Raw genomic sequence first — 144,179 nt, 5'->3', positions numbered from 1 at the left:
GAAAAAGGCTGAGGAAAGCAATAGAAAATGGCGGGAGGATAATACAGAAACTATTTTTTATTAGCAGATGGTTAAACAGTGTTCAAGCAAATGGGAAAACCCCCTCCCAAAACAACAACAACAAAACCCAAAACAAAAACAAAAACAACAAAACCTCAAGGTGTATTGGCTCGGAAAGTAATTACACAATTTGCAGCAAATAGTAGGCACATCTCATCTGGGCTCCCGACATCTCCTGAGAACTCAATCATATACTTGAACTTCTTTTCTGATGCAAAGTTTTAGACACTTTCATAGTCTTTTCCATGCCCGTGTGAGCAAGCACTTGTGCAGGAAGATGTTTGTAGTTCTGACAGGCTGTAGTCTTGTTACCGGGGCTAAGACTGGTTGTGGCTGTATCGTGGCTGGCAGAGTCCAGTGAAACATGACTCAAGGCAAGGCTGTCCACACTGTGAGCAGAGTAATTGTAAACCATCTGGAGGAAGGCTGATTTAGTGTTAGCCTTCTGCTTGCAAAGAATAACGTAGCACTTGGGGAAGAAGGTACAGCAGAAAATGCCGTAATTAGATATCAGAATGACTATAATCTCCACAGCCGGTAAATACTTGCCAAAGGTGGTGGTATAGACCGGAATGAATGTGATCCAAGCTATGAAGTAAATCAGCATCCCAAAGGTCAGGAACTTGGCTTCGTTATAATTCTCAGGCAGTTTTCTCCCCTTGAATGCAAATACAAAGCAAACGAAGGCCAGAAGGGAGATGTAGCCCAGCATGATGCCAAATGCCAGTGCTGATCCCTCCTCACACTCCAGGATAATGACTCTGGGCAGGGAGACGTTCTCTTCCACCGTGGGTGCTGCCAGGACCAGCCAAAGCGTGCAAATGACCACTTGAATGCCCGTGCAGATAAGGACAATGGGGACTGGCCTATATAGGCGCTTCAGAAACGTCTTCAGCTTGGGGTCGAAGCTGAAAGCTAGCAAAATTTTCAGGGACTTCGTCAAAATACAGGAGACACAGAGAGTAAAGCTCACACCAAACAGGGTCTGCCTGGTCTTGCAGGAGAAGTCTTGTGGTTCTCCAATAAAAAAGCCCGTGCTGGCAAAGTTAAGGGCATGGCAGATGAGCATCACGTTGCAGACCACTAATCCCCCGGATGACTTCACGACAGGTGTCTTCAGGTTTCTTGTAAATATGATGCCAACGGCCAGAACAAAGGAAATTCCAAGTAGAGAGAGGGCAATGAGGAGGAGAGCCAAGGAGTCATCCCAGTTCAGATACTCCACTTCCTTTTCGAAGCACGTAGTGCTTCTTGCTGGGGCCCAGTGAGTTTCGTTGTTGCATAAAAGGCAATGGTCCATGTCTAAGAAGGCAAAGAGACCAGTTACATTCCAAACTTTTAAACTAGGTGGTTGTCTACTGTACTGTATGAAAAAAGCAAGCTCAGGGAAGGTCATAGTAGTTACTTATTCAAATTAAACCTACACAGAACCCAGGTAAGTTGGGAGAGGAAGGTAAATGGGAGAGGTGAGGAAGATGGGAAGGGCAATGGAGGAAGTCAGAAGGTTAGTTGGGGCAAGGTTCTTCAGGAAATCTATATATCCAGAGAGACACCAGTCTCTTAGGAACTTGCTATTACTGATACTTGGGAACCTTGTTCCTAAACATGGTTTTGGAATTACACATAGTTCAAGGCCATTTCCTCTCTCTGTGCCTAGGATTCTTGTAAACCTGTTCAAGCTAACTGTACTGTGCAAGACTGTTCCTGAATCTGTCTCCCGGGGTCAAAAGCAAGCATAGGGATGGGGTGTGGCTCAGGGGTAGAACATTGCTACAAAGGGGCTGGGGCTCAGTGGTAGAGCATTGGCCTAGCACACACAAGGCCCCAGATTTTGATACCCAGAATGGAAAAGAAATTAATAAATCGAAAGATAAGACTAGGACTAACAGACAAAAAAAGAGAAAGAATTTAGAGGTGTCTCTGTGGCTAGGGTGGTGGCTGTGGTTACCTGTCTCATTACTGTAGTGGTTTTCTGGACAGTCCACACATTCATAGCAACAGCTATGCTGGCTTCCCGTGGCTTTCTTCATTTGACCAGGACTGCACTCCTTGGAGCATTTAGATAGAATTTGCTACAGTAAAAAAAAAAAAGAAATCCAAATAATGTAAAAAGAGAATTATTCTAGCCATTCTTCACTAAGTAGCATTTTTCTTCTTTTTTCATACCATTAAAGTTTCTGGGCCCCTTAAGAAGCAGGAACAAACTTAAAATCTGCAAAAATATTTTAGATGAGAAAACTACTTATAACTTTTTTTTCTTTCTTACTTTTTTAGGGACAGGATCTCACAATGTAGCTATGGTTGGTACAGACCTCACTTACAGACCAGGCTGGCCTTGATGTTACAGAGATTCTCCAGCCTGCCTCCAGAGTCCTGGGATTAAAGACATCCGCCACCATGCCTGGTGACACTTCCTGCTTCCACAGAAAAACATGGAAACGATGTCTTTCAGAGAGCGTCTAGCAGAGGGAAGCTCATATGTGTAACACTGAGAAACAGAGTGAGGGTCTTGGAATTTCTGATTCCGGACTAAAATTCTGCAAGAAAAGTAGGACTTTTATTTTTTTTTAATTATAAAATTTTATGTGCATAAATCTCATAAATCTCTCTGTCTGTGTGTGTAAGTTCCTGTGTTTATGTGTGTCTCTGTGTACATGAGTCTCTTTCTCTCTGTCTCTCTCCATCTGTCTCTGTTTCTCTCAATGTCTCTGTCTCTCTCCTTCTGTGTCCTCCCTGCTCCCCCGTGTGTGTGTGTGTGTGTGTGTGTGTGTGTGTGTGTGCCATTGAGGGTGCTACATCCCTTGGAGCTGGATTTACCTGCAGCTTTGTGTCACCACTGTAGGTTCTAGGAAATATACTCAATCCCCTGGAAAGTAAAGTGCTCTTAGCTACTGAGTCATCTCTCTAACCCATAGACTTTTATACTTTTAGAAGAAAGTCCTTAAGAATGGGTAAACCTTTGAAAAACAAAGCAATTGGGTATTTAGAATTTAAAACTGTTAGAATGTTACTTTCAAAAATCCAAAATATATAAATAACATTTTAAAAATATTTGATTTGAGGTGGAATTCAATGTGGTATTTTAATATATCATACAATGTGTACCAATCACCTCCAAACTTCCTTTGCTCACCTGCAAGTTTTAACAGTTACTACTTTGTGTTCGGCTTGGCTACTTAAGCTTTCAAATATGAGACAGAACACGTGGTGTTTGCTTTTCTGTGCGTCTCTTAACATAACACTCAAAGTTCTCCTCATCTTGTTATAAATAGCAAGATTTCATTCTTCTCTGTTGCTAAATAATCTATTTGGTGTGTGTATACCACATCTGCTTATAGTTAAATCATTATGAACATTTAGATTATAATTATTCATCATTAGGAAGAACAAAATGTACCCTCCTTTTTAGGAACACACTATTTTTTTTCTCTCCATATAGAGAGATTGAAAATGCCTTCTAGGGTCCTGTAGGTATTACTTTGAAATAAAAACTGATGTATAGTTATTTGAGGACTTGGACAGTGACAAGTGACATTCCAAGTAGCCTGTACAATGACAAGTAGAACTTGAAATCTGAGCAAATGATCGCAGGTATTGTTGGCTTTTACAGTAGCCTAGATATGTACGGACATCTTCACCAGGAAGGGAGACCTGTTCTCTCAGTCTAAACCTTCACTCTTGAACCTAAAGTGTTACTCCTCTGCCTCAGAGTAAATGCCTCATAGGCTCACAGATTCCACCATAGCGGAATGGAGATAGTTTTTGTGACATCTGAAACATAGTGCTTCTTGCAAAAATAATAGAGAATTCCCTTTTGATTCAGTGAGAAAAGGAGACAGAGTGTGATTTAAAAGCCCAGTGTGAGCTGTAGTGCTTAGCCTAAGGTGGGTCGCCAGGGTTATAGACAAAGCAGAGATAAGAAAGAAGAAAAGGAAAGTTTGAGGGCACAAAGAATGGCTGTGTTATGTCTCCTACTTTACTAATCTATCTGCCAGGAGACATGTGGTTGAAGAAACTGTTTTCTAACATTACTGAGTTCATATTTGCACTTACTAAGTATTTTCTGAGTGATTGTTAGTGTGCCAAACATGGTTCTAGTTGGAGCCATGGCAGAGAATGAAACAGAATCCTTCCCCTCCAAGGTCTTCAACTAATCAAGTTAATCAAGCTGATAATGAACAAGGTAAAAATAAGCAAAATGGACGAAATAAGAGAGGGTGACGACTGAGTAGAAAAGACAGGAAAGTGAACAAAACTGCTGATACAATGTTTCTTCTCTCCCACCCTCCCCTCTTTCTTCTTCCTTCCTTTCTCTCTCTTTTTCTGGAGAGAAAACACAATGCTAAATGTATGTGATGATTGAGCTACATTGAAAGCTCAGGTGTGATCGTTTTTTGTTTGTTTGTTTGTTTTGTTTTGTTTTTTTGTTTGTTTTTCCTTTTTTGAGGCAGGATCTCACTGTCAAACCAGGCTCATGATTCTCCTGCCTCAGTTTCTCTAAAGCTGGGATTACAGGCACTCACCACCATCCTGGTTCAGGTATGACGATTTTAAATAGAATGCAGCTGGTGCAGAGCACTTGCATTGACAGAAAGGAAGGCTCATGTGACAGAGAGTGGGGAGTGTGGAATCACAGGTGAAAGGAAACTAAGGAGGAAGATGGAAGGAGAAGAGGTGTTGGGGACAGTGAACACTTTTTGAAGAACACTAGCTTGTAGCTGGAGAGAAATCCGATGCTGCGGAAGAGTTGCGGGCAGAGAGCTGCATTTTCCAGGACGATCAATGTCTTATGAAGAGACTGAAGGGGATTGAATGTAGGTGGAACAGTTACAAAGCTAACACGCTGACCTGGGTGAGAAGCGGCTGTAGTTTGCAGTGTGAGGCAGTGGTACACCCAGCCGGGAAACTGGGAACCAGACTTCAGACTCACTCTGGAAATTAAACTCCAGTGGGTCTACTGTGTGATGAGTGTGTTGTGTACCACACCGGGGACAAGGATGCCACCAGGATGCCTCGTGGGCAACTGACAAAGGAGAGTTGCCATTTTCTGAGATGCAGGAAAGAATATCAAGAGCTTTGTTTTAGAGACAGCGAGGACAACCATCAGGTAGATATCCACGCTGAGATGACAGTTAGGCAGTCGGCACTTATTTGAGTTAAAAGATAAAAATCAAGAAGCCACCAGCCTCCACAGAATGACATTATTTAAAGACAGGAAGGAGCCTGATAAGGTCACCAAACAGACAAAAAAGAACAGAGCTGAGCCTAGATACCCCGGTGTTCAGGGGGATTGGAAAGATAAGGACCCAACAAAGGAGACCGAGAGATGGTGGCGAGAGACACGGGAAATCAGAGGAAGTCTAGGAAGCAAATGAGGCCTATAGCGTGGAGGGAGGAATAAGTGGTTGTGAAATAAATCATGATAATATTTAGACTTAGAGTAAGTGAGCTAGAGAAACAAATTCGATAGATTATAGGCAGCTTAAAATAGAACGGAAGGAAACAATTTGGGGGCAGTCAAGATATGTGATGTTTTCAAAGAGTTTCGTTGTAAAGAGAAGTAGAGGCTTGGGTAGCCAATGGAAGAAAATCTATACCACTGTTGCCTTTGAATACTGGTGAGAATGACAGGTTTATACCACTATGTGGGCAGCACAGAAGGCAGAGTCCTGGAGCGTGCAGGAGACTATGAATCGGCAGAGCAAATCCTTAAACAAGGGGTGGGGCCCACTGGGCAAGCGGAAGTGAAGCCCAAGGAAGGAGCGCACCAGAACCAGATGGGGGCTTGGTCTGCTACAGGATGCACTGCAGTTCTTTCTCCCGTTGCTGCACTGTTCGTAGAAGAGAAAGTACGATCAACTGAAGGTAAAAACATCAAATGGCCAACTAGCAAGAAAGGAGACTTAATGCTACTAGAAAATTATCTTGGTATTACCCAAAAATACCGAAGGCCCACGGGACCGTGGAGATCATAAATTTAATGTAAAACAAGTGAACAAGGCTTGTATTCCTACTTTTGCCCCCAGTTTGTCTACTGAGGGGATGCAGAAAGATTTGAGCCCAGGGAGAGTGGAATTTTGCCAATATTGAGAAGAGAGCACACTGAAGACAGGAGGGAACCGAGGCTCTATGCAAGAGTGCTATGCTGGCTGGTCACAGAATTTAGGGAAGGAAGGTGGGGCAGTGGGCAGCGAGAATCTGCTGGAAAGCAGGACTTTATACCCTAGTTGACCCAAATCTAGCAAAGCAGCCTAGGACAAAAATCACCTTAAGTTTCCTGAATTCATGCTTTGTTTCTTCGTTTGTGGTGATGAAGACGTCATGCTGCAGGTCGTATTCTGCCATCTTTGTGACAGTCATGAGGTGGTTGGTCTCCTTCCAGAGCACCACGTCATAACCAGTATTTAAATCCCCGTGGGCATCAAAGTGAAACGAATTCCTTCCGTCGGTGAATGTCACATTTTTCAGCACGGCGAGTAGCTGTGAAAGGTAAAAGTGTGTGTGTGAACAGGAAACAGGAGCGTTTGCAGGGCATCCTTGATCCCCGTGATGACACTGTATCTCTGAGAGTATTTTATAAAATGTTAAGAAAAAAGACACCCGGTCCCTGTTTGGAGAAGCTTAACCATATAGAACAGTTTAAGAAAGAGCTCCACCTCCCGTTCTAGATTTGATCTCTGCAGATATTTTCCTGTGTGAAATTGTAGAACAAGATCAGTGTTTAGAGGTGGTAGTTCTTCCAGTCTATGAAACCGAAATCTGAGCACCTGCTCCGTGTGGCCGACTTTCAGAATGGCTTCTTTGGAGCAGGTGGGGGGTTGTGGCTCCTTCTCCCATTGTTACTGTACTGGTGATGGTAAAAGACATTCTATCATCTTTCCTCTGATGGTCTTAAGTCTGTCTTAGTGATGAACAGGCAAGAAAGTGTCCAAGGTGAGTGTTGATAAGTCAGTACAGTGTGGGCCCATGTGCATGTGCGTGTGTGTGTGTGTGTGTGTGTGTGTGTGTGTGTGTGTGTTCGAGCATGGTCTCTCTCTCTCTCTCTCTCTCTCTCTCTCTCTCTCTCTCTCTCTCTCTCGCTCTCTCTCTCTCTCTCTCTGTGTCTGTCTCAGCATTTATTACAGCCCCACTAGTTGCCTAAGTTCAGGGTTTTGTTTGGCTTTAATGGATTAAAAATCTATCAGAGAGTCAGAAATTATTCTGAGTAGAAGAATCACTGCACTTTTCATTAAAGTGTTGTATTTTTGTCAATATATAATCCAGATGTTTTGGTCTCCTTCCTCGACTCTCTCTTTTCTGTCTTGCAATAAACTTGCATTTAATTTAATCTAATCTTGTTTAAATTGGCTGATTTAACCAGCAGAGAAATAACTTATCAATCACCGTATACTTCTCTGTCTCCAAAGTTCTTCAAATCCAGCATCTCCAACTTAGGATGTCAATATTTCTCCCCACCAGACTTCCATATTTCTCTGTATTTGCATTTTAACATACACATTAGTAGCCCAGAATGGGAATGATTTGTGACATGTTTATGTGTTCCTTTTTTAGATATCAAATCTATTCAAAATGTTTTTTATCCATGCTCTTGAATATCTGTATCAGTCAAAATGCTCTTTTTACAGTGGAAAATAGATCTTCACTCTGCAGTGTAAAAAGTATTTAATTGTCAAGTCCAATCCCTACACATAGTTTGCAGCTTCCCTGTATTACAGCAGGAGACTCATCCAGTATGCTATTAAAAATACAGGTTTCAGGTTCCAAGACAATTTAACTGCACATCAAATTTTGAGATGTCCTATTGGGCAAAGTCTTTTAATAAGTGCCCCACATGAGTCCCTTCCTCATTTGCTTCCTTTTAAGGTCTAGTCCCATGATATTTTCTGTTACAGAGGATGCTGGGCTTTTAGAGAATGTTTTTTCTCTCTCTCTCTGCCTCTGTCTCTGTCTCTCTCTCTCTCTCTCTCTCTCTCTCTCTCTCTCTCTCTCTCTCATTAAATAGAATTATCGCCCTCCTCTTGGCCAACCCCTCCCACAATCCCTTCCCCTGACCCCTACTTCTCTGAGTAGATGACCACCGCCTTGTTGTTTCTCTGCCCTCACACATCAAGACTCTGTGAGCCTAGGTGCATCCTCTCCCACTGATGCCAAACAAGGGAGCCAAGCTATAAGAACAGTTGCTAATGCTAAACTCAATGCTTCATTTATGTACTACACAGACACTCCATGTTTGTATTGGTGCAATATTGTGTAAGGAGCTGTATTGTATGAGGAGCTGTATTGTAATGGGTTCTGTATTGTATGAGGCACTGTATTGTATGGGGCGCTGTATTGTGCCCTTTTGTGCAGTCAGCCTTGTAATCATCTGATTATATACCAAATTGGCTGATGTAGAAGGGGATTCTCTTTTCCTCCTTAGGTTATCTCCAGCTCTCATTCAGACAACATCTGGAACACGGAAGCAACCAATCAATACTTCCTAAGTAAACATATGAGGAAAGCCTACTACACATCTCCTCATTCCCAAGTGTCACTCATTACCTTAGGTTAGGTCAAAGAGAAGAAAAAGAAATCCAAGACCACCCACTGGTTATAACATGAAGAAGGTTGACTCACATACCAGAAGAACTGTGAAAATCTGCTAAATTAAAAGAAGGGTGGCTGTGTGCAGTCCCTGAACACACTTTTCACCGAACAAAGCTGGACCATTGCTCTAACTCCACTGCAATCTAAATTTAATTGGATCTAAAACCACTCATGTGATTATCACAACATTTTGTTGGTGTGTGTGTGTGTGTGTGTGTGTGTGTGTGTGTGTGTGTGTGATAGATGCATCCTTGATTAGGGATCCTAAATGTTATTACTATTTTTTTTTAATTTAATGGCTTAAAAAGATTTTCTTCATAAAAGAACCATTGGTTTGATAACTTGTCACCTGTATCTGGCACTGCTTATTATGTGACTCACTTACATCATGATGAAAGTACCACCTCATCCTGTCTCCTCTTTTTCAGTCGGTTTCTAGAACAATAGGTTCTCGGGGGCATAAAAAGTAACCTCAGACTCCTAGTGTTTAAATAAACAAGATGTGTAGGTTATATTTTCCAAAGTATTTTTCTCCCTGAAATGTTTGAGCTCTGTTTCTGATTTAAAGTACTTTCTTGGATTTTTTGTAGATCAATAGCTCTGTCCACTTCCGTTTCTTTTTCCTTATGATTCTGCCTAGTTTTTCACTTGTATCCTTTAGGTTCAATGCTTGGTCTCTGTAAGGGGCACTTTTGATGTTAAGGTCCTGTTTCCCAGTTGGTTCTTGATCTGTGAGTAACAAAAGCCGTGAGCCAATTGCAGGGCAGAAGGTACAGGTGGGACTTCCAGGTCCCTGGAGGCATGGAGATGCAAGGGAGAAGAAAGGGAAGCTGGGAGGGGGCAGGCAGTGTGGTCTACTCTCAGAGTAAAGGTGAGTGGAGTGTAAAACTACAGGCCACAGGTCTCTAGTTTCTTTTTTCCAGTCTCTCAGTACTAAAATTAATCTCAGTCATTTCTCTGTGATATTCTCCTTCTTAAAACAAAAAGTGCTTTTCTGTAGTGCATTAGCTGAAAAGTATTGCCATGTAGAGAAAAAAACACCATGTGGAATGTGATATAGAGAAGAAAAGTGATTGATTTAAACAAAAAGAATAATTAGATCCACCTTGTTAGTTTTAGAGTAAAAAAATTATTTTTTTCCTTCTTTCCTTCCTTCCTTCCTTTCGTTTTTTTTAAGATACATAGAGCCGGGATTGGTGGGATTTTATTAAAAATGATTGTTTTAGTTAGCTACTGCTGTATAACAAATTGCACCTCCTATCCCCATTGAATAGTTTAAAACTAACCATGGTTTTATATCAACCTCTCTGAGTTAGAAAGGACTTTGGGTTAGCCTATGGACAGCTTCAAGTTCAACTTGGAAGGCTCTGCTTTAAGCTGTAGATGTTGGCCTCATTAGTTTTAGAGTAAAAAGAAAGTGTTTTCAAGTAGATATTTTAAAATTACTAGAAATACATGCATATTATTTAGAAGAGTTTTAATTTTACTGAAGACCCTAATCACTAATCATTTATGTCTTCATTAGAATTTTAGCTTTATATCTAGCAAAAGTGCCTGAAAATGAGCAATATATAATCTACAACATGTACGTGATTATGTATCCATTAAAAGTAAAATTAAGTACAATTTAAAAATGAGCAATTTTAAATACCTGGTTCAAGGGCTGAGGATGCAGTTTAGAGTGAGGGTGTTTGTTTCCTGGTATGTGTGAGGCCTTGAGGTCAAACTCCAGAACCCCAGAGAAAAGCAATACAAACACAACAATGAAATAAAGACAAACAAAAACCCAAGGAGAGAATTCATTTAAATGTGTAAGTAGGTTATTTCCATCATTAGCTTATAGGTGATGTTGGTGATTAAAACATGCATGACAGAAGCTAGGATGGAGCTCCTGGTATCACATGATTAGCTTTCATGAGGCCATTGGTTCAATTCTAAGCAACAATAAGTGATGATGATAAAAACACAAATGTCATTCTATTCTATTCTTCCATCTGTTTTATTCTAGTCTACCCTCTGTTCATATATAACTCTTAAAGGCATATATGTTATAATATGATACTTTCTCAAGACCTATAAGTCTGGCTTTGAATTTACATAACTGGGAAATTTGATTCTCACAAGTAAAATATTACTATTAAAAGAAGCACTTTTTAAATGCTATGTTCAAGGTCATTAAAATGTGATATTTTTTATTAATTAGAGCCATATTAAACTTTAAGTTTCCCCCCAAATAATCCAAGAAAAGGTAAAGGTGGTCTTACACAATATTTTTAGTGCAGCTTTATTGTGCCAGTTCAGCCAAGTGTAGTGCTCAAAAACACAGATTCATGAAATTTTCAATTATGGATGCCTTACTGCACATTTGGTATTTCATTTAAAGGTTATCATAATTGTCCTAACATCATTCCTGCGAAGAAGAATCCAGGTGACTGAAGAGATGGGTTAGTGGTCAAGAGCACAGGCTGCTCTTGAAGAGGGTCCAGGTTCCATTCCCAGTACCAATATAGTAGCTCACAGCCATCTTTAACTAATTCCAGGGGATTCAACACTCTCCTTTTGGCTTCAGCAGGTATCTCATGCACTAAGTGCACATATAAAAATGCACACAAAATACTCATACGAAGAAATCAAAACAGCAAGTCTTAAAATCAAACAAAACAAAAAAAACATCAAGTCCTGAAGAGATTATTCTTAAGATAGAACATTTAATACAAGGACAAAGAGTGGAGCAGAGACTCTAGGAAAGGCCACCCAGAGACTGTCTTACTGCAGACACCAAACCCAGACACCATTGCTGATGCCAAAAAGTGCTTGCTGTCATTCCCCTGAGAGGCTGTACCAAAGCCTGACCAATACAGATGAAAATGCATGGAGTCAACCATCAGACTGAGCACTGGGACCCCAATGGAGGAGTTAGCAGAAGGACTGAGGGGGCTGAAGGGGTTTGTAACCCCATAAGAAGAACAACAATATCAACCAACCAGACCCCGAAAGTTCCCAGGGACTGAAGCACCAACCAAAGAGTATAAATGGAGGAACCCATGGCTCCAGCTGCATATGTAACAGAGGATTCCTTTATCTGGTTTCAATGGGATGGGAGTCCCTTGGCCTGTGGAAGCTTGATGACCCAGCATAGAGAATGCTAGTGTGCTGAGGCAGGAGTGGGGAAGAAGTAGGGGAGCACCCTCATAGAAGCAGGGAGGAGCAGGGAGAGGATAGAGGACTTGTGGAGGGGAAACTAGGAAGGGGGATAGCATTTGAAATGTTAATAAATAAAATAATCAATGAAAAGATAGAATATTTAACTGGATAACAGGATTGTAATGCACCTGCTGTACAGTTCAAGGGGATATAAAAAGATCAGGACTGAAGTCCTATTTATGGTGCTTCTTGTCCTTAGTGTCCTTATATACAAGACAAGCATCCCTAATTGAAAATGCTACCAATCTGAGCTTTTCGAGCACCAACTTGATACCAAAGTGGAAAACTCCATACCTGACTGCAGTGGCACGACAAAGCTGCACTAAAAATATTGCATAAGACCACCTTCAAGTTATATGAACAAGGCAAATATAGGAAAGATGAATTTTACATACAGAGTTTGTTCTGTACCTAAGATATTTAATCTGAAACATGTACATTCCTGAGCATCTCAGATGAGGGAAACACTGTATTTAACAGTATTTAACAGTAACCAAAATAATGTTTCAACTTGCATGGTCTGATTCATATAAGTAAAACTCATTAAGCAATAAAATGTGTATAAAGTACTGAAAATAGTTCATAAATCTGAGGAGGAAGATAGCACTATTCTAAATATCCTCAGAAGAGAAGAAAATTTGGAGGTTTAGGGAAAGAAATGAGAATAAAGTTTAACTACCATCAAAAATGAAAAGACTGACAAGTTCTATTTGCAGAAGGGGTAGGGTTAAGAGTTCAAGTTACTATGAACCTTTGTAAAATGAAGCAAGAAGGAAAAGGAGGAAATGATGGTAGGGAATAGGGTTGGGATTATAAGTGAGTACCTCCCATGGCTGAAAGGCGTTGGGTTTTTGACAGTCTCGAGCTTGGCAGAGATCCCGGATCGCATGTCCAAGGGCCAACACTGCGAGCTGAATGCTGTGAATGAGTCCTGGCTCAGAGTAATGCCAAAGGAAGTCATTTCTCTTGAATAAATGGTTTTCAATGGTCTTTGTAGTATTGTAGGTCAAAGTTGCCTGAGAATAGTTGGAAATGCATTGACTCAAATCACCGTCTTCAATGTGTTTGCAGGCAGAAAATAACATGGCAAATTCATGTAGGGGTTTGTTATTGTCATTGGAGTACATATGCAGAGTTTGAAGAAAAGAATGGAAGGAAGACATATTCCCTCTTCTAAAGGTGAACCCCACTATCTTACCAAGCTTCTTAACATTAGGAATTGTGACGATCTTGGTAGCAGTTGACCAGTTATCACTAGCAATCCAGATCTTACTTATTTTCCTCTCAATGGCTTTAGTGAAGAGATTGAAAACATGGAATTTCCTCAGAAACACGACAATGACATTAACCTGGGCTTCTGCGATGATTTTCTCCAAGGTCTGGTTGATTCTCACTTCAATGGTATTATCTGAGAGGAAGGCTGGCAGAACCTCTTTGAAGGCGATGCACACATTGTTTGCAGCAGCCTGGATTGCAAATGTGTTGAGAGCTAATCTTCCATAATCATCATCAGTTGTTATGGTACCAACCCAGTTCCATCCGGATTGTCGGATCAGGTGGGCCATTGCTTTAGTTTGGTAGAAGTCACTGGGCACAGTTCGTAAAAAGGAAGGGAAGCGGATTTTGTCACTCAGGATTTCTGCAGTGGATTCATAACTCACCTGAAAGTGGACAGAATCTTTGAGTTACGGTCGGGGAGCACAGGAGCCAGTCACAGCAAGCTCATTTCCTTTGGATTCCTGCAGCCTCTTCCTAAATGCTCTCTCTACAAGAAGATCAACTCACCTTAGTACCCAGGGATGTTTAGTTACATTGCCTTCTTTGGACCTGGTTGATGTTATTACAGAGAGAGCAAGCCCTCAGAAGGTATGTGTTTTTTTCTAAGTTAAGTTAAAAGTGTTCATAAATTGGTTGTTGAATATTGCAGAAGCTACTCCCTAGCTTATCTTTACCTTCCCCTGACCCTAAGAACACATGTGATCAAAGCCAATGCATGGAAGGTAGTAAAACAGAAACCTACCTGTGGCATGAGCTGTAAGTTCAGCATCCTTGAGACCGCCATGGATATCTCAGAGTAGCCAGCACCTATGACAGCCTTGACCCTTGGCATGTAGCTGGAATAGTCACACTGAAACATCACAGTTTCTCTAGAGCAGTTGAATTTAGAGAGGAACCTCAGAGTGGCCGCCATTGCTGCTGTGACTTCGGTACAAGTGTCATAGATTTCATACCCAAGCTTAATTCCGGATAACAGTGTCGAGTTATTGATCACCTCAATGCTGTGTATCATGGCCAGGGTTTGAAGAAACACTGATATTTCAAAGCTGTCGAAAACAAAAGCACTTTCTGAAACAAAGCATAACAATTCTCAGTTGATATGGAGATATCTCGTCTCACCAACATCTCTGCCCTTTGATGAATAATTTTTGGATGAATCAACCTAATTTCATGAACGGTGTGAATTTTACTTGAAAATAACCATTCCCTTCCCCCAATTATAAGTTTTAACAGAATACCTTATATTTATTTGTTGACAATTTCATTAATATAAACAATGTACTCTGAAAAAATATGTTTTTAATTAAAATAAAATTTTACTGTTGTTCCCCTTCTCTCCTCCAGCCCCCCATAGTTACTCTCACTCAAAACCCTCCCATGTCCTTCCAACTCTAGCCAATAGCCTCTTTTTAAAATTATATATATTATATATATAATCACTCTATTGAATAACCAATAAAGAGACTCATTCCTGAGAAGAACTAGGTCTCCTCCCAGCAGCCTTAGTTGCTTTATTGCCTTGATTATAGCCATCCCTGTTCTTCCTCTGACTTCCCCAGTGAATGTACTTTTAATGGAAACCTTTAACAATGACAGTGTCAAAAACAAGTTCTTTAATTACTCAGCAGTGCAGCATTTGCCTTTTCTTGATGACTCTTGGGTTTGTGCTGAACATTTTGTCAAGTACTCTGTGATATATGGTGTGTTGAGTTTTGTTCACTTTTGCTGTTAACATGTCAACATGTTATGCTGATAGCACATGTGCTTCTTAGGCTTAAATTCTATCCTACCCGTCTTACAGCTTTGTGGTTTTAATCTGCTGTGGTTGGAAAGCAGATAAAGGAGCCTTTTATGAGTTTAAAATTTTACTTTTGAAAGTATTTTTTGAGATTCTAATGCTATCATTCCCTCTCTTCTTTTTTTTTTTTTTTCTCGTTATTTAAACTTTCCCGTATACCCTTCTTGATATTTTTAAAATACATGGGCTCTTTTTAAAATTAATTGTTGTTACACATATATATGTCTATACATATGTATTTCTAAAAGACTTTTAAGGATTCCTGGGTAAAGTCACATAGTTGTCTAGAAGATTTACTAGTGTAAAACAGAAACACAGCTGTTCAGGGAACAAATCTTGTTTTGGGATTATTTCAGAGATCTCAATAATTTAATCCTGATTCACAGCTATTTCATTCACTACTGTGCACAAACGGTATAAGCCTAAAATCATATATAATAAAAGACCAGTGAATGCCTTTTAAGTGTATAAAGGAGAACTTCAGTGTTTTGATTCTAAAATGTCCTTAGAGTTCATTAAATCATGATTACATGGAAATTACTGTCTGTCACTCTGGGAAGTCTGAAGATAAAATGTGGGAAATCACTGTTATAATCTTTATCTTAAAAAAATGAGACAAATGATTCATAGATTACTTGATAATAAACATCATATTTTCATAGTCCCTTCTATGTAAGCTCGATGACCTTGGTTTCTCCAGTGTCCAGAACAGGGACTAGGTAATGCCAGTACTCACTAACTCATGGCTCAGTGTATATTAAAAATAATTTTCCTTGAGTGACAATAAAGCCAAACATTTAATTCATCTGTGATTTTTTTTTATTTCTAGAAGAAATTTGCTAGATCAAAAGTTTCATTTTACATTTATCATTGGTTATTGGCTTAGAATTGTGGGTTCGGTTCTTTGGGCACTAAGTTGGTGCTATGAAATCTCCCCTTATTGTTTTGTGCCATTTCTGTGTTAATCTCTGATTATAGCAACCAAAGCTCAAATGGGCACAAAAGAAGGAAGGGGACCTTGGTATGACACAGGATCTTGTGAGAACTGAAAACATTCTTATGGGGTTTAGAAAGCGTGATTTAGTAAGGAAATAAGCAAGAAAGCAAGCAAGCAAACAGGAGATTGGATGTGATGATGCGCTTTTGAAATTACACCTCTCCAGAGGTGAAAAAAAAAAGGAGGGGAATTAAGAGTTGGGTTAGCCTGAGGTATAGCCTGAGGTATACAAGGAGACCTAATCTTAGAACAAGACCGGCAGACAGAGAAGTAAAATAAAAGAAGACCTTAAGATGATATCAAGTTGTAATCAGAATGTTAAGTCACAGGGAACCCTAAGGACACATTGTAATTCAAATTGAGGCTAAGGCTGCCAGGTGTCCTTATCTGGCCTCATTTTTTACAGATAGGAACTGCAAGTCACCAGATCAGTGTATCCTAAAACTGAAATTAACTAAAACATCTTGTTTTCCTTAAAAAAAAAAATCAAATCAACCAAACCTTCAGCCCATGTGTAGCAACCTTTCCAAGTTTTAGTTTTCACATGACACAGTCCCAAGAATTACATGCTACAGTTCCCCCACTAAAAAGGAAAAAGGAGCATTAATAAGTGTACTCTTAACTTATTAGCAAAGGATTCCATTATTCTAGAGTGCAACGAATACCTCGTGGTTGACATGTGAACATGAAAAACCCAACTGTGGACTTTTAAAAAAGGCATAAAATAATAAACCCATGTTTATAATAATGAAGAACATACTGAAGGTGACAGAAATATAAGCACACTGTGTGTTTCCTGTAGTGCAGAACAGGTTACAACATCCTTGCAAGTGACCTCAGAGACTTTTTTAAAGGCACAGTAAAACAAAACAATACATTACTGTAAAGCATTCCCTACCCCTGTGCTTGGAAGCTGATTACACATATAGGGCTAGATATTTTTAGAACCACAAAACTAACTAGATATAACTTCAAAATACACACACATACTGTTTTATTAAAATGTCATCAAAGCCAAGTTATCTGCCTTAGTCTTACTCACAGCACAATATTGAATAGCGTGTATATATATATTTAAAGTTTTACTTACCCAACACATTTCTGGATTTGTGGTCGTCTGGGATGGTCGTCTGAGGACAACATTTTTTCATGAATGGCAAACAAACCACCAATCATGATATGTCCAGGAGATGAGACAGCCACGAAGTCATCTGGGGTGTGACAAGACTGGGAGGTAACAAGAAGAATCATGAAGTAAGTAATGACTGTAATGAACAGGGCCATGCTTCTGTCTCATTTGCTTAGTTCATGAGGGTTATTAGTAGCCATTCACCTCACAGATGCCAAGGATAAGGTTCCCAAATTGCCCTAAAAGCCTTGGAAGAATAGGGTAATGTTAAGGGCCAGAAGTGTTCAATATTCAGATTCTTGATGATAGTGAAAACAGTTCTTTCACCAATAAGAACATGTTAGATTCCAGCAGTCTCTGGTGCTGAGCATGTGAGAGCTGGGGGTGACCTGATGAAATGTAAACACAGAAGCTGACAGACTTGCAAACACAGATCTTTGGGACACTGTATTCTTTTACTCCGTGGGAAGTCAAAGGATTTGCTGCCTGTTGGCTTTTCTTTTGAAGCACGTTGTAGGATCTCCTGGAAGAAACAGAGTGGGAAAATGCTTCTGCTTAAAAAGTGGACAGCTGCATAATTCGAACATGCTGCTTTTGATGCCAAAGAATCACAGTAGTTGACCAGCTATTTAGAAAAAATAATTTCTGCTTTTCTTTCTTTATTTTTTATTTCTCCTGGAAATATCAACTTACAAAAGATAAAATTTGGTTGACGTAGGCTTTTATCACTTCCAGTAGTAGTAGTAGTGCAAATAAATTATAGAAGTACCAGCCTCATTATGACATCTTTATATGTGTCTGTCACACTGTTTGTAATCGCTCCCATTATGCAGATATTTTCTAGACTTTCCTACTATATGGTAACAACATTTTCTAATAGGATGCAAGGCGATTACTTCAGTTGTCCATAAACTTTAATAAATACAAAAATGTTTGGAAAACACTTTGTCTAGCTATGCAACAGGAAGTAAGTTATGTTGACTCTCTGAGAAATTTTCTAATCTGTAATAATTAAGACATTAATATATCCAATGGTGTATGCTGTAAAATAAGCTAATAGATTTATAATGTTTCTTTATCATTATAGTAGACAATAGTTATTTTCTTACTTTCCTTGAAAACCAAAGTGAAGGTATTTAATTCCAAAGTTTAAATCTACAGCTAGCTTGATAACTGTTTAGTAAAAATTCTCAAATGTATCAAATGTGTTCCCAACAGAAACGATTATTTTTAAATAGGATATTATTTAGTTAGTGCCTTCCTAGAATAAAAATTTCTTATTAAATTAATCTTGAAGGAAGTTTGAGATTATATTCATTCCCTCAAAAACCCATTGTGGTAGTTTGAATGTTTGGCCCAGGGAGGTGTGGCCTTATTGAAAGAAGTGTGTCACTGTGGGCAAGGGCTTTAAGACTCTTGTCCTAGCTGCCTGGAAGCCAATTCTCTCCTAATGGACTTCAGATGAAAATGTAAAACTCTCAACTTCTCCAGCTCCATTCCTGCCTGGATGCTGCCATGCTCCCACTGTGATGGTAAAGGACTGAACCACCAAACCTGTATGCCAGCCCCAAATAAATATTGCCTTTATAAGAGTTGCAGTGCTGGCAAAACCTTCTAGGAAACATCCACACAAGATTCTTGTCACCAAGTGCCTCTTGGCAACAGCAACAGTGTAGAGGTTTGGTGTCTGCAGACAGCATGGATCCCCAGGTAGGGCAGTCCCTTGGCATCCCTTTCTTCAGTCCCTGCTTCCCACACCCGCCCCTTTTTTCTTTTGGACAGGAACATTTCTGGGTTAAAAACTTTGATATGGGTGGGTGACCTGATCCCTCGACTGGGGGCCGTGCCTATTTACTTACTAGAGGTCGTCTTTACAGGTTCTATCTCTCCTTTGCTGCACATTTCAGCTAAAGTCATCACCACTGGGTCCTGAGAGCCTCTTATTTCCCTGGTGTCTGGGACCCACCAGTGGCTATCCCCAATTTCTCATTCCCCCACTGCTACATATTTTTATTCGATTTTCTGACCCTCCAGTACCAGATCCTGCCACTTTTTTCCTCCCCTTCCTCTTTCCCTCCCAGATCCCTCCCTTCCTTCACCTCCTGCAACTGACCAAAGCAGACATAGATGCTTGGAGCCAACCATCAGACTGAGCTCTGGACTGTGGTGGGGGAGCAGAGGGGAATTGCAACCCCATAGGAAGCTCAATGTCAGCTGGCTGGCCACCCAGTGCACTAGCCAAGGAGGGTACAGGGAGGAGTCCATGGCTCCAGATACATATGTAGTAGAGGATGTCCTTGGCTGACATCAATGGAAGGAGAGGTTTGATGTCCAAGCATAGGGGGATGCTGGAAGAATGGGTTGAGGCAGGAGTGAGTGGGTGGGTGGGGAGTACCCTCATAAAAGCAAAGGGAAGGGACAACAGATGTGGGATGGGAGGTGTTGTGGAGGGATAACCAGGAAGGGGATATCATTTGAGATATAAATAAATGAAAATATTAGTAGAAAGACAGACAGACAGATAAAAAAAAGAATTTCTATAGTCATAGCATATTTTTATATCAGTAGAAACCCTAAGACACTCATTATCTATAGTATCCTTGTTGTTCTCTTTTTTGGTGCTAGAAAGTCAATCCAGTATCTTGTGTATGCTAAGCAAATAAAAATCACCGAGCTATACTCCAGCCTCAGACATTGCATCTTGACTTCCACAATGTGTATTATCATAGTTTACTCTTGGATCAGGGTCAATGCTATCAGACAAAATTTAGATTCTATTACTACTACATAGGGGTTTTCTTCTGTTTAGGAACACACATGATAAAATCAATTTTTGTTTTCCCTAAAGATTATGTGTTTTACCATAAGCTACTGTTTCTGTAGGGTAAAAACTCTTAAAGGAAATTATAAAATAGAAGTTAATAGTGATAGTAGCTTGCTCAGCCTTTAATCAGAAGATTACTTATTTCTCTGTGCCAATTTTTATGTCAAAGAGATAATCCACTAATATTACTTACTTAAAGAGAACAGTATAGAAATGACATAATTACCCAAATTACCCTCATAAAGGCACCATTGCCTGATCCACGATATATATGTGATTAGAGATGCTTTATTCTTACATGACTGACAACCTTGCCAATTGAATTGCTAACAACATTGGCAGTTGGATTGCTTTCCTAATGACAAAACACTGGTAAACCCCAAGTTAGACCCAAAATTGGACTCTGTTGTGACCTTGGGCACTTATATTCCTGTAGCACTTGCTTTCCATCCCACTACTCAGCTTTCCATTCACCATCCTTAGCTAAATACTCTCTTCTGCTCCTTTTTTTTTGTTTTATATCAACAATGACATCTAAGAGAACTATTTTCAGAGCTACTTGTAATTTCAAAAATATTTTAATGATTTCAATACATCTTTAAGGTACACATTTAAAACAATTGTATTTCAGTTATCTCCAAGAGTGGTTGGGAGAGAGGTAAGCATGGTAGAATTCATGAAGAACACTGGATCTGTTGTACAGGGAGCCATCTGGTTTACCACACAGAGACAGAGGTTAGAAAGCCACGTAGAATGAAAGAAGCTAACACCAGTGCTGCCTGATAGATGCCAGGGTCTACAGCCAAAAAGAAGAAAAAAAATCAATAAGAACAAATGAGTTCTGCTTTACATTGGACACAATTTATAAAAGTCAGTGCATCCTTTGAAATTGTAATCAAACAAGCAGAGTAACATTCTGAATAAATGAGCATATTGAGAGAGGATTCTTTCCTCTGTCATATTATCTAAAAGGATCTGTTAATCCACACATAAAGAAACAGTATTGATTAGAGCAGGATTGAGCCATAGTTTTCATGAAACACAGAAATGGTTTTTGAGACACTCCTCCTGCATTTGTTGTCATTTATGAAGCAAAGCATCCTCACTAATCCTCCACCATTGAATCAATGCTTTGTTGTTGGTACAAATTATTTTTAAATAGAGTAAATGTCATACTTTTATTCGGGGTTATAAGAAGAGTTCAAGTCTACTCTGCTCTTTTTCTATATGATAAATAGTGTAGGATTTATAGAATACAATAACTTCAGGAATCTCAAACTGTTCTATTTCTGTGTCATCATACACACTAATAGAACATTTGGCACATAGTACAGATGCTTAAATTGGAGAACTTATTTCTGCTGACCCAGGTAGCTATGTTAGGCTCAAAGTTGAAGAGGAATTAAGTTTTTTTTTTTTTTTACCTGAAGATACTAATAGCATATTTTGAGCTATTTTAAAAGTTTAGTTTAATCATGACTTCCTTGGTAAACTTATTCTGTTTTTTCATGATATCTAGAAAAATCTTCCACTCTTAGGTGTTGCTTTGTTGCCATTCTCCCCCATTTTGTTGTAAAACTCTATGAGGTCAGAGGTCATGTCCATAAATTTATTAGAATATGTTAAGTATTTCATGAAGAGCATCCATACAGATACTTATTGGGTGGTAGCATATATGTAAGAAAAACACATAGATTGGTGACTACAGCATAGGCTGCTCTTCCTGGTGAGGTGGAGAGAGAGAGAGAGAGAGAGAGAGAGAGAGAGAGAGAGAGAGAGAGAGAGAGAGAGAGAGAGAGAGAGCAATAGGAAACCACAAAACAGGGAAGAACCCTGGAGGTTGAGTAATGATGAAGACAACTCACAAGCTAAAAGCAGAAACTTCAGGTTTGCCTTGGCTTCCTCCTGTTTTGATGTCAGAACAGGGATTAGTTGGAGGAGCGTCAATAACACCTGCCTCTGTGTCTATTCTTCTCTGCATTCTTCTCCTAAGCAGAAAGTCCACACTTGGCTGAGGTAAGCCCAGCATTCTGTCCACTAACTGGCTTCTTATTTGTTTTTCTTAGATTTGTTCCAAAAGTTCACAGTTCATGTACCATGTTTGTGTGTTAGGTATAAATAACCTTCTCCTTGTGCTGCATAAGCAGCTCAGCTTAATAGCAAGGAATGGTGACATCTGGCCACATCTTTCCACAAGTATTTAGACAGCAAATGTAGAGACTCTGTGGTTGAAGGCTGTAAGAATATATCCAGGGTCTGGAGAAGTATCTCAGTTGCAGAGTACCTGCCTAGTGTGCATGAAGCCCCAGGACTGATCCTCTCAACACAGACACAGGGCATGGTGGTGCCAGCCTGCAACCACAGCATCTGGGAGCCAGGTTATGAGCTTAGTGAGTACAAGAGTCTTCTTGACTACTCAACAGTTTCAAAGATAACATGGCTCTGCCAAAGAAATGTATTCAGAAATGAAGAAACTTATATTATTTTTCTTCATTAATACAAACCCAATAAGACCTTAGGGATTTTAATAAGACAGTGAGATAATGTGTAAGAGAGAAAAACAATCAAACCTTGTTCTCTAAATACACTAAATAAATGTCAAATGTACCTTTAATTTTTCTGTAGAAACTATGAAGCCATTGCTATTTCATTATGTAAAAATAAAATACAGAGTACAGCATATAACTAGTTTTTTCTTTTTAAAGATTTTTAAAAATTTATTACATATAAGTACACTGTAGCTGTCTTCAGACACACCAGAAGAGGGCATCGGATCTCATTACAGATGGTTGTGAGCCACCATATGGTTGCTGGGATTTGAACTCAGGACCTCTGGAAGAACAGTCAGTGCTCTTAACCACTGAGCCATCTCTCCAGCCCAATAACTAGTTTGTAGAGATAAATTTTCCCATGATTGCTGTGTAAACTCCAGGTTGATTAGATTCTTCATTAGATAAGTTTAATTATCAACTTGCCTTTATTTTGTGTGTGTGTATCATTCTAAACATACAAAATAAAAATATGAAATTTGGGAGTGAGTGAGATGGAGTTATAACTACTCTTATGCTGAAAAGCATTATCAAATTTCTTGAGGTTTCTAGAGAAGTTAACTGATCATGCAAAGATTCATTGCTTTGAAGAAGAACAGGTTCATTGCTTTTAGGTCACATATGCTACTGATGCTTCCTTTATCTAAACTGGGATAATTATTTGATGATTAGTTCAATTATCCATTTTCCTGTTACTATTTTCTTTAATTGTTGGAGAGGTATTGCAAGCCATGTTTAAAGTATATTCATTTGTGTATCTCTGTATCAGACATTGCTCTAGATAACAGAGAAAAAGAAACTATACAACAGGGGAAAATATCCTCCATAATGTTTACATTCTAATGAATAATTACTATACATCTATACACACATGTGTATTGTAATATGCTGAATAATTTGAAGAAGAATAAATTAGTTAAAAAGTAAAGATGTTTCCAGAGTCTGTGTAGACTTTTATTGTGTAGACTTTTGTTCTGACAATTTGGCCAGTTTTTTCAGCAAGATGATTTATGAGCAAAGACTAAAGGAAGCAATGGATATTCTTGGTTGGCATTTGACTACATCTAGAATTAATTAAAACACAAAACTTCCTGGGCATACCTGGGAGGGATTTTTGCTTAATTGGGTCTTTAGAAGTGGGAAGATCCATTTCTAATCCAGATCTTTGAGGTTGGAAGGCCCACCTCTAATCTGTTTCATACCTTCTGCTGAAAACCTATACAGGATAGGAAATCTCTCTCTTTTTACTTGATTCCTCCTGCCCTCACTTGCTGGGAGTTGACAGAATTAAGAAATTCCCTTAGCCTGAGTAGCCATTTTACACAGATCTCAGCCTAGATTTCTGTTTCCCACAGTATAGGCCTTTTCCCAGAAATTAGGTGATCTCACTTTGGTCAGGTAGCTAGCCGAGTAGAATGGTCACCCAGGCAATGGATCCTGCTTGGCAGAACATTCCCTCCTTCACCTAGGTTGTCTCCTTCCTCAAGTAATTTGTCACAAAAGGTATTGTGAGAAATCTTTTAACAGGGAAGTTCCCTTAGTTCCATACCTTACTGTCCCCTGCCTTATTTCCTTCTTCTCTCTGTATAAAACTGGCATGTAAAAAAATAAAAATTTGTCAGCTTGATCAGACCACTTGACTTGCTGGCCTTCTTCGCACCTTTTGTTCCCCCATTCTCTCCTAGGTGATCCTGGGTTCCCATTGACTGTCCTGAGGGTCGGAGCACTCACTAGTCAGTCCATTCCTTCCCTGACCTACTTCTTTGGAATTTTGGAATATACTGAAGACCAGCTGAGAAATTCAGCCTAATGGACTGAATAATTACTGGATTCTTGGTTTCTTCGACCTTCCACATATAGGCAGCTATTGTTGGATTAGCTATACTATAGCCTGCAAGTCATTCAAATAAAATTATATATATATATGTATATATATATGATTCATTGAAATACTTGTAAAATATTTAAGTAAAAACTATCAACTGAACAACAATAGATTTGCATGTGAGGTTCAAAAGTAATGTTCAAGCTAGAAGTATACATAAAAATTGTATAAACAATAGTATTAAACTTATGAATTAGAGGAGATAGCTTCATTAACTATTGATTAAAGAGTTTAGATCTGAGGGTTGTTAGGAGTACAAACTTATATAGCCACTATGAAATTTAATATCTACTTCAAAATCCAACTATATCACTAATGGACATAACCAAAGAATGCTACACCTATCACCGAGGTACTTGGTCAACTATGTTCATTGTTTCTCTAATAGTCATTGTTTTGATAATAGTCAGACACTGGAACAAACCTAGATTTGCCTTAACAGAAGAATGGATCAAGAAAGTATGACACATTTATACAATAAAGTATTACTCAAACCTTAAATAAACAAACAAACAAAAACAACATCCTGAAGTTTGTAGGCAAATTAATGGAACTAGAAAAAATTATCCTGAATAAGGTATCTGAGGCCCAAAAAGACAAATATGATGTGCATTCCCTTATATGTAGATATTAATGGTTAAGTCTGTAACAACTGAGCTATAATCTCTAGCACCACAGTTTAGGTATAGAGTAAGGGAATAACAGGGAGTGACAGACCTTGTTAGAATAGGGAAATAGAACGAATCCTTATGGATGAGTGAGGGCGCTGGAACAGGAGGACCAAGTGGGAATGGAGAGTCAAGAGGGCTTGCAGGAGAGAATATGGGGAGAGGTAGGTAAAGTTAAGAGCCATTTAGGGTGGAATGTGGAAACCTAACAGTAAAAGCTTCCTAAAATGTATACATATATGAAGATAATGTAAATGAAATCTCCAAATAAATGAGAGTCCCAACTGGTAACCTCTTCTCACCAAATGAAGCTTCTGGTGCTATGATTGGGTTACATCTAGTTGAGTTTTTAGCCAAAGGGGTCTGATAGAAAACTGCAAACAATCCAGGTTGTTGCCAAAACTATAGTTTGTTCCCCACAGTCTGACAGCAAGGTCCCATTACTGAAGAAAATACCTGTGCAACTCACTGAGCTTGGAGAAATAGCCGGTGACTACATAGAGCCTCACCCGTGTTCTAGCGTCTTTGGTAATGGAAGGCACTCTGCACACCACCAAAAGCGAATGTAAATACCAAGCCAGCCAGAGCCCTTTGATCTACAATGTGTCCTGACTGCAAAATAAGCTAGGACAATGGTGGCACAAACCTTGTGGGAGTAACTAACCAGTCAATATCTGATTTGACATAAGGGCCAGTCTACAAGATGGAACCTATACCCGGCACTGCTTAGGTGACAAAGAGCCAGAGGCTACATAACCCAGGCAAGGACCTAGAGTAAAACTAAATGTTACTGTTATTTTTCAAAAGGTGCAATAAAATGACTCCCAATGAGATTCTGTTGCACTTTAGATCGGTGCCTTGCTCAGCGATCAACAGAGACGCTTCCTCCCATGGGAGGCAGAACAAATACAGAGAGCTAGATGCCTTGGAATGCTCAACCCCAATGCAGTGTTTTCAACCAATACCTTCCCTCCCCTCAGAGCTTAGGGAATCACAAGGGAAAAGAGGCATAAAGAATGTAATAGGCAGAGGGTATGTGGGCCACTAACCAAACTTCTAAATCAATATGATCCAAGCTCCTATGAACACACAGAGACTGAGGCATTGTGCACAGAAAGTGCGCAGGTCAAAACCAGGTCCTTTGGGAAAATATTTGGCTTTCAGTTTAGTAATTTTTGGGGTTCTTGAGTATGTGAGTGACTGGGTCTCAGATTCTTGTGCCGTCTCTTGGGTTCTTTTCCCTGTTTGTTTGTCTTATCCGACTCTGATGTGGCATTTACTTTATCTCATCATAGTTTATTATTATACCTTAGGAGCTTGTTTATTTTCTAATGAGAAGCCAAAAGGAGGAAGAGGAGGTAGAAGGTACTGGGAGGAATAGAGTGGGGGGTAAACTGTAATCAGGGCATATTATGTGAGAGGAAAAAATATTCTTTGTAAAAGGAAACATAAAAACAAACAAAAAAACCCAAACAAACAAGCAAGCAAGCAAACAAACAAACAAACAAAAAAGAGCCTAAAATTCGCCATTTTATTTCTGATGGAGATGAATTCCTTGGATTTTCATTCAACTGCCTTCATTTTTATTTTATTTTCCTACCTTCCAGGTGTTTTTATTGGTAATTGGATTCTGGTTTATATTAGTTTCTTTCAGCACTTGAAAAATACTGTGTCCTCTTCTTCTCTTGAATGGAAGTCCATACTTCTGTTTAAATATTTGCATCAAACATTGTAACAATTCCTTTTCCATCTGCGGTTTTCACACACTGAGGTTTGTAATCAGAAGCCGCTCCCATATGCCAGGCTGGCCGGCCCTGTTTGGTGTCCTACACATACATGTAGAACAAATTGCTCCTGAAGAAAGAACACATAGTATCCTGATGCTTAAATCCCTTGCCCAAAGAATTTCAAGTTGGACCCCTAGAAATAACTATTTTTATCTATAATTACTTTTTTAACTCAGAAAAAATAACCCGTGAGATAAATAGAATTTGCAATTTATAAAGGGAAAGAAAGGATGAATTTTTGATTCTGATTTTATAGATCAAGTGTCTATCTGGTCAAAATTACTAGAAAATTTTCCAACTCTAAAATTCATACATTTTTTTCCCTTCTAAATGTTTTGTCTAGCTTCACTGAAGTTGTCAAACTTCTTGGTTGTGTGGTTTGTAACCGGCAGTAGATAACAAACTGTCAAGAAAACTATAATGTACATTAGCTCAGTGTTTTGTATTGTTATATTTACTGTAAGAAACTCAGAAAAGTGGGATAAAATATAAAATGCAAACCATTTGTCTTCTACTAAGCTTGTATATATTTTTAATGAGGTGTGGGTGAGGCATTTAATTTGAGCTTTGTGATTTTCTTCTTCTGCTTACCTAAATTTAACGGTGCATATATATCTTAAAAAACAGAAGATCAAAGATTCATCCCCATTTTCATCAAAGCTAGTAAAGGCGCAAAACCAGAAGAATCATAATAATTAACATTTCCCAATTTTAACTCCATTACTATCTCCTACTTGGTATATTTTTATATCTTATTTTCATGATTAGATTAAAAGCCACTATAATTTTCTTTAGTAAGTAAAGAATGATGAAAGCAATTTCTGGGAACCACAAAATAAATGAAAACACAACTCTGCTTAAAAAAGAACCAAAAAAAAAAAAAAAAAAAAACCCAAAAATGTCTTCCAGGAGATAGAAGGTAAACAACACATTAAGGAGATATGATTTGGGTGAATGAGAGAATTCTAATAATAGAGGTGTCTGATGACATCCTAGATTAGATCCCAGGAAAATCTGATGTGACATAGTAGAGACATAGGAGAATTCAAAATTTAGATTAGTATTACATTAACTATTACTTAAGATGATAGCAGTTTGTCTTCTATAAAAGGATTTTTGTTTGTAAATAAAATAGATGCATCTGGTTCAACTAAGTAATTACTGAGTCAGTGTCCTACCTCTCAGGCTTTGTGCAGCTTAGATGGTTACTGGTTCACCTGGGAGTGAGTGCCCTTTCTCAATTCATAGGTCCCCTCCCCTGAAATGGAAACCTAAGGGTTCTTTGGAAAGTTAGTTGTGCTAAACGGTGTTTTTCTGGGGCAAACACATGCAAGAGTGTTTTCTTGAAGCAGACACAAACAAAAGGACATTATGAAGGAACATTTCATTTTGCTGAAACAGATTCAGGACAAAAAAAAAAAAAATAGTCAAGACAGGAAACTGAAGTAGAGACAATGGAGGAAAGCTGCTTACTGGCTTGTTCCTGGGCTTACTGGCTTGTTCCTGTGCTTACTGGCTTGTTCCTGTGCTTGCTGGCTTGTTCCTGTGCTTACTGGCTTGTTCCTGTGCTTACTGGCTTGTTCCTGTGCTTACTGGCTTGTTCCTGTGCTTGCTGGCTTGTTCCTGCTCAGTTCCCTGTCTTCCTGGGGTCCTGGTACCATACTAGGTTGGGCCTTCCTTATCAATCATCAAGAGAATTGGCTGCTGCAGATCTGATGGAGGCATTTTCCCAACAGAAGTTGTTGTTCTCATATACTCTAGCATTTATCAACTCAATTAAACAATCAAACAAACAAACAAACAAAACTACCTAGGACAACTAAGGTGGAGTTGGGGAGGGGAGTGAATGAGGGTGTGGTGGAAACGGTGTATATGTAGTGCTTATGCATGAAAGTTTCAAAATAAAATTCAAATAAATATTGAGAAACAATTTCTAAGTTCTCTCACTATATATATTCAACACATCAATTCATTTATAAACAGAACCCTATTTTATTTTGAAATTATTTTTGTGTCTTGGCTTGCTGACACATTCAACTCACTGTGCCACTAGGCTCTCCATCTTCTCTCTCCACCCTTTACTGGCACATATGATAAGTCTGTCTGTCTGTCTGTCTGTCTCTCCCCACCTCTCTCTGACACACACACATACACACACACACACACACACACACACACACACACACACACACATTCTTGGCTGATATCTATCCTTGGCTAACAACTTGATAGTGAGCAAAAGTATACCACTAATTTTCTCTCTTCCCCATGTAGCTGCCCAGCACTTCTCCCCTTTCTTTTCTTCATATTTACCATTCATCTTGCTCAACTGTTCCCTATGCTGTGCCAAGTTGGACATTTGTTATTAACAATTTTACTGAGGTATAACATATATACAGGTAAGAGCACAAATGTTAAGGCTACACCTTCATTAAATCTTACAAATCCTCTATATGTATAGTGATTTAGGCTAAGCTAGAGAATGTTGGTATTATCCTAGAAACTGCCCATATTCCCATCATGGGCTGTTATCTTCAGCAAGGCAGCTGCACTTCTGACTTTGATCACAATCGGCTCTATCTGGGTTCTAATTTCATACAAATGGACCCTGATTTCTTCTTTTTCCTGGTTTTGAACTGTAACTGTGAGATCTAGCCATCCTGTAGCAGAAACTATAGTTAATTTTTCAGTACTGTGTGGAATTACTCTGAAAAAGTATAATTTAATGTCTATTGGCATATTTATTGATTTTGAGGTGTTTTCTAATTAGGATCATCAAAATAACAATTCTGTGAACTTTCATTCGATGTGTTTAGTGAACATTTGTGCATATTATTTGGCTCTATTCCTAAGACAGAAACTGAAGTACTTTAAGCTTTAGTAGAATGTGCTTAATAAAATGGTGATTCATAACTGTTATTCGGTACAACCATGTAAACCTACATGCCTTCCAGAAATGCATGAGGATTCCAGGAGATTTTCCTCTCTATCAGCAATATGAAGTTATAACATAATTGTGTGTTAATTTTTAATGATTATATTGCAACTTTTGGCAATATCTGTTTTGAGTATTTTCTTACTTTAAAACATCTTTTTAGCCAGCAGAGTGATGCATGTCTTTGATTCCAGGACTTGGGTGACAGAGGAAGGCATATCTCTGTGAGTTCAAAGCTAGCCTGGTCTACATATTGAGTTCTGGGTCATCAAGACTACAAAGTAAGACTCTATCAAACAAAATATACACACATACAATAAGACAGACTTTTGAATGGAGAGATAGCTCATTAGTTAAGAGTACTTGCTGTTCTTCAGAGGACCTGGGTTCAGTTCCTAACACCCACCTGGAGTTCACAACTCTCTGTGACTCCAGTTCCAAGGGATCCCACAACATTTTCTGAACATGCCTTCTTATTGTGAGCACCAGGTACACGCATGCACCTGCAGGGAAGACACTTTATACATATAAAAACAAATTTTAAAGTTTTTCTTGTTGGTTTGGGTCTGCTTTCCAGAGACCAACACCTTCTCACAGCCCTAATCTCTCCCTTTGGCAATTCTCAAATTCCAACCTGCTCTTCAGTTACCCTATATCACCTGTTAACTCAGAACCCTGCCAGTTCCCACTCAGCTCCCTGTCTGGCCTTAAGATGCAGGGCCAGACCACAGTGCCAGGGAAACCTTGATTCAGGCTTCTTAACTAAGACCTTGAAGGTATCCTGCTGTAACAAACAAGCAGAAGACAGAGAATAGTAATACCAGACAGAGGACATTGAAATCCCAGTTCTATTATGAATTAGCCCCCTCCTCAACACTGCAAGCACCTCTACTGAAAGAAGAAAGGTGACGTGAACAAAAATTGCAAACTTACACCAACAAATGAACTTCACATGAGCAAATAAAAACAAGATGAAACGCCCTCTCCCCTCCCCTCCCCTCCCAATACAAATCCTATAACAGCTTCTAATGAAAAAAAAAATTACGTGGACAAACAAAGACTTCAATCGATTGATTATAATAATGGACAAGCAATTCAAGAAGACTAGGAGATAGTGAAATAAGGAAGTTAATCCAAATCATGAAAACAAAGCTAGAATTGTTGTATGTTGGGGTTGGTCTGGAGCTGCTCTGTATTCAAATGCTAAATATGGTATCCCAAGATCCAGTTGCTCCAAGATTAATGAATTCATCAGCTTTTGTTGTGTAAACCTTTTCTTCCCCCAAGTTGATTGGTTACTGAAGTTGCTGACAACCTGTAGCTGGGCTGAAGAGTGGTAGGCGGAGCTTCAGTTCAGGGACTGGGGTCTCAGATTGGGGCCAAGAAAGAGAGAAGAGAGGAGAAAGGAGTTGCCTTGGGGATCATGGGAATGTGGCCAGGAGGGCTGGCCTGATGAAGCAGGAGAAGAACCACAAATGGGTCAGATGCAAATATTCATGGGGATTTGGCAGGGGAAGCAGAAAAGATGAAAGGTTGGTACCTGCCCAGCTGCGTGCAAAAGTGGATCATGTTGAAAACGCAGACTCTGGTATGAAATCCAGAGTTGAAAAATTGGATCATCCAATAAAAGTCATAAAACATTAAAAAAAAGATTAACAAAACATGGGAGAGTTTGGGCACACCATGGAAAGATCTTACTTCCTGAAGACAACTAAACAGAGGAAGTTTGGGTTTCATGACAAAATAAATCATCTGGACCTAACAGAATCAACAGAGTATTCCATCCACGCACTAAGAACTATACATTCTTCCCAGCAGCCCAATAAACATTCTCCAAAAATCAACCATATATTAAAACAAAAAAGAAGTCTCAGCATACATAGAAAAAATGAAAATGAATCCTGAAGTCTATCCGAGCACCATGCAATAGAGCTACATAGCAACCATGAAAATGACAGGAGGAAGGAAAACTCATGGAAGCTAAATGTTATATCGAACCATAACTAGGTCAAGGAAGAAACAAAAAGGGAAACTTAAAAATCTCTATTGATTGAAAATTATAACACAACATACAGCTATCTGTAGGGCACAAAAGGCAGTTTTAAGATGAGACCTCATAGTACTAAATGTCTCCATATTCTTTTTTCAAAGATTTGAAAGGCTTTTTGAAAATATAAACTTTAGATCCAAGTATTTTTGTTAGACACAGGTACAAAAGTATTTTCCAATAGACTGTGCTTATATAATCATCCCAGGCTATCATAACTATTTTCTTACGAAGCACTGGGAAAATTGTTTTCTCTTTAAGGTAAACACAATTGTTTGAAGGGAGAACTTCCTTGGTACATCAGCAAAAATATTAGTCTTTACGCAGGCAACTTCCCAGTGAGACTGAGGTCACATGCAGGCAACTTCCCAGTGACACTGAGGTCACATGACAAGATGGGTAAGTGCTCTTTTCCTTTGACTGGAAGAGAAAGGATTTTCTAATTTTACTTAACTCCTATGTGTTCTCAAGTACCTCTAATTTGCAAAATACACACGGGCTATCATTTATTTTATATTGCACATCCTATTAGCTTGTATTAATTGCACATGAATGAAGTTCTATTTACTATTTTAACACATGTACACGTCATGCAACCCATGAACTGGTAAGATCAAGCTTCTTTATATACTAGTCTTCCCTCCACATTCAGGCCTATTTTTTTTTTTTTTTTTTAGGATTTATTTATTTATTTTATGTTTATGAATATTTTGTAGCTGTCATTGACACATCAGAAAAGGGCATCAGATCCCATTACGGATGGTTGTGAGCCACCATGTGGTTGCTGGGAATTGAACTCAGGACCTCCGGAAGAGCAGTCAGTGCTCTTAACCACTGAGCCATCTCTCCAGCCCTCAGATCAACATTTGTAAGCCTCACATGTGTGACAAGATACATAGACTCTGCCTCTCTGTGTCTGTCTTATTTCATTTCTCATGAAGTCCCCTAGCTCTATATATTTTGTTGAAAATGACAAATTTTCATTCTCCTTTGTGGTTAACAAATACTCACCGGTGTGACTACAACACGTTTTTCATTTCTTGGTGTATATTTGTTTATGGGCACTAAGGCTAATTTGTTGGCTTAGCTATTATGCTCAGTGCTTTGAGTAAACATGGGTGAATGTGTATTTACTGTAGTTTCTTTTTGAAAACTCAGCAATTTATATTTGGGTATCTCATTAGGCAAATAAAAATAAAGCATGAGATCAGCCAACGTTGGGTTCACATTTGCTTCCATCATTAACCAGGTGGGTGAACTGAGCCAAGCAATTCAATTCCTCAGCTCCTTACCTGCCAGACCCTAATAATGGGGACCCCCTGGAACCTTTGCGAAGACAAGGATCACAGTCTCCTAAGTGCCCTCAGCAGCAGCTGCTCTGTAAGCATCATCAAAAAGAAGGCGAATAACAAAGAAGGCTCTCTGTTATCACACGTGGACACCTGGGCTGTGATTCACTTTCCGTGCACTTTGGCGGAGGTGATAAGGAGACACTGATCTAGAACACACCCTTGCAGCTACTGTCGTAACTGTAACTGTGCACTGTGAGCTTTAGACTCCTGAGCTCCAGGGCTTACATTCTAGGCTGAATCATTATACAAATTAAAAAAAAAACTCTAGAAAGTTATGTTTTAAAAATTCCTTTGAAGCAAATTATGCAGTATAATAATAAGACACATGTTCATTTGCATTCAGAAACAAGGTTTGTAATAACCTAGAAAAATATTGACCAATATCCCCACCTACTGGTTACTCTACACTATAGAAAATTTCAATTAGTGAAAGAACAGCAGAGTCTCATTACTGTCAACATTAATATGTGCTCTTTATTTTAATAAATTACCAACAATATTGACAATAGCTAACCATTATTCAACTTTTATGTGTACTATGAAAAAAAACACAAAATAATTTAACCACAAAATATTTACAAAATAACAGAACCACAAAAGTATATTTTGACTGGCTCAATATAATCTAGTAAAGAAATAGTTTCCACTCCTCAACCTACAGCAGTATCCTGAATGTACAATATTTTATGTATAGAGGATTAAAACATCCTATTAATTGGCCTTTCTGTCTTAATTTTCTACTAATAATATCTTGTTCTTTCTCCTTAACAAATTTCTCATGGTAATAATAAGAAAGAAATGAGTATATTTTAAATTAAAGAATTCCCTATATAACAGCTATAAACATTTATAGGATACAGTGTGATAGCTCATTCTATGTATTCAGCTCATAATGATTAAATCACACAACTTGTCTTTTCTGTGTCCAGAAACATTTATTATGCCTTTATGGGTCTTTTACTGTTCACCTCATACTTTAAAAATAAGAGGTAAGGCACTGTTAAAAACAAAACTCTCCTTGCTATGTTATGGAAAACTAGGGTTTCAAAGGAGTGTTTTATTTAAACACATTTGTATGTGCATGAAGATATGTGTCCATTTGTGCAAGTCCCCACAGAGGCCAGAGGCACTGGATCCATGGCAAAATGGAGCTATAGGTGGTTGTGATATACCCAATATGAGTGAGTGCTCTCTGGGATCCAAAGTCAGGCTTTCTGTAAGACCAGCAAGTGCGCTTAACCACTGGGTCTTCCCAGCACCAAGAAACCCATCTAACAGTATTTGAATGATATAGCACATTACAAAGCATAGAGAAGGTGCTAGCTGTGTGACGTCACATATAGAATAAGAGACAACTCTTCCAAACTATTTATCCACAAAAGTCTTAATTTTTATAATAGATGAGCAAGATCAATAATAAAGAATCAACTCAACTCAAAACTGGGCAAATGGACTAAACAAATATTTTTCAAAAATATATAAAGTGATTAAGAAGTATGTGACAAATACTCAATATTACTTACTTATTATCAGGGAAATGCACCCCAGAATCATTATGATCTCTCATCTCACCTTATTTAGAATGGCCAAAGTCAAACTACACAAAGGAAATGCTTAGAGAGGAAAAATGTGCATAAAAGGGAGTACCTTCTGTCTTGTTGGCAGGAAAATAAATCAATATGGCCACAAGAGAAGACAGTATGGATGTTGTTGAAGAAATAAAAAATAGAACCACTATATAATCAAGTTATAGTACTATTTTATACCTGTCCAAAATAAACACTATCAGTACACAAAAGACACCTGTACTTTTATGTTTATTGAAACACTATTTGCTGTAGCGCCAAAACAACAGATCAACTAAGTAGACTTTATTTCTCTTTAAAAAAAAATGCTTTATCACCAGGCAGTGGTGGCATATGCCTTTAACAACATCCCTTGGGAGGCAGAGGCAGATGGACCTTTGAGAGTTCAAAGGCAGCCTTTTCTATAGAGATAATTTCAGGACACAGAGAAACACTGTTTTGAAAAACCAGATGATGATGACGATGACGATGATGATGATGCTCTGAGAATTTCATATGTGAGTGCAAAGCATTTTAATCATATTCATATTTCTTCCTTCTGTCCCCTTAATTTCTCCCATATTTCCTCACACATCCTCTTTCAATTTTATGTTCTTTTCTTCTATATATATGTATATTATTTATGTATATTCAAACACACACATATATGTATATGCACACTATTGAGTTCAATTCATGTTGTTCATATGCACATGGATGTAGTAGATCTGATAACTTGAACATGAGCTTATAAGGGGCTTATCTTTGAAGAAAACTCAGTCTCTTTTTTTCTTTCCTTCAGTAGCTATCAACTATCTATAGGTGGTGAACTATGGGTGGGGCCTTCTAAGTTCTTCTCCCTGGCCATGCTAGAATGTTGATTGGTGTGGTCCTGTGTTGATAGTATACAGGCAAGACTTCATAGGTACCACACCCTGTCAAGTCCAGAAGACACTATGCTACAATAGTCTTCCAGGCTCTCTGGCTCTGTCATTCCACCCTTTTTTCTTTGATGTTCCCAGGGCCTGTGTGTAAGGGTTGTGCTACAGATATCTGACTAAGGGATGGGCACTCTACAGTTACGTTCTCTGCCTTTAGTCAAGTTGCGGTATTTGTAGTAGCCTCTATCTGCTGGAAATTTTTCTTTTGTCTTTCTTTGTTTGTTTTTGCTGAAGGGTAGCAACTTCACCTATCTATTCATCTATTCATCTATCTATCTATCTATCTATCTATCCATCCATCCATCCATCCATCCATCCATCCATCCATCCATCTATCTACCTACCTACCGAGCTACCTATCTATAAGGCTAAGTACTTTGAAGGCAGTTGGATACTGATAAAATAGACTGTTAAAAATACTGTAAATAAGCACAGATTTGGTGTTTATCCTATTCTATAATCCTAAGATGCTCTTATTAGGTTGGAACATGAGCATTCTAATTCTGAGGCTGCTGTGCCAGGAAACCTCCAGAGCCCATCAAGGAGCTGATTTCAATGTAATTGCATTAGGTCTCTTCTTTCAAGCTTGAACTTGGTCTCCTGGTCAACCCTGACATAGCAGGAAGTCCTGGGCCTAGTTTTAGGCAAGAATTTATAGAGGCAGGAAGGAGGTATCTGGCCTGATATTCATTTGACTAGGGGGGAGGGCATTATGGCCTTTAACATAGTTGGCTGGTGCTGGAAGCTAAACCAGAAAATTAACTTCTGTTTTTCTCCTTATTTGGTGATTGTTAGAAAGTGCCAGGGCAGGCTTGTAACCTTGGGGTGCAGATTTGTTGGGAAATAACCTGGAAACTAGTGCTAGGTGCTGGCCTGTTAGTTAACTTGAGTTCAACCTTACATCAGATTCTCTAAGATGGAGTCTGAACCCAAAATATCTGGTCTCTCATGGCCAGCCTGGACTATATAGTGAGACCATTCCTTAAAAAGAGATAATAAAAAGTCTTATAACTAAGAGGGTTTGTGAGAAGAAAAAAAGAAACAAAAGTCATAATTTGTAAAGTTGATTTGAGAGCATTCATCATGGTATCAAAGAAAATGCCCTGCCTTTATTAGATCTTACAGTTTAAGGACTGAGAAAAAAATATAGTCTAAATATCTACATTCTAGACCTCAAATTTCAACCTAGATCTGTCATAGAATGTTATGTATAAGGATTGAAGGGATGTCTTAGTTACTTTTATATTATTGTGGTAAAGCAACATGACCAATACACCTTATAAAAGAATTTAATTCGAAGCTCACCCTTTCAAAACATTAGAGTCTATGACTATCATGGGCAGCATAGCAGTAGGCACAGGGCTAGAGCAGTAGCTAATAGCTCCATCTTGATCCACAAGTAGGAGGCATTGAAGAAACTGAGGACAGAATGAGTTTATTAAAAACCTCAAAGCCCAACTCTACTGGCTGGTTTTGTGCTAACTTGATACAGCTGGAATTATCACAGAGAAAGGAGCTTCAGTTGAGGAAATGCCTCTATGAGATCCGGCTGTAAGGCATTTTCTCAATTAGTGATCAAGTGGTGAGGGCCCAGCCCATTGTGGGTGGGGGTCATCCCTGGGCTGGAAGACCTGGGTTCTATAAGAAAGCAAGCTGAGCAAGCCAGGGGAAGCAAGCCAGTAAGTCAGATCCTTCTATGGCGTCTGCATCAGCTCCTGCTTCCTGACCTGCTTGGGTTCCAGTCCTGATATCCTCTGGTGATGAACAGTGATATGGAAGTGTGAGCTGAATAAACCCTTTCCTCCCCAACTCGCTTCCTGGTCATGATGTTTTGTGCAGGAATAGAAACCCTGACTAAGACACTATCCTAAGTGACATTTCTCCTTCAAGAAGGACACACCTCCTAATCCTTCCCAAACAGTTCTATCAACTAGAGACCAAGTATTCAAATACAAGAACTTATGAAAGCCATTCTCATTCAAGCTACCACAGGAAGTGATTGGGTATATTTAAGTCAGAGTAATGCTAACAAATTATGACCAGAGGGTAGACTATAGTACTGCCATGAACTGTTACTCACCTCTTGTGCATAGGGGTCTGCAATCTTTCTCCTCTAATCCTGGGGTTCTTTGTAATTGCTTTGCCTCTACAATATTATTGAAGTGACAGTATGGAAATTTCCAGGCTTAGGTATTAACAGGGAGCACCTTCTGCTTCTGCTTTTTGAAACACGTTCCCTGAGACCCAACTCAACTCCCTAATGATGACTGTGATGCAGATGCCCTTCTCGTGGCTTCAGTTGTCCCAAGTGAAACTTAACGAAAGCTAGACAAGAGAGTGAAGCCAGTTCAGATTCTCCAAAGCAGACCTCCCATCAGAAAAATGCCACTAAGTGTCTTAGTGAATGCCACGTGGAGCAGAGGAAATGCCCAACTAACATTTGCTTATGGTTTTGTCTCATGAATTCAAACGGTAGCTAAAACAATTTTTTTGGAACCCATTTTCAGCATAGCAATGAAACTAAGGATTGGAATGTAATTTGCATCTTTCCCTTCCTTGGTCACAAACTATACTTGGTGAAATTCCGAAGTTCTTACAATGGACTTCAAGGACTGATAAGGCTCATCAATCAGGTTTCCACCATTTCTTTAGCTTTATTCTTGCTACTTTCAACTTTGTTTACCCTTTCCCAACCACTGACCACCTGCTGTTGTAGACAATATTTGATATGCTATTATTTAAGACAGTCTCCTGTGCCAAGAATACTCTTCTCTATCACCATTCTTTACTGTTATTAGGTATCAACTTGAGACTCATCTTAATGATGCCTACCTTGGTTTCTTTATTTAAAGTTACTGTTTATCTGTATCCCTTAGCATGTCCACTCCTAGCACTCTTGATCCCATTTAGGCTATTTTTTTTTATTCTTAGGCTTCATCCACTTTGTTTTTTTTTTTTTTGTTTTTTTTTTTTTTTTTTTTTTTGAGAAGGGGTCTCTCAGCATCCTGGGCAACCATTTCAGTTCTAGAGAGAGAGAGAGAGAGAGAGAGAGAGAGAGAGAGAGAGAGAGAGAGAGAGAGAGAGAGAGAGAGAGAGAGAGAGAGAGAAAGAAGTATTAAATTAGCTCACCAGAAATTTCTGAATGTGAAAATGTCTTTGCCATATTTCATTGGGTTATGGACACATTGGTCAAGATGCTAAATCCTAAGAAGCACACACATTTTCTTAATACGATCCAATCACCACCATAATGGTCATCACTGTGCTCCCATTACTCTCGCTGCTGCTGTCCTCACCATCACTTCACAAGTGCCAACTTCATCAGTGCACTGTTTTGTCAGACAATAGTTATCACTGTCTCGGCTTGTTTTCAGCCCTTACTAATGTACCATTTTCCTTTCTGAGCCCCATCACACTTCCATCTTCCCTAATTAACTGTATACTCTTCACAGGTGTGCCTTTTCTAAATTGCTAAGGCTTTTGGCTTTGTATTGATTTTATTTTCGAAGATCAAAACATCTTGACTTTCAATAATATGCTCTTTTTTTTTTTTATCATGCTGTATAAATCTTTTAGTTAATGGTTGAACCCAGTTGTTGTTTTTCTTGTCTTTGACTTGGTCACAGGCACTTGACATTATTGGGGGGCGTCTGTGTGTGAAGGGGCTTCAGGATGAGATCAATATTTGGACTGGTAGATGGAGAAGTGTAAACATCTCTCCCTCACTGAGGCAGCTGCTCAAGGTGTGGTTTGGTCTCTGTGGTTATACTCAGGTCCCCGTAATGAATAAAGCTTTTTATTCAGGTGCTTCTTTATTTATGCTTCAGGATATTTGGGGGTATGTGGGTTAGTATATATAAAATGTCTGCCCATTGTTCCCTTTCCTCAGTTTTCTCATATTCATGGTTTCCTTGGAAGTATGAACTAAATTATTAATTCTAAGAATTCTGAATACTGGGTATGCTCATTAAAATATAAAAAAAATAGCCAACTGTAAGTTCAATTAACCAAAACAATATGCAAACTGTATAAAACTTTAATTTATCTGTGTTTCTTTCTTTAAACAGGCTTTTTATCCACAGACCTCACATTCATAGAAGATCCACTTTTACCTTTCCTGAGTAGTTTATTATTGAGGGGGAAAAGAACTTCTGTAGTTTCTCCCTTTGAAGAATTTGTTTTGGCTTGAATATAAACTGTTTTCCACAAGTTTAAAACTTTGATCTCCTGCTAGTAGTTTGGGGAATCTCTAGAACTTAGAGCCTAAATGGAAAAAGTGGGGTCACTGAGGTAGGTCTGGGGTTTTCCTGTCCTTGTCTCCTTTGTATCACCTGTCTCTGACTCTTGGCCACAAGGTGGACAGCTTTCTCTTCTACATGGCCCCACCACTATGAAGTTCTGTATCACTCTTCACCAGGACGAGTGCCAAGGGACAAAGAGAGCAGAGGACCTCTGCTACTGGCTGCTTCCCGAGCACCGTTAGGGACATGTGCAAAATCAATCTGCCAGAACTGTCTACAACCTGGCTTTTGCTGATTGCAGCCTCCAGTGAAATGGTAAGGTTGATAGTGCTGTTTGATATAAACAGAAGGCACTTCCTGTGTTATCACAAGATAGCTTCTTTTGATGTAGGCAATAAAATAGCTCTTGTATTAAAGGACAACATCCTGCTCTACAGCCTTAAGAAGAAGAGACCAATCCAAAAGGAAGGCAGGAAAATGATACACCTGACTGTGTGACAATCAAATGGGAAGAGTAACTGTCTCCTGGAAGAGCTATGTGCTGCTGCGATGGCTCCAAGTGGGAGGTCCTTGCTGCCTAATGACTTGGGTCACATGGTGAAAGTGAACCCCTGGGACATGTCCTCTGATCTGCACACATACACTATTGCATGTAAACATCCACCCCCCTACATAATGCAGCATAATAAAATAAATGTAAGCAATTATATGCTTACACATCTCAAAGGCCTTAACAGAGATGTCTGGATACTCAGAATAAAATGATCTGGTCTATTTGTAACTGAAAAAGGAAAGGGGAGAAAATCCAGATGGGAGGGGAAACCATAATCAGGATATATTGTATGAAAAATCAATTTTTAATAAAATGAAAATTAAATTAAGAAGTAAAAAGTCTTTCAGTTGAATTAATATCTTTACATTCTTGAGTTTGACATGACTTTGATCCAGCCAATCCCTCCCTTTCTCCTTCCCTCTCTCCTTCCCTCTCTTCTCTTTCTCTTTTTCTATCTCCTCTGTTTCTCTTTCTCTTTCTTTCAGATATTTTTTTTTTTTTTTGTTATTTCCTCAGGCTTTGTGACTTCATTGTTTCTATATATTGGGAGCTGACACTTTGGAATAGTGATGAGCTGGGTAGATGGGACACTGAGGGGGACCAAAGAAAGGAGGAAGGAAAGATAGGTGTGCCACTGGGATACGCATAGGGCCCTGGAAATGGGCAGAAAGGAAGAGGCCACAGCAGGGGATCTGCTATGGAGCTGTGGCTGAGACTGGAGAATTGAGTTTGAAAGAGAGGAAAGAAAGGTCTGAAGATCACCCGTGTGTTGGACCTGCTTGTTTCCTGGGATAGGGTGTCCTGTGGGTACCCAGGGAATGCTCACAGAAGTGGGTGGCCGAAATAAAGGGGTGGGGTGTAGGAAAGGCTGTAGGAGTTCTGCATGCTTTTCTGAGAATGGTGACAGCAGAGAAGGGGAGGTGGTTTGCCATAGAGCTGGAAATGATATTGGGGACTGGATTGGACTGGATTTGGAGCTGAGGAGGGAGACTGGATGTCTGGAATGTTTAACTACTTTCCTGGCCAGGGTGGCCTGCAGGTTTCCAGGAATGAAAGACTGTTTTGTACGGGGTTGGGTGGGTAGGTGAGAAAGTATCAATACACATACTGCTCTTCCTCTAGGAGTCGGTGGCTCTCAGGATGGCCTGATTACACAGGGAAGAGTTACTATGCACTCAGCTGCTCAGACACCCAGTAGCTGCTACAGACATAGTCCAAGGGTCCCAAGTCAGTATTCAAATTGGCAGGAGACTGTGACATTATTCTTATGCTGCTGGCTTTGCAGAATATAAGAATTAACAGATTATGGAGCCTTCCAATCAGATTTCAAAGGGAGATCCGCAAGGTTAGTCAGTGTGTGACAGGGTCAGGGCCTGGTCTACAGGCCTAGAAGATAATTATTCACGTACAAACACAAATAGTTTTGGTGTGGTATCCAACCATAGTGACACATTCCAGTGTTAGTGGATATATTGAGAAATGTTGTGGTTCTCTTGTTACGTATAAGAAATTTATAACTTCATTCTAGCTCAACTGTAAAGTTCAGGGGTTATCATTACATCATTTGTTTTTCTCATTTATACCAAATTATACTTTTTAATTTTTTTGGTTATTCTCCCCAGATTTGGAATTTTCATTTAGATATACAAGATACATTCCCCACAAATCTCCTCTTCTCTTACTGTCTATACACCTATCCACATTTATTGTGTTCCTGCTACATCTCAGGACTACCAGAAGGTTGACGGGAGCATTGTGACCTAAAGGGAGGTCGTTTGGGTGGAAAGATGGTACAGCCTTCTTCATCAGCAGGCCCAGAAAGTCTTCTCAGTGCTAACACCACAGGCTACCTCTAATAGCTGCCTAATTCCTTCAGGACACGGTATTCATACAGGACACATCCTATGTTTGCTGCTCAGTGAATAAGACTAAGGAGACATTACAGCCCTCCAGTCCAGTCCCTGATGCAACAAATCTTAACAAAATAAGAAAGGGTCACAAATGTGAAATAGTCATTTTATGATTCCAACCTTTTTTTTTTTAAAGAAGAAAGAAGATTTATTTAAAGTGGATTTCACAAAGTTCTCAAAGCATCATGAATTACTTCTGATGCCAAGTTTACATCCCCCCCCCCCCCGAATAATTTTCAACCTGATTGAAGGGCCCCTCTTTCCTCTCCTCCCAGTCCAATCCCCCCTCCCTCCCCCATCCTCTCCTCCCAGTCCAATCCCCCCTCCCTCCCCCATCCTCTCCTCCAAGATGGAGCCCCCACCCCACCCCCCCCACCCCCGGTACTATCAAGCCACAGCAGGACTAAGCATATCCTCTCCCTCTGAGACTAGACAAGGCAGCTCAGTTAGGGGAAGGAAATACGATTCCAACTTTTAAGTGAAAATTCAGAACTTAATGATGTGTGATGTACATTTCTATTTACACAAGTCTTCATAATTGGAATTCTACAACATGTCTGCTGTTGGTGCTATAAAATTACTTTTACTTTCCACAGGCTTGTAATTATCGTTATACCGGAACAGGGTCAAAACAGAAGCCACCCTTATGTGACCCTCACTCTATTAAAATCCTTACTTTACTTTATCACTTCCTGTATCAGTGACCTCGGTTTCCGTCATTTTACTGTCTTCCTCAATCCTCTCCTTCGAAGCACTAAGTGGGTACTAAAGGCAGTTGGCAATCCATCGACGATTTAATGGAAACTCGTCATACAATAATTTTCTCTTAGCTTAATTTTCCTCATTGGATCAACCAGTAAGTCAGATAATGGCTTTGATGACCATACCTACTGTCTCTGAAGGGAACAGTTAGCTGTCCATCTCATGTGTCCCTTCCAATTTAATTCATAGTTATAAACAGATAAAAATACTTGTAATGTGATTAAACTGTAAATTAATACTTCTAATAGCTAAGCTTTACAATTGAAGTGTTTATCTATTCATTCTATAAACTAAATCTTAGTTTATATTTATTTCAAGTTCACGAATAGGCTTTTATTTATTGCAGTTTCATATCTGCTTTTATGTTGTCCTGCTTGTCAGTGATTTGTTTCTGGAAATCTTCACAAAGAGAAATTATAAATAGATCAACCTAAAAAAGTGTAAGCATATGTAACAATTTGCTTTCTGTGTTAATGTAAGTGTTATGATAGTTTTGTGAGTTCTGAATGCCATTTAATTTTTTTAAAAAGACAGGTGATATTCAATGTTTCATATATTCTGGTTTATCATGCAACATTTTAATATTGTAATGTATCCAATCAGTACTGAAAGAAACATTGTTAACATTTAAAAAATCTTGAATTTTACATGAAAACCCACAGTTTTGATACTGCATCATCTAGGAAACTGATTAATTAGCCTTTGCATTGAAGGATTAATCACAGTATTTTATCTTATCAGCTTCAATGACAATGTCATTTCCATCTCTGTTTCTAATTGATAGATCTTCTTACTTTAGCTTGGAATGCTTATTTACCTGATTCATGTTTTTAAGACACAGCTTACATATTATGTATGCTTCAAATAACATCACACAGAATAATTAAAACTAAGACTCTATCACGTTTATATATCTTGTACCTATGACTATCACACTATTAAATTTTTACTTTGTGCTGTCATAGGTAACTAACAGAAAATAAAATATAGCAGGTAGATTATACAATAATAATTAAATTACCAAGGATCTCACAAAAATCAACTGAAATAAAATAAGAAGAATGTTCTCCATGAATTGTCCAGTTTAGTAGCTCACTAATTATCCTTGGAAATGAAGACAAGTAATTGGAGAATGACTCAGTAACTTCCTGACATCAGGCTACATGTCAGATTACCTAGCATGCAGGCGATATTGGCAACAGGCTGCAGTGAGTATGTTAGCAGGGAAACTGTTGAATGTGCCTCGGAGAACTTTCTATATGCGCCCCTCCCATGTCAGGAATAGTCTCTGGAGTGCTGGCTTCTGTGATGCTCATTTCGGTGTGCTGGGTGCAGCATATGGTCACATAGATGACTGGTGTGAAAGCCATGAAACACAAAGAAGAAATATAGTCACCAGTCCCCACCTGCCCTACACCGCCCTTCTAAATAAGTACGATGTTCCGTTGCAGTCTGACTGAATGCATTCTTTACAAGCTCTTCACGTTTCCAGACCATGGCGTAGATTATGACGAATCCCCACCTTCCACATTTTCTTAAACAAACTTTCTTGATCTGGAGACGCAGCTCAGTGGTTAAAACACCGCCTATTTTGTCAGAAGATTTAGGTTCTATTCGCCTCCCTCGCCCCACCCCTCCCCCCATGGCTCAGAACCATCTGTAACTCCAGTCCAGGGGATCTGTTGCCTTCTTCTGATCTTCGTGAGAACTTCACGGAGATGGTTCAAAGACACGCATGCAGACAAAACACCCATTCACATAATGATTATAAGGTGAAATCTCACAGTCACTTTGATTTGCACCCCCGCCCCCATAACTAAACACTCTGACAATTTTTAAAGTGTTTCTTAGCCATTAGAGATTCCTCTGTTGAGGATTCTCTGTTTAGCTCTGTACCCCGTTTCAGTTGGATTACTTGGGTTGTTGGTGCCTAACTTCGTGAGTTCTTTATGTATTTTGGATGTTAGCCCTCTGCTAGATGTAGGGTTGGTGAAGCTCTTTTCCCCATCTGTAAGTTGTCATTTCGTCCTATGCCAGTGTCCTTTGCATCACAGAGGTTTTTCAGCTTCATGAGGTTCCTTTATTAGTTGTTGGTCTTTAGTGCTGAGCTAAGGGACTTACTCTGTTTCAGAAGTTGTCTCCTGTACTAATGAGTTCAAGGTTACAGCTCCACTTTCTTCTCTAACGATTTAGTGTATCTGGTTTTACACAGGCCCCACATAGATTTGTAAAAGAAGCAAGATACTCTTATTTGGAGCTAAGGGATCGTACAGATGAAAGAAAAATACACTGTTAAAATTGACAGTGGGAAACACGAGTGAAGATACTCAAGGGATCTGGCTACTTTTCAGGGCTTCTATTTATTAGGTTTGAGAGGAGGGGCTGGTTGCTAAGTGATGCATTTAGAATTGTTGTCTACTTTGATTGACATGCCCACTTTGCATAGGCGTCAGATGGTAAATAAGGGATTCTCCCTTAAATGTTGCTTGAAGACACAGTTTGCCTTGCTCTACCCCAAACCACTGCAGGTCAGAATGGATCGTCTGCTCTTCATTCTCAGCAATGCTGAGAAGACACTCACTAGGTAGCGCCATTGCTCAGAGTTGGGAGTGAGTGTACCCCAATGTAGCTGGTGGGTGGAGGGGTTGAAAAAAGATGCCGCCTGCACTGTTTTGAGTGGGGTGTGTATGCATAACATATACAGGTTTAAAAAAAACCCACTTAAGCTGCCAAGTGCATATTACAAGGAGTGTGTATGTGTGTGTGTGTGTGTGTGTGTGTATAAAACACCAAACCAAGTGAGGGTCTCCAAGTTGCTAAATTATCTCCTAAGCCTGCCCACCTGAAGACTGATAGATCATATTTCAAGATCCAAGAATGGGATTTTTTTCAACTTTTGGAGATATCCTATTCATACGAAGTAGTAATTCTTACTTGGTCAGAATGTAGCTACAGACATCGACACTGACCTCTGAAGCTGCACAGCCACAGACCCAGACATGGGTTTCAGCAGCAGCTCTGGCTGAAACCTCACCACAGTCCCAGGTGGTGGGTCTGGTCACCCAAGCAGGCTCCTCCTCTCACCATGGAGGTCCAGTTCTCTCTCTCTACTCTTTGCTTCCAAACTGACTGTCACATACTCCCACACTGCTGCAGGCTAGCCATAGGGCTGGTGGGCCACTGGGTGACATCCACCATCTGCGCTGTGTGGCATAGTGGTAAGTGGATGTCTTTAGCTGCCTATGCTATGTGCTGGAGGGCAGGACTCTGGGTGCCATGGTGGTCCTCAAGTCTCCATCTTCCTCAGCTCGCTCTGTGCTGCCCGGGTGTGATTTGATTTTTATGAGTCCTAGACGTAAGAAGGCTTTGGCTACTAAGCCAGGCATCAGGCTTGGATGAAAAAAGGTCTGCCATTTGCTCTGCCCCTGGAAAGTAGTTCTCTTTATTGAGACAACATTCCCCAGCTAAGCTATTTTAAAGTGTGCAACAGTAAAAAAAAAGTAAACAGTAAAAGCACATAGTTTCTTATGTGCCAACATTATTCAGCCATCACTACCACTATGTAAGCCTGCGTCCATCAAAGAGTAATGCCCAGTGTCTCCCTCCTTCTTGTCCCAACCGTAATTTCCGTTTTTGTCTTGCTCTGATTATTTCCTGTGAATGCGATATGTTGCTTTTGTATGTAAATTCTTTCAGTTTGCATAATGTTCTTAAAGATCACATACAATTATACCATACATTAGTACTTCATTTTTAATGACTGAATATTATTCTCTTGCACGTTGTGCCACGTCGAGTTTTTTTTGTCTGTTTCACAGAATTTTACATTAATTTATTTCTTCATCTCAATGTCACCTATGCTTGATACATAATGATAATGCAATAAAATATCCTCTAGTGATTGTTTAAATGTATGCATACATATACATACATATATACATATACACACATACATATACACATATATACATATATATACATATACATACATATACACATATATACATATATATACATATTCATACATATATACATATACACACATATATACATATACACACATATATATACATATACACACATATACATATGCATACACATATATACATATATATACATATATATGGTTATTTTATTTATTTACATTTCAAATGTTATCCCCCTTCCCAGTTTTCCCTCCTCAAATCCGACATCCCATCCCCCTCTCCCTGCTTCTATGAGGGAGCTCTTCCAACCCACCCACCTACTCCTGCCTCACAGCCCTAGCATTCTACTTCATTGGGCAGGAGTCTCTCCAGGAACAAAGGCCTCTCCTGCCACTGATGCCAGATAAGGCCCCGCAGCCATGTGTCCCTCCACGAGTGCTCAGGTTGGTTGGTTCAGTTCCTGTTATCTAACCACTGATAAGGCATTTGTATTCCATCACCTTTTGGGGCACTATCTATGACCCCACACTGAACATTTTTACTTGAGTTTCCATTTGCCTGAGCAGAATGGGAATCTAGAAAATGAATTACTGGACCATGTGTTTAACTTTTTTTTAATCTGTTTTATATTTCTACCATGGGGGGGGGCAATTCCAATTGTTTCACAAACTACTGACAATTACTTTCTGTGCTTTGTATTTATAAGACTGTAGCAGCCCTCATGGTTTAAAATGGTACCTTACTGTGGGTTTGATTTGCATTCTCCTACTTTGAACTGTGTTCAACATCTCTTTACACCATTGTTAGCTATATATGTGTATATTAAACAAACATCTGCTTAAACATTTCACTCATTTGTAGGACAGTTTTGAAATTGCTTTTAGTTCTCTGAAAAATGCATACAATGTATTTTGATCACATTAACCCCCTCTTATATCCACTTTTCCTTCTCTACTCACCCAACTTTACATCCTCTTCTTTCACTTATTGTAAAAATAAGGCTACTTTGATTGTGGAGCCATAAAGGGTTTTTATATATTATGGATATTAGAACCTTATAGGATAATTTTAAAACATTTTCCCCATCATGTACAGTGATTTTAGCTTCTTCTATCTATTTAAGAAACCTGGGCCAAATCCAAAACCAGGGAGATGCATGCTAAGGTCTTAAGAACTGAACAGTTGCAGATCTTATTCTTAGATCTTTAGTCTAACTTGATTTTTGTGTATTGCATGAAATAGGGGTCTACGTTTACTCTTTTATAATGTTTCAGCTATGTTAATTGAAAAGGGTTTCTTTTCTCATTGGATAATCTTTCTGCCTTTGTCAAAAAGAAAATTAAAAAAAAAAAAAAGAAAAAAGAAAGAAAAAAAATGTGTTTTCCAGAAGAACAGACCAGTAGCACACACACTGTTGTAAGAAGGTTTATTGGATTAGCATACATAATTATATGCAGAAACAGCACAATGACTAACTGCAGGCTGGGAACCAGGAAAACAAGTATTCCTTTAGTTCAAGAAGCTAGAAGCCTCAGAACAAAATAAAGAGGCCAAAGGTGTGGTGTCAGTCTGAAGCTGCAGACCTGGGATTCCACTAGAAAGACATGGTGCAAGTTCATGTTCAAAGACTGACAAAGAGATCTCTTAACCCTCGGGACAAGAGTCCTTGCGAGATGTGTAATAGATAAAGAATGACCGAGCTGGGCTGTATGATGAGTAGCACTGTGTATATAACCCACTGTCTGGCTATGAGATGGAATGTTGGGGTATTGCATGGCTTGGGCTTAGGCTCTTTTAACTGTTGCTTTACTTTCTCCTGACTCCCCCTCCCCCACATTAAAGACACAGGAGATACCATTACATAAAGTAAAGGGGGACAGACTGGCTTTGGTTCCATGATCGATACTACTTACAGCTTCTAGTAACACTGGAGATCTTAAAACACATCCCGTGGAAATGAAGGCTATTGAAATCACACACATGCTCATCCAGAATGATGGCAGACGTGCCCATGTCTAGTAGGTTGGCATCAGGTTTTCAAACTTTGGATGCAATTTACTATGGGAGCTAATCTTGTCTTGGGGTTTTTAATGTTTGAGCATTATTGATGACTGGTTTAATACCTTCACCGTTACATGCTTATTTATGGCTCCGAATTCTGAAGAGAAGCACAAGACCTCGATGATATTTTATAGGAGAGACAATTTATTTTAAAAATACAGCCAAAAATTTGTTTAGGGCCTTACAAGATATTCGTTTGCATTTTCATTGATCAGTTCCATTGGAAAACTGCCAAATATTCACTTAGTGTCTATATGACTCTCATATATAAACACAGCTCCTGGATATCAAGTAGGCTGTATTTTAAAATTACAGAAGAAATTCTAGTCATTTTCTGAACATTTTTCTCATGGTTCTGCTACATGAGTGGCTAGTCCTGCTGTGAACAGAAAGAGGACTTCCATTACAGAACACCCCTAAGCGTGTCTCTGTAAAAGTAGCATACTGTACGTACATGTGAGCACTCAAGTGAGAAGCCCTACACACGAAGCAGGCTCAGAGGCTTTCAGGGCACCACGTAGAGAAGACTAATATCTCAAGTTATCGTAGGGAGCGAATACTGGGTGTGTGGGAAAGTGTGTGGCTACAGCCTACGTCCAGCAACCAGAGGAAGCAGGTGAAATGAGCTTTGGAAGAAGTGGTACCTTTTCCAGCAAGTGCTGCTGGAAACGGAGGCAGCCACACCAGCACAGTTCGAGCTGGCCTGGGAGAGGTTTCTCTCCGTGATTGCTCCTGCAATGGCCCCTTTAGTCATCTGTCCCTCTGGGTCTTATTTTGCTTTCTCTGGGTGATTTCAGTTTAATATGATTTCACGCTAAACTCAAAGGTGATATCCCTTTCTAATCATTCCCAAAGAAGATACAGGATTGGCTGCGACGAAGCAATGGAAACCAAGGCAGAATCCCTTCTTTTCCTGGAGGGCCCGTTTGTCAAAAGGACAGAGAATAGAATGAAGAAAACGGCCTGTCAGCCAGACAGTAGGATCCCAAATCTTCACCCAGCACCCTTCTTTATAGAAAGCCCAACTTACTTTGAAACAAACATCTTTTGGGGACTGAACTATTATTAAATTTCAGCAAATATCCCTGTTCCAGTGCTGTGCTGAAATGAGGAATTGTAAGGGATGCATACGCGAATATGAAGAAGGAGGGTCCATCTTTTCCTCCAATCCCTATAGTTTAGACCGGTGTGAGGCCCAAGTATCCAAACTACAGAGCCTTGTCTTCCAGCTACTCAAAAGGGTGCTCCTCAATCCTGGGTCTACATCTGACCCAGGCTGTGCAGACTGGCAAAGGCACTCTGGGTTTTATTCCCTTTCATCCTAAACTCTAGGCTGACCTGGCAGGTGCCTCAGTTAAGTCGCCTGAGAGTCGATTGGGGGCAGTTGAAGTTGCTTGTCTCATTCGACAGGAGAGCTAAGCTTTATAGGAACCTTCAGGAAGTTTTTGGTAGAGAAGTGGTCCTGGGTCTAGAACAAGGCAAGAGAGAACCAAATGAAGAGAGGAAAGTGCTCCGTGTGATTGACAGCCAATGTGGAAGTGAACTGGGAGCAAGCTTCTGCCCAGACCAGGACACTTGGAAAAAAAGATAGCGTCACCTACCCCTGCTCCACCCCGCCATCTGTGCGGTACCTGTTCACCCTGTCCCTTCTCCGCCACCGGGGGCTCCGGAGCCTGCCCAGCGGCCACAGGTTCCCCAGCCCCGCCCCGCCCCGCCCCGGGCCTCTGGGCTCTACACAGAGCTCCGCCAAGCCCGGGGTGCCGAGGTCCGGGCGGTGGGAAGGATGGCTAAGGTCCGGGAACTGGAGGAAGCCTTCGTGCAGGAGCAGCCTTCGCCTCAACTTCCCTCCGAGGTGGCGGAGGAGTGCTGCGCCGAGCTGCTCGGCAAGGGCTTGCTGGTCTACCCCGAGGATCGTGCTTACCTGGTGGCCGGAGCGGCCGCGGGCGCACCGAGCAGCGAGGAGAAAGGCGGAGATCCCGGGCTGCCGGTGGGAGTGAAATCAGGTGAGTCTGCGGTGCGGAGTCCTAAGGATGCCAACAATAAAAACGAAACGCACTCTGAATACACAGAATGTAGGGTGTATTTCACCAGGAAAATTGTTTAACGGGAAACACTTATCTCCGAGGGCTTTGCTTAAACTCCAGCCTTGCTCCTCCTTGGGTGCAAAGCGGGTAGGTGTGGAGGTCCCTGGACTGATCGCGTGTTCCCTTGTTCTTTGTCACTCCTTAAACTCGTCCTCAGAAATGCATTTAAACAGTGGCAACTTTTCCTCCGAAGAAGAGGATGCGGACACTCAGGAAAACAAGACGAAAGCAGCCGACCCACAGCTCTCTCAGAAGAAGAGCATCACACAGATCATGAAGGACAAGAAGAAGCAGACTCAGCTCACCCTGCAGTGGTAAGCTGGCCCTGGAGCCTGCACAGGCTGCTCACCAGCCCGGCTTTCCCCAACTTGCTTCTCATTAAAACTTCCACAAGTTTAAAAGACCCACGAGAAATGCATCTATTTTCTTGCACTGCCTAGGCGCTCAGAGACCTATTCCGACCCTGATGAAAAACAGGATACATTCTTGACTAAAACCACAGGTTCTTTACCTGTAAGCCGTGATGAATTTTTCTATGATTGTTTGCTTAACATAAAATGTATTTCTTTGATACTTTTATGCTTTCGCGATATGTTCCTTCAGAACAAAAACAACAAAAAATGGAAGGTTCTTAACTCTAATCTGTAGGAAGGCAGATACTGTGTCAGTCAGAAAACAGATGGATTGAATTAGAAGTACAAAACGAAAAAAAAGTCACTCCAGCTGTCATAATTAAGTAATTTTCAGTTTTTACAGCAAATCACACACATGATTTATTATAGTAAAACATCACAAACTAACTTTTTGCCCAAAATCTTTTAAAACATAGGAATTATCAGTAGGTCTATATATGAAGTGTGTTTTGTAATACTTGCTACAAAAGGAAGAGTTATCTAAAATAAGAACATGTCATTAAGAACCCTTGCATAATCTGAAGTGTTAGGGGCACACATTTCTCCCCCAATTCCAAGTAAAAAATTGAGACTACTTATTTACTGGCTACTTATTTCTTCTTTCTTTCTTTCTTTCTTTCTTTCTTTCTTTCTTTCTTTCTTTCTTTCTTTCTTTCCTTCTTCCTATTTATCATTTATTATTATCTAAGGATTAGAAAATTAGAATATATAAATGTGTGTAAACTATATTTTTGTTTATCTAAACATCGAGTTCTAATTTTTATAGCTCGAGGTTCTGAAAATATATGCTTAAACCCTTTCAACATCTGAAATGGATAATAAATATGCCTGTAAAGTTACATTTTAACAGATGAAGTTTGGTGTCATGATTATTAGTTGAAAATACCCCAAACCTGAAAATAATATAGAAATTATCTGGAATATTTAGGAAACAACGGTTGTCATCAGAATAATTGAAAAAAATGTTTAATTTTGAATTTATTTTAAAGGATTTTGAAAGATCACTCTCAGCTTTTCAGTTCAAATTAAATAATCTTGAGTTCTTCAAAATTCATACCATACACAGGCCTAGTTTGACTCAATGTTTTGAAGATAAAACAATAAGTATAAAAACAATTACCCAAATAAATGGACTGTGGGCATTATATTCCTACATCTAAACTGAAAATCTTAAGTAAGTGCTCCTTTCTCACAAGAGTGTTCATTTTTGAAGAATACAGAGCACATTTCCCCAATCTTCTGAAGCAAATAAGTGTTATACATTTTTTAAAACCCTGAGTTCCCTGGTTTTTTAAGAAATCTGTGAATCTGTAGAATTGTGGTTGGAGTGTTTAAAATTAGAACTGAAAATCAAAGTAAAAACATGACTTATTAACTCCAGCTTTTATTGTCAGTTAACTATTAAATTTTAGGTATGTAAATTTATTTGTTTTGAAATACTATATCCTAGTTGGTTTGGATCTTTTTAGTTAAAAAAATAATTTAAAGTTTGAACCTCATGTAACAGGTCCCCTAACTTTTATTTTTTGTGCATTGAGAGTATGTCTTAAAGAATTTCACCTAATTTTACTCTGAATAATACTGCATATCACATTGCTTTTTGTGTTGTAAATGATTATGTCTTATTAAACATGAAATTTATATATAAGTGCATTTTAGTAAAAAAATTTCCTGAATTTTTTTAAAAAAGGGAATAGAATCTAGAAGCTTTGGTTTCTAGATTGGCATTCAGACAATTGCAACACAGATTATTTATTATGTTACATGTAGTTGAAACCAAGCGGAAATCTACCCAGATTTTCACAGCCTATATAGTTATATCTGTACTACAGAGTTGTATATGTATACTGTGGCTTTTATAGGTACTGTCTCAATTATATTTGATAACTTAGATGAATACAGGTGTAATCACAGTAAAAAGTTGTAAGAGTGTAAATGGATCATTATCATTTCTGATTCAGTGAGATGAGTTTACCCTGGTATCTTTTCCAAACAAATACAGTTCTTTTCGTTGTTCAGTGGTTTGTGGATAAAAGTGAGGGCGTGTAAGCTTTGACAGGCTGGAGCCTAGGCAGTCCTTTCAAATTTAAGATTTCTTCTAAAACCACAGCATCTTTAATTTTACCTTTCATAGTGCTAGATCAAAGAGAAACCTGCTGGACATTGAAGGTTTATACAGAAGTGAGACCTGGTATTTGAAACTGTGGCCTGGAAGGAGTGGTTTCTACATTAGCATCACATTGTAATTGTACTAACAGGTGTTTGCTGTGGACTTTACTCTTCTTAGTTAATCCTTGTGATTTGTTTGTGTTCATGTGCTTACACATATGTACTTGCTTACAGCATAACATATTGTCTCAGAGCTTCTGTGAGTCAGGAGTCTAGACAGGTTACCTTGACACCAAGTTCATAGTCAAACCAGATAGAAATGAAGACATTAGTTGATGCTGAGAGCTCACACTAGACCTTCTTACTTTTGTTTCTCTAATCTTATAAGTTATTGACAGAATTTATTCCCTGAATTGTACAACCGAGGCCCTTAGCTTATGGATTACCCACCATTCTCTTAGAAATTATCTTCAAGAAATTGTCACTTGCTTCCCCAGATCTGTGGAGAGTGGCTGCTCCTACTTCAGATAATCCTTCTGCTTCTGACTCCCAGACATTGTTTCTAGGGCTTACCAAGTGAAATGGTATCATCAAGAGAAATTCCTCACCTAGGAAATTAATGGACACTTATCATAATCTTTGTATATATTTTTAAAGTCCACTGGTATGTTTTGATTATTTAAGCATCGAATAGTGACAACTGCGTAAGCAGTTTAACATAAGGAGCAGTTTCTGGTGCTTTTAATGGAAGTCACATGCAAATTCCTCTCTTAGCAATTTTGAGATATATAGTACATAACGTTTTGTTTATTTCATCCTGGTATTGTTTTAAATAGCCACCAGAACAAAGAAAGCCTGTGTATATCTACTTATTAACTCACTTTTATATGGTCTGTTCTCAAAACTAGTGTTAAGTTATTGGGGCTGGGGAGGTAGTAGTGAAAATGGTTAACCTAATTCTTGGCCTTTTCTCTCAGGCTTGAAGACAATTACATAGTGTGTGAAGGAGTTTGCCTCCCACGGTGCATTCTTTATGCTCACTATTTAGATTTCTGCAGAAAAGAGAAACTGGAACCAGCTTGTGCAGCCACCTTTGGAAAGGTATATGACACGTATTGGCTGTACTGCCTTCTAGCTAACATATTGGGTGGGCAATGTGTAACCAAATTTACCTAAGTGAGTTTTCTTAGACAATGCTAAAACATTTGCTTTGCAGGTATAAATGGGATTTATGTTTGGAACTGCTAAATGTGCATATCTTGATTTTTCTTTCCAAGTCACAGATTACTGATCTAATGTGAGCTCAGGGCAAGCTCCATAAAAAAGTAGCATATTTCTTCAAAGAGGATGAATTCAAGAGATTGATATAAAGTATAATGGAAAGCAAAACCCAATGAAGGTGAAACCACAAAACACAGGCTTTTCTTATTATTTATATAGTCCAAATATTTGAGTTTTTGACAGATTTTTATTTATTACTTAAGTAGTTGTTCTTAATCTCTGTCTTAGTTTGAATATCTTTATGCCACAGAATTAACATACTTTATAATGGGATTGACTACTTTTCTGTTATTTAACATTTCTACCATTAGGATGGGAATCTATGAATCTGACATTGGATGGCTTATGTATGTTGATATCATTTGGAGAACTAGAGAACAATATTAATTGCTCGGAAAAGCTTTCATCTTTGAAACCTCCTCTAGTCGTCTGTCATCTGGGAATCTAAAGTATCTTGGGAGAACTGTAGAGAGTCCAAAGTCCAAATCTTAGCCTGTAGAAGACTCATTGTCCAGAAATTAATGAGTATTATGGTCCATCTCAGGTTTTCCAGGAGGGGATAAAGCAGGTGATTTACATATAGGTATATAGCGGGGTTTCTTTACATACCCCAGGCTGACCTTAAACTCATTATCTGGCTCAGGTTGGCCTTGAATTTGTGTTCCCCTGCTCATCCTGTTGAGTGCTGGATTACAGACATTGTCATTATACCCAGCTCACCTCTTTAAAAGTAGACCAATGCCATATCTTAAAGAAGCAGCTTATTTGGGTGGCAGGAGAGATCCCTCCATGGTTAAAAGAACTGAGTGCTGTTCCAAACAAACCTCTGTAAACTCCAGTTCCAGGGCATCTTGTGCCTCTTCGGGACTCCATGGGAACTGCATGCATGTACACAGACATACATGCTGGTAAAACACGTATATGTATATGTATATGTATATGTATATGTATATGTATATGTATATGTATATGTATATGTATATGTATATGTATATGTATATGTATATGTATATGTATATGTATATGTATATGTATATGTATATGTACATGTATGTATGTATATATATATATAATTATTTTGAAAACATGTTTTCTTACAGAGACAGTATGACTTAGAGCATGTTTCTTGAGGGGCCTAGGATCTAGCCATGCCTGTGATTAGCTTATTAATACTTGCTGATAAACAATCTTCTCAAGGCTTAGTATACCCTCTAAAGCTAGAAACAGCTTCTTTTGTTGTTGTTGAGAATAGTTTTTGCTATTCTGTTTTTTTTTGTTATTCCAGATGAATTTGCAAATTGCTTTTTCTTTTTTTTTCATTTTTATTGAATATTCCCTGTATTTACATTTCAAACGTTATCCCCCTTTCTCTCACTCCAATCCCCCTTCCCCTTCCCTTGCTTCCATGAAGGTGCTCCCTCTCCCAATCACCCTCTCCCACTTCAGTGCTTTGGTATTCCCCTACACTGGGAAAATGAGCCTTCACTGGACCAAAGGCCTCTTTTTCCCATTGATCAATGCTATCCTCCACTACATATGCACCTGAAGCCATGGGTCTTTCTGTGTGTACTCATTGGTTGGTGTTTTAGTCTCTGGGAGCTCTGGAGGCTTCTGATACTCATAATAGCACTATGATTTTTCTGAGCCTACCCTATGGTGATAATGTTTAAGTGGGTCTCATAGAGCACCTTGAACATCCAATTAAATTAGAAGTAATTAACCCATCAAATTTTCCATGGAGCTCTCTTAGGATCCAGTGATCTCTTCATAATGGTGATGGATACTTAATATGAATAAATCTCTGGATGGGATTATTATAAAAGAATTTAAACAATCCTCCTATGACATAACTAAAGCAACCATGATAATCGATGTATTTCTTATCAACACATGCATATTACTTTAAGACTTCCTTTTAGTTTACCATTTACTTTCTTGGATTAGGATATGAGTGCTTTGCATTAGAACTATACATATTCTAAATCCTGTCTTTCTTTTTAGACAATTCGCCAAAAATTTCCCCTCCTAACAACACGAAGACTTGGAACGAGGGGGCATTCAAAGTAAGAACAGAATAATAGTTTTTTTTTTCTTTATACTTATAAACATAAAGTGACATTGTCTTATCAGTTAATGGAACCACATATTTTCTTCTTAATGAGGTAGATGCTGACCAACTATAAAAACTAACAAGCAAAATAACTATATATATATCCTATATATATATATATATATGCATGATTTAGAAAGCAAAACTTACAAAGTCCATTTATAATATTTATCAAGCTTCCTCCTGAAATAGGTAAAGTGAATAGTGTTGGTAAAGTCACCAATGCCTTGAACAAAATATGTACAAGACAAAATTTCATGATCAAGGAGACTGACATCTCCTAAAGGATAAGGTTAATACCACAAGGGGAGTCCTGGCAGGCTTTAAGTTCCTCCTCACCTGTTCTCATCCAGAAGGTCATTTCAGTGACGTAATATCCCATCTTCTCCCTTCAAGCCAAATGGCACCTACAATAACCTGCTTGATTGTCTCTCTCTGTAAATATGAACATACAGTGGGCTGTGTGTCTCCTTAACCTTGACACTTTTAGATATTGTTTTGCAACTCTCTGTAGGCCTCTGTTAACCCATGCTCACCAGAGGGTTTCCCTGTCCATGTTTTCATTTCTGAACAGAATCAGATCTTTCATATTAAAAAATACACCAGGTCACCCCTGTCATACCTCCACCATGTTTCATTTATCTTCTCTTTGCTGTTCCTCAAAACACTAGTTACCAGTCACTGTTCCTAGTGCTAGGTACATTGCCCTGACAGAATACTTCTGTTTCTTGGTAAACCCCAAATGGCCTGTGTCTATAATTACTTATTTTTTTTTTTTTTTTTTTTTTTTTTTTTTTTTTTGCCTACTGCTTAGTACTTGCTCTTCCTGACAACTTCAACACAGAACCTTAACCTACTGATTCCGAGTCCCTCCATGGATTCCCCTCAGCATTTTATCTTGCAGGCAGTCTCCTGAATTCCAGTACAGTGTTTAAATTTTTTCTGCTAACCATAACAAAAGAGTAAAATGCAACAAGTGAAATTAATTTCAATAAAGTTTTATGTAGCCCAGTATATAAAAATATTTCAGTATGTAATCCATAAAACATTTTGAGAAGATATTTTATTTCTTTTGCTCATACTGAGTTTTGTTTTAAAATCCCATGTAGATTTTGCACATTTCTGTTCAAAACTAGCCACAGTTCAAGTGTTGCCTGCTTGTTCAGAAGCTGCCTTTCACTGGCCAGCTCTGGTCACTTGCAGAAAATTAGGTCCTAGTTTTTGAACTCTCCTGAAGCCGTCTTTTCTCATTCTCAGTTTCATAGTGTCCATCTTGACTCTCTAGTCCTTAAGTGCAGTGTTTTCGCAATGACTTTCTGACATTCTGACTCCATCCTTTCTCTTCCATGCTCAGGGGCTCACACAGGCTCACAATTTCAACTCTTTCAAAGGTATCTATGTATTTATTTGTTCTCTCTCTGTGTGTGTATCTCTGTCTGTCTGTCTCTGTGTGTACATGTCTGTGTACTTATATGTGTACTGTGCATGGCACACATGGGGAAGACAGAGGATATCTTTGGGAGTCAATTCTTTCCCACCTATGTTCTGGGGATTGAACTCAGTTTGCCTGACTTTACAATATGCATCTTCTCATTACGTCATGACTTCTACTCTTAAAGACAGCTTCTGACCATGATTCCCAAAGTGTATTATGGCTTAGTCTCAACTTGTTTTTCCCTTCTTATTGTTTACCTCTCAGTTATCAGTATATTGCTATGTTTGTCCCTAAATTATCACCCCAGTACCTTTTGAATCACTCAATGTCTCCCCTCCATGTTAGCTTTCCCTCCTCTTGTATGTATTTTGAAATCTTAGCCACTTAAAGGTATGTATCATGCTTCTTCTCTTTTGAAAGTTCTCTTATTCTGCTTGGGTAGGTTGTTTGCACTCTCATAGCTGCTTGTTAGTATCTATCTAAATATGATATTAATTTAGATCCTTCGTAAGCAGATACTATTTTGAGGACAGATACTTTTTTCCATTCATTTTCAGTCCTTTCTGTTGTCTAACACCTAATTTATTATCAGTCAATACTTGCTTTGCTGATTTTAAGTAATTTAAACAATACTGTGGCCTTTGAAAGAAGAGTGAAATACCAAATGGGGGAAAAGCCTTTTCCTTCTAACCAGGTCAGTTTCTGTCAAGCTTGGCACAGTCCAGTCTGATGATTTCTAAAGTACTATATTGTATAATATAGTACTGTAGAGGTGAGATCAGACAGTGTTTGAAGTAGAAAGATAGAGGGTAAAGAGGCAAAGCAACACAAGCAGTCCTCTTGACAAGATCTGGAAGAGGGTAGGTGGGCAGGCTGCAGAGAAAGTCAATTAATCCCAGAAGGAGCCTTTAGGATTAGCGATGAATCATTAACTATGCCTATTGTGACACAGCCACACTCCGGTTCTTAACGTTGATATAGCAACATTTGGTGACTGCCGGCAACTTATTTGATAATTAAGAGCCATTGACACAATCAAGCCCTAACGATTTGAATTTTTTCTGCCTTATTGATATACCATTTGCTTTTTATGACATGGCTATCACCCTTTTGGGCATTTTTATATTGTAAGTAGAAATAATGTCCACTGTGTATATGAAGTATGTCAAAAGATATAGTAAAGATTATCTTAGAAATGATAATATTCTGATATGATTATTCTTATCCAGGTAACATACCTGTTTTTGCTTCTAAAAGACATCTTCAGATTTTATTTTGGAAGACAGTAATCATGCCCAGCAGTTGGAACATGAAACTGTTGGGAACAGTCAGATCACTCAGCCTTTCTCAGTAAAGTGGGTTCTGATACCTTTTATCATTATTTTGAGAATTAAATAACATTTAAATAATGTTAATGGGAAATCAAGTACACTTTGAACCTCATGGTGATACTCTTTTATATGAGAAAATTGTGACTGAAAGCATCAAAAATCAGCAATGCGATCAAGTTACTGTCTATTGAATTGAACATAAACACACACACATGTGTGAACACACACACACACACACACACACACACACACACACAAATGATGCAAAATAGGAATTGCTTTATATATAAATAAGAAAACTGTAGTTAGAAGATTATTGACTTGCTTAAGTCCACAAGAATACAATCCACTAACGATGCTGGCATTCATACCAAGGTTCAACTGACTCTAAAGTATGTTCTTTATCAAGTAGTAGAAATAAGAAAAATCACTTGTTTCTAATATTAATCATATTACCAAAACAAATAATTTATTAATTTTTTTATTATTTTCATCTTTTTTAATTGAAATTTTTATTAATTTTTACTGCTCAGTCAGTTCTTATAAGTAATTGCTATTACATACTTCCTCAAAGACAGTATGGGACAGGGCCATGCCACATGCCTGGGCCTTGCTCTCTCATGGTCCTAGCCACTTTGTCACCATGAGGTCCTCAAAGTCCACCAGGCCCTGTGTCTCCTGGTGTCACCGTACCTACTCTAGGAGCTCAGTGTGTCTCACTTGTTACCAGACCTTCAAATACAGCCGTGTGCATAACCCCAGTCCCCTGCCACCTTCCCTGAAGGCTCCTCTGTGTCCTTGTCTCCTCCCCACGTTCTTTTTAAATGATCTCACGGGACCCAGCATGGGGCACATTCTTGGGACCCTCTGTTCTGTTTCTGCCATTTTTAAATCTCTATGACACTAATATTTTATTAATCTTTAATCACTAATTTTAGTGATATATATTTTGTATAAAAGCAAATTTGCATAACCAATAAACTCTCAGCCTCCTAATTTTAACCCTAAGCATCCTCGAGGTAAATACATTATCCTCCAACTATTATTTCTGCTAGGTGTTTAGCATTTCATATGTGTATATTTTATAAAATATTTTATGATTATTGCAAACATGAATGACTGACACAGAAATACAAATGAAGTAATCTTATTTGGAAAAATCAGGAAATCATGCTTTCTTCCAGAATTTTAACTCATTTTGTTGTAGTGTTGAGTAAATTTTCAGTTTTGCCATCTTTTCATAGAATAATTAATTTTTAAATGTTTTGTTTGGGGTGTCAGATGGAATTGCCGCTAGGCAATGGTGGGTCTGAAGACCTCTCTCCTGTGTTTTGGACAAGAAGGGGTTTCACAGTTTCTGAAACTGACTTTTGATGTACGTGGGATTCGTGGGATAAAGTTTCTTTCCATTTCATAGCAATATGTGGATTCTAGAGGCTGGGAAAGCTATGATCTATGTGTTAAGGTGACAAAGTCATAGCAAAGTCTACAAATCAAACAAACTTCATTTCTGTTTCTTAAGCCTTCTTTTTCCATCCTAAATAACATATTCTGTATGCAAGTAGACAGCAAGACAGAAAACGACTTTATCTTCATGCTTCTTCTTCTCCTTTCTTTGATGCCAATATTTTACATTTTTAAATTTAAGTTTTCAAAAAATGAAATTTTATAGGTATCACAGAATATATCATGCATATTTTATGATTATGAGTATTTTAGGAATAATTGGTACATTCAATTGGAATTGAGATTCAAAGCATGGTTCTTAAGAGTTTTGGAGGTATAAAGAATTATACAATATGTTATCTGCTATCAAAGAATGTTCACTATTAATATTAATAAGCATTATATTGACAGTCTCAATAGTGGCTAACCCTTGGGGATACAAATGAAACAAAAAACGCTGTGTGTGTGTGTTTTTACTCAAAATAGATGAATAAAGTAAGGATGTTATAAGTGAGCTCTTTAATATGTACCATGTACAAGGTAGACTGTTTAAATCAAAGTTACATTTTAATATCTGGTAGACTTTGATCAACCAAATCTTGGTTTTCAGACATAATGGGCAGAAGCTATTATCTTATTTATTAGTGGTGATTTAGTGGGTTAATAAAAACTGATATGACAGCTGCTCTTATCACAGCAAGTTATTGCAAGTCCCTGAGCAGCTTAACCCCATCATTTTCCTTATCGGCCATCATTTGTGCAGTGTAAACAGCTAACATCAGGGCCACTAGCTCAGTGGGAACATATGTTTCAGGAATTCTGTATGAGAAGAGGTGAGGTGAAGAAGTGTAAGCATAGGTGTATTCTGATGAAGAAAAGTGCTGGACAGAGTGTCAACGTGCTGGCCACGAAGGAGGAATGGAATAGTTTCACGTAGTCTACTAAGAATCTGTTATAGTTATGTTATGAGCCCATGCACTAATTAACCATTCCTTTGCTTTTACAACTTAGAAATGAGATCACTCACTTGACATAAAGCATAAGGCAGGGAACAGTGGTGCGCATGAATGGACACAATATTGTTAGAGAATCAGAAAGGCTAATTTTGTGATGAACTTTTTTTTTTCTAGACAGCATTTTCTAGAATTTTAATCACACTCAGAATTTTAGTGATCTGTTAGAATGGCTCACCAAACAAACAGCAGGCAGAGATTATACAGAAGTCAAAACAGTGAAACAAATTTCATTCTTGTTTACCATGTATTAGCATATGTTACTTTGTTGTAATGTTCCTGGAAACATTTCCTAGTGAGGTTTATTTTAGCAAAGTCTATTAATGACAAACGATGTTGTAAAATGCCACAGCAGAGACGAAGAATCTACACTTACCCTGCGTGAACTCACTCGTCCCCAGTTTTACGAGGTTTATGTTTAACTCTAGGAAGACAGGAGTGCTCTTGCACTATCTCTACTCTTTTCTGAAAGACACTAAATCATCACCAAGATAACAGGCGCTTTGTTAGACCAAAAGAAACCTTAATGGGAAAAGATTGTCTTATTTGCTCCCAAAGAAGAGAGGCATGAGACACTGGAGCCTGGCAGCAGACAGAGGAAAAGCCTAAGACCTGTGTCACCAGCACCTTCCTTTTTACACTTGCTGACCTCATTGTTGGTACTATGAAAGTTTTCAACCTTCAATATTGGCTTTGCTCAAGTGTTTGATTGGTAACATGGGCATTCACAATATTAGGTGTTTACTAAAATGGAAAAAAAAAAAACAACCAACCCTACTGGATTAAAGTTTATGTTTTATTAGTTTTCAAATCCATCAGACACAAACATTGATAAATGCCCGAGGATATCTTCATTTTTTTAACTTTATTTTAAAAAACAAAGATAAATGTACAGATTTTTAAGCATTTTTGCATAAAAGTATACGAATACTTTTTTATAAGGTTGTAATTAAGTATTTGTGGGTACATATACATACACATATGTATATATGTAACAATAATATAGGAAAAGAAGTTATTAATTTGAGATAGGAGAGAAACTGGGAGGGGCTATAGGAAGGAAAGGGGGATGTGATACAGTTCTATTTTAATTAAAATATATTCTTTTTTTTCTTTTTTCTTGAACTTCACACAGTCTGTGGGTTGTTTTTGAGGTGTTCAGAGCTTTCTGGGCTTAGTATCCCATTATCAGTGACGACATATTATGTCTGTTCTTTTGTGACTGGGTTATCTCACTCAGGATGATATTCTCTAGATGCATCCATTTTCTTAAGAATTTGGTTAAGTCATTGTTTCTGGTGGCTGAGTAGTACTCCATTGTGTAAATGTACCACAATTTTTGTATCCATTCATCTACTGAAGGACATCTGGGTTCTTTCCAGCTTCTGGCTGTTATAAATAGAGCTGCAATGAACATTGTGGTGCATGTATCTTTGTTGTATATTGGAGCATCTCTGGGGTAAATGCCCAGAAGTGGAATAACTGGGTCTTCAGGTAGTACTATGTCCAATTTTCTGAGGAACCGCCAGACTGATTTCCAGAGTGGTTGCATCAGTTTACAACCCCACCAGCAGTGGAGAAGTGTTCCTCTTTCTCCACACCGAGGATATCTTCAAACCTTAGTGCTCACGCCATCTACAGAGATCCTAATGATTCCAAGGACAAGGCTACAATGGGATAAATGGCCACGAATGGAATTCGGTGGACAGAGATTAGTTTTGCCTCAGAGAGTAGGCAGCGTCACTCATTAACAATATGCCTTAGAGTTGGCTAAGAAACAGTCCTATTGCAGGAAGGAAGGAAGACATCCATTCCCAGTGGAGGGATCAACAAAACAATGGCCGGAACAAGCAGAAGCTCTTTATGGAGAGTCAGTAATCCAGGCAGAAGTGGCTAAGTTTACAAAGTGCTTGCAACTGGGTGAACGAAGTGGATTTCCATGTATCATATATGATAAAATATTTTGATCTCTGCCAAATTTTTGATTGTGCCAATCACACTTACACACACGATTGTATCGGCTTCACTTGAATTAGCAAGTTATGTATATATTTTCTTTTATGACACATTGTTAGTTTTCAAACTTCTTTTTTTCATATATCCAGTTACTTATTAGATTTATTGACTCCCTGTTACAGGAAGCTTGCAATCTAGAGGCTTTATTTACACGTAGGAAGTCAAACATGAAACACGCCAGTCAATGGTGCCGGTCTGAGGGATTCACACTGACGATTTGTGCTACTCTGACTCATGATGAGTCCTAGAGAGTGTGTGTATGAGTGCACAGTGTTCAAACTGTATTTGGCACAAGAGTTTCTGATTGTGAGCAAGCTTGAGATTGAAAAGATCAGTTGTATCTTCTGCATTTCAGGGGCGAAGGCAACTTGCACTGTTGAAGGACAGAGTTGCCCTGTGAAACTGTGGCCTTGAATTTTGCTTCAACCACAGGGCTCACCAGCTCCTGTCCATTGGTTGGGTATAAATGTCTGCATCTAACTCTTTCAGCTGCTTTTGGGGCCTTTCGGAGGGCAGTCATACTGGGCTCCTTTCTGTAAGCACACCAAAGCATCAGTAATAGTGTCAAGGCCTTGGGTTCTCCCCTTGAGCTGGATCCCAATTTGTACCTGTCACTAGGCCTTGGTTCTTCCAGGCTCTCCTCCATTTTTGACCCTGCAGTTCTTATAGACAGGAACAATTCTGGGTTAGTGTTTTTGACTGTGGTATGGCAACCCAAACCCTCCACTTGATGCCTTGTCTTTCTATTGGAAGTGAACTCTACAAATTCCTTCTTCCCACTGTCGGGCATTTCATTTACGGCCCCTCCTTTTGAGTTCAAGAGTCTCTCATCTCCCAGGTCTCTGATACATTCTAGAAGGTTCCCCACTGCCTGCTTCCCAAGGTTGCCCATTTCTACTCTTCCTGCTGGTTCTCAGGGCTTCAGATCCTGTTCCCCCTCCCCCAATACCTGATCATGTTCCCTTCTGTCCCCTTTTCCACCCAGGTCCCCCTCTCGTCCCTCCTCCCCCTCGTGCAGGTAAGTTTAAAACCTGGAAATATACTTTCCCCAGTGCTGATCAGTGTGATCACTACAAGAGGACCAGCAGGCATCTAGCTCAGGAGCCCATGAACTGGGATGAATAAACTGGTCTCACTCTTTGTGTCTATTTCACTCATGCTTGGGTGTTCATTGAACTCATAGCTACAACTTGGAATTATCTGGTTGCCTGTCACCTTTGAAAGCAGTGTAGTTCTTCATAGATTGCAGGGCAAGCTGTTGTGCATTGCCCTGGGGCAGTTGGTATTTTTATGCTAATTCTACCTTTTCAAAAGGAACTGCTCCAAGAAGGAATGGCTCACCTTCTCAGGTGATTTCATGTGTACCTTTCTCCATTTTAACTGGTTAACTAAAGGACATAGCCTGTGATTGGGCAGTAGAAAGGAAAGGTGGGGCTGGAGGTTTGGAGAGGTAGACCAGGGATGAGAGGAGGCAGAGGAAGACTGAGAAAGAGGAGGTAGAAATAAGATGGGAGCAGAGCTAAGTGACCTGGAACAGCTAAAAGTAGCAAGGGATCTCATAGCTGGGAAATAGAGTTTATCTGCCCAATATAGGCATACAGCTTATTAATATTATAACTGAGTTGTGTGTTCTTTGCACAGGCTTTTTGGGGTTGGAAATTTACTGCAACAACAAACCACTTTACCGTGGAATAGAATTATTTTATTACTGGTTGAAAAGGGGGATAGAAGTGAGAAACAAAACAATAGAGGTTTATTAATGTTTGAAATGATGCTTAGCATATACTGTTTTACAAAGTAGCTAAAGTGTAGTTGTTTAAACTACAGTCTGGAGAGCAAAAGGACATGAAGTTATAATATTTTCCCATTTAAAAAGATCCTCTCAACTTTGGATACCAAAAGTTTATTTCTTCTAATGCAGTGACATCATGCTGGTATCTTAGTTCTAAAGTTTTTAAACGGAAATATTAATACTCACCTCAAACTCCCAAGCTCATAGTCTGAATTATACTATTGTACCTGACCAAATGCATATGAATCTTCTAGTTTATCCATAGTTTAAGTAATGCTGAGACTGTTTTTCAATTGTTATTCACTGTTTAATTATTTCTAGTACTGCATTTTCTTCAATCAGGTCTTTATTAGTCAAACTTCTTTCTTTTACCATAGACAATTAAAGTCAGTTCAATATGTTTGAACTTTCATACATTACCTATTTTTCCATCTCCATGCTTGTTTCAATATGCTGTAGAGATCCTCTTGCCTCATATCATACAGTATAGCTTTACCATCTATAAAGGTAGAGTAGTTATGGCAGTCTTCTGTTCAGGTTAATAGGATACTGTTTTCCTTTTACCAAAACAAATAGCTTAAATCCTCTCAGTCTTTTCAGACTTACAAAATATCATTCTTCCATTTTTAAAAAAATATATAACATTATTTGTGTGTGTGTGTGTGTTTTAAAACCACTGTCCAACTCAAGTCACATTGAGTCAATAGAAACAGAGTTAATGCCGCAGTCCTTGTGCTTGGAGGCTCTGGTCCCTCAGTTGTCAGACACTTCATAGCCCGAGTGAATGCCTTCATCCAAAGACCACATCTTTCCCCTTGGGCCCCAGAGCCCTGACATTACTTACTCATCTGGACAGCCTTTTTCCTGGAGCTCTAGAGAGCTTCTCCCAATCATCCACAGGAGGCCACCTTACCTATCAACCCCCCACACTTTACCCTACCTGCACATATGGCCCTTAACTGAAGCTTGAGAGGGGTAGGAGAATCAGGGATGTGCAGTACTCCTCCCTAACAGTGGATAGAGCAAAATCTGCTAAGTGGTGAAATGGTGGTTTCCCTCACTACCAGGCTCTCACCTTGACCTCCACGAGTCATTTGCTAGGTCATTATGGGTGGACACTATAAATGTAGCAGCACATAGCCTATGTAGGCAACTGATTTATTTGATTTATATTTTTAAGTATTATGACATGTTACCTAAAGCTTCTACATGTCTATATCTTCCCTAGGTCATGGAAATTTTTAGGTATAGAACAACTATACCAAGTTTTTTTTTTTTTTCTTTAATTACAAATGTCATAGGAATGGCTTGAAGTGTATGTCTGCGGTTGCTCTACCCACTTTAAACTCATATGGCAATGCCAAAAAGTGACATTTTAAAGTACAGTTAGTCTGGAGTCCAATGGAAATGTCCTCATCTCTTGGTTTTATCTACTTCCTGACCTTAACTGCTCACAGATGGGAAAGCATGGCAGAAAGATGGGCAGTGGCACTTGACAGGGATGGTTTCCTGTGGGTGGCAGGTCTCACTGGGTTAGTACAGTTACTCCTACATTTAGGATCTCTTTCATTAATGTGGAAATGGTTCTTATCTTAATGTAGGTATCATTACTATGGGATTGGCATCAAAGAAAGCAGTGCATATTACCACTCCGTTTATTCTGGAAAGGGCTTGACAAGGTAGAGTGATAACATTCTCAACATGTGTTTCTGCATTTCTTTAAGTACACATGATATCTCTTCAATGAATTACTTTGTAATTTTGCTTACTATGAAAATGTTTTCTTCTAATTATCGAACCTAAAGTCAGTATAGTATAAACAATATCATGATATACTGTAGATTACATGGTAAATTATATAATTCTAATGATTAATGAGAAAGTAATGATGAGCCAAGTGTCCACCAAAAGATGAGGAGAAGAGTCCGAGGAAGGAGAATTGAGTTTAAGGTTGCACTTACTCAGGGTCTGGGGAAGATGGCTCAAGTGTTAAGATTATTTGGTCTTGCAAATTACTCACATCCTCTAACAACCATCCAAAACTCCAGTTCTAGAAAATTGAATGTTGTCTTCTGGCCCCATGACACTCGGACATACATGCACTACTTAAAACTTCACCTGAGATTTTTCTCATGGCATGGTTATGGAGAATTACTTATATCTCTTAAAATCACTAATTATCACAGTAAAATATCTCAGGGGAAAATTAGTCATTTGAGTTATGCTAAGATTAATTTGGGTATTACAGTAGTAGGTACTAGTGAATACCCACAAGAAAATGTAAATATAGTCTAAGACACATACAAAGCGTTTTTGCTTGTCTCAAATCTTACCCAACTTCCTGAGATATCTTCTATTTTAATTTCTTCTCTTAAAGCATTTTATAGACATTTGAGCAGTAGTGATGTTGGGAAATAAACTACATTTAATGTCCTCTGTGTTATCTTGCTGTAACAATTTCTTTCAGACTAATGACAAGTTTATGATTTTTTAAAGGTTTTCGGGGAGCAAACTGAAGAATGAGGTAAGAATGCTTTTCATCTGTTTCACATCTACGATGTGTCTTAAGAGGTCAGAAAGTTTCCTTAAGTACAAAAGTAAATGTTATTTATTGGGAGCCAACTGAAAACAAGAACTCCAAGTGAAGTTAAGTTGGACTTTGAGTGAGAATCTTTGCATGGAAATGTTCAATAGCTTTCAGATTGTTTGGGAAGGATAATTTTCAGTGCCTTAGTACCATATGTGTAGACATTGAAAAGTAGGCCACTACTGACCAAAGAATTTCTACTTCAGTGACTAGAAAAGCTTAAGCAGAGGGAACAGGAAGAATTGGTAATTGAACTTTATTGATTCACACACACACACACACATGCATACACATGCTCACATATACACAATTGCACAAGCACATGTGGGCACACTCATACACATGCATGCATGCAACCTCCCACATGCACTTACTTACACATGCACACAACTCCCCTACACATACACACATACACACACACACACACACACACACACACACACACACACACACACACACCATATGAAATCTTTTCCCCTAGGCTTCCTCTCCAACCTCTCCTTAAAGAACAGATCAGCAAACCGACTTTATCTAAATGGGTTAGACTACCATTAGGGACTGCATGGCTAATTAGGCACATGATAAGACCTCCATTATCTTCAGCTTAACTGGTCATTAAAACAAGGTGCCATAGAACTCAAGGCACATGACAATGTGTTGTGTGGTAAGTAGTAACTCAAGGTAAAGTGTAACTCCATTAATTTGGTGAAATAATGCAAGCATATTATGGTAAGAAATAATAAAAGGCTCCAACCCTCTGAAAATGACCAGTTTCTTTCCAGTACTTTTAAAACAGTTAATGGTTAATTACACAATAAACTCGAGATTGCTTTTTTTTATCAGTGAAATAATGGCCTTTATTAAATAAACGCTGACGAAACTTCAAAAATATTGACTTAGAAATACACGTTGGTTCGTTTAAGATTAGGTCAATAGGGTGTTGTCATTGATTTCAGTCAGGTGTTCTTCCGGTCCGATGAGATGGCCACTGAGCTTTGATGCTTCCACTGATCTGCCCTGTGTATGGCACATTTTAGCTCACAGAGTAAAGAAAACAATGCTTCTGAGATCTACTTGTTCCTCCTTAGGAGACCACATTGCTAATTCACATTTAGCTAATAAAATTGTCAATAAACTCTTCTCAGCATGTTATATGGGATATGCATTTTCTATAAGCACATGTAACAATAGTAATGCATTTTTGGGATGACTAACCAAAAAAGAGCTTTCCAAAAAGTCAGTAACCTGCTGCAGGCAGAGGGCTGATCTAGTCCTTGCATTTGTCAGGCAGTTCCCAGCACTGAGTGGAAACCCCACTTGCCTAAAGGGATTTTTAAATAAGACATTTGCACAACAAAGTTGGAAAGTTAAAATTATTTTTGTGCTTAAGGTGATCAACAATTCCCATTTGATAAGGACAAAAGATAATCAGTGCAAATCTATGCAAACTTCAGGTTTTTTGAATATTAATGATTCTGAGATAGACTGAGTAGCTGCCAATCCTGTTGATTTATAGCCAAAGAAACCAAGGCTGAGAGATGGGCATGAACATCAAGTGGGGTTCTGCAACTAATTTACATATTTATAACACTACAGGTTCTAGAGGGCAAGGTAGTATGTAGAAATATGTGTGGAATTTAAAGCATGTATTTATGAATTAAAAAAGTAAGACAATCAGAATTTATAAACCACTATGCTTATTAACTTCTTCATCTTTTCTTTTTCCTTTTAATTGTTGTTTAGCTTCTGTTGTGTCCAGTATTTGCTTGTTTTTACATTCTAAAGTGCTTAAAGCTTTGCAAAGACGTGTAATAAATAATAGAAATCCCATATACTTACCATCCTGACTCAGACATGAGAATGAAGTGTGCATCTTTCCTTCAAGAGAAAAACAGTTATTTTGGTTGTTACTGCTGTTTTGCTTTTCTACTAATACATTCGATATGTATCTTTAAATTATCTTAGCATAGTAATGATCTCTTACACACTTTATGTGCTTGAGAGAAAGACATGATAATAGTAGTTTTGTAGTTTATTTCATCTCATAGTGTTGGTTGTTGTTAGTTCTCCTTGTTTTCTTGCTTTTTCTTCTTTTATTGTTTGAGAACTTCATACATGTGTAGATTTTTTTTTTTTTTTTTTTTTTTTTTTTTTTTTTTTGATAAAATCAGCCCCACTTTCCTCTCTTCAAATAAAACCTGGGTAGGTTTTCACAGGTGGCATCGCCTCAGAAACTGACTTTTCTTCCCCAAGATACTACCAATTACAAATAGCTCCCGAGCTAGGGTGGGGCTTCATGGATTCCTCTCCAGCAGATACTGGGATCTTTGACAGGCTTGATCTTGTGTATGCAGTCACAGCAGTTGTGAGTTTATTTGTGCAATGGAACTACCATTTCTATCAAACTCTGTTTTGCTATAAATGTGTATGACTTTTGCAATCTTTCCCAATCTTTCCACATCCTATATCATAATGACCCCCTTAAGAAAAGGGGTGTGATATAGATGTCCCAATGAAAGCTGAGTACTCCATAGTTTCTTATGCTCTGCACGTTGGCCAATTGTAGGTCTCTATACTAATAACTGTCTAATACAAAAGATGCTTTTCTGACAAATAACGAGAGACATACTAATCTATGTGTATAGCGATGAGTCATTAGGAGTTAATTTAATACTTTGTCCATTTAGCAGAATAACAGTATTGTGTTTTCATCTAGGATGTTTTTTACTTCTCTCGACAGCGATAGTATTTATAAGTATATTCCGGGATATGATAGCTACTAATCGTGGAAAGCCCCTAAAAAACTAAAAATCAAAATCAAAATTTGTAGTCACACTAGCTATATTATATGCAGTGAGTAGTTACTATTTTAGACAGAATAAATGCAGAGCATTAGCACCATAGAAGTTCTACAGATCAGCACTGTTCTATGATGTGTAAAAAGTGTGCTGCATTAGAAATGTAACAGAGTGAGAAGAGACAATATCTGATGAAGTTGAAGGCAGCACATTTAATAGCATTGTTAAATAAACTCTCAAAGAATGTAGAGGCACATATAAGAATGATAAGCATTGCTTTTCAGCATTGTATCTGAATGCTGAAAAATAATTTAAATATCTATTGTGATTTAATGAGGATGAGGGAACTGTGTTTAGAATCTGAGTAATTTTGAAACAATAGTGGCTGGGTTATAAAGAACATCAATGTAGGATACATTATGAATGGTACCAATTTTAAACAATAAATATTGATTCAGGATCAATTTGCAGGAAATATGGTGTAAAGTATGAATAGTGGTGATCTAGACCACACCCAGATCACTGACTTTTCTAGTGGAAAGGAAATGTAGCTTGAACAGGGAGGTTCTGCAAAGGCTGTTTTAACATAGGAAGTGTCTCACGTCTTACTCAACATGATAAGTATATTTATTATCCATTCTACATAGCTTTGCAAAGCCACAACACAAACTAAACAACAATAAAAACCCCAGAAACAGGACGGTAAGTACAATTAGTTTGTAATCTTATGCATTTAGATTGACTTAAACCTTTGGTTTATAAGTACATGTTTTAAATTTCAAGATTGTGGAGAATTTCTCAGAAGCCTTTAATCCCTTGTGATAAAACAAAGCCTAACTATATTGTCCTGGTGAAGAAATATATTTTATTTTTTGTTAGAAACAAGGTTTTTTAGAATTTTTATCTTCTTTTATTGAAAATAGAATATTTTCCCACACAATATATTGTAGTTCTAGTTTCCCCTCGGCCCACTAGTCTTAGTTTCTTTCTATTTCCCTTTCCCTCTGGAACTACTCACTCCCTTTCTGTCTCTCATTAAAAAAATAATAGACTTCCAAAAGACAACAATGTAACATGCCAAAATAAAATAGGATAAGATGTGACAAAAACTACTATACTGAAGTTGGACATTGTAATCCAACAGGAAGAAGAGTCCCAAGGGCAGGCACAAGAGTCAGAGACACTCTTCTCTAACTAGAACAGAGAGAAGCACAGATATAAACATGTTCATCTAGAAGACAACTGGCAGACACCTCGAGTCCACTTAGCAAAACAACAGTAGCTCCCGACCCTGCTGCCTATGGCCTTTCCAGCCATGACCTTCTGAGCAGGCTTACAATAAAAGTTAATTCCCTCCTGTGACGTATGCCTCAAGTTCAGTTGCGGGATGGTTGGTTGTCTCCATAACATACATGCCTCTGCTGCACCAGTGCAAACATCTTTCCTGTCCATTAGATAGCACAACACACGGGCTCCATGGCTGAGTCAGACTGTTAAGGATAACTGTCTATTTGCAGTCTTTACAGTACCTACTGGTACCCTAAAAGCTAGTCTGCAGGGAGAAAGCTTCCAGTTCAGTGTCAATTTGATTTCTCTAGCTACTGCAAGTAAAGTGTGTGGGACCTTTAACAATAGGGCCTTATCATTTAATAATTAATTACCAATCAACATTAGTGATACTCTGTATTGCTCTCAAGTATCAAGGCCCTCTCCCATGAACAGCTTATAAAGAGGCAGCCCACTCCAGAAACTGGGACATTAATTTAATAATATTATGGTTTTGGGGAAAAGCTTTATATACTCATGCAAAATACTTCTATTCAAACTCTTGTAAATATATTAGTTTTATTTAACTTAAAAAGTAATAGGTTTCCTTATATTTTTTAAATATATGCTTAGTTTTGGTTGAGCCTCTCCTCACCCCATCCTTGAACTTCTCTCTGTCCTCTCTCTTCTCATGGAAATCTTTCTACTCCCAATAGTCCTGCTACCACTTTCATATCCCAATGCTTACTCCCCCTTACCACTGCCCCCAAAGACTATTCACCTCCCAAAGAACTCTAATAGGCCCCTTTCTATTTTCTGGCTTTTATACATAAATACACATCTATAAAAATTATGAGCTATCATTGTCTTATAAGAGAGAACATGTGATATTTGTGTTTCTAAGCTTAGGTTACCTAAGTCAATATATTTTTAATACTTTTCATTTACCTTTTTTGCAATATTTTATTTCTATACAAGTGGATATAATTTTATGCTTTATGTATACACACACATAGCCTGCCCTCTTGTTAGCCATTCTAATTCATGTATATCTTCTATACTGGTTCCATTTTCTTGCTTCTATAACTAGAGTATCATGGATATGAACATTGTTTTGTCATAAGACATGGAATCCTTTTGGCATATGTTCAGGCATGGTATTTATTACTAAGCCTTAGGATAGATCCATGTTCAGAGAAACTTCCATATTAATTTCCACTGAGGATACCCAACTTTCACTCTCATTAACAGTGACTAAGGTTCGGCTCCCCTTTACCCTCATGAGCATATATTGTCTTTTGTTTTCTTGAGGCAAACAATTATGATCAGATGAAATGAAATCCCCAGAGTGCTATGTGGGTAGGGGTGCACATACGCAATTGTGTGTGAATACAGGCATGCTCATGCTATAGTGTGTTTATGGAAGTCATGTGTGTGTGAATACAGGCATGCTCATGCTATAGTGTGTTTATGGAAGTCATGTGTGTGTGGATACAGGCATGCTCATGCTATAGTGTGTTTATGGAAGTCATGTGTGTGTGGATACAGGCATGCTCATGCTATAGTGTGTTTATGGACATCATGTGTGTGTGGATACAGGCATGCTCATGCTATAGTGTGTTTATGGAAGTCATGTGTGTGTGGATACAGGCATGCTCATGCTATAGTGTGTTTATGGAAGTCATGTGTGTGTGAATTGGTTGTCAGTTCTCCCTTTCTCCTTTGGGACAGAGTCCCCATTTGGTACTTCATATAAATCTGCCAGGTGGAGAGAGAGATCCAGGGGATTTGCTTGTCTCCACTGTCTTCTTGCCTTAGGAAGGTCAGGTTTACAGTATATGCTGCCTCTCTGAGGCTATGTGAGTTAAGGCAGTTCAAATCTAGGCCCCACATCCACACAGCAAGCCCCTTTACCCACGTTTTTGCAGCTGTCATTTTTGCAGCTGTCAAACTCATGATTCTCTTCTCTTCAAAACTCTTTCAATTTCTTATTCTACATCCAGATTGGTTTTGTTTGGGTCTGTTGTTGTTGTTGTTGTTTTATTTTTGCTTAGTTTTCAAAGTTCCTTGTAGATATAGTTCATAACAATATTGATATGAACAGATGTATAGCCAGAAAAGATTTTACTCACTCTATGGACTGTCTCCTTACTCGCTGACTGCTTCCAGATTCCTATTTAAAACTTTTCTCATTGTCTCAAAGGTTTTTCTGGCTTTTTTCTTTTCTTGAGCAGTCTTAGAATTTCAGGCATTACATTAGTTTCTGTGATTTGTTTGTTCTTGTGATTTGTTCTGAGTGAAAGATAAGGATTCTGTTTCATTCTTCAATATGTAGACAACCAGTTTCCCCAGTACTATTTGTTAAAGATTCTGACCTTTCTCCAGTGAGTACTTTTGTCATCTTAAAAAAAATTAGGTGGTGATAATAGTGTGGGTTTCTCTCTCTCTCTCTCTCTCTCTCTCTCTCTCTCTCTCTCTCTCTCTCTCTCTCCCTCCCTCCCTCCCTCCCTCCCTCCCTCCCTCTCTCTCTTTCTTTCTTTCTTTCTTTTGATTCTTGGTTTGTGGTAAATTCTGTCTCATACATCTAGAAAAAGAAAGTCATCATCACTTAGACAATAACCTCTTATTTTCATATGTTGCAATGAGAAGAATTCCCCCATAGCCATTTTCTTTCTCCTTTGTATTTACTGTTCATGGCTGACTAAACAATGCCATATCAAGATTTGTTTCAACCCCTATCTCTTTGGGATATGCTTTTCAAATATTTTCAGATTGTTATCATGTCCCCTTTGTCATCATGTAGCCACATTGGGCCACTTAGATCTTTCCTCTTCCTCACAACTCTATTTACCTTATAATCACATTTGCCTCTTTTCTGTAAGATCCTTCATTTTGCTTAGAAATAAGGTTGATGGTTTAATTACAAATATTAAAGTCATTATCCAAGAAAGAAGAAAGCAAACCAAAACAAAGCAGAAAAACCAAAGAAACAAAGCAGACCTTGGCCAGTCTGTAGTACATGACCTAGCATCTCCAGTTACACACTCACAGCAGCAAGGACATGAAGAGACAGCCAGTCCTTCGTATTATATTTCCGGAAATTATAGCATCACTTCTGACCTTCTCCATCTTTACATTCACTTAATACTATGCCCAAAGAAATGTAGTTTGTATGTTTGTTCTTGGGATGCTTTGCTTCTCGGAGATTGATCTATATTGTAACCTTCCATCACATAAAATATTACCACTGAGAAAATTTTAAAATATTAAAAGAAAAGTATATAGCTTACTCCTTAATGTTTTCAGGCATACTAGACAATTTTGCTTGGAAATTCCTATTTATAATAAATATGCTGATACACAGAGATATGCAACCATGTCCCACCAAAATGATTAAAATAGAGAGACATCTTTTGTGTACCATTTTTCTTCTTTTCTTCCTATTATTAAAAGACTAGCAGTCTCTAGGCCACATTCCTACATTTCTGTATTTGTTTTATGGCTTAAGAATGCTTCTCCAGCCAAATCTGTGACTTAATTTTTATTAGTGTTACTCTCTACAGTAATGGGATCATTTGTTCAGTGAGTTTGTTTTTATTTACTATTCAAGTTTGTGATTTTCAAATACTAAATATAAAGTTCTAGTTCCTTCATTTTGTACTATTATAGGAAAACACCCAGATGAATGTATTTGTTAAATATTTAATGAGATATTTTTATATATGAGAAGCAATATTGATATGAACAGTCCACAGACATGTATGTATGGGAGCAGGATCCAGATCCTAGCACATACTCTCTTCCTTTTACTCAGTCCCCTTTTCTCTAAATTTTAGAGTAAAATTCCCTTCTCACCACCTTTTCTGTCAAGTCTTGGACTCTTTTCTTACCAGTTGGATCATACTTAACATCCTAATGATGTAAAACTCCAGTTGGAATTTAAACCATCTTAATCTCTGTACCAGATGAAATCAACTATTTTACACTTCCATCCCTATCCTTTTCAGTGGTGTCATAAAATTATACTATGTGTGTGTGTTTGTGTGTGTGTGTGTGTGTGTGTGCCCCCAAACACAAACTAATAGTTACCTTTTATTAAATTATTTAGAAAATGAATTGTGGAAGTAAAAAGTGAAAGTTATAATAATAATGTTTATATTAATAGCTTGTTTCTTCCTTTTTGTATTAGACACTTAACTCGAGTAAAAACAGGAAGTAGAGTTCATCTGACTTTTATAATTACCTTGTATTTATTCCCACTTTTTCTTAGCTCTTTATTTATTGATACAGCTTCAGGTACTCTATGACATTGTTTTATTACAGCCTGCAGTACTATCTGCAAGCTTGCAGAGTAACTTATCTATGGTATCCAGTTCATTCCACTTGTGTATGTATGTATGTATGTATGTATGTATGTACATATATATATATATATATATATGTATATATATATATATATATATATATATATATATATATATATATATATATATATATGGATGGATGTATTCATGTATGTATGTGATAGGAAAAAGAGATATCCGGTTGCGTGGAAATCTAATCTCCTCACTCGGGGCACCAATGTTGTTAAAAGATGATGTCCGGGGTTTCAGCACCAATGTTAAGAAAAGGATGAAGAGAGTGGGGAGATATGGCCCATGGAGATGCAGTGAGGCCTGGGGGCAAGGGAGATGCCTCTGTGGGGCCCATGTTGGGAATCCCTCCCCCCTTGAGGGACCAGCCACACGATGGTATAGATCAGAATAAAGTTTATTTAAGTCATGGGGAAGTTAAGAGGGTAGTAGGGGGGTAGAGAGAGAGAGAGAGAGAGAGAGAGAGAGAGAGAGAGAGAGAGAGAGAGGAATAGAGGAGTAGAAGCTGGGCATTAGCACGTGGAAAAAGAGGGGGAAAAGGGAAGGGAAAAGGAGGGGTAAGGGGGGAGAGCAAGAGAGAGAAAGAGCAAGGCTGCAAGATCTCAAGACAGATGAGAGAACAAGAGAGAGAGGAGGGGGCAAGCAGCCCCTTTTATAGTGTCAAGTCACTGGGGCAGAGCATACCTGGCTACTGTCAGATAACAGAGGGGTGGAGTTTACAGAATCCCAACAGTATGTACATATGTATGTATGTATACATGTATGTGTGTGTATGTATGCTTATACAAGCATAACATATATGTTTTATATAATTCTAGGTAAACATAAAATTATTTCTAAAGCTTTTCCAAACCTTCTTAGTATTATTTATCCCCTTCTCCCATTTCTTTCTTTTACTGCCCTCTCCATTTTAGAGACCCCCCCCCCCTGATTTTACATTTTCTCTTCCACAGCATTTGTGCTCAGCCAGCCCCATCTCTAGAGTTCCTTCTCCCACAGTCTCCAACTTGATCCTTCTTTACTTTCCTGGTTTCTGCTGTTACTCTAGGTTCATATCTAAAGATTCAAAGCTAGGAACTATGCACAAAAGAGGATATGTGACTATTTGTATCTCTGGGCCTGACTTAACTCATTATAGTATTTTCTTGTTCTACCCATTGACCTGCAAAGTTTATGATTTTCAGTTTTCTTGATAGCTGGATAGTATTTCATAGTGCATATGTGCTACATTTTTATTAGCTGTTGTGAATATAACAGTGAGCATGACTGAGCACGTATCTGTAGAGTAGGGAGCACGTCCTTTGGATATACACTAGTGAGAGACATAGCTAAATTATGTAGTTGATATCTTTTTAACTTTTTAAGAATTCCATGCACTGATTTCTACACTGACTCTACCAGTGTACAATCCCACCAACAGTGAACAAGGGTTCATTTTCTCCACTTGATTGCCAGCATTTGTTTTCAGTTGTTTCGTTCATCTTTACCATTCTGAACTGGGGTAAGAAATATTATAGCTGTTTTGGTTTTCCTTACCCTAATTGCTAAACAATACTAACCTTTTTTGAGAAATCACTGAGCTATTTTATTCCTTCTATTGAAAACTCTCTGTTTAAATCTGTAGTCTCCTTTTTAGTTGGGTTGTGATTTTTGACTGTTTTTTGAGCTCTTTATGTTTCTGAATATAAATCCTCAGTCAGATGTATAAGATCTTTTCCTGGTCCATGGGTTTCCTCACCACTTGGTGAATTGTTTCCTAGAACAATAGAAGCTTTTTTATTTTATTTTATTACATCCCATGTTGATCTTAACTCCTGGGTAAATAAAGCCCTATTCAGAAAGTCCTTTCCTATACCTATAGTATTTATTTATTTATTTATTTATTTATTTATTTATTTATTCAATTTAAATCCTGATCAAACCCCACCTATGTACTCTCCTTCCAGTCCCCTCTAGAGCCCTTCCCCCATTAACCCTTCTTCTCATAGAAGGAAAAACCCCTCTTGGGTACCTCAAGTACCCCCTGGAACACCAAAGTGCATCCTTCTCAAGTGAGGCCCAACCAGGCAGTCCAGGTAAGGGAAGGGAACTGAGTCAGAGACATCCTCAGCTCCTGTTACTAGGGCAAACACATGGAAACCAAGCTGCACATCTGTTACAGATGTTTAAGGGTCCTAGGTTCAGCCCCTGCATGCTCTTTGGTTGGTGGTTCAATCTCTGTGAGCTTTCATGGGCGCAGGTTAGTTGACTTTGTAGGTCTTCTTGGGGTGTCCTTGACTTCTTCCTCACTCCCGTTCTCACTCCCCCTCCACTTGTTTCCATGAAGGTGCTCCCTCTCCCAACCACCCTCTCCACCTCAGTGCCTTGGCATTCCCCTACACTGGGAAAACTCGCCTTCACTGGACCAAAGGCCTTTTCTCCCACTGATGCCAGACAACGCCATCCTCTGCTGCATATGCAGCTGGAGCCATGGGTTATATCCCAATCTGGTAGAAGTCTCAGTCTCAGCTAGGGTCACTTCCATAGACTTCCAGGAGCCTCCAGAACCTGTGACTTTTGTTTTCTGTTTTCTAGAAGTTTTGATGTTTCAGGCTTTACACTGAGGCTACACCTTGGCCTTTTCTTAAAAATTAAATTCTTTATTTTCATAAGTCAGCATTGTTTTTTCTTTTGGCTGCACCCATCCATTTTGGTTCACTGGCAGTGTTCATATACGGCAAACCCAAAACATAAAAAAATTTTTGAAACAGTTATTGAATGATGAAGTCTAATTAAATGGAATGGATTGAGATCTACTTGTAGTTATAACAGCATAAGGATTATTTGTGTAATAGTTCTTGACTAGTTTTAACTTTTTATCTAATACCTATCATGCTTGAAAATCTAGGTGAGGGCTAAAACGTGAAGCATTTAGGAATATTTTATGTTTGTGTTAACACAAAACTGATTTAAATGCCTACACAGAATCTCTCCTTATAAAACCAGTGGTCTTTAAAAATATTTGATGTGTAAGGACTCAAAAGTCTTCCCAGCTTTTTTTCTGCTTTACTGCGAAAGTCTTGAAGGAAATAGAGAGTCTGGAACTGATAAGTCAGGGAGAAAACTCCACCTATGTATGCCAGTACTCAATCTTCAGTCTAGTAAGCATATTCAATATGACTTAGATAAACAAAGAAATGAGAAAGCCAGTAGTGTAGGGAAGCTAGAAGGAAGGACAGAAGTCCATTCTTCCTATTGTTTGTTTATTTGTGATTTTATTTCTAACTCAACTTTTGATTGCAACCCTGTTCATTTAAATGTTTCTTTCATTTTTAGTTTTTATATTTTGAGACAGTGTCTCAGGTGGTCCAGGTTACCTCAGGCTTTCTGTGACAAAGAGGCTGTTCTTGAATTCCTAGGTTTTCTGTTTCTTCCTCCCAAGGATTCCTGCTCTTGACACATTTGTTAAAGTCTGTTTCTGGAGCCAGAGTAATCAGCTGTGTCTGTAGGACGTTTGTGGAGGCTTCAGGTTCATTGTGACAAAAACCTTCACTCCTCCTGCGCACGTTTCCTACAGGTGCTGGATCTGTGGCACTGTTCATCATTACAAATATGCATATGCATTCTTCTAATATTCTGAAAACTGCTTTCTTCTGAAACTACAAAGGAATGGCAAACACCCAAATTCAGTGTGGGGAACTCTGATGGAAAGAAGTACAGATGAATAGTTTGGAGACCAAATGACTCAGAGTCTAGTAAAATCCTAGCGGTAGTTAACCCACCTGAAACTGAACAAGTGTCACCATCTTGATTATTATATTACTAATAAATGCAGAGTTGGGATCCAGCAATCTTTGATTTTTGCAGTTTAAACAGTTTTGGCAATTTCAGAAGCAGATTTTCCAAAATATACCATTAATAAATATGAACTTAAGTTTACTCTAAAAGTTGTAAAGACAGACAAATATTCAAAACAAAACTCTCAATGTTCATTTCAGTTTTGTGACCAAATCGGGAATTTGACATTTCTTTTGTGGCTCTTTTAATTACAGGGTGGTTTTACTCGTAAATACTCACTCAGCTCAAAAACAGGAACACTTCTTCCAGAATTCCCCAGTGCGCAACATCTTGTGTACCAAGGATGCATTTCTAAGGACAAGGTATCAACTAGAGACACTTCTCTATCGATTTTCTGATATGTTGACTCCATATCTCCTTTTGTTTGGAATCTTATGGCACTTGCAGGAAGCAATCAGAAATATGCATTATCACACAGAATTGATTGATTTATAGGAGAGACAAATGTTTACTAACATTGATTAAACACTTTCCAATTAATTATTTACCATATCTACGATAGTGTGTAATCAGAAGGTGGTAAAATAAATCTCAAAGGCTAAAGATTATTTTTATTTAAAACTCAAAATAGAGGGTAAAGACAATACTAGAATGTAACTAGTGTTTCCTGATTTTTTAATGGTAAGCTTTATGGCTTTGGTTGGCTTTAATTCAATTTTTCTTTAAAAAAATAGTTACCAAGTGTTTCTCTAGGATATAACCTGTTCCTTGCACTGAGAGGGAACACCACTTAAATGTGTTACACAAGATGGCAAAAGGGAGATACATTTTCATTGGGTATTCCTCAATATTAATTTCCAATGCTTCTTTAATGAAGTCTCACACTGAATCTTGTATTTCTCCACTTCTAGAGTCATTTGTTGGAAAATTATTGCCATTTATTAGTGAATACAACTACTGACTCAGAGTTTAATAATCTTTATATTTTTCCTTCAGGTAAAGCTCATTATACTCACATTGGATGAACATGCTTTTGACACAATTTATATCTTAAGATGCGAACATAGGAGTGTTGTAAATCAAACTGAATTGTTTTAACAATTTTGTTGAAAGAGGAACTAAAAATAGAAAATTGAATTTAAGCTATCGATACAGAAGTAGAGACGCAGAGTAACTATAGGATATGTTTGGAAGGCAGATAGACCTCACTAGATAAGAATGGGCCAAATAGTAAAGATCATTTTCAGATTGCATATATCCATTTTCTTCTATTCTCTCCTCTAACCACAGTACTTAAGGTTAATTTACTGTTTGTTCATAGTTCAATGGTTCATTTCAGCTTCTCTTCTGACCCCCACAGAATTCTGACCTTTCACACTGGTAGGTCAGTTCTCACTCACGTCTAAGTTCATTTCCAGTGGCCTCTTCTGAGTCCAGGGACTGGCACTCATTTTCCTGAGGACAACTTAACCCTTTTACCTTCCCACAGTTGCCAGGATCCACAGGTAGCCAATCAGCTCTTAGAATGAGTTTGGGTCTAAAGCAAAGGGCTTGAAGCTTCGTTTTCACTAAGGTAGAGAGTGGAGCATGCTCAGGGTGAAGTTGATCCCAGTAAACATTGGTGCTGTGAGTTGGGGGAGGGCTGCTCTGTCAACACTATTCACACACAAGGTGGTGTACAACTACCCTCTGTGTTCACACTCAATGTGTGGACTGTCTGCAGCTGAGCTGAGCCTTGCCTCTCTTTGGCACTCTCTAAAATGATATCTTTACTTAGAAAAATCAAATAGAATAGAGTTTCTGAGGAATACAAGTACACTCTGATTAAAGTCTAATGTCATAAGGCATGTAAATATCAGATAAGCACAAGAAATTCTAATGATATGATCTAAAGTTTCTGATGAACTCAGTATAAGGTGTCACATTTGAAAAAGTACATCGGGTAACCTGGAAACTAGAATTTACACTTATGTTAGTAGATTTTGTGCTCAAAGGGTTAATTTTTATTACTTCATGTAAATTGAATAAAATAATTTATTGCACCATTACATACACACACACACACACACACACACACACACACACACACACACACACGTATATAACTTACTTTGATCATATTTATTTTCAAGTTCCCTGCACTCTTCCCCATTCCCTCATCCTACTGGTCTTCAAATTCTGAAACAGTATCAAAACACTTAAGTTTTTACAGAGTTATACCTTCCTTTTCATCTCTTTTGCTAGCCTTAGTCTCATTTTAAAAGTTTCGCTTGATGCTCGATTTAAAAATAATAGCTTTTCCTAAGTGTAGAGTAAATTTCTTTTGCTCTGATCAAAACGGCCTGCTGAAGATATCCTGTAGTCAGCATAACTCTTTGGAAAGAGAGTGATAGTTTGTATGCCATCATTATGTAGTGGCAAACTAGACCATAAAGACAGGTGCTGTCCCCAGAATAAGGGAGAAAATGCAGAATGTTAGGGCAGGCAATAACCACACCACAGTAGATGCTGCTGCCGTGATTCAAAGAGTGAATGTTTATCTTTGGTGTATAGTAATCACTTTTTACATGTTAATTCACTTACGACTTATAAACCACTTTCCCCACACTGCTCTCAGCAGCCAAAAATCGGTGTATTCTAGGCCTGCTATGTGGTTGGACACCTTTAATTCCAGCACTTGGGTGGAAGAAGCAAGCAGATCTCTGTGAGTCTGAGGCCAGCTTGGTCAAAAATTGAATTCCAGGTTGGCCAGGAATTCATAGCAAAACCTCGTCTCAAAAACAACAACAGTAAAAGCGATCCATGCTGATATCTTCTATTCATTTCCAAGTGAAACATATTTTTCTTATGCAGAAAATTAAGACGTTGTTTTAGCCTATAGTTCCCTTGCTACCAAACTTTACAATGCTCTTATTAAAATCATATGGTGTCAGATCACCAGTTTCCTTGTCCTTTTTCTTCACTGGGGAGCACGATTCCTGAGACAGCGATTTGAACTCTGCATCAGGTCCTCTGCATTGAACAGGATGCCTGTTCTCTAACAGGAGCTTTTAGACTGTGAGTTGAATAACAAACGCTGGAAGACTCTCTGGTCAAGCTTTTTCTTCCTTAACTTAGGTTGATACTCTCATAATGATGTACAAAACTCACTGCCAGTGTATACTTGACAATGCCATCAATGGGAACTTTGAAGAGGTGAGTTGACTGAATGCTTCTCTGGGACATTACGTAAACCTTCGCATCCTCTTCCTGAGAAGCTCAATGTGCTCTTTGCTCTACAACTAGATCCAGCATTTCTTACTACACTTTTGGCAAGGAATGCCAGACCATCTCCTTCCCCTGCTTGAGAATCCTGTTATCATTGACATTTTCTGTGTCTGTGACTCAATTCTTTATAAGGTAAGCCTTCTGGAGTGTCTTAAGCATAAAGAATTTATATTCTTAAATAAGACTCTTGATGCTTGTAATTTATTTATAATTATTTTTAAAAAAACTTTATAGTAAACAAATCCAGCTCAATTTCTGTTTACAGCTAAGAATAATCTAAAATAAGACAGGATAGCTGATATGTGAAAAAAAATCCTTAATTCTTGTTATCTCTGTAAGGTATATTCAGATTAACATAATATGACATTTAATTTCTCAGGGAATAGCAGAATTAGACAACCCCAGAATCAATGCCCTTAACATTTCTAGTTTAAATACAGTAATACTCAATTCTGTACTTAATAGGAGTCCATGGATTTCTTTAGAATGGTCACAAGAAGTGATCTTGGAAAAGAGGACCAGGATCAAATCAAACATTTAGTGGAAAGGGAGAGAGTATCTTCCTCATCTGAGCAGTAAGAAGGCCCAAAACAGAAGGGTAAATTGATATTATAGTCTGGGCAATTTAAAATAAATGTACTTGGCATTTACCTGCCAAATTGTCATAAGAAAAACTAAAAACTATCATTTGATACTGTCATCTGAGTTGGCAGGAAAGTTCAAACCTCTTGGGAAAGTTAGTTGTTTCTGCACTCTCAGCCTTGCAGAACACTAGAGGAAACACCAGCTACATTATTCAGAGGCAACTTTGCAAATGTCTGACAGCTTGGCTGAAGCATGAGAAATGAGGGACCACATTTTCATCCCCTGTTCAGTAGCCACAGAGAGAGCAAGAATGCAGAGCTATGAGCAGGGTATTGTTCTTGCCTTTGCTTCAAGCTTACACTGAATGACAAGGAAGAGCAAGGACTGTCTTGTTTTGGTTTTGCTTTATTCATTTATAGTTTATCAATAGAAAGGTCAGTATTTACAAAGAAAGGTTCAGTTTGCACTAAACGTGATTGTAATTTTTTACCACTTACAGAAGCAGTCCTTAGGAGATGAGAGATAGTTCTGAATGGACACAGGAAAAACTTGGGCTAAGGTACACAGCTGTCAGCATCACAGCAACAAAGTTGGGGCTACCACTGTCATCTTCTGAGAAACAGCTTTCATGTCCACCCCACACACAAACAATTTTTAAAAAAAAATTTTAGTCCAATGCAGCAATGTCCTGAATCAAAGTATTACTAGATAATTTAGTTCTCTTCCTCATAAATAGAGTCAGAGAGAAGCAGAGGGCACAGCAAATAAAACTGTAAACTGAGCATCTGTGAGTTCTTCATCCACTTACAGAGAACATCTGATGTCTAGTCCAGAAAACCATGTGAACAGCAAGGCCAATTAGCCTGGGCAACCCACACTAGGGGTGTTGATTTACTGTCTCATGTACTCCCAGACAATTCATACTCAGCTTGCAGAAGAAAAGCTAACAGTCAGAAAGGAATCATGTTACTTTCTAGGAAGGTAACAAGTAAAAGTCATCGACAAATAGTGTCTTTTGCATTAGGAAGAATCATTTCTGGTGCCGAGGACGCAGTTCATCAGACAGAGTGCTATCCTCGCATACTGGAAGCCCTGGTTCAGATCCCAGCTCTGTCTGGATGGTGAAGCAGGAACTTTGTTCTCTCAGAACTCCAATCACAGTCATTTCGACAGTTTTGTGTTAACCCTGTTTTGCCTTTGTTAAGGTCCTTACAGATGTCCTCATTCCTGCGACAATGCAAGAGATGCCTGAAAGGTATGTTCAGCTAATAAAGCAGGACAGTCCCTCATATGAATGCTGTTTCTACCTCACACACGGTTAATGCACTGGAACTCAGACTTTATCAAGAATACATGTTTTATAGCTTTCTGTCACTCGAAAGTGGTCTCTATATTTGAGCATCGGTGAATAAAATGGGTAAAATAAAAACCTGAAGGTCCCTTTAGTATAAGGCCTGGAGAATAAAATAAGTTGATATTCAAGCATGATCGACCTCCAGTGGCTTCTCCAGGGTGAAAACATACAGCTTTAGACAGAAATGAGCAAAATTTCCTCTTGCAAACAGTCTTATAATGTAAGTTCTTTTCAAACAGGGAACAAGCCAACTTATGCCTTGACATAGTGCTCCAATGCATATTGATTGATAAAAGTATCTATTTTTGACACAATTTCATGGCATTATTTTCTGTATAATAATTGGCCCTGATCTGGTCAGCAGTTTATTTTTTTTTAAACGACTTTATTTTACAAAACAAAGATAAATGTACAGATTTTAAACATTTTTTGCTTAAAATTATACATTTTTGTCAGTACTGTTTTTTCAGATATTAAAATAATTTTTACATAAAACTATGTGAATATATTTTTTTAGTCAGTACTTGATTTTTTCAAGGGCTTGACAGTATGCATTGAAAACCTAATAGTTACCATGAGCGCAAAGTACATGCAAAACAAAACGGAACATGGAAATAGTCAAAGTCTTCTTGTTTTGTAAATATGTTTTTTTTTGTTTTCTTTATTTCTTGGACTTCATACAGTCTGTGAGTTGTTTCTGGGGGAGTGCAAACCTCTGGGGTTAGCATTCCACTATCAGTGACTGCATATTATGTCTGTTCTTTTTTGACTGGGTTATCTCACTCAGGATGATATTCTCTAGATGCAGCCATTTTCTTAAGAATTTGGTTAAGTCATTGTTTCTGGTGGCTGAGCAGTATTCCATTGTGTAAATGTAGCAGTTTTTTAAAAATTATCCCTGGTGCACAGTACACACCCACTCTGTACTCACAATCACTTATAAACAATGATTCAGTGCCACAGTCAAATAGCTTTTCTAATTTAGTGGCCAGCGGCTGGTCATGTGACTACTTAAAACACTAGTAATAGCTGAGATGAATTAAATCATAGTTTTTTTTCCAAAACACATGTGATTATGCACCATTAAAAAGCTGAAAGCATCATATGAACATTATAGAGCTTCCTCCAAGGACATTCCCACGTCAGTAAGTTCGGCTCTGCGTTTTCCCTTTAAAATTCAGCCAACCTTCCTAGGGTCCAAAGGATACTATACTTTATCTAATCAACTCCTTTTCACTGACTGATAAAGAATTGCTGAAATATCTTTCAAAGGTAGATATTATAATCCCAAAAACTACCAAGTGGGGAAGCTGGAAGTAGAGAGAAACTCGGTTAATGTTCCAAAGCCAGCTAAACCCCAGAGTTTGACCTGGGGCTTTGCTTATTCTTTTTCCAAGGCTTATCACCACTTCCCACATACAGCCCACAGGAGCCACACTCTGACTGCTGCTGTGAAACACGAAGATTTAGAGCTTTCAACATTTATACTTTTTTATACACACTCTGCCACAGTCTGCAATCTTCTACGTTGACTCTAAGTCATATGTTTTTGGTCGCCTGTCAAAATTTAGATGATACTGTTATGTTAATAAAACTGATACTAAATTATTATATTTTATTGCCAGCGTGCTATCATCCAAGGAGTTAAAATATGGAACACAAAGCTGACATTCTTTCCAAGAAATGTATTTTACAAAAATAATTATGAATCATAATACATTATTAGTTGGATGTTACTACCTTTGTGCTAGGCTCAAATCAGGGTATTTTTTATGAGTTATTTGTTATAATTCTCAAAGTAATCACATGACCAGATACTATTTTTAGTCCCAATTCATAGATAAGGAAGCAGGAGTTTTAGAAACTTCAGCATTTTGTTTCAGATCATATATAACAGTCCCAGGTTGATTCTGTTTTGGCTTCAAACTTATGCTTTTGGAAGCATAGAGAAACAGGAGCCCTCTATTGAAATGTTCATTTTCAGTACATTTTTGAGCAATGTAGCACCTAACCCAACACTTTCCTTGCAGCTTACTAGCAGATATAAGAAATTTTGCTAAAAATTGGGAACAATGGGTTGTTTCATCCTTGGAAAACTTGCCAGAAGCCCTCATTGACAAGAAAATCCCCATTTTGCGAAGATTTGTATCTTCTCTGAAGCGACAGACATCCTTCTTGCATCTCGCTCAGGTATGGGGTCAGCTGATGATAAGTCATGCAAATCCAAAGGACTCTTCTGATTAAGGATTTTTCACAGTTTGAAACAGAGTAAGCAACATCTAGATGTAATATGTAACCCAGAGCAAATGCTAGACCTGAGAGGACACATAGAATTCTATCAGTGTTTCTGCATCGTAGCTAACTACGTGGTACAAACATTAACTTTCTGGTTTGGGGAATGGAACATGGTGTGGATCATACGATGTTTAGGATGACGAGCTGAATGGAGAGTGCTCTGAAATTGAACATTAGTTTTGCAAAGTTTCTGTGATTCAAGTTTATTTAAAAAATTTTTTTTAAATTAGTGTTATTGTAATCTGAAAATGAATATGCCAATTGGTAAAAGTTAGTTGTGAGTAGGAAGGCTGTGTGATTCCTTTCTAGATTCATCTTTTACATTGGGTATGAGTGTTCTCACCTCCGGGGGGCAGGTGCCTGCAGAGGGGTCACAGGTGGTGGTAAACTGACTGACAGTGGGTACTGGGGACCAGACTCAGACCCTCTGGAAGAACAGCATGTGCTCCTACCCTCCAAGCCTGTCTGTGTGATGTTTAAAGCTCTCAAGCCTCCGTGCCGTCTGCACTTTAAGATGCTACTGACTGTCACTGTCAGACAGAGCAGCAAACTAATTCATAGATAGGAATACCCCGTACAGTTATTGCTGGGCTTTTGTGTTAGCTTTAGTGTCCTGAACAGAAAAAAAACAACAACAAAAACCTAGTCACAGGTCCAGATAAGAAATATAACATTTTAAATGTTTTTTCTTATTCTTCCCTCTTTTCTTCCTTCTTTTCTTCCTTCCTTCCTTCCTTCCTTCCTTCCTTCCTTCCTTCCTTTCTTCCTTTCTTCCTTTCTTTCTTCATTTTCTTTCTATTTGTATGGTCTAGTTTTCTGAAAGAGAATTTTTGTTTTGTGTGTGTGTATGGTCCTGGTTGTCCTGGAACTTGCTTCATAGACTAGGCTGGCCTTGATCTGCCTCCTGAGTGCTGAGATTACTGGCACAGGCTACCAACACCCAGCTTTAAACTGTCATTTTAAAATTAACACTTTAATATTCCTTGCTTTATGATGATAGGTCAAAATGATTATTTTTATTTCCTAAATCTTAAAAAAGAAATTTCAAATCTGTCTCACAATCATGTGTTTCTGTTATCTTAAAAGGAGCAAGAAGTTTGACGAAGGAGGTTATTAGTCAAGAAAGTATTTGCCATCAGATTTGAGGACCAGAACCCACACAGAACTCAGGCATGGCAACAGGTCATGGAAGCTGGTGTGGAGGAGACTGAGGGACATGGATCCCAGAGGCTTTCTGGCCAGCAAGGCTGGTTGAATTAGTGAGATCCAGGTTCAGTGAGACACTGTGTCTTAAAAAATAGTGTGAGGACAGTCTGAGGAAGACACCCAATACAGACCACAGACATATGCATACACATAAATACAAACGTGTATTTATGCACAGACACACTCAAGAGGAGTTTTTTATGGTTGTCTTTCTTCAAGCAACTATTTTTATCAAAGCTAAATTTTTTTCTAAGTAGACTATAATTGATATAGTTTAGTGTCTTTTTTGTCTATGTACAGATTGCCAGACCAGCTCTCTTTGACCAGCATGTGGTGAATGCCATGGTATCTGATATCGAAAAGGTTGACTTAAATAGTATCGGATCTCAGGCTCTTCTTACCATATCCAACACAACAGACACGGAATCTGACATCTACAGTGAATGTGAGTCTGCTTTTATCTAACAATAGGATTTCCCAACTTTGACACTGACCTCTTGGTGGGTAACATAAGTGGGAGGTTATGGCATGCATTGTAGGATATTTAAGGGCATCATTTGCCTTTGTGTACTAGGTGTTATGAGAACCATTCAGTTCAGTTGTAACAACCAAAAGTGACTCTAGGTCAGAGGTTCTCAACCTGCAGGTTGTGACCCCTTTTGGGAGTAAGGGAGATCAATGACCTTTGATGGGGTTGCATATCAGATATCCTGCATATCAGATATTTACACTAAAATTCATATCAATAACAAGTTGCAGCTATGAAGTAGTAATGAGAATAATTTTATAGTTGGGGGGTCATAGCAACATAAAGAACTGAATTAAAGGGCCACAGTATTAGAAAGGTTGAGAATCACTGCTCTAGGTGATACTGAATGTCTCTGACAGCAAAATCACAGCCATTAAAGAAACTCTTACTGAAACATTTTTTAATTAAAAGAAATGCTCTCTTTTAAAAGATATACATACTGTGGGAAATATTGAAGAAAAGAAAAACAACTATTTCACTGCCTAGAAATAGCCAGAATAACCCAGATGCAATGCTTTGGATTTTCTGAATTTTTGTCCACTGTTATATGTCATATGAACACATTTGTATGTGTTCCATGCTCCTGTCATTGTACAGCGTGTGAAGCATATGAAGATTGTTTGCCAATACAATGCTATAAAAAGCAGAGATTTGATCCAGGATTAGGCTATTTGGCAGTTAACATAGCCCATGTGTCTGACTACACAGCTGTGCTCAATACCAGGGGATACCAGTAGATTCTTCTCCCGCCTCTTTCTGTCTGCCAGACAGAACTGCCCTCTCTATAAGATATGGCTCAAGCAACAGATTGTTCTTGGAGTCTAGGATCAAGCCTTATTTGTGTTGGGAGCAATGCTATGCTACCTCTTGTGGTATAGAGGACCTCAAACTCGAGAATCCTAATCTGTCCCCTTAAATTGTATTAAGGTTGTTACCTATGTAAATGGCTCAGCTTCTCAGTGATGGATTTAGTTTGTAGAAGATGAAGAGTCTTTCAGAAAGCAGAAAGTCAACAAGCCTCATTTCGGCCATTCATCAGACTTTGACTCATCTAATGAGTTACTTTCATCAAATAAAATTATTGAATTAAAAAGAAATATTAATTATATTAATTATTCCCATCAAGAAAATGTATAAATGTACATATTTAAAATATAAATATGTATTTTAGTATATCCCAAGACAGACACACTGATGATTGCAACACTTTTGCTACCACTATCAGGATAAAACACTAACTAATTTCACACATTTATCCATCTCCATTTCCCCTTTATATCATAAAATCACTGATGTTTTATAGTTCAGGTTGTATCTTGGGTTCAAAGTGGTTGGAATATATTTTACTTTTTAATTAGCAACTGCTAATTGTTCATAATAACAAGTTTTACCATGAGATCTTCACATACATGTATAATATATGTTGTTAGTATTTACCTTTAATTGCTGCTCTTCTCCCTCCCATTCCCACTGATACTCTTCTTCTTCCCAAATATTGTTTTTTCTCTCCCTACTTCGTCTTCCTCCCCTCCTCATCCCCTTCGACTCCCCCTTCCCTTTCCTTCTTCCTCCTCCCTCTCCTCCTCCTCCCACTTCTTTCCCTGCTCCTCCTGTTCCTCCTCCTCCCTGTCATCCTCCTTTTGTTTTTGACATGGTAGATGACTCTATCACTGTGTTCCAAGAGCTCAAGGATCTCCTTAAGAAGAACGCTACAGTGGAAGCATTTATTGAATGGCTGGATACTGTGGTAGAACAGAGAGTTATTAAGGTATTTTTTTATGAATAATTCAGAAAATACTTTTATGAGAAAAATGCTAGCCTCGCTTTAATGTTTTGATGGGTATAAAAAAAAAAAGGTCTAGACAGTGTATTTTTAAGCCATGCTTTGTGTATTTGTGAAAAGAAGAAAATGGGGCCCACATAGATGGCCATCAACAGATGAATAGGTAGTGAAAATGTGGTACATTTGCAGAGTGGAATTTTTTCCATCTGTAAAGGAAAATGAAATTTGTTGTAAAATGGGTGGGTCTGGAAAGCATATTTTTAAGTGAGACAATCCAAGCTCAAAAAAAGCAAGTCCTCGTATATATGAGCCCGGGCCTGCAAATGCATATGCATGACAGTATAATTGTCCATAAAGCCAAGGAAGGAGGCCAAGAAATGGGTGAAACTGGATGATGAAAAAAGATGGGGTGGGAGAAGGACAAGTGAGAAAAAGAGGTAAGATACTTGGGTGGATTATAGGGAACTCGAATGTTGCAATAAGAGAGGAGATGAGGGAAAGGAACATCTATTAAAATACACTCTGTTTATCAATGCCATAATAATATTTAATAGCATATATGTTAATTTAAAATTTTAAAATGCTTTTTAAACATCTTGAAACCATAAAAAGTTGAATGACCCAAATATCAAAATTGGGAATATGACTGGTTTGAAAGCACTAGACACGGGGTTGGTTCTGTTTCTCTCTTAGTCTAAGACTACAAGATGCTATTTTTTTTAATTCAGTGTTTAAAGTTACACCTGTACAAGAGCATTTAGGTTAAAAATAAACTTAGAAACTGAAAAGATTGCGGTCTTTCCAAAAGAGCAAATTTTCTTAAGACTGTCTGGAACTGTGTGTGATCTTGGGCATTTGAGATTCTGATTCTGAAAGATGACAATTTTCCATTTTCTATTTGGTTCCTTCAGCTCTTTCACTTAGCCTTCGTGTCATCCATCATGAAGAGAGGCACTGAGAACAAATATGTCCCTCCCTCGCTGGCTCAAGCCACTCCATATCAGGAAAACTGGTTATAGTCTGGGGACTTTTTGTTCTGGAAGGAAAACACTCTTGCTCAGGACCAGGGCAGCCAGTTAATCATTTACAGACAAGCACAACCCTCGCTTCATACATTACCTTCTGTTTCTCTTAAACCTTTATTTAAAAAAAAAAAGAAGAAGATAAAGATAGCCTGTAAATTATTTCAACTTAAAGTCGAATTTCAATAGGAAGCTAAGGTCTAGAGAATAAAGGTGCAGTACCTTTAAAATGACAAAGCAGGACATACACAACCACAGGCTGAATTCAACCAAAATCCCTGGATAAATCACTTGATTTGATGACTTAAGGGTGAAGCCACACTATCTACCTGCTTGTCAGTTTCTCTACCTTGTCACCTGAACAGGGCACGTGTGCAATGTGAGGACAGATTTCACAGCTTCAGTCTGTTCTTTTGTTTTTAGATGAGCAAACAAAACGGAAGATCTCTGAAGAAGAGGGCTCAAGACTTTCTGCTCAAATGGAGCTTTTTTGGTGCCCGCGTAATGCATAATCTTACCTTGAACAATGCATCAAGTTTTGGTATCCAGTGTGCTTTACAATGACTGATTTCTGAATAATTTTGTTGATTCCCTAGTCATCCATATCGAACAGCTTATTACCTATTTGTTCCTTCTCAAAATGTATCTGAGTACCAACCACATTGAGAGCGGTAGTCCTGAGCTACCGTTGGGTATCAGACTTTCTGTAGCATCAACAGCACTGCTTCTGTGGTTGAGGCAATACCTAAAATCGGTCTGAGGAATGTTCTTTACATAAAGCACAGATATTTGAGAGATGATGCATATAAAAACAGTTGACATAAGTCACGAGAAGTGCTTGCCTAGATTCTCTGTATAACACAAACAAATAAAAATAATAGTTAAGGAATTCTTTTTTAGGAGCTATTCTAAGTGTAATGTGGCCATAATCTACATCTTTCCCAGATACATATAGCTACACGTAAGGAACCCATCTGTAACTTGGAAGGCATAGACACCTATGTCTCTCGGCTGTCTTGTCTGATCTCTAAACCCACAATGTTGATTGGGCTAATCTCACACTTTCAAAAATGGCATATCTACTTTGCTTTGAACATTCTGAACTTGCTAATTCTGGATTACAATACTAACCTAATAGGCATCGAATTGCATTTTAAGAATTTTTCATACTAAGCAGGTTAGGATCAACTAAGTTTTATTTAGGGTTCAGTGGAATTAAAGTCTGATAATAGGTTGAAAGGTCAACAAGAAATGAATTATTAAATTTAGCTTTAAAATTTTATAATTTAATTTAATAATTAGTCCAGCTTTTCTTATGTTTTAAGTTTCTTCAAATGCAGAGCACCAAAGCCCAACTTTAGCATGAAGAAAGACTTTTGTTAGGAAATCCACTGAGTGGTTCAAAGAAGGTTAGACTTTCCAGTCCACCTTTCACCCGTTTGCTTTTTTTTTTTTCTTAAATCAAATATTGTTCAGGCTAGAGAGACACCTTATTTGATAACACTTCCAGACAATGTTGGCCATCGTCTAATTATTTAGTACAAAGTAAACAGGAATCAAGCAGAAGAGTGCTCACTCTCCCCTCTCAGAGCATAAAGCCTGCCTCACTTTCATCCAAACTTTCTTTGATGTAATTAGTGGCCAAAGGGCCGGCAGGACAGTGCACACAGGCGTCTGGGCAGGAGGTACACAGAGAGGTCAGAGCCACGGGAAGCATGTTGGTCTTAGCAGGTCACTGAAAGTCCAACACGTGCTTGTTTGTTTCAGATGTCCCTTGTAAAAGTGCAGTGAGATGGTCACCGAGATAACGTTCCTCCCTTTTCCTTTTCTGTCCCCTTCTTTTCTCCCGGACATGCCCCTTCTATAAACTAGGCTCTTTCCACTTGATCCGGATGCTGCTGGATGAATACATTCTCCTGGCCATGGAGACTCAGTTTAATAATGACAAAGAGCAGGAGCTGCAGAATTTATTGGACAAGTATATGAAAAACTCGGGTAAGTTAGATGGTCCTTATACTTTTTGTATCTCTTTGTTTGGGTTTAGGTTTAAGGATCTGCAGGTACACAAGTGAGCTCACAGAAGTCTCAGTTTTTCTCTACTCTCAGGACCACTGGTAGCATATCTGAATATCGATGGGGAGTCCACTTTCCCCTCCATTTACACACAGCAGTGAAAACTTCCTTGTTGGACACTGGAAATTTATGCAGCTTACGTTCTTAATTTCTGAGACATTCAATGAAGTTAAAGAGAACTCTGCCATATTTGCCCACAAATCATTCTAATTCAAAACAACACATGTAAAAATACCATATAGAAATACAAGAGTTTAGTGAAAAAGAGGTTTCCCATTTCTGGTTAGAAACCTGCATTCTGAAGACTGTTTAGCCAAGAGCGAATTGTTCAGTGGCCTTCACAAATACTCAGCTAATGAACCCAGCACCATCATTAACCACCAAAGCCTCCAGCCTGCTTCCTATGGAAAATACTATGCAGGAGTTCCCAGATCCATTCCTCAACCTGGAGCCATGTTCAGAGTCTTTTACTGGGGCTTGTCAATAAGGAGTGTGACGTAATCTCACCGGTGTCCCTTTAAAATAACCTTTCCAGACGCGAGTAAAGCAGCCTTCACAGCTTCCCCGAGCTCGTGCTTCCTGGCCAACAGAAATAAGGGCAGCTCACTTTCCAGTGATACCGTGAAGAACGAAAGCCCGGTGGAGACAACCTATGTCCCTCTGACTTCCAACCAGCCTGGGGCCGTGCCCCCTGCTCTGCACCCATTCCCAGATGAGAACACTGAGACCGTACCACTCCCAGGTATGTGGGGAAGCAATACAGAACACCTTAACAGACTTTCCAGTACATCGCAGAAGACCCATTTCTTCATTTCTTTCAACACTGCTAACTCCCAGGAATGCCACGGAGAAAAGCATTTTAGATGACTATAAGTATTTTAAATTTATGGGTTTATATTTGTGAGTTTTGTCCTTGGCATTCATATTTATTCGAATGGTTATCACGCAAACGGATGGTCACTCAGATCAAGTATAACTAGGTCTCTTTATTTAATAGAAGAAAATGTATCTTAGATATGCATAACATCCCTAAGATACTTTGAAGATAAAATGTAAACAGCTTTTCCTGCATGGTGGCACAGATCTGTAAGCCCAGCACTCAGGAGACTGAGGTAAGGTCATGAGTTCTTACAGAGCACTGGGGCACTCACATGGGGGCTCATAATCTTCCTCAAGCATCAGACATGCATGTAGTAGACAGATGTACAGGCAGACAAAACACTCAAACAAACAAAATAACAAAAAAGAAATTTTAGAGAAAGGGTTGCGTATTTGATTTTGGCTTCAGTGAGGTTTCTCTTCCAGCCACTTTAGGACAATGATGCGATAATTTTATGCTCTGCAGCAAAATAAATTTTCAGTGATTTGAACAAAATGGGAGAGAATATTTTAAATTGGCTAATGGACTGTATCAAAAGTCTCATTTTATAGGTTGGTTTGTTGGGGGCACAGACTGGAACAATAGGCATTGTGATGGTAATGCAATTTTCTATTTCTGAAGAACAAGTCATTATCCATTCATTTGGGGCTTTGCTCTGGTACAGTGTAGGCATCATATTGCATTTCCCTTTCTACTTGTGAGTTATTCTTTATTAAAATACTTTAATACAATATATTTTGATGATGTTCTTCTCCTTCTTTATACCCCCTAACCCCTCCCAGCTCTTCCCCGTCTTCCGAAATCTCCCTAACCCCTGAGGAAAACTAAAACCATCCCGGATTTCCCCATTACCAACTCCAAATTACCGGTAACTGCTGTGAAAATATAGCTGTGTTGTGAATTTGTGCGCCTACATACTCTCCAGTTATTTATAGAAGGGAGGAATTACTTAGTTGGGACAAAAGGCACATTCATAAGTCATTTGGATACTTTTAAAGACATGACCCCATGTATTACTATACTCCTCACAAAATGGTCTCATTCTTTTCCAGGTCATATAGAGCTTTCAGAAAGTACTGGCCATCTGATGGCACCACGCATTTCTCCAGCCATAGCAAGCAGAGGAAGTGTCATTAATCAAGGGCCAATGGCGGGCAGACCCTCAAGTGTGGGCACAGTACTCTCAGCTCCAACACACTGCTCAACATATGCAGAACCCATTTATCCTACGCTCCCTCCAGCCACCCATGACTTCTATGGGACCAACTCTAACTATCAGTCTGTGTTTAGGGCACAGCCTCACCCTGCATCAGGTCTCTATGCTCACCGTGCAGAGCATGGGAGATGCTTGGCATGGACTGAACAGCAACTCTCTAGAGACTTCTTTGGTGGCAGTTGTGCTGGGTCTCCATATAATTCCAGGCCACCTTCCAGTTATGGACCATCCCCCCCGACACAAGAGTCACACAGCATGCAGTTTTTGAATACAGGAAGCTTCAATTTCCTTAGTAATGCAGGAGCTGGCAACTGCCAAGGAGCAACATTGCCTTCTAATTCTCCTAATGGTATGTAACTTTTAAAGATTTTTTTTTTTTTTTTTTTTTTTTTTTTTGCCTTTGAGAAGGCAGCAAAGCAAAATCTGACATTGAGCTTTACCTCTGCTGAGCATCATAATATCCAGTAAAAAAATAAAATAAAAAAAGAAAAGTCATAGAATCTTAGCTGCTTGTAGAGTATATCCTCCACACCCAAACATATCCCTTAATTCTTAGGGCTTTGTTAATGTTTTTCAATACATGATTTTTAAAAAGTCAAACCTTATGCTAGATACATTTAAAAAAGAATATTCGGTCCACTGAAAAATTTTTCAGTTGAGATTATGTCTTCCAGAGAATTAACGGTATATTCTAAAGATTGGCTCTGCATCCCACATTATCTATTTATGTAAATAAAAGAAAACAAAAACTTGAAGTTAAGGAAATTGAAAGACTGCTGGATTTATTAAACTTTTAAAACGACTGTCTCCTAAGTGTAGGCCTGTGTTTTTCTTCAAACATGACTCTGCAAGTAGAAATTTTGTTTAAGAAGTATTATGATTTAAAGGGCTAGCGGTACTTGCATCTTTCTTCATAAATATGCTTTATAAATTTAGATACAGAAAATATAAAAAATGTATAGTCAGTTTAAAAATAAATAATATGCCAGTTACCTTTTATCTAAAAGCTATCATAGTAAGCCATACTATATACTAAAGCATAAGCTCCAGCCTCAAGCTAATAGAAACCATACTGACTGATATTTTTAGGACTATACCCAGCTACGTTGTTTCTTTTGCCTTTCCTGGGGTGATTCAGTAGCAAGCAAATAGAATATTTTAACCTGTTCCTTTCTAGGATTCTATGGAAACAATATAAACTACTCAGAGGCACATAGGCTCGGGTCGATGGTGAACCAACACGTTTCAGTCATCAGCAGTGTTCGCTCCCTGCCTCCCTACAGTGATATCCACGATCCACTTAACATTTTAGATGACAGTAGCCGGAAGCAAAGCAACTCGTTTTATGTGGACACATCCTCTCCTGTCACATGCCGGACTCCTGTAGTAGGTAAATTGTTTTCATAGTCATTGAAAGCATTTTAAAAGGTGATGAACTTTAGTTATGCAGAACAATCTGGCAGGGGCAGGGGGAATGTTCAGTGAACTAGGCATGTGTGGCCCTAAGGTAATTTTATCATTATTTTTGTTATGTTTTTGTGTTTGAGTAAATAATACATTTATATTTCTCATTCCTTGAAATGATTGATACATACATTCTTTAAGATCTGTTATTTCTTTCAGAAATAACTTATATTCACTAAGGATAAATATTTTACTATAGCATGTCAAGGCATTCGGAATGACAGTGAACTGTCTGAGAAGAAAAATGATACATTTTCCTCATTTTCATATGACCACCGTTGGACTCACTAGGAAGTATCAAGAATGATCTTTGGACCCCATAATCACCATTAGCACCCCATACCACTCTGAGTGTTTACAGTAGTAAACAAAAATCCTATAGTGGTGGCAGCTAGTATTTTCTCAATCTTTTGTAAAATGAGATTGAATACCCTTGTGGAAACTGTTGCTGTTTTTATTGTTTTACATACAACATATAATTCAAGTCAACATGAGCAAATCAGTTTGTCTGCCATGAAGTCTTCTAGCTGCTTCTTCCAATCTTAGCCTCATCTATGCAGGGACTAGATACACTGCCTAGTTGGCCGCATAGAAGGAACATAGCAAATCAATGACTGATGGACTAGTCCAAATAAATCTAGGGGCTTCAGGTATGGCTCTGGCAGCAAAACACTTACTTGCCTGTCATGTGTGAAGCCCAGGGTTTGACTTCTAGCACCAAGATGATAACCTTAAATCTATACATACATTTAGTCTACTTTAATTAATAAGTTATTTTTGATAATATAGGTATTGAACCTGAAGCTATGTGTACATTTAGTTTGCAAAAATAATAATGGAGTATAACCAAGAAATTATGTAGCCATCACATATCAAAAAAGGGTGTTGATGTTTACAAAAACACCTGAAATCTTTAATAGAATTCACTTTTATACTAGTGTAAGTGAAGGGTACATAACCCTAATAGAAGCACTGAGAAAATGAAATAAATTCCATCTCTCATCACTCAGTGTACTTATCCAATAATTCAATAGGAAGTACTTCTTCCCTTCCTGTGGCCATCACAAATGCACCCTAAACAGTCTAGTAGCTCATCTCCTGCTATCTGCTAATAGTCATTGCTTCTAGGTTACTCTAATGAAGCAGAAAATTCCACTTCAGGAAGTGTCCTCACAGTTAGACTAAAATGTACTGTGTTGCTATTGTTACTATTAGTTCTGTTTGCTTGTAGAGATAATGGAAGCTTTGATGGAACATGGCTTGGAAGTATGGTGGCTTGTAAGCTTTACCTGTTAGAGCTGGCTAATGAGCAGACTGCAAACTGTGCATCAGAGTGAAAGAGGAGAGAGAACAAGGGAATAAGCACAGTGGGGCCTGGATTCATTCTGTGCTCATTAGTTAGGAAGCCTGATTCTTGGAAACAGAGAGCACATTGCCTCTGACTATGACAAGAGAAGGCATCAACCATGCAAGAAGGAAGTAGACTTTTGAACATGTTAAGAAAGGTTTCTAGAGCAACTAAATATCAGATCATGGTTATGAGAATACTGAGGTAATCAGAACATATTTTCTTCTTGAAAAAAGTTTATATTTTAGAAGGGGGAGAGTAGGGCAATGAATATATAAATGAATACATAACAAAGACAACTTCATTAGAAAGGTAACTACCCCATTCTTTCTCTCATATCTGAAACATATGCTAGTGTGTTGGAGGAGGGGCTTCTAGATGGGCTTGGTCCTGGAGGCCCCACACAGAGATCTCTGGTCAGGGATGGGAGTGGCTTCTGCCGCCTCTGCTGCTGGGTCCATCTGGGCATGCAGGTTCAGGCAAAGGAGAGAAGTGTTGGTGGAGAAGGGGAAACCAATTTCAGGTGCTGCTCCTCCGCTGCCACAGGACACCATGCCAGGCTGAGCTGGTGGGAAATTCCAGTGGCAGGGTGCAGGAGAACATTGGGAGAAGAAATCTCTTCCCAAATGGTGGTGTTAACAGCTCTTATGAGAGAAGCTCTCCGGTGGTAGAATGATTCTTGCACACTTTTACTTTTGAACAATCCATATATATATATATATATAGTTTTTGGGAGGGTTCAGAATTTGACAACAGGTGCTTAGCCTGAGGTCTTAGGAATACCTTGTCTACATATTTGGGGGTGTGGTCCTGCTTCTGCCTGGAGCTTACAGTGACCTTTGGTTACATCCTCAACTGCAGAGAAGGGTCTTGGGGTGTGAAAAATGCCACCTTATGGGGGAGGTAGGTTAGGGAGGAGCTGTACAGTGTTTATGGCTGTGTGAAGGGGCCTGATTTCTTGGGTGACCAAGAAGCTTCTTACCATCCATTTGGGTCCTCCAGGGCTTCAATTATCTTGACCAGGAACCAGGGTACCCTTTGCGGCCTAATTGTCCCGTGTATGTGTGGGGGGGGGAGAGAGGGAGAGATATGCATTTATATATATGTGTGCATGTAGGTCATGAAGAGCTCTTAATAGACATAAAATATGTATTAATGGAATGCATGTGATAGAATTAATTGGGGAAGGGAGAACTTGCTGGAGAAGGGACTGACAATGGGGAGGTCAGTGGGGAACAAGTATAAAGACTATGTGTAATGAAGATGCTACAATAAAACCCATTTCTTGGAACACTCACCTAAGACAGTTTATGAAAAGATTTAAGGTCTTTTTGAAATATGTTAATTGGCGAATGGCAAAAATGGGAGCTCTCTGAGGCAGACATCAGGAATGGAAGCCTGTGGCAGAGACATTTGAATTGAGAGCTGGGAAATCCAGAAACCCTGAAAATCAGATGAAGAAGATCTAGACAGAATAAAGTCATTACAGAGCCTCTGAATTCAGGGGAAAATTGCAAATTTAAGTGAGCAGAAAAAAAATCAATGGGTCTGGAGAAGCTAAACATATGAGAGAATGGAGCAGAGTAAATCTCAAAAGTCAGTTTGTGTAGAATTTTGTGAATCATGGCAAGAAGAGTGGACTTTTTTCCTAGAGTATAAGTTATGGTCATCTGTTAGAAGAATAGAAACGGCTTTTCCTGTATGCATGATCTTTCTAGCTCTTCTCCAACGGGTGAGAGACTGAGGCTGCTACACGAGTCTAGGAAGAGATGGTGATTGGAGGTGCAGACAGGAGGTAGAGGTGGTGAAGACATGTTTTAGTGACAGAATGTAATATAATATTTGCATTCTCTGTGAAATATGTAGAAATAATACATAGGAGAACAAGCGGAAAAATCAAAAAACATATTATTGTTCCGGTGAATCATGTACACTTGCATTTAAAACAGCTCATATATGCTAGATGCAAAAACCATGAAAGGTTCAGTGAGTGGCCTTTGTATAGAATATATCAATTTTATTTTCATTGTTTGTGTTTTCCTTTGTAGCTTCCAACTTGCACACCCAGATTCCTTCATCTTCGTCTCAGTGTATGTTTGGAACCTCCAACCAGTATCCAGTGCAAGATGATCTGGATTCCAATGTAGCAAGCAACAGCGAAGTGGTGTCCTCTTTACCACCCATCAATACTGTGTTTATGGGGACAGCAGCTGGGGGCACTTAAATGAACGATGTAGAATGCAGGTGAAATCAAAGCATCAAAGCTCTGCTGTGTTGATGTCATTATGCACCCCTAGATGCCAAAAGAGAAGAGAAGGTTGAAGGTGTGGTGGCTGGATGGTATTTTCAGGTCACTGCTATGCTGGACAATACCATAGTGAATGGAAATACTTGTATTGCACACAAGTAGGCTAAAATGTGAAGTTATTATTAACCTTAACTTCAAATACTATCAAATGAAGCCAATGAAAATTTAAAGTTGCAGACACTGCAAAGATATAATATTTCACTTTATAACTTATTGAAAATCTCTATTTTCCTTCATCTTTGGTTTCTAAAAGAAGAAAAGAATATTCAATGCCTTCACAATATCTTTAATTTATAATCATTGTTTACTATCACCTATTTGACCAAAGTCAAATGTCTAAGTTCTACCTCCCGTGGAAATGTTTACAAGGTCAAGACTTTATTTTATGTAGCCTAGATCCAAGTGACTTGACCTTCTTCTATCCCTGTGCATTAGTGTGGTGATTTCTGTTACATAGCAGTGTTCCAATTCTATGTAACTGAATAGAAATGATAAACACTTTCCTTCTTTATTTAAAATGATAAGAGTACATAAATAAAGAATGTATGGAAACATTTTTCAAAGCTGTGATTGCTTTTGGGATTGATACCATTTCTGAAGAGAGTGGAGACTTCAGGCCAAAATACTATGGGTATGAAATGAAAGAGTAAATAAAGCTTGCTGCTTAAGACACCATAATTCAAGTGTGTTTGTATATCAGACTCCTGACTATAAGTGTTAATAAATAAAGGTTAGATTGTTTTATTTTTCTTGTTTTTTAAAAGCAGTTGTTTATTGAATGCTTCTCAAATAAATTGGAAAACAATAATTGGTATCCAATCTGGATGCAAAGGCTGGTATGGAGTGAATTACACGTAAGCTAACACAACTGACAGCACTGTGTATTTACATCTGCTTATTTTTCCCTATGTAGTGGCTCTAAGATTGATAGCCTATCCTAGAAGACTTACATTAACTATACAAGAATCTCTTACTAGTGTGTCCACTTTCCAGCATACAGTATGATCTAACAAACAAGCAGAAAAAGTTGGCAGTATTAGCAAATGATGAGAAATATGGAATCAAGTGTTCTATTCTTTTCACTAATAATTTGGTATAACTACAAAGAAGAGTGAAACTATAGGCTTGGAATACAATAATGGTATTAAGGAGCATTTGAACCCACTTTTTGACAGTTAGGAATCAAAATTTCAAGACATATATAGCATTGTCAGATGCTATGTTACAAAACATGGTAAATACAGAAACAAAGGTGGCACTGCGGTACCGTAACACATTCTTGTGTGGAAACAAAGAAGTGGAGTGGTAGAAAATTAAAGCTTAAAGATTTGAGGGTAGAGCAACTTCATTGAATAAATGATGTTCTAGAAGCATGTAGAAGCTCGGTGTGAGGAAAGACAGGCTAGCTAGAGGAGTCTTTAACCTGAGGATTATTTGGAAGACTATTTCATGTAATTACCCAACCTATGAGTATAGAAGGAGATATAGGAGAAATAAGTATAAGTATTTTACAAAATGGATGAACATTCTTTCGGACAATGTGGTGTATGATTGTTCTCTAGGCGTATTTGCAAGGTATTGAGTAGTGTACCAAGGAGTGTACATAAGCTCAAAAGAAAGTGAGAAGCATTGCTGAGCTTCATGTGCTCCTGGCTGATGTTTTCAAGAAGAAATACATGACTGACTTTCTCTTGGTCCCAGAAAATGAGCTTGGAGTTCATGTGTTACATGAGTGACAGTATTTCCCAATCCTGACTATTGGTATTTACACAAGATGGTTCTGCTTTATATAACTATTCTTACTGTGTATGATTTAATTTAAAGTTGCTGGTCCTTAAACACTAAGTTCTAATAGAACTGGCTTCTTGTGGTCTATTTCCAAATGCCTCTAGGTAGGCGGTGTAAGCCCGGCATGATTCAAAGATGAAATGCTTTGAATCTTGCGTGAGAAGAGACCATGAGATGGCATACTTCTCTACCCTTGGTTACTCTCATCATTTAAAAGTTGCTCCTTCATAGGTCTAAAGGATGGATGCTCAAGATATTTTGGGACATTTTTTTATTAATTTTAAATAAAATGCAAGGATCTTATGTGATCTTCAAGTGAACTTGAGCAACTTGTGTATAGTCATCACAAAGAAGTAGCCGTTCAAGCTATTGCTTACATTAATGTAAGGCTATAAATCCAAGGTTTTGTTTTTTAATACCTTGTGTATATCTTGACTTTTAGGATGGACTTTTCAAATTGTACATGATTGTGGCCACCATAAAAGACAGGTAAAATGTTTCAGTTGATTCAATAAATACCTTAAGATAAATTTAAAATAAAAAACAAGCATCAAAACTGCTAAAAATCCAGATGTGTCTTTAATACAAAAATCACAGATCATAATGGACTTGATTTATTTTCCTCTCTCCAGGTATGTTTCTACTAGGAAAACCAGAGATTGCTCAAGTTATATACACCCAAGTATATTTTCTAATGAAATGTTGGTAGCTTTTGTACTTCAAAGACAAAGTCCAATGACAGTTGTGACACCAAAAACTCATTCTTGTTTCCTGCTTTAAGAGAGGAGACCCCTGGTGATGATGAAAGTCCCACCCAGTAAGAGCTGTGTACCCAATGAGAGCTATGAGAATAGGCTTGCTGTGATGTTATAAGTGGCAATTGGAACAGTAACTAGTGCTAGGTGCAGGGCTGTGAGCATATGACAGTGTGTGGGATAAATTTACACATGAGAAAACAGTTTCACATCAACAACAAAAAAGAACACTTATGGATGAATAAAAAAGTAGACTGGTAGGCTGTGAAATTACTGCCCCTAAAATTTTGCTGAATAGATTTGTATATTAGACAAGCCTCTAACCAACTCAATGATCTCCTTAGAAAAAGGACATTCCACAATAAGGTCCTAAGAAACAAGCAGGTGGAGATGGAAGGTCTGGGGAGAAGCTAAGTTGGGAGAGGGGCTCAGTTGGCACCAATGTATAGGCACCTTCCATGGAACACTGACAGGACAGGTCTCTAGACATGCAACAAAGCAATGGAACCTCATTAGTGTCATCCTGACTGGTATAATACAATGGCCCTGGGCCCATGGCATTGCCCAGTCCCAAGCCCTTGCTGGATGCAGTATCTGTTCAACTGTTCAAGATACAGTGATCTTGGTGATACATTCAGTCCACAACCGTGTGTATGCCCTCTACAAATAAAGTTGGTTATCAGTGAAATTTAGGCAGATGCATCATTTCAAATGGAATCTGTCTCATACAATCTAAAATGTGATAAACATAAATGGTTCTATATTTTTCTTAATTTCATTCTTAACTGATAACACACACAAAAAAACACAAGAGCTGAAGACATTAAAGAGATGCCACATGAAAAGGTCTCTTTATAAACACATTACATCAACTTCAGTTCATCTAAGTACCTATATCTGTCAAGCATATATCATTATCAGTGTAAGAACTTTCAAGATTACTCATCCTAGCTGTCTTCACCTAAGTACTGGGGACTAAACCTGGGACCTTTCATAAAAGAAGCAAGTGCTCTGCCTCTGAGCTACATCTCTAAATGTTCTTCCAGCTTCTTGCAATACATAGTTTTTGAAAGTCAAGATAGGCATTCTCCTTCTCTATACCTCTAAAAAGCGCAAACTAAAGGAAAAAAGAGGAGGAAAATAGAAAGAGAAAACATTTGAAATAAGTAAATTGTGAAACTCAAATCTAAAGTTGTTGAGTGCTTGGGTATCTGGAATTAACAACCCTGCCTAAGTAAATTCCAAAAATAATAATGACAGCCAATCTCTGCCAGATCATGACAAATACAGAGGCGGATGCTCACAGCCAACCATCAAACTGGGAATGGGGTCCCCAATGGAGGAGTTAGAGAAAGGACTGAAGGAGCTGAAGGTGTTTGCAAACCTGTAAGAACAATAATACCAATCAACCAAAGGGCCCAGAAACTATCCAAAGAGTACAAATGAAAGGACCCATGGCTTCAGCTACATATGTAGCAGAGCATGGTCTTTTGGGGCATTAGTGGGAAAAGAAGCTCTTGGTCCTGCCAGGGCCTGATGCCCCTGTGTAGGGGAATGTCAGGGCAAGAAGGTGGGAGGACTAGATTGGTAGGGGACACCCCCATAAATGCAGGGGGAGGGAGAATGGGATAGGGTGTTTATGGAGGGGAAACCAGGAAAGGGATAATATGTGAAATGTAAATAAAATATATCCAATAAAAATTATTAGAAAATAATAATTACAGCTAATGTAAGGAACCTTTAGTAAAATTATGTATTCTTTGTGAGTGTTCATGTGTCTGAGGTGTATCGTGTGAATTTCTCTCTCTCTCTCTCTCTCTCTCTCTCTCTCTCTCTCTCTCTCTCTCTCTGTCTGTCTCTCTCTCTGTACATGTATAAAAATGCTCACATATGTTTGAGTGAACATATGAAAATAGAACTTGAAGTGTTTTGTCTTTTCCTATTGCCTTTCAATTTGATTTTTTGACTCTGTGTTTAAACCCTAGGTTCACTTATTGGTTAGACCGGCTGCCAGCAAGCTCTAGGGATCTGTTTAATCTCCTTCTCTCAACACTAGGATTACACATTCTCACCACCATATTTTATGTGGGTGCTAGAAATCAACCTCTGGTCCTCATGCTTTCTGGGATGTGCTAACCACCTGAGCCTCCTCTCCATCCCCTGTACTCTATTGTGTATCTGCAAATTCAGACTTAGCATATTTTTTCTGGAAAACCAAATCTAAATAGCAAAGAAGCAAAACAAATATTAATGCATTCAAAGGATGTCTTCTTATATTGTTGGTATAATTTTAATCCTAAAGCTGAGGGTAATCAAAGATGAAGAGGCCCAACCCAAGATCTCTCAATACTGTGACTTCACATCTTTTCTTAAGATAGTTGTGCAACCCCCAAGGAGCCAGTGAACACATTTGCGAAAGTGAAAAATTAACTACTCAATATGATATCTGCTCTAAAGTAAAGAGAAACTATTCCTTTTTATTAGTCCAAAACAAGGGTGCTGTTCTTACCAATCAATCGTCATCATGAAGGCCAGAGATTTACAGCCTTCAAGCATCTTTAAACACACTGAAGCAAATATGAGCTTTGTGGGGAGTTTGTTAATCAACATTTATCATTTGGATTTGTGTACTTTAGCTTATTAATGCTCTGCACATGACCTCTGTGGAATATAAAACTGTCCCCATATTTCAGGTTACAAAGTGGCAAGTTCTTTTTCTTTTGTATTTGTGTATAGGGCGATGTATTTGTGCTACTTGATACATAGTGCTCTTTTTAATTTATTATTCACTGTGCATACACCTATTATATACAATTTACAATATCCCATTTTGACTTTCTGTTAAGAGTCTGGAGATTATACATGAAAGTGCTACTTACTGCATTTTCATGGGAAGCTGAGTAGTCACTTGCTTGGATATCCAGGCATATGAAATAAAAGTTTCATTATATTTTTTATATACATGTGTCATTTATACACAGCAACTTAAAACATGACAGAGTTCCATAGTTGGTTTTATCTTAGGCCTCTGGGCTATGTAGTCTTTGGTTTTTGGTTACCCAAGCAGTGTTGTGGATGAGTTCTTTCTCATGGGATGGGCTTCAAGTCAGATCAGACTTTGGGTGGTTACTCCCACAAGCTCTGTGCCACCCTTGCCCTAGCATATTTGGTGTGCAGGACATACATTAACTCTAAAGTTTTGTGGCTGATTAGGGTCCACATTTCTCTTTCAGTTCCTTACCAAGTACCTTCCCACCCAAAAGAGACTAGAATATAGGATTGAAGGCTGCACTGTGAAATGCAGATTCATTGTCAGTTTAAAGAGAACAACCCTGGCCTTAGCATTAGGCTATGGTTGTTTGGGTATTTCCATGGGACCCTCTTGGCCAGGAAGCCAACTAAATGGAACCCAGTCCCACCACTGGAAGTCTTGCTTGGCTACAAGAGAAGACAGCTGAATCTCATCTCAGTATCCCCTATCATGAGGAGTCTTCACTAGAGTCACCTTCATAGATTCCAGGAAGTTTCCACTACACTGTATTTCCACACCACTCCCCAAATACCCCCATTTTCACCCACCCACCTCAAGCTGTACTCACTCCATTACACCTCCCCCACAGCATGATCCCTCCTGCTCGAAGCTTCACTAGCCCTCATCCCATAATAAAATGTATGATATTTCCTAATCTAAGGGAGATCCATGTGCCACTGCCCCCCCAAACCCCATCTCTTCACCTAATGTCTGGGTCTGGATCTGTGGGTTACAGAGTGGCTATCATTTATTTAATGGCTAGTATCCATTTACAAGTAAATATCATATTTGTCTTTCTGGATCTGGATTACTTCACTAGGGATGATTTTTCTCTAGTTCCTTCTATTTGCCAGAAAGAGCAGGGAAGGCCCTGCAGGCAGCCTCATAATAGTTCTTTTCTGTCTTTATGTGAAATGTAGATACTCTCCCTAGACTTCGCTGTAAGAGACTCTAATCAAGAACCTGTTTTACCCAAATAAAGGAAAATTCAGGATGTAGTAAATCATTAATTTCTACAGAGTAATTTTGATAAAGCAACCCTCACAAGATAAAATATAGTTCAGTTGTTGGATATGAAAACAAAATTACAAGCAATATGTGAAAACAATTTGCTTTTATACATTTTTACTAATATCACTTAATACTATTAATTTTCCTGTATTAATCAGCAGTCCTGTAAGGGACAGTGTCAATGTTTATTTCAGATTTTTTTTTATTTTCCACAAATCTGCAATAAACATCAGCAATATCAAAATTTTAGTAAAAATCTATACAAATGAGGAAGTATTTTCATCCTTTTGAAAAGTCAATTAATTAATATTTTAAAATTATAACTGATTAATCTGGATGGGAGGGGAAGTGGGAGAAACCAGGAGGAGTAAAGGGAGTTGAGACATTAATCAGGATATGTGAGGGAAAAATCTATTTTCAATAAGAGGAAAACTATATAACTGATTGAACTTGCAATCAGAAAGTATTCATGTATTGGACATTTTTAATGCCTTTTTAACTGAAAAGTTAGGGACAAGATGTTCATTGTTCTCTCTCTTTTTTTTAAGTTATAAGGAAAGCCTTTGCCCTAGCCAAAACCATCCTCCCAAGCTACTAAGTTGCATGTCAGGTGTTCTTGCTGAAAATGGCCCCAGGATTTCATCCAACAACCCCATGGGCCCATCTTGGACGTTTGCTTTCTTCTGAGCCACGTTCTCATCATGTGGCCCTTGAGCTCTTGATGCTGTGAAGTGATAAACCCAAGGTCATGTTAAGTCTTCTAACTGCTTCCTTTTCCTGTCATTCTATTGTTTTAATTATGTGTTTGAGCTTACTCACGTTCTTTACATTTCAGGGCAAACTCTCATTGCCTGTCGGGCTGACATTTTTAGTCTCAACTTCATCTCTTCCAGAGTGATGTGTTTTAAGTACAAATCATGCCTCTTCTTAAAACCCTTCACTGGTTCCCTTTTGACCTTAGAACATGGCCCATACTTGTGTGTGCCTAAAGTTTTCCCATACCTTTCCTACTTGGGTCTAGTATTAATTGTTGTTATGTATGTGGATTGGGGAAAATTGTCTACAACTTGAAGGTTTATAGGAGTCTTAGACAGCAACTGGGAATAATTCTGCTATTATGGGACACCATTTTATTTTGTAGACTATCTTAGAATGAAATGATAAGTGGTCAACAGAGGCAGAAACACTTGTAAAAATCAATAGCTTTAACAGGTATATGATATGGCAAGACTTTAGCATCTGATGCAAACTACATTTAAAAAGAAACACCATTTAATGCTCAACTTGGAGTCCTCCTCCAAATTTGAAGCAAAATTATGTTAAAGCCAACACTAGACATATAAGGTCCAGTTAAAGTTGAAGCTGAGATGAGATGAAAATTTTAATATGTGAGAATTGGATAAGCCCAGTAAAGTTTATTCTCTCTTACAAAGCTCTGAACCCAAAGGATCCTTGTTTAACCTACTAAACATATGCTGCCTTCCCTAAGTCTCCCCTGAAGCCCCAAAGACTCACCCATATTTTTCTTTTACAACTGTATGACAGGTATATATATGAAATAAATGTTTTTAACCTTTCTCGTGAGACAGATGGCAGGATGTTCACCAGAACATTATTCTTGTTAGCAAGATATTGACACAGTTTAAGGTAAGACCAATAAGTACATGGAGTTTTAAAAGAACCAACATACATCCAATGTAACACTACCATTCAGGAAAACAGTAATTGAATCTATACATAGGAACAAAATTAAATCGAAAATATTGGCAGGACAGCTCAAAAGAACCATTTTAATAACTGTATATATTTCTCAACCACCAAATGTTAATCAGTTTCAATCAAATATGTTGTAAGAGTGCAAACATGAGATTGGGTTGTATATGAATATACATAGTCGGACACTCATCTTTTGAGATAACAATAGGGCTTACTTTTGGGAGAGAGGAAAAGAAGCTAGAAAGCTAGCACACTCTAAGCACTGCCCTTGCAGAGGACTACAGTTAGTTTCTAGTAATCATATTGGTGGCTCACAGCCACCAGTAACTCCAGCTTTAGGGAAATGAGGTCCCTCCAGCTTCTGCGGGCACCTGCACTTGTGTTCACATACAGGAAATTAAAAGTAACAAAAATAAATATTTTTTAAAAGAAAGAAAAGCAATAGAGAGGAAAGAAATGAGATTAGGTTGGGGGCTTAATTTTTATATGAAACATTTTGGTTCTAAGCAAATGTATAAAAGCATGACATCCAATGCCCTGATGTTTGTCAACACCCTTTTTTATAAGTTTAAACGTTTTCTATTACTTTTTGCCTGGATAACTTTATTATTAACTGCTGATGGAAACTAGAACATTCTGGGCTCACATGACAAGACAGACTCAGTCCTGAGATGCTTTCTCTTCACTTCGTAGTCTTGGCAGTCAGTTGTGACTCAGGCCATTGTCTGTTATCACAACTCCAAACTGGATACTCAGTTCTTGAACCAAACCCTCAGACTTTAGAAGCAGCTTCAATCTGAGGCAAGGTCTTGTGCCACGGTTCAGTGCTATGAAAAAGTTCCATCTTGCCCTTGAAAATCATAAGCTAGGTTTGAAGCAGTCATGTGCTGGAAGTTCTGGGTGATTGGGTGGCGTAGGAAATCCTCACACTGGTGCCGAGAAGGGCAGCCTCGCGGTGCACATATAAAATTTAGAAAAGAGGCAATACGAACGGAGCTGAAACCCGATCACCGAAACCATCATAAGAACGAATACTGAGCATTAGAATTCAGACTACCAGATGTTCTAAAGAGAGGAAGTGACAATGTTCCGTTTTCACTCTGAACACCATGTCACAAAAGAACCATTTAAAAGTAAAACAGTATTAGGAAGAAAAAATGACAAAGAACATCTAAACTGTTGAATGATTTCCCATTTTTCCAGATAAGTTTCAATCCGATCTTCCTAAACCGTTGATGACACCCCACCTCCTGTTTGTTCCTGATAGACTTCAATCACATCTTCCTCCTCCATTCCCAGCTCTTCTGCAGTATGGTTATCGGCAATCCTCTGGCCTTCGAAGAGAAACTTCAGAGAATTCACCGACAGACCCTGTCTTCGACTGTATGAGTCTTTGAGTTTCTTGAGCCTTGTTGTCATTTTCAGTCTGAAGTGTATCTCACTTCTATTTTCTCCAATAACTTTGATTTTAATAACATCTTTCTTCACATCCTCTAAGATGTCACTTGAAGGTTTAGTCTCCTGGTCAGGCATGGCGACAGTGGCTTCCACACGGGATCTCTGTAGCAACCACCTACAGCGGGGCCAGTAGAACTTCGTTCTGGGGTTTACTAGTCCGTCTCTACACAATCGCACAAACAGTGGCCGGAGGAACTTCCTGTACATCTTACGTCACTTCCGGGTTCCAAAGGGTTAGCATCTGTAAGCATAGTGGGGAGTCGGGTGTGTCAGCAGGTACGCAGGCAGGCTGAAGCCGTCCCACATCTCAACCCACAGGTGAGAGGCAGAGAGAGCTCTATTTCATACTATTTTTACGTTGAAATCTAAAATAATCCTTAAGAGAGGAGAGCTTGTGCAGTTTAAAAATTAAAACTTCGCCCATATACCTTGTTTGAACAATGTAGTGATCAGTACACATAGCAGAATCAGTCCTATTACGAGTTAAAGACTAAGTGAAATTTCGTTAACAGTGTTTGTCTCTCTAGAGGGATCAGTTAAGCAGCAGATTAGTCAGGTAGTAACTAAAATGTTCTTGGTGAATATGGAGAATTTTTTCCCTAATTACAGTAGAAAAGATGGTTATGAATAAAAATGGAAGGAAATCCCACATTCAATCTTTCATATATAAAGCCTGCACACACAATTTTATAAGGCACACATGTCCATGTGGATACATGATTTTTTTTTAACATATCTCTGTAATTGTTGGTATGCAGTTACTACTTGTGGACCTTTCTGTATTATTTAGTTGATCTTGAGAGAAAATTGTTGTCAGTTGAATAGTGTCTTCATATGAATATGTTATAACATAACCAATTCCCAACTACTGTATCTTCCCACCATATGCCCCCTGGAAAAGAGTCTCAACTGTCTAGCTCAGGCTAGATTTGAAATCACAAACCTCTTATAAAGGAGAAAAAGAAGCTGCAGTCTTCCAAATGCTAGGATTACAGGTGTGTACCAATCAGTCCTGGTCATTGTGTGTGTGTGTGTGTGTGTGTGTGTGTGTGTGTATGTGCACATGTGCATTATAGGTCAATATCAAGTCCCCTAGTTTGCATTAATTGTCAATTTGACACTTTCTAGATCCCCCTGAAAATGTAGTATTACTCAAGTAATTACCTTTTGTTAGGTTGGTCTCCTGGAGTTTGTCTTGGTTGACCCAGGCAAGCACAGGCCTCTGTGAGTGGCGACACCCAAGGTCCTGCCTGGGCTGTCAAAAAACCTAGCTGAGTGTGAGCCTGAAGTCAGAAAACATCATCACTCTGTTTTCTGCTGCAACCTCCTTCTTGAGTTGCTCCCTGAACTGAATTATAAGTCAAATAGACCCTTTCTCTCCCGTATTGCTTCTCATCAGAATGTTCTATCCTTACAATAGAGTATTAGCTGTCTCTCCTTAGTGGCCCCCGTTGTTTTTGAGACAGCCTCTGCTATACTAGCTAGCCAGCAAACTCTAAACATGAGTTTGCCATTGCTTCCATGCAGTGGATTTCCTCCCAGCCTGAGATTTGAACCCAGGTCCTCCTGCTGCCATGGCAGACACTTAACCAGCTGAGCCATCTCCACAGCCCACTGACTATTGCTATTTTAAAAATGGTTTATAGTCTTCTAGAATAATATTTTTTATGTCGCTGGAAATGATAAGCAACAATTCTACTGTAGCTCTCATTAAGCCTTAGTATGAAGATTCAAGGATGAAATATTCCTGATCTCAGGGAGCTGTCTTGATGGTGAACCAAACGTCTCAGATATTTTCAACCTGCATCATACTTCACCCCTGGTGCCTTTATCACCCTGGTCAGCTGTCAGCTTGTCCATTGGACAGCATTTGGGGTCTACACATATGATTTTGGAGTTAGGGAAAAGGGAGCCAACATTAAAAATGATTAAAACAAAGTTCTTAGGATGTGACTAATGTATTTCAGCATTCTTAAACAAAATTTTCCCAAAACATGAACAAGATGTATTAATTGAATCCTCACAATCATATTTAATATTTTGTTCTATTCTCATCCTGAGCACTAGCAGAAACTGCTATATCATATAATACTTTAAAAGTCGATTATTGTCAATAGCTTTGTTGGTCTCAATCCCCTTAAGAGATATTCAAAACACAAACACCCCTCTGGGCTCAAATTAACTACACATGTACCTTTGGAGACGGGGTGATCCACAAAGCAATGGTAACAGAGCAAATAGAGTTGATAGAATGGGCAGCATCTGCATCTGTAACTAAGTGTACATAGCAACAAGCACGCATGCTTATTGAAATCCAGGCACCATCGAGGGCACAGTCTGACGCACTGTCAACAGCAATGTCTCCATCCATACTTTCAAGTTCAGTTAGTATTGATGAGGTTATAAACATACGTCTCATCCCTTGGAATTATTCCCCCATGCAAACACACTTCTCAATAGCCTAGCAACTGCTCTGCTTTCTGCTCTCGATGTGAACCGGGTATCTCACATTCCCTTAGATAAAAGAACTATGCAGACACATCTTCCACTTGCACCTTTCCAAGGAATCAAAGCCAACTTCCTGTCAAAGGTCAGAGCAAACAATGCTCGACAAGCACTCGTCCAAGTTATAAATCATTTGCTTCAACTATTTTTTGCTGGAGACAATTTTATATTCAAGTTTCTATGATAGTGGAAGAAAATGATAGGTCAAAGCTATATTGATTTCCTAAAGCTCCTTGGGAACTAGAATTTCTTGATCAATGACAAATGTGTTGTAGTATTATTATTGTGATATGTGATATATGATATTATAATATGTGTAGTACTACATATTGTAATATGGTTTTTCATTCATTTTCATACCCATGTAGCCATTTCTCCTGTCCTTCCCCATGCACAATCCCAACCCCCTCATTCTCTTCCCCTCCACCTCCACCCCACTTTGTTTCTTTCATCTGCTTCTAATGATTGGTCCAACTTGAAACCAGTACCATGAGCAAGCACCAATCCCTAACTCCACTAATAATACTCTGTTACACATGCACACGGGAACATGTCCTCTGAGAGGCTTCACCCAGCATCTAACTCAGATACAGAAGCCCACAGCCAAACAGTGGAGCTTGGAGGCTCTTCTGGAAGAACGATTTCTGACCCCTAATAGGATATGAACTCTATAGGAAGATAGAGTCAATTAATCTGGTCCAGTGGGTTTCTCAGAGTCTGAATCAACAACCAAAATTCATACATGGGCTGGACCTAGGCCTCCCCACTCATATGTAGCAGATGTGCAGCCTGACCTTCCTGTGGTTCCTGAACAACAGGAGACTTGACATGTGGTGCTGTCAACTGGGTAAGGGCTGCAGAAGGCAGCACAGTAGGCCTGCAGCCATACCTGATAAAGAGCATGCTTGTACAAAAAGAGGCATAATGATTTTAAACGGATGGACTTCAAGGAGCACACCCCTACCAATGCATTTTCAATCTGAAACTCTTGGATTTATGTGGTCATTAACATGTCTTTTAAAATCATGAGCAGTTTCAACCCCAGCATTGACACTCTCTGCATGTGCTGTGGACTGTATTATTATTATTATTATTATTATTATTATTATTATTATTATTATTATTATTATTATTATTTTGCGGCTCACCAAGACTTGGAACACTTGTCAGTTGATGAGCTTTGTTTTTTTCAACATCTCCATGTGAAAATGAAACAGTACAGTGAAGGAACTGGTAAATGAAAGCTGGAAATTGGTGGGCGCAGGCGAAAATCCCCATCACGTCTACTTCCTTATTGGTTCAATTATCTCTTAATTGCTACATCAGCAATAAAATGATGTAACCAGATTGCACACACACACCCCTCACAGTTGAGTGTTCTCATCTAAAAGACAAACCCCATTATCAAAGCAACATGGCCACAGAAATCTTCATAGGGCAGAGATTGCAACAAAATCAAAGTGAACGGATACATCACAAAACATTTCACTGTGTATCTGAACTGAGTTAGAGAGGATTTTAAGAACACACAAAGAACATAATTTTCTTGATAAAGCAGAAACTTCTGATAAGGCAACAAGCCTCAGGTACATGTGATCAGGCTTGATAGACATTTAGGAGTTTATTATTATCATCATTATTATTATTGTCATCCAGCAAAAGACACAGTAGACCCCTACACACACTTTATTGCTGATCGCCAGCTGATCTCTGAGACCCATCGTAACACCCTCATACTTCTAGACATTAAGATAAACTGTCTTATGATTACAAACAGGAAAGTTAGTGCTCTTGCAAAGTATGTGTATTAGACACATCCAAGTTTTAAAAAGTCCCCGAGAGGTGCTGATGTTTGAGTAAATCTTTGAGATGTGTGGAAGTAGCCTGTAATCTCATGACCTGGTATATTTTATGGGTGAATGTATATAAATGGTCAGAGTGTGGAAATAGCTACATTAAAATATTAAAATAGCCTTGTCCGTGTCTGTGACCTCCTCATCTCCTTTCTTCTAACTTCTCTGTATTGTTGAAATGCTCACCTCTTTAAACCAATAACCATCTCCTGACTTTCTCTCCACCTTTATCCTTTGACACATGTGACTACTATGACAATCCATTCTACCTGACCCATTGTCAACTATCCTTCCCTTTCATTAGCTGTTCTAAGTTATTTTATGAATATATCATAACAACCTCAAGCAAGTGTTGTTAAGCACCAAGGCCTACTAGTTACTCCCCTTTGATCTAAATAAGGGATCGCAGTTTTCAGAGCCAACAGTCTGACAGACTTCATTTTCCTCTGTGGTACTTGACTGTATGTAATATAAGCGACTAAGATCTGTGTCCTGGGATCCAGAGATAGTGCAAAGGAATGAGACACGTGGAATAAATGAGTTTGTACCATCAAAGCAACCAAAAATTTTAATGGCACTCAATTTTTTATTGAATGCTTTGAGAGAAATGGAGAACTGATACCACTTAAGTGGTATACATTCAAAAGATATTCATAGAAACTCCACCATCTTTATACATTTCCTTTACATGCTTGAAGAAACAAATTAATTTAGCAAACACCTAGGACATCCTGAAATAAATTCACCCCTATGTCATTCTCATAAAAATTAAAAAGCATTTATTCTGAAAGCTATGACTAGTGAATATATATGTATATATATATACACATATATACACATACACACATACTGTAGAGTATATAAGCACATTTTTAATCTATTGACATAAAGCTGAGATATGTAAACAAAAGAAAAACTATAGAATCAAAACGATGGTGTAGGAAAAGAAAATAACAGATAAATTAAGCTAGCAAACAAACAGAGGTGAACATTCTGTAGCTCTGTTGAGTCAGAAATGAACAAAGGACGGATTTCTAATTGTAGAGAGGCAACTCGTACCAATATATATCTGAAACCATTTTAAAAGTCCTGTTCCTGGTCCACTGGCCCCTCTACTTCTGGAGTTTTTCCCTTCATGGTGATAGCACAGATGGGTTCACAATTGGGAGAATGCATAGAGATTCTATCCGGCAGCTGAAGTGGAACAGCTGACCTATCTTCCTCTGGGCCTGGTTGATCATTAGCTTTGATCAAATAAAAGGCCACATGTTCCAGGTGCCCTTATGCCCTGGTTACTACAATGGGAGAAAGGAAGGCAAGACAGAGAACTTAGGGCAAGATAGATATATAAATTTACATTTTATTAAATCCAAGCAAGTTATATGTGTCCAAATCACTAGTTTTAAAACATAGATATTAAATGGGGTGGAAATGGCTCCCAAGGAGTTTTGTGTTCTTTTTATAGTGAAGATGATCAACTCCTGGAAGGAATTAGGAATACCGAAATTAAAAAATACATAATAAAAGCTTTTGAAGGTACATTAAAACATAAAAGCATATAAAATTGTTAAAAATTAAATAAAATGCATAGAAAGCACTGGCAGCCTGGATAAGCACTAAGAAGAAAAGCACATGGGGTGAAAGAAAAGGTTACACAGAGAGCAGTGATTCCTGGGACTTCGCCCGGAACCTTTGTTGAATGCAGACGCAGAGACCACCACCCCTGCAGATTTCTCAGGGTAGGAATGATCGTAAAAATGAGGTATATTCTTTGGGCCTTTGGGGCATTATCATTTGAGGAGTACTGTATTGTCACTTAACAATCTTTGTTCCCATGACATTTGATAGCTCTTAGGATTTCCCCAGGTACTTCTAACACGCAGTACACGAAATTAAAGATTTCTTCCCCAAATGAGTTTAACTGGCCATTAAATTATTTTTGGAATGTATATCCTATGGAGTCTTGACATTTTGCTGATAACTAGGTACTGGTTGGTGCCTTCTTTAAAAGTCTACTTCTTAGAAAGCTTTGTTTTTTTTTTTTTTTTTTTTTTTTTTTAAGTACAGAATAGAGTTTATTCAGGTCATGGGAGAGTTAAGACGGTGGTAGAGGCAGAGAGAGAGAGAGAGAGAAAGAGAGAGAGAGAGAGAGAGAGAGAGAGAGACAGAGAGAGGGAGGGAGGGAGGAAGGGAGGGAGGGAGGGAGGGAGAGAGAGAGAGAGAGAGAGAGAGAGAGAGAGAGAGAGAGAGAGAGAGAGAGTAGAGGCCGGCCATGAGCATGTGGAGGGAGAGGGGGGAAGGGAAGGGGAAGAGGAGGGGTAGGGGTGAGAGAGCAAGGCTGCAAGAGAGCAAGAACAAGAGAGAGAGGAGGGGTCAAGCATCTCCTTTTATAGTGTCAGGTCACTGGGGCAGAGCGTACCTGGCTACTGCTGGGTAATTGAAGGGTGGGGTTTACAGAATCTCAACATTCCCCCATTTTTTGTTTAATTAAAAAAGAAAAATTAGAGGTGATGGTGGACCAGGAATAGGGTCGTTGTGATCTCTTGATTGCTTCACGCTTGTTTGGCGCAATGTTTCTAGAGAGTCTAGAAAAGTGCGGGTAGGGATGTTTGTCCAGTCTTAGAGTTAGCTGTTTCCTTGTTGTCCAGGGTCTGTGGAACCATCTGAGGATAGGTCAGAAGGAACAGGTCTAGTAGAAGTGGCTGTGTCTGCAAAAGAAGGCTGAAGCTCTGTTTTAATCTCATGAGTCAGAGCTGCAGAAGCCAAAGCCTGAATACTCACCTTGCCTTTGAAGAACCACTTAGAATTGATAGGTATTGGCCGGGAAAAGACATGCACATGATAACTTTTGTATAATGCTGCAAAATATAACAGACTAAATGGAATGTCCCAAATTAAAACTTAAATTGGAAAAGAAAAGAAGATATTTTAAGAATGTGTCTGCAGAGGTAAATGAATAAACCCAGAGTATGGGAAGCCCTCACGTCTGAATGGCAAGCAGAGGGACTAAGACTTCCATATCTTAGTATGAAAAACGCATGATTAGAGAACATAGCCATTATATGCTTCTACTCAGACAGAGATTGACTACCTGTCCACTTACCAGCTCCTGTGTGATGATATGGCCCAATTTATCCTCATGTCTCTGACAAATTTATAGGCTCAATTTGAAAGTATGATTTCTTATCTTTTTTTTTAAAAAAGATTTTATAAATTTTAATTAGGAAAAAAAAAAGGCAAACAAAAAACCATCACTCCACCGGACCCCAAAGTCTACATATTCTATGAGCTTCTGTGCGGTTAGAATAGCCACTTGGAAGGAAAGCTGTGGAGCTTAGATTTAGAAATGTAAAGCTTATGTAAAGATGGCTGCACATTATGGCAGCTTGGATCTACAGATATGTACAGGATATGTTCGTACATGCCAAAGTGGCATTCCTCGTTCTCAGATCAGGAATTCTGAATGCCCTTCCTACGTTGTAGCAAAAGTTAGAATGGGATTTCCAGAGTCAGAGCATATCCTTGTAACTTCACGCTCAACCATGTACTGCATTTCTGTTCTCTTTCAACAGCTGAAGGTGTTCTGGCATAAAACAGAGCATGGATTTTACTGTTCCACTTCGTTCAGTAGCAGCCTTGCTAGCTACATTCTCAAGCATGACTCTTACATCTCATTGTATACAATTGTCAGTTGTCGCTGCTAAATTTGGTCTGTCTCAGGAGAGAGCTGTTAGAACTCAGGTAAATAGATGTCCCCCCTTATCCATTGCAAGTCACCTCATTTCTAGGACTCCTAGAAACAAGTGTTTCTGTGCACATATGATAGAAGATAGCATCTCTTCAGAACCGCATTGTCTGAAATCACTGTCTCCTTGAAGAGCATCTGCAACTGGCTTTGTCAAACAGAGTCAGGTCAGATCAAAGTCCTGAGAGCCAGACTCCTCAGGAGAAGAGTACAGCTGGAACAATCAGGTGGCCAGCGGGGCACAGCTGATGGGTTCCCGTGCTCCCTCATATCTGATAACATTCATTTCACACAGGCTGATAAGAGCGAGAAAAGCATCTGAACCGGACAAAGACTAATGATAGGATATTGCAAATATGATCGCACAAAATCTAGAGAAATAAACAAAACCCCCCAAGAAGTAAAAAAGATCTTGTAATCTTCCAACACTCAGGAGAAGCAATTTGTCTGTGGTTCAAGAGTGCACCAGAGATCTATCAGTTTTAGAGGAACATTCAGATAGGAGGCTAGTAGCAGCTTCATTAGCGCTGGTATGCCTCAGAGGACATTTTGGCTCATGGGAATTGTAAATTAATAATGTTAAAGATACGGGCACTCACTGTGATATTCCGTATTCCAGAAAGACTTGCTGTGTCAACTATCAACTGTGAAAGAGAATTTGTTATTCGGCACATTTCTGATAGACATCCAGGTATTGCCAAGATGACCCCACCCCTCCATCCTTCCTGTCCCGTGCTCTGCAGCTCTCCGTCAAGCTCAAGCACTTGTTTGAGCTCATGGATCCACAGGTTCTGACTCACACATTTTCTAGTGCGTTTCTGCATTAGGGTTTATATAATACTTTTATTATACATTTTAGAATTGTTATAATAAACAGGTATGAGTTCATACTACCAAATCAAAATTAAAATATATGTTTTTCTTAAACATAAGGAGAACCAAATTTTATTTAAAAATTGCTTGTTTTTAAAGGTTTGTTTTAATTTTAATTTATATGTGTGTGTGTACGCGTATACACATGAGTATACACATGTGGTTTACTAAAACTGTCTGTAACTCCCACTCTTGGATTATCTGCTGCCTCTGACCTCCACAGGCACCAACCTGCATGGGCACATGCCCACACATATATATACTCCATATACTTAATTTAAAATGATAAAAAGTGAATTTAAAATAGAAGTAAGAAACTCACTGCTCACTTCAGCCTCGCACTGACAGCCCAGTGAATGTTGTATGCCTCGGTCTGTGTTCAGTAGGCTTTATGCCTTACCTCAGCAGCCCCACGACTTGGTAGACAGTCTTATCTCCATTTTACAAACGAGGAAACTGTACACTGGAGAGAGCTGATTTACATGTCCAGTAAGAAGAGTTAAAACTAAGTCTCTTGACATTAAAGCATGAATTCTGGTGTTTTGTGCTTCTGCCTAGAACCGAATTTGTAACCTATTGCTACCTGCCCTCTTCTCCCCTCCCCTCTTACCCCTTACCCATGCTACAGTCAGCTGCTGTGGACCTATGCAGGAGGAATATCTGATTTGTCCTTCTACTGAGAGTCTTCAAATTATTCAGTAGAGAGAGGAGGAGGAGGAGAAGGAGGGAGGGACAGGGAGGGAGAGGAGAGAGGATGGGGTTAAAGGAGAAGGAGGAGAAGGAGGAGAAGGTGAAGGGAAGGAGTAGGGAGAGAGACTTATCATCATGGGAAATCATTTTCTTAATTTTCTTTGTCTGAATTATGTAATGCATGTCAACACTGCAAAATTGCTTTGTAAGGTTCACTATTAAATCAAGCATCAGTTATTTTTTGCTAGTAATCTTCACTGAAGCATAAAAATTTATGCCTCAAGTGTTTGTCTTCTGAAAAGTGAACTGGTTGCAATAGAAACAGTTGGTTTTGCATCCGAACTACAGACACCTTGAGACATTACTTCATGAAGATTTCGAACAACCTCAAAATGCAAGTCCTTTAACTTTCAGTGATTATTGATGGCAGGACCTTAGGTTCTGCAAGTTTAAAGGGTCACCCAGGGCCTAAGGAGCATCAGGTACAAGGCCTGGTCTGCTTGCAGCAGTTCCTGAAGGCCGACAGGGAGATATGCTCATTCAGACAGCCTCAGGTCAGGGAGGATGGGAGTTTGCTCATCTTTCACTTGCAGCTTCTTTCTGGGCTCTGAGGCAGGGCCTGCTGACTGTTAATGCCAAGCCAATGTATTTCATAAAGCACCAGGTTTTCACGAAAAACTATGTTCTTTTTTTCTGGACATTCTCCTTGTGTTTGTGAGTTCCCTTAACTCACCACTACAAGTTTGTACAGCTAACACATCTTATTAGAGTTTTGAGGCCACAGAACATATGCAAGAAAAATTTCTAATGTTGTGAAATATCCAAATCTGTCTTTAATACCATTACAGCCCTTCTTTAATAAACTAATGCATATAAGCCCCTGCACACACAGGATGAAGGGAAGTATCTTTGAAAATGAGGTACAGGTGACTAGACACTTGAACCTACAGTTAATTTTAATTCTATGACAGGCCCCATCCCTGGTTCTTCTCCTGAAGAGAATTGTTTCTCCTCTCCCTCCTCCTTAGGCTTCTATCAGGAAAACAAGGCCCTAAAATTGGAACTCAGAAGTTAAAAAATAAAGGTTACTAGCTTTTCTTTCTTTCTTTCTTTCTTTCTTTCTTTCTTTCTTCTCTCTCTCTTTCTCTCTCTTCCTCTTTTCTTTCTTTCCTTCCTTCTTTCTTTCTTTCATTCATTCATTCATTCATTCATTCATTCATTCTTTCTTTCTTTCCTTCTTTCTTTTTTCTTTTTTTTCTGTACCTTGAGGTGGGGGAAGAGTTTACCTTTTCACACAACAGATGGTTTTAAATGCAGTGATTACAAAATTCTGACGGTAAAATGGTTTAATTACAAAGTCAATACTGCCTCCAACCTGGGCTGAGCCTTCAGCATAAAAACAACAGACGGAGCAGGGCAAACCCTAGGACAATGTTTAACTAGAGCTGTGCATAGCTGGGTGCAGTAGGGTTTTCCATGGGGCTTCAGTGAGCTGTGGAACACACAATTCTCGGTTCCTCTTTATTGTATAACCCTGGGGGAAAATATAAAAGTGTGTATACCTTTTCATCATGACATACATGCACATAAACACAACTCTAATGAAATCTGCTGGAGTTAAAGTCAGAGCAGGTTTCAGTTTGGGCAAAAATAAATGAACAGAAAAGGTCTGTAGTATACAAAAAAAGAATCATGGATGAGCATACAGTGCTTCAAAAAAGACATTATATGTTAGTAAATTCTGTTAAAAAATAACTTATCTTCTTCCCTTAAAACTCAAATGTAAATTCAAATACTGGTCAGTGACTTGATTGTTAAGCAATTGCAAAACGTTTTTGTTTTTAAATCACACAAGGAGGGAAGATTTAAGTTTATTCTCTTCATAAGTAGTACATTTTTTTTCCCTGAAACAGAAGAGATGAGAGGGTTTTTTAAATTAAAGTTAAAAATTTGATGTCTAAAATTTAAATACTTTTAATTAACTGTATATAATAAAATAAAATAAGAATGAGAATATATGATGAAAATGTTCCTATACTTCACCATACTGATGTAAGCCATCCATGAAAATTACTGTAAAATACGTGCACTTTCTTCAAGGTGGGATATTCTTGCCTGCTGGCTGCTGAACGTGGGCAATTACAAGATAGTTTGGGTCACTGGGCTGAGCAGGTGTGGGAAGGTCCGAGTAGTTAAGTAAAACAAATATTTCTGATGGTCTTATCTCTGAGCTTTCTGGTCTTAATAAATGTCACCAGGATAACCCAAAACAGTGACTTTCAGTGACTCTACAGGGAATTAAACGCAGAAGCACTTTGCAGTTTCTAATCTCTTTAGATTTTCTGGAAGGAGAATGGCTCTTTTAGTAGGAAATGACTAGCTACAATCGCATGAAAATTTAGGTATAGAGATTAAATGTGAACAATAAAATAAAATAAAAGGAATCAAAATCAGTCCTTCAAAATTGAAAATTAAAAACACAGTTTAAAAGATACATAATTTTTTAAAAAAATGTTTGAATTGTAATTATTATATAGTAACAAATTTTAGAGAAATATTAATGTGTAATTGTGCACATCAATAGGACTTGCATAAAATTGCTTGCCTCATTTCATTTTGTGCCGCATGTTGTCTAAAAATTCCTAACACAAAGGCAAATTCTCTTGTCTTTTTTGTAAACCTTGAATATTACTGAGGAAATCTATGAACAAACTTTTGAAAATGATCCCATAATATTCATGCATTCGCCTGCTTTTGTTTTTTGCTGTCACAAGCCATCCCTCTTGGCCACCATTTTAATGTATCATGGCACTGAAAGACAATATAGATAAAAAATGACATCTTCCATAAGCATACAGCACAGTGACCTTTTACAAATTAATACCCCTAGTGCAAGTAGCTTTGCAGTCAGAAAGTAAGCGTGGCTATCTCCCCAAAACTCTAAAAGATTCCACTCCTCCCTAGTCACTGCCAGCTCAAAGCAACCTCTTTATGGAAAGAGATTTTTGCTTTTGTATAAATTTATATGTTTTAATGACACTATTCCATATTGACACTGTAAACTGTCAGGCTTCCCCAGCTCAAGGTTTTGAGTTATAGATGTTCTTTCTGTTTTACAATTATATATATGTATATATATGCATATATATATATATATGCAATGTACTGTCGTCATAGTCACCTCCATCACCCTCTCATTTGTCCTCTTCTGCTAATCCTCTTCTCCCAACTAGTCATTCTGCTCTCTCTGTGTGTATGTGCTCTCTCTCTCTCTCTCTCTCTCTCTCTCTCTCTCTCTCTCTCTCTGTGTGTGTGTGTGTGTGTGTGTGTCTATGTCTCTCTGTGTCTCTCTGTGTCTCTCTGTGTCTCTGTGTCTCTGTCTCTGTATGTCTCTCTCTCTCTCTCTCTCTCTCTGTGTGTGTGTGTGTGTGTGTGTGTGTGTGACTAACTTATAGCTTACTGGAGCATAGGCAATTTAGCAGTGATTATAGCACTGGAGGGAAAACTGCCCTCCCCTTCCCTGACATTAGCTACCTAAAGCTCACAGTATGGGGTGGGCTCTCGTCATCTCTGGCACCTCTCCACAATGGAATATTGAAGGGCCAAATCTTCTGTGGGTCTTATGCAGATAGTCAGATACCGAGTAGTCATGACTACAGCAACTGTGTCTTATTACAAAGATAGCATTTCATGCCACTCTCCCCAATCCTTTGACTGGCTTGTCACTGTCTCTTTCATGATGTTTTCTGGGCCTTGAAGGGGCTCTATGGGTGTCTACTTTAGTGCTGAGCATTCAATAGTAACTAAATCTCATCACTTTAACACTGTGTGAATATCGTTTCTTCTCCAGCAGCTTCTAAGAAGCTTCCAGCACGATGAGTCCTAGTGAGCTGGAGGCTTGCAGCTCAGTCCCGACTTGACTTCTCTGTGTCCTGCATACAAAGTGTGTGATGTCTTCAGCAATAAAGACTCACTAACATCTACTTCAGTAGGGGAACCAAGAGCAGTGTTGGCCATGGCTTTGTGTGCAATTAAGGCAGTTCTTGCTGCCCTGTTTCTGTCTCATTTTGGAGAATACATCATAATTTCTCCCCATTCTGCGGCCTGTTTTGCTCTCTACATTAAGGTTGCTAATCTTATAAAAAAAATAAGACTTGGCAAATGCATATTCCCATTTCTGTGGAACACCATCTTGGGAATGACACAGTTATGGAAAGGATAAGCAATATGTTTATCTTTAAGGAGTATTGCCAAAGCTGTACCAAAAAGTTTGGACAGAGCTCTTTGGTTTTGTGTTCTTGTGCTGTGTGAATTGTTTTGTGTGGAACACAATTTCATTTATATGGATGGTATTAGGGGATTTGGAATATGTCTCCATGGCACAATACTTAAGTAGTATACTGACTGCCACATAATTATTATAACTGTGTTTCAATGGTTTATGTTACATTTTTTACTGTTTTTTAATTTGTCCACATTTATAGATTTAAGACTGTGGATGCTGATATGTGGACAGTGAGTCTGCTATTTCCAATTGCACATACCCACGGGGTTATCAGTAGCAATAAGGAAACTGTTTCATTCAACAATGAAATATTTTGTACTGAATTTAAAATTTTGTATTTGTTAAAAAATATAATACATCATTTACAAGGTAGGTACAGTTGTTCTTTTTTTTTTTCCTAAATACACACACTGAAAAGAAATATACCAAGTATAGATAATGATTATTGTGGTAGAAAATATGAGGCCCTTTTTTGTTTTATTCTTTGTATGTTCATATATTTCTACTTATAGTGTAACCAGGAAAAGATTAGTTAAAAGAGGAAGTAAAATGGGAAGCCCAGACTCACAGAGAAACCCTGCTGACCAGTTAACTGTCTGACTCATACTCAGCTTGCTTTCTTCTCTAACTGCCTAGGGATTTCGCCACCCATTATCAGCCGAGATAATCTTGCACACACACGGAAACAGGCCTCAAGGAAATTCTTCACTTGAGGTTCCATCTTCTCAGATGACCCTAGACTTTGTCATGTTGATAAGCAAAGCTATCCAGGAGGCTGGAGAGGTGGCTCAGTGTGTGAGTGAGTGCTGTTCTTGTGGAGGACAGGCTTTCTTCCCCGACTCACATCAGACCCACTTGATCTCAGACTCCAGATGATACAATGCTGTCTTCTAGGCTTGGCGAGCACGCCAGCCATGTGCACAAACTCACTTGCACATGCACACATATGCATAATTTAAAAGGTGAAAAACATACTCTAAAAGCATTAAAAATAACAAGACTGACTTTTTTTTTTTATTTTTCTTTTATGATTTTAACACTTTAAGGTCAGTACCATCACCACAGTGAGCTTCTAGAAAATTACATTCTGTCTCATAAGACTCACTTCACACTGAATGTAGTTTTCTAAAGAAGATCTATTTTGACATCTCTCTTTGACTCTTGTGTCCAGTACTGCAACAGAGACACACTTGATACTATTGTCTTGATCACTCGGTTCTCATTACACCTTCATCAGTGTCATGATGATGGAGTATTTTGTACTTTTGGTTCCATTCACTTCAGCCTCGTATTAATGACATCACCAGTCTATGCAGCCCTCAAGCCTCATGTCTCCATCTTCTTCATTAGTGAACTATCGTCAAGATTGATACATGATAGTTTCATATTTTTGAATGCTGTGCAAATGTCACATCTGTAACTTTGGGATAAGATGCTGTTTTTCTCCTAAGATTTCATTTATTATATTTAAACCATATGAATAGCATTTTATTTTACCTTATTTTTATAATTAAAGTATTATTATATTACTTTCCATATTCTTGTTACTTTCTCAAATCTCCCCATGTACTCCTTTGCTCCCTCTCAAAAATAAATATATATAATTATATGTAAGTTAATATATATATATACATACATATATATATACATATATTATGAGGTTTGGTCTTTTGTTATGTATTGTTATGCTAAATACTGCCCCCCTCAATGCCTGGTTGCTAACAGGAATAAGAGAATACTCACATACAATATGGCCTTGATCCTTAGTGTAAAACTGTTGCTTAAATAAAGATGCTAACAGCTAATAGATGGGCAGAAGGAAAATAGGTGGGGTTTGGGGTTTCTGGGGTTGGGGTCTGAAGAGAACCATGAAGAGAGAAAAGAGAGTGAAGAGAGGAGAAAGCCACCATGGGGTAGGTGAACCATGAAAACAATGGCCAAGGGGGCTAACCAATTAGAATTAAGAGCTGCCCAGGTGGAACATGGCAAGTTACAACTCAGGGTTATTGATGGGGAAGTAAATTCTGATAGTATAATGGGTAGATACATGCCCAACACTAGTACTGATTAAGGCTTATAAATATAAAAGATATGTGGTTTTTTTTTTTTTTAATCTAGAAACTGATTGATCAAGGTTAGGTAGAAACCTGTTATTTGAGATTAACTATTAATACAATATAAAGTATATATCTACAGCCTGATCTGTCCATATAATGTTTCTTGTATGTATATGATTTCAATGACGATCAGTTGGTATTGGATAACCAGTTAGCGAGCTAATACACCGGAAAGACTATTTCTCTCACTTTCAGCATTCTTAAGTTGCCTCTGGTTTTACATCTATGAGATTTTTCACCTTCCACGTTAGTATGACTGTTGCTGTTGAGGGATTTCTGGTCTTGTTTAGGCAGCCATATTGTTGAGGTATCAGGGTGAGGTTTCCCTGTCATTTCAAGGATACAGTGTCAGAGCAGCTTTCCTGGCTTCTATGAGGGTGCTCCCCAACCACGAATGCAATCCCTCCAGCATTCCCTACACTGGGGTATCAGCCTTAACAGGATCAAGGGACTATCCTACAGTTAATGCCTGATAAACCCATCCTCTGCTACATATGCATCAGAAGCCATGGGTCTATCCATGTGTACTTTTTGGATGGTGGTTTAGTCCCTTGGGAACTCTGGGGGTTCTAGACAGTTGATATTGTTGTTCTTCCTATGGGATTGCAAATGCCTTCAGCTCATTCAGTCTTTTCTATAACTCCTCCATTGGGGACCCTGTTTTTAGTCCAATGGTTGGCTACAACTATTCCCCTCTGTATATTTCAGGCTGTGGCAGTCTCTCAGGAGACATCTAGATCAGGCTCCTGACAGCATAGACTTCTTGGCAGCAGCAATGTTGTCTGGGTTTGGAGACTATATATGAAATGGATCATCAGGTGGGGCAGTCTCTGGATGGCCTTTCCTTCAGTCTCTGCTCCACACTTTGTCTCCATATTTTCTCATGTGAGTATTTTTCCCCTTCTAAAAAAGGACAGAAGCATCCATGATTTGATGATTTTCTTCTTGAGCTTCATGTGGTCTGTGAATTGTATTTTAAGTATTCTGAGATTTTGGCTAACATCCGTTTATCAGTGAGTATATACCATGTGAGTTCTTTTGTAATTGAGTTACCTCACTCAGGATGATATTTTCTAGCTCCATACGTTTGCCTAACAATTTCATATAGTCACTGTTTTTAATAGTTGAGTAGTACTCTATTGTGTAAATGTACCATAACTTCTGTATCCATTTCTTTGTTGAAGGACATCTGGGTTCATTCCAGTTTCTGCCTATTATAAATAGGGCTGCTATAAACATGGTAGAGCATATGTCCCTGTTTTAAATTAGAGCATCTTTTGGGTATATGCCCAGGTGTGGTAAATCTGGGTTCTCAGATAGTGCAATATCCAATTTTTTGAGGAACCGCCATACTGATTTCCAGAGTGATTTTACCAGCTTGCAATCCCACCAACAATGGAGGAGTGTTCCTCTTTATCCACATCCTCATCAGACTCTGCCATTACCTGACTTTTTATTTTATCTCTTCTGACAGATGTGAGGTGAAATCTCAAGATTGTTATTTATGATTAGCATTTCCCTGATGACTAAGGATGTTCAACATTTCTTTAGATGTTTCTTGGCCATTCAATATTCCTTGGCTAAGAATTATTTGTTTAGCCCTGTCCTATTTTTAATGGTGATATTTATTTATGTAAAGTCTAACTTCTTAAGTTCTTTGTATAGATTGGATATTAGCCCTCTATCAGATGTAGGATTGGTAAAGATCTTTTCCTTTTGACAGTGTCCTTTGCCTTAAAGGGGCTTTGCAATTTTATGAGGTCCCATTTGTTAATTGTTGATCTTAGAGCATAAGCCATTGGTGTTCTATTCAGGAAGTTATCCTTTGTGTTCAAGTATTTGAGACTCTTTCTCATTTACTCTTCTGCTACTTTGAGTGTATATGGTTTTATGTGGAATGCCTTATTCCACTTGGACTTGAGCTTTGTACAAGGCAATAAGAATGCATGAATTTGCATTTTCCTACATGCTGACCTCACTTGAACCAGCACCATTTGTTGAAAATGCTGTCTTTTTTCCATTGGATGATTTTAGCTCCTTTGTCAAAGATCAAGTGACTATAGTTCTGTACATTCATTTCTGGGTCTTCAGTTCTATTGATCTACCTGCCCGTCTCTGTACCAATGCCATGTAGTGGCTATGTTGTGCCTTCATTTTCATTAAATTCTAAAAAGCCTTTGATTTCTTTTTTTGTTTGTTTCTTGACAGGTTGTCATTGAGTAGAGTGTTGTTCAGCTTCCATGTATATCTGGACTGTCTGTTGATTTTGTTATTGATGACCAGCTTTAGTCCATGGTGACGTGGTAGGTTGCATAGGATTATTTCAATCTTCTTGTATCTGTTTGTGACCAATTATATGATCAATTTTGGAGAAGGTACCATGAAGTACTGAGAAGAAGGTATATTATTTTGTTTTTGGATGGAATATTCTATAGATGTTTATTAAATACATTTGAGTCATAACTTCTATTAGTTTTCACTTTGTCTGTGTTTAGTTTCTGTTTCCATGATTTGTGCATTGATGAGAGTGGGGTGTTGAAATCTCCCATTATTATTTTGTGTGGTGCAATGTATGATTTGAGCTTTAGTACAGTTTCTTTTATGAATGTGGGTGTCCTTGTATTTGAAGCATAAATGTTCAGAATTAAGAGTTCATCTTGGTAGTTTTTTCCTTTGAAGAGTATAAAGTGTCCTTTCTTATTTTTTTATAACATTTGGTTGAATCTCGATTTTATTTGACATTAGAGTAGCTATTCCAGCTTGTTTCTTGGAATCATTTGCTTGGAAAAATTTTCCCCAACCTTTTACTTTTATGTAGTGTCTTGTCTTTTTTCTGTATGCTGCAAAATGCTGGGTCTTGTTTATGTATCCAGTCATTTAGTCTATGTTCATTTATTTGGGAATTGAGTTTATTTATGTTAAGAGATATTTTAAAAAGTGATTGTTGCTTCCTTTTATTCTTGTTGTTAGTGGTGGAATTATGTTTGTGGTCATCTTCTTTTGGGTTTGTTTCAAGAAGATTACTTTCTTGTTTTTTCTAAGGTGTAGTTTCCCTCCTTGTGTTGGAGACTTTTATCTGTTATCCTTTGTAGGACTAGATTTGTAGTCAGATATTGTGTAAATTTGGTTTTGTCATGTACTCAATTCCCAAATTCATAAACAAAGACTAAGTGACTGGATACCTAAGCATGACCCAGCATTTTGCTGCCCTGAGCAGACCTTGGATGCTTGTTCTGCACCCATTCCTACAACACCCAGAAGAAGCCTGACTCTCAGGTGCTCTAATACGCCAGGATCACAGGAACACAGGATCCAATGATCACAGGATCACAGAGAAAGCTTGACTTCCAAGAGATCAGATACATCCAGGAATACTCGAGATCACAGTTGAGGCCACAACATCTTTTCCAACACCAGGATAACTGGGAACTCCATAGGAACCATGGAAACACAAACACCTGCCCAGTATGAGGCAGGTGTTTCTTAAATCTTGTCCGTCTTCTTGGATGGTCTGTAAATCCAACTAGAGATCTGTTGCCTACTGTCAAGGTATGAGTGCCATTATCACATCTTTAGAGTTATTGCACCATTCTGGTCATCTTTTTGGTTCATAGACATTGAAGCTGGATAGGGCAAGCTGATTGCTTCCTTCCCTTGGAAGCTTGCACAGCAAGATACTGTACTATGAAAACTACTCTTCAGTGAGGAGACTGGTCCTGTAGGTTTGGGGTCTGAAGACCATGATGTCCGTCCTCAACCTCTATAAGGCCATGATTGTATTGTTTTGGAAGTCTTTTTGATACACATGACCAACAACTCAAAAGGGGGTTTCTCATGGCTGGTTTTTGTTTTTCTTGTTTGTGTTTTTTTCCTTTTCTTGGCTAGATAATCTATGGATCTCAGGGAGAGTCTTGCCAGTCTAAATTAGGTAACATTATTTGTACTATATATGTATATGTATTGTATATGTATGTATTATATATGTATGCACTAGATTTATTTGTACTGTATGTAATTTTAGTGAATAAATAATAATAATATTCCTATGGCTTTTCCAGTTATCTGTAGTGTTATCTTACCTTCAACACTCCCTCTCCTTCTGTATTAACATTATTTTCCTCATTGAGACTAAAGTCTCCCCTTAGCCATTTTTTTCTTTCAAATCACTTGTATCCTTTTCCCCAAATGAGATATCTTTTACTTGTCTAGTCCCTGTGGTTATCTGACTTCATATACTCACATATGAATATTTGGAGCTAGGAACCAAAAATGACCGAGGACACCTGAAATTTGTTTTCTGGGTTTGAGATACCTCATTTGACATAAGACTTTCTGGTTTCATTTATTTACCTGCAAAATTCATCATTTCATTTTTTTACAGCTTAACATCAGTTAGAGGATATTATTTTGTTTCATTTTTCTAGGTATTATGAATAAGTCAACAATGAACGTGGCTGAGCAAGTATCTGCAGAGATGACATCAAATATTCCTGGGTCATATGATAGATTTATTTGTACTTTCTTGAGAGCTCTCCATAGTGATTTTCAGAATTGCTGAAAATGGAGAATAGTTTTAACATAATTGTTGTTGCTAAATAGAAATAGGATTTCTACAAATTTTCATCCTTCTTGACCAAGAATTTGTGCTTTTCAGTTTTGTTTCTCCCTTAACCTGCCCTTAGTCAACTATAAAAGAAATGAGTGTGAACATCTCTCAATGAGAACATGAGCAAAACCATTTTAAATCAGAGACCATCTCTTTTATGAATTAGGTTGGGTAATTAAAATCATGCTTTTCAAAGGATGACCATATAGGCCAAAGGACTCTGTGCCTCACACAATGAGGAAATCTAAGTGTTGTTCCTCAGAGCAGGAATCTTGTCTGCTGAGCTGCCCAGGCTTAAGACATCCCGAGAAGACCACAGCCACTGCATTCCAAAACTGTCCAACCTTTTGCTTTCTTAGAAACGTCTGTGCCCTGTAGCTCATCCCTCCAGACCCCCATTCTCTATCATCTAGCAATATAAAGGCTAGAGCATCACAACAATAAATCCCCCCCCCCAATGAATTCATTAGAGCAAGTCCTGGGAAATGACTTCAGCCTTTGTCCTTCATGCCTCTGTACAAGTTCATCTATTACTTCCTGGATGACCAACCATAGATTCTGAAACTATTTAGAGAATCAGATTTCTTACTGGCAAGCCAGCATCCTTTTAACGACCAGTGATACAGCCCACAGATCTTGTATGCATCCCAGATTAAAATATCTCTGCAGGGCATTTATTTATCTTGGTCCTTTGAAAAATGTTTCCAAAGCAAATACCCGAGCCAAAGGAGAACACTGTAAGCCTTCTCCTGGTGAACAACTTTTACTAATGATGGCAACAAAATTATTGACGCCGTCAGTAAGCTATCCAGTGGCTGCACAGGTCACCTATGATCACTATTAACATTTAAATATCCACTAAAATTAAACACTTTGGGGTTATTAATGTTTCCTTTCCTCTCAAAATTTTTGTGTTGAGAGGAGGTATGGGAGGAAATGTGTTAGCAACGGTAGGATGTGGAGGATAACTCTAAGTACATTCAACATCTGTTGATGGAGCCATTAGCACAGTTTGTAGCTACTGCCACCTGGTCCTTATTTCACTTTGTTCCAGTTTTAGTATCTGAACATATACCGTAGCAATCCTGTAACACTTCTTTTAAATCTTTTACTACTGCATTAAGTGAGGCATAAGTACCAATCAGTTCACACTGAGATTAAAAGAAAAAAAACCAATACCTGCTTATAGCAAGAAAATCAAATGCCTATGAGAAGGTAGCAGGGGTTAACATCACTTAGCATTTCAAGCTGCCTATATCACTATCAAAAAGGAAAGCCCTTAAAGGAAGCCCTTAAAACAGCAAATGGTGGCAAAGGTGAGACTTTCCTCTGTTAGTGTACAGGCTGTTTTCAAGTGCAGCATTAGATTGATCATGGACAGGGAACTGACATTTTTCTCAAGGGGGGAAAAACCCATTTTCACAGAATGCTCAGCCTAGATTAGTTGTTCTTTCCTGTAAAAGGCACAAGACCCGATGTTCTTTGTCAAATCTCATTAGATATTTGTGGCCCTTCTCCAGACAGTGGTCATAGCTGTCTTGGTTTACAGTCTACACATCCATTGTTCTCTATAACTCATGGTCCTAGTAGGACAGAAACGTTGCTCCTGATCCCAAGAAACATCGAGCTTCCTTGTTTGCTGACATCTGGGTTCCTTTTGTCCCTGTAAAATAAGTACTAAAGAGATTTACTACATTTGGCCAGGTGCTCTGAGGGGCCTTTAAAAATGAGAATTTCACTATCCCCCCGCCCTGCTCTCTCAGTAAGTGTCCCCACTTCAAGCTTCTTCATTGGTGATTGGAACCCCAGTTTGGCAATGTTTATGGAATGATGCAGTTCATCATTTATGAAATGATGTTGGAGTCATGGATGCAGTTGTTTTAAATGCAGCCATCTTAGATAATTTTCTCCTATGCCAAGTCATGTAGTTATTTGTCTGGTACCACATGCTATATATCTACAGTGTCCCTACAAACAGAAAAACAAAAATAACGTAGTGTCTGTTTGTCCGTTCCTTAGAATGTTCATCTGTATTATTCCCTGCATTATGATAAAATGTGCCTTAGACCAAGGTTTGGTGTAGCCCATCAGCCCTTGAGTCATAGGTACAGTAAGGCATCTGTTGTCCTTCCTTAATGAGGACTGATGGTGTGAGTTGTGACATCGAAGTCTTCATTGTTCTTTGACAACTGAATCTGCTTGCTTTCCCTACTTTCATTCAATTTCAACTAGATAGTATTATTTAGTTCTGTTTTGTGTAAAATAAGAAAAATACATGCTTAATACACATACTTCATAAACTGTGAGTATAAAATTAAACCAAAATGTAGCTTGATGCCTGGATTGGAAAGGTAATGAATGACCAGGCATGGTAATTCTCAACTCCAATCCTAGCACTTAGAAGGCAGAGTCAAGAGGACAGTCACAAATTTGTAGACAGCAACAAGTCCTAATCCAGCCATAGACTATATATATATATATATATATATATATATATATATATATATAGAGAGAGAGAGAGAGAGAGAGAGAGAGAGAGAGACCCAGTCCCTGCAACAAAGGCTGTGAATGAGGCCATTATCTTCCCCCCTTTCTCCACCCCATGCCTCATGCCAGAACTCTGGTATAGGGCTGATGTTTTCCCTACTACACCAGCTCTACACTCAGGTACCTAGTTGTTCTTCTGCATGTTCCTTTTTAGGTACCATACTCACCCTCACAAATGTTCTTAGGATTCTGCTTCAGCTTTTTAAAGTACCCCTCTGGAGTCACCAAAAGGAAATTCCTTCTCATAACTTAAGTTACAAGTGGATGCATCCTCTTTAGAGTTCTTCCTGAACACAGGCTAGGATCATTTCTCCTTCCATCCACATTACCCTCTCCCTCTTTGTTTTATTTATTTTAGAATTATACCTGTACAAAATGATTAGTCATTTGCTCTTGCTTTTTGAGTGTGCCTCCTCGAAATCCTCTTTAAACATGGCTTTTTTTTTTTTTGTCTTTACTGTCATAACTCTTGCATGTGGGTGGGGGGAATATTTGACTTATAAGTTAGGTTATCTGTTGCATGAATTGAATGTCTCCTTATTTTCTGACATAGCAAGCAGGCAATCATAGAGCACCATTAGGTCCTGTATATGTATGATTGAGGATATAATCTGATAAAATATGACTACATTCAGGGTGTAAGAGAAGCAAGAAAACAAACTGTTAAGTGTTTTTCTTGCCATAAGGATTAGTGGCAATTTCCACTGAAATACATATTCACTGTTCTCTTACTTTGCTCTCTTCCAGACAAATGAAACGTTAGAAGCTTTGGTCTTTTTCAATATAGGCTTTTATAAGTCACTGACTAATACCTTCCAGAACTCTCTACTGCTGCCTGTTTTCAAGATATGCATGTATACATAATTATAAATATGTGTATTATAATGATTTATATAATTTTATGGAAGTCTATTGTATTACTTTAACTAGCATCTTTAAAACATTTAAAATATAACATAAAATTATTCTAATTCAAGATTACTAATGGAGTCATCCCGTTGCATTGAACATGAGAGTGTGCTCAGTTCAAGAGCTCACATTCCAGCAGTCAGCATCACTTCATGATTCAGATGTGGGGATTTTAAGAAGCAAAACCAACTTCTGTGATAAATGAAAATGTCCATGTAAATGATGCTGCAGATATAAGCATCATTATTCTAAAACTAAGACATTAACACAACGGAGTGCATCCCTTAAAGTGTTTTCCCTTCATAAGTTTTCAAAGTTAAAGTCTATTGCTGTGTGATTTGAATTCAGCTCCATCAGACAGAGATTACGTGCCAGTGATATAAAAGGAAGACAAGAGTATTTGCATTGGAATTAATATGTGTTTAGTTACTCCATGAATTATGCACTCAGTAGCCTTAATTTTTAAATGATTTTGATTGTTATTACTATTATTTCAGCATCAGAGATCTTTGGCAAGAAAAACAAAAAAAAGCAGAGGCATACTTTTGTATTTTACTGATTTCCTGTATCATGGTAATAGAGTTGGTTCATGGACTACTCATTGGGTGCTTTGGACATCTCTAAGCTTCCTTCACAACCACAGTTCTATGAGATCTCTGAATCACTGTGGCACATGGGAAAATGTGACAGTGTTATGAGAGCAATCTAGAATTTAGACTTTCCTATCCGAGGGAGAGTTTTTCTTTACAAGGACTCTGAGATGAACGTAGATCTCTCCAAATGACAAGAGTAAAGTGATTTTAATGGGGCAAACTGGCTCAGGTTTTCCCTTGTGGTCTGTAGACTAGTCAGTTGGCGAAGCAGCTGATGGCCAGGAACGTCACTCATTTCCCTGGGGTTAGCTAAGCTGGTGCTGCTCTCCCAGAATTTTTATAGATACAGCTAGGCTGGAGTGTTCTTAGAATGTTACCGGGGAGGCCAAAGTGGATCAGCTGTTCATGATGCTCCTTTAAGCCTTTGTCTTTATGGTTTGAATCATTTTCAAAGGCAGCAATATAGGTAAAAACCAAACCAAACAAACAAACCAAACTCATAGTGCCTCACCCTGCCTAGTCCTGTTAATCATTGTCCCTGGGCAGCCATCCACAAGCCCCCATACACTTCCCTAACCAAGAAGATGTGGAAGTCATTCATCCCAGATATCCTCTAGAAGGGTTTGTAAGACCCGTCTTTACCCTAGGTAGGAAGAGTTGGGAACAGCAGAAATCAGTTTCTAGTGGATGTGTCTATGTTCATCTAAATTGGAGACTGCCTTTCAATCTCACTGTTGGCCAGGCTATGAGAAAATGAACATAAAAAAGAAAGAAGTGTTTCGAATTAGATAACAGGGGAAAGTTCAGGAGGAACTGAAAAGTAAAAGGAAATAAAGATCACCAAAAGAAGAGTTCTGATTTGTGTCTTCTGTATCTACATTATCGTGAGAATATCACTAGGGAATGTGGATGCGGGTGAAATGTGATCTTCCTATGAAAATCCCATTGTCAACACAGAGGTACAGGATTCACAACATAAAGGTGAAGGAGCAAACAGGCCCTAAAAGAAGTCAGGGGTCTTAAAAACAGATCATATTAACCCGGTTCTCTTCTGGACAGATTAAATTAGTGCTTACTGCTCCCTCTGCTGGATCTATATAAAACAAATCTGCCTTTCACTTCTGCCCTCTGTGAACTGAGTAGCTTGCTAGGCAACACAGGAACCATTTAGATGGAATATGGACCATAAAGCCAGCAGACATACACCCAACAGTTTATGATCCTCAAGTTTTAAAGAACCGTGAGTCATCTTCACAAGGAAGAAGAATGAAGGCCAAGGCCCTTCTCAGTAGGAAAGATATGAAGTGTGCCTGGACACAGTGTGTAAGTGCTTTCTGGTGTGAATGCAGCTGCATTTGGCACCTTTCTTCTCTCCCTTTCTGCACACACGCAGTGGAGAAAGTGCAAGGCTCCGAGCCTTCCTTAGGTAACCAAAACTACCTTAGATGTTCTGGCTTCGGTATCAAAGATCAGAGTCTTTCAGAATTTCAGGTTTAAGTGCAATGCCTAGAAACATGTCCTTCATTGTTTTCCAATCTATAAAAACGTTTTGATAAATGCCCTCTACGATATCTAACATATCCTTCCCATCCTACTGACAGAGTATACATGCATGCACATATACATATGCTTATGCATTTATTATTGGCTTTTAAATTTTATACAATTTGTATCGATCATAGTCGCTTTCCCTCCCTCCCCCAACCTCTCTTTCCCACTCGACTTAGTATCTGTTTTATTTTAGTTTTTCCTCATCAAAGCCAATTTGTGTTTGATAAGCACACAAACATTCTTTTATGTGTGGCCTTCCATTGGAGTATGGTGACTTATCAGGGGCTACATTCTTAAAGAAAACTGACCCATTTTCCCCCAGTAGCCAAGAGTCTACTTACTGTGCTACTGAGTAGCACAACTCTCTGCTTATGACGTAGAACTTTGTGCCCAACTCCCCTCTCCATAATGGGATTTAGTCTGGCTTGGGCTGGTACAGGTCTCATGTATATTGTTACATCTACTATGTGTTCTTATGTGTACTTGAAACTATGGAGAAGTCACAAAGGTTATTACTTGGAATCTTCATATGCACCGGCTAGCTTTTGTGATGCTGAGAGTTGCCATGCATGATGGTGGAGGAGGAAATTACCCATCATTCTCATCTATCTGTGAGCTCTGTTAGCCACAGTAGTGACTGGCCTCGAGAGACATTACTTATTAGTGCAGACATGGCAGAAATAGGGTAGGAGAAACCAACCAGCTATGCTTCAATTTAAAGCCCACTCTGTAAAATAAACCACCACCTATAACTGGGCCAAGAATCTATAGGCAGACAGATCATGGGTCCTATGAAAGAACATACTATCACTCTATTAAATGAACACAGCATTAAAGCAACTCCAAATGAGTTATCATCACACAGACCCACGTTTGGGAGAGAATAAAACACCAAAAAATGCTCAACCCTAAAGAGAGTATATATATACCATACTCAGTTCTCAAAGGGCTCAGTGATCATGGTAGTATCAAGGCTCTCTCTCTCTCTCTCTCTCTCTCTCTCTCTCTCTCTCTCTCTCTCTCTCTCTCTCTCTGGGTGTATGTGTGTGTGTGTGTGTGTGTGTGTGTGTGTGTGTGTGTAAGAGCCATATAAAAATGAAATAACAATTAGATTTTTTAAAAGTTGCATAGTACCTTTGCTTTAAAATTGCATTTGTTTGGCATCGAAGGGCATCCATGTGGGTACAGAGTTATCATGGCAGGTGTACAGGCATCAGAGGACAACCTAAGAAAGTTGTTTCTCTCCTTCTATCACATGAGTTTAGGGAATTGAATTCAGGTTATCAAGCTTGGCAGCAATTAAGTAGAACTGACAACTCACTATGTTGGCTCATCATCAGGGGTAATTTGAAACCTATAAAAAGGTATAATAATAATAATAATAGCCAATTTTATATGTTCCAACAGTAGGTAAACAGCATACAGTAACACGTTTTTAAACTGATCTGTACTACGTAGCATGTTGAAATCTAACCTAAAATACATATCAAGACTGCCCCAAACCAAACAAAAATTATTACACATAGTTTACCCAAAGTGTTGTGTCTTCCAAACTCTCCATAGCTGTGTTATTTTAAAGTATACCTCATGTTTTATTTTATGGTGAATAGTTTAGTGTTTATTATAAAAGAAAAAGGCTGTATTGATACATGGAACAGATTCATAATTCTGGCACTCAGGAGGCTGAGGCAGAAAGATCACAAACTGGAGGGCTAGCCTGGGCTACAAAGCAAGACCCTGTCCATTAAACCTGAAAGACAAATTTAAAATGAGAGAGAACAATTTTAATGCACCCACAGATAAACGTAAATTGTTACTATTGAATATTCAATAACTCTTCAAATATTCATTACTCAATAAATATCATGCCTGAGTTAAAATCCAATTATGTTTGATCGCTATGCCTTTTGGTAAACTTTTTATTGATTCATCATGCACCCCAATCTCACTCATCTCTCCGTCCCATCATATCTACCCTCTGCCCTTGTAACCTCCCCCCAGCCAAAAAAAAAAAAAAACACACAAACATACAGACCAAAATAAAACAAAGCATAGAAAACATCTCATCATGGAAGTTTTAGTGTATCCCACAGTATATCCCTCTGCCCACACTTGCAAATGTTCAAGGTTTGGTTCAAGGTCTCTGGCTTCCATGACACCATCAATACTGGACCCTCCCCAAGACTCCTTTTCTCTCAGTTATCCTGTTGTTGCCCTGTGTCTTGTAGATCCTGCAGTTTTGGACCAGCAGGACTAGCCATTACACCAGCTCCAACAGTACACAGATGATGTAGACTTCGGGGTGGGCCAACTCAAAACCCTGGGCCTGGGGTGGTAGCTGAGCTGGTCAGCCCAATGGCTCCCCCTGATCTGTACCTCTAGGAACTGCCCTGTCTTTTTTTTTAAAAAAAACAACTTTATTTTACAAAACAAAGATAAATGTATAGATTTTAAACATTTTTTGCTTAAAATTATACATTTTTGTCAGTACTTTTTTTTAGATTTTAACATAATTTTTACATAAAACTATATGAATATATTTTTTAGGCTGCATCTAGAGAATATCATCCTGAGTGAGATAACCCAGTCACAAAAGAACCGACATAATATGCAGTCACTGATAGTGGGATGCTAACCCCAGAGGCTTGCACTCCCCCAGAAACAACTCACAGACTGTATGAAGTCCAAGAAATAAACAAAACAAAACAAAACAAAAAAAAATAATTGCCCTGTCTTTTAAGACAGTTCGGTATACAGATTACTGCTTCTCTTCCCCTTTCCCTTGCAATTTATTGCCCTGTGGAATTTTAGATTTCTCTGGTTATATCTCTGCCATATATTTTAAGAACACTTTAGTCCTCTCTGTATTGATGTTTGTGTATAAGATCATTATCTGGTACTTGGCCTTAGGGGCTTGCTAGGCTTAAGCTCACCGTTTTCAACAAGTGTATTTGTAGGAGGTAGCGTGAATTTTTATTAGAGGCACCTGATACTAAAAACTTGCTGCCATTAGCTGCTGTTAGGGCTGAATACCTAAACAATTAGTTTGCTGGGATGGATGATAATGGTACTCTTATTCTATAATTCCTTACTTACTTGTCAAACTGCAATACTCCTATATAAGAGAAATGTGTGGTTACCCGGTGACATCTGTGTAAAAAAAAAAAAAAAAAGCAGCAAAATGACTAAGTCTTAACCTTTATTTGCTAACCATCAAAATAATGATTTGAGTCCCCGTAGTATTCTGCAGATGATCAGTTAGTTCTATCGTCACATCTATTAAAATATCAGAGTATCTGAGGTTTGGTACAAATCACAGATCCTACAAATTCCATTCCATTTTCATATTTGCATTAAACAGGAGGCTCGTGCATGTTTATCTTCCAACCTTTTATTGAAGAGGTCTCTTCCTTCCTTCATCTCAAGGGTGCCCGGTCTTTATTGAAGAAATGTACATTTATGTGTATTTGATTCTTGCTTAGTTTGTCTCAGAGGTTAACCTATTTTTCACATTCCCATTCAGATACTTGTTCATTCATTAAACAATGTCCAGTAAAGTGCCAGCTAGCAGCCAGATGCTGCCTTAAACTCTTAAACAAAAACACACGAGGGGGAGGTTTAATGTGATCATTTTCCACTTTCTTTCTCCTCAACAGGGTGGACACATCAGTTTGGGAATCTCTGAATTTTAACAGAGAAGCTGTGTTTTGATTGGAAGGTGACAGGAAGCTAAATGCAGGAGGCGGAGAAAGATCTGGCTTCTGCAGCTGTGTGTAAACATACATGTTTCTGCACATACCTTACAAGGAGCTTCAGAGCTGAGCAGTAACTCTTTGTTTTTATTAATTCTTAGTTTCTAAGGCTACGCCAGCATTTCTTAACATGATGCTCTCTGAATCTCCTGTGAACTGTGTAAAAATGGTTGACACAAGGCACAGTATAAATAAACCATATCTTTGTATTCTGCGAACTAGGATTTTTAATGGGCCTTTCAAAGTGATTGTAATATAAAGGCAGGATTTCAAACAGGAGCCAAAATTAAGGTGAGGATAATCAGATGAAAGAAATCCTCTGATCTCGTCACTAGAGGGCAGCACAACCCTAAAATTCAAACTCCTTTACTTAGATGCGCTTCATTTATTTTTCAGCATTTAAAATCCATTTTTCAACTCTTTTTTTATAAAATGTTGATTTTTGTATCAGAGTCACATAATCTTTACAATTAAGTTATAGTTTTATAAAATTTTAATTATAGACTCTGGTTATAATACAGAAATTGTAAGCTGCTTTTTTTTTTTTTTTTAATGTGTTTTTGAAACTAGCTTTCATGAAACCCAAGCTGGCCACAAAGCCTTCATGCAGCCAGACTGGTCTTAAACTCTGGATAATCTTTTTTCACCTTCCCAAGTGCTAAAATTACAGGTAAAAATAAATTCTGATTTGGAAAATTATATAGTGTGACTGATGTGCTGTCCCAGGGGCTCAAAGAACAAAACCTAATAAATCAAGAAAGAATATTTCGAGATGCTTCACAGTTCTGCATCTGCAAGAAATGACTGAATGAAAAACAAATGAATAAAATCATAATCAGTAAATGGAGGACTCCTGAGTCAGCAACCTAGTCTCATTTGATTCCAAACCTCTCGTGTATTTGAAACATCAGAAAAATGCATAGTTTTGAATGGTCTGACCTCATTGTACTTCAGTATGTGTAGAATGCCAAAATAGTAAAAGTTTATTTCTTTGAAAAAGATCAAAGTAACTGTGCTACTTCTTAGAAAAGAGTAAAAGAGTTAGAGACTTAGTTTATTTATTTAGTTTATTTTGAATTTATGCCACCAAATGGATGATTCTTCTCTCTCACCCCATATCTATTTGCCATCAATAGGTAATGTTTAATAATATTTTTCTTAACTTGTTGAGAACTTTATAACATGTATTTTGATCAAGATACTCTGTGTGAAAATATATCGGAAGTGGAAGAGCCTCTAAGGACTGAAAAATTCACAAAACAACAAGGGCCTCATTGGCTATGAGACCAGTGATGTCTCCCATCAGTCTGAGTTCTGAGTAAAATCTCAAAGCCTGAAAACATGAACACGGCTGAAAACGAACAGAAAATAGTTCTTACTCACATCCATGTGTCGATCATTTTGTAGATAGAAAGCACGCCAAGCAAACATGTACATCCTATTGCCACGGACATTAGACTCAGAGAAAATGATGCCTCTGTTAAAGTTGTCTTCTTTTCCTGCTAAGGATCAAGCTCTGAGCCTTGTCTTTTCGGGGTAATCCCTCAGCAATGCCTCTTGCTGACCGAAAATTTCAGTTCTAGCCACAGAGAATGCCGACAACGTAAGTCCAACTCACATTACATCGCCACGCTTTGATTGGGGGTCACACTAGAGACTAACATTTTACCCTCAGATTAAATCTACTCACACCCACATTTATTTAGTAGTGAGTTGCCTACAGCATATAAAGACAGACAGCAAAGACAGACTCCCCTCTTGGGAATAATATTTTCTCTTGGGCAAAATAACTTGGTTCTGGATCTTTATGGGTGAATACTTCCCACTGCTAACGATGCCAAGGTGTCTTTGTACACAACACCCATGTTTTAGCGAGATAAAATTCAGAGTTAATGGAAGGCTTGGGAGACTTCCTTATACAAGAAAAACGAGGATTCCTAGTGCCACTTTGGAACACTGTTGCCCAAGTCTCCTGGCCTTCTTTTCTCTAGTCATGGGAGCTTTGGGTCATTTTACTTTAATGAGTAAGAGTCAAGTGACAGCCTAGTGACTTTGCCGTAGTCCAGCAAGCGTAGGATGGAAAACAATTTCAACAGTGGCCACCTGGACGCCTGCCCTGAGGGGCACATTTGTTGTTCACGCATGCGCTTTTGGCTGCCTTCTCTGTCTAACATC

General features: G+C 38.5%; 2 protein-coding genes across 2 annotated transcripts; one reads left to right on the top strand and one right to left on the bottom strand.

Moving 5' to 3' along the window:
• Positions 1-247: 247 nt before the first annotated feature.
• On the bottom strand, positions 248-17,207 carry GPRC6A (G protein-coupled receptor class C group 6 member A; the record flags this gene model as incomplete). Its single annotated transcript, XM_080938343.1, has 6 exons — positions 248-1,362; positions 2,009-2,132; positions 6,328-6,540; positions 12,675-13,511; positions 13,871-14,174; positions 17,014-17,207. 6 exons carry the CDS (start codon positions 17,205-17,207, stop codon positions 248-250), a joined length of 2,787 nt encoding a protein of 928 aa, XP_080794469.1.
• A 33,634-nt stretch (positions 17,208-50,841) lies between these two features.
• Positions 50,842-102,135, top strand: RFX6 (regulatory factor X6; the record flags this gene model as incomplete). The annotated part of the gene is made up of 19 exons (XM_080938312.1): positions 50,842-51,061; positions 51,300-51,456; positions 54,642-54,765; positions 56,947-57,008; positions 67,690-67,767; positions 68,585-68,612; positions 81,144-81,251; positions 84,007-84,084; positions 84,175-84,288; positions 85,947-85,996; positions 88,126-88,285; positions 89,897-90,041; positions 91,784-91,893; positions 93,354-93,471; positions 94,803-94,925; positions 95,539-95,745; positions 96,936-97,448; positions 98,277-98,489; positions 101,960-102,135. 19 exons carry the CDS (start codon positions 50,842-50,844, stop codon positions 102,133-102,135), a joined length of 2,784 nt encoding a protein of 927 aa, XP_080794438.1.
• Positions 102,136-144,179: the final 42,044 nt, after the last annotated feature.

Source organism: Micromys minutus (genome assembly GCF_963924665.1).
Source record: "Micromys minutus genome assembly, chromosome: 25".
Taxonomy (NCBI): domain Eukaryota; kingdom Metazoa; phylum Chordata; class Mammalia; order Rodentia; family Muridae; genus Micromys; species Micromys minutus.
Note: the sequence above shows the minus strand (reverse complement) of the source record. Positions and strands in the feature narration are given on the sequence as shown.